The sequence below is a fragment of the Lampetra planeri genome, chromosome 51, assembly GCF_965212315.1.
Source record: "Lampetra planeri chromosome 51, kcLamPlan1.2.h2, whole genome shotgun sequence".
Classification (NCBI taxonomy): domain Eukaryota; kingdom Metazoa; phylum Chordata; class Hyperoartia; order Petromyzontiformes; family Petromyzontidae; genus Lampetra; species Lampetra planeri.
Window position 1 is genome coordinate 19,656 of NC_136157.1, and position 144,179 is coordinate 163,834.

Below are 144,179 nucleotides of genomic sequence, written 5' to 3' on the forward strand. Positions count from 1 at the left end.
TGAATGCGTCTTTCAGAGTCACAATTCTGCAGTTCAGCCAGTTCCATTTGGTAAATTGTATCCACATTTTCAATGTCAATAGAAAATGGGTTACGGAAAAGCTGTATGTCCTGTTCATGGAGATGAAGCTCTTTAAATCTAAATTGGAACTCCTTTTGCAATTTTTCCAGTGAATCCACACATGTTTTGTTTGGGAATGCAACCAATGGTTTTTCCGCTAACAGATTTTGAGTTGTGGGGAGATGGCAGAAGTTGTCCTCCTTCACTTGTTTGATGAGGAGGCCTAATTTTACTTCAAATGCTTTGACATGTGATTGCATATCACAGATGAGCTTCCCCTTTCCTTGAAGTTGCACATTGAAACTGTTGAGTAGCTCTGTTACATCTGTCAGAAAGGCAAGGTGCCATTTCCATTCTGCATCATTGAGCTCTGGTACTTCTTTGTTTTTTGAAAGCAGAAAAGCTGTAATCTGTGGAAGTCATAGAAACGTTTCAAAACTCTCCCTCGACTCAGCCAACAGACTTCTGTGTGGTACAGAACATCTTCATAGTCAACATTTAGCTCAGACAGTAATTCCTGAAATTGTCTGTGGTTTAGTGCATGAGCTCTAATGAATTTCGATTTAAAGCTTTCGTGACTGCAGGGATTCATCTTCTTGGTTCTTTCGGTAAAGTCACGTAGAAGGGAATAAAATAATAAAAATAAAACATAATAAAATAATTCTCACGACGTTTCGGCCACAACGCAAGCAGCCGTCCTCAGGTGAAAACCAGGTCTTTCGAGACGACAGCGTCTGAATGAAACAGCACACGAGCTTGGAGCATATATATATAAGCTGGGTTGGAAGGGGGGGGGGGGGGGGGAAAGGGCGCCATGACAAAATAATTTGCATATCAAGAGGAATTTAGCATATTAATGGGAAATGCAGGTATGTGATTAGTACTACATATGCCCGTGCATTATGCAGGACTAGCAGCATCAAAGGGAGGGGATATGGGAAATGCAGGAATGTGATTAGTACTACATATGCCCGTGCATTATGCAGGATTAGCAGCATCAAAGGGAGGGGTAGCATTAATACTCCTTCCCTTTATTAAATCTACCCCTCCCTTTGATGCTGCTAATCCTGCATAATGCACGGGCATAATTAGTACTATTCACATACCTTCATTTCCCATATCCCCTCCCTTTGATGCTGCTAGTCCTGCATAATGCACGGGCATTTGTAGTACTAATCACATACTTGCATTTCCCATAAATATGCTAAATTCCTCTTTATATGCAAATTCCTTTGTCAAGGCGCCCAGCTTATATATATGCTCCAAGCTCGTGTGCTGTTTCGTTCAGACGCTGTCGCGTCGACAAACCTGGTTTTCACCTGATGACGGCTGCTTGCGTTGTGGCCGAAATGTCGTGAGAATTATTTTTATTATGTTTTATTATTATTATTTTATTACTTCCCTTCTACGTAGCTCTAATGAAGTTAACACAAGATACCACAATTTTCATAACAGAGTCCCACTTCAGTGATTTACTACACAGCGCTTGTTGGTGGATGAGGCAGTGTATGGCTATTGGATGAAAATGGTTATGTTTGTCCATCTCTTGGTTAATGCGAGCAATTACTCCTTTCTTAGACCCCAACATGCTAGGAGCACCATCAGTTGTCACACTGGCTAGTTTAGCCCAGTTCAGCTCCAAACCATTCACAGTTTGGCAAACCTTTTCATAGATATCCTCTCCTGTAGTTGTCCCTTTGATTCTTTGCAGTGCAGCAAGCTCTTCTGTGACTTCGAAATAGTCATTCGTCCCACGAATAAAAATGAGAAGTTGTGCAGAATCACGAACATCATTGCTTTCGTCGAGTGCCAAGGAAAAATAGTAAAGTTTTTTTGTTGAGTTTTGCAAATGCTGATGCAAATTGTCTCCCATTTCTTCAATTCTCCGTGTAATTGTAGGTCCTGAAAGACTCACTGTACTAAATAAATCGGCCTTCTCTGGACACATCTCTTTGGCAACAGAAAAAAGGCATTCTTTAACAAATTCTCCCTCCACGAATGGTCTGCCAGTGCACGCTATTAGCCTGGTAACTTGAAAACTTGCTCGCAGTGATGAAATATTTAGCTGCTTCTGCTTCACAAAAGTATTTTGCTGAGTTGTTAATGTATTTTTCAGTTTTAATATTTTATCTTTTCTCACTTCTCCGACCAAACAATCATATTTATCTTCATGTTGAGTTTCATAGTGTCGACGTAAATTGTATTCTTTGAACACAGACACTATATTCTGGCATATCAGACACACAGCTCTTTCCTTGTACTGCATGAAAAAGTAATCATAAGTCCACTGTTCTTTGAATATCCTACACTCCGAGTCAATTTTTCTCTTTCTTGACATCATTGTTTCCTAGGGAGTCAAAATTGCTATTAGTAAAATACCAATATATATATACAACGCTACAAAAACAATATACCAGCAATAACTTTGTCCACACAGAGACATACAGACTGCACTGCCCATCAATGCAGTCTAATTGGGGGAACTCCGCTTTTACCCCAGGCTCACACTGGTGCGGGTGCCATTAAAAAGTTAATTATACCTGCAGTTTTGTTCGCAGTGCAGCCGGCCCCTTCCACATGCCCTGGCTTCCTCTGAGTCCTGGGAGGTGGAGTAGTAGTCCGGCTGCGCTGTTCAGTTCCTCCCACCGCCTGAAGCTTGATTGCGGCCGGACTACAATTCCCATGATCCAGCGCTTCAGCCGGCCAGCCAATCGGCGGCGGCCGCCCCCTCTCCCTCTTCCACCAATGACCGTCCTTCTCATGTAGAAAATAAGTAACAGACAGGCAGCGGCGGAAAAAAACACCCGGCGGGCCGGATAAATGTCCTCGGCGGGCCGCATGTGGCCCGCGGGCCGTAGTTTGAGGACCCCTGAGTTAAACACACGCGCAGGGTGCTCCGACGACGGAGCACAGCCGTCTTTGTCTTCCCGCAGAACGGACAGCAAGATTTGCACACGCGAGCAAATAACATTTCCCATAGGGAGATCAAACCACGATGAAACACCGTGAACACGGTTACGGCATACCTTGAGTCGCTTGCAATCAAATCACAATGATACGAAGCAGACAAATGAGTCATTTTAACTTCCAAACCAAAAACAACTTAAGCTGTGTGAGACAAGGATATAACGCCCAGAGCGAGGGAGGGGATCATTAAGCTCGCTTAACGCGTAGGTTTTCGCAACAAATTATTCATAATCAAAAACGTATTGTGTAACCTCGGTGCGAATGTGAATCGTCGGTCTGGTTTAATGGATAAATCATGTGTGCCGCCAGTTCGCGAAAAAGCCCCACCCCTCCTTCCAGAATGATTACACAGCTGTGTCTTTAAAGCTAATAAACACGCACACGACACACACGGACGCAGATGTGTTCACCCCCACACAAAGATATCTTGCCCCGACCTTTGAACAACTCGGAAAACCGAGTGGATTTTCCCAATATAAGCCGAGGCAAAATCCATTCAACTCAGATCTTCAGGGCTCCGGCCCCACCACAGATCTCCAGGGCTGCGGCCCCCACCAGAGATCTCCAGGGCTACGGCCCCATCTCATCTCAACGCCGACAACGAAGAAGCTCTTCCATCATCCAGAATGACGAGGTTCGCGGGGTAGCGACGTGCATCAACAAGCTGAGGTCTGCACCACCTGAGAAGAATCGCTACCCTGAGTCGCCGAGCTGCGAGTGAAGCTGACGGAGATTCCAGCTATCACTCTCGAGCCAACAGAGACACCCAACGTCCAACCTGTAACGAACGAAGCATCGCTCATCGTCAGAGTGACGACCAGCGAACAACCTTCAGGAAGGGCGGAAATCGCCAAGCGTCGACCAAGCGAGCAAAGCAGAGAGCGCGAAGCAGTGGAGAAAGCCTGATCAAACGGCTGTGAGGAAGAGGACAGCGCCAACGCATGCGCCGTGTGTTTGATGCACACACCGACCAACACCCAGTGAGAACAACAAGACGTCCAGCAGCGACGACGGAATCATCGCGCAACACGACGGCGAGCGTCGTGCAAACTCAATCGAGCAGTGGAGAGAGAAAGCAAGACGGTCTCGCTGCAGCCACGCCCAAGCGAGAGGAACTTCTCTGGCGGCGGGTTGTATCCTCTCACACCACACAAGCTAACGACACAACTCCCGGCTCTAAGAAATTTAATTAATTTTACAAGGGGACAACGCACACACAACACGCACACGAATACGATTTTCAAAAAGTTATCTTTGCGTTTCAAAAAGGGTTGCCATTTCAAGGTGGTGCGTTCAAATCAACTGATCGTGCAAAGCAGTTGCTGCCGTCGAGTTACATGAATAAGAAGTGTTTTAGTCATTCATTTTCGTCAATTGCATAATCTTGCTCATGAATTTATTGACGTATGCTTTCGCCTTTGCATATTAGAGTGTCATGTGTTTGTTTAGAATTAAAATTGCTTAACACCAAGTCTCGAGTGTTTCTTTCCAAATCCATGCAAAACTGTCTTATTATTAAGAACTGTATCCTGTGATGAGATATGAAATTGGAGACGTAATATAACATAACACACACTAAGATAATCAGTAAATGTTTAATCAATGATAATCGTGTTATCCTGATTGATACAACTCTGGATAAACGAAACTAAGCTTAATTATCATAACTGCACACATTAACACAATCGCAAGCATCCGCATAAATTAATACGATTATCTCCGTGATTATCATAATTTATGCATATAATTACATACATTATCATAATTCATGCGATTTACGCATTTTTCAAAATTTCATTAATATTTATTATTTTTATCAAAATTTAATAATCCAACATAAACAACACCACATTGGACCACATAGTTCGTCGAGCCTTCAATGCCTGTGTAGTAATTACTCAGGAGGCTTAACGACGGGATCGGAGGCACACTTATTTATTAACACAACTTGTATACAGTTAGCGAGTATACACAGGACCTAAGGGGTAACGTCCCCTTACTCGGCTAACAGGGAGACACAACATCTAAGCCCCGCTAACCTAAGCCCAAGTCCTCCACTAGGGAGCTAGGGGAGGCTACCTGTCCCAGCCCTGGTCAAGCTGGGATCCGACCCCCTGAGTTCCCAGACCTGCTCGTCAGTCTGGGCTCTCGGGGCCACGCCACCGGCTTGCCCTGGTCGGCCCTTATAAGGACAGCGAGCCAGGGGAGCTCCGGGGCCTATTCTAGCTGGTCTTCCGTCTTCGCTGGTTAAAGCTGATACCTCGACCTCGAGCCCTCCGGCTCACCCCCACTTATAGTCCGCGGCCCCCCCGGGAGGGGCCCGTGGGGGATGCAGGTGCGGACGTCGGTGTGGCCACCTCCTATGTGTACGGCCCTAACCACGCCCCTTGTGTTTGTTTGCCATCCGCTCCCATACACAATTACACCTCTACATCACCCCCCCCTGTACAGCTCGCAGCCGTCCCCGGCTGCAACAAAACCAGAATAAAGGTGCATGCCTCCCCAAAACCGTGTGTGCCTCGCGTAAATTTAACAAGAACGATAACAGTCATAACAACAACAACAACAACAGGAACAGGTAGAAGAAGAAAGAGAAAAAAATAACCCGGCGCACCCTCCCGAATAAATACCCCATTCCGCAAACCCAACATATATACACGCGCTCCGGATGTCCCTCCCCCACTGTCCGCAAGGGCCCCCCAACGGCCGACCTCACAATAGTCTGCGCGTTTTGGCGCGCGTTCTCGCGGCGGGCCCGTCACAAGGGCTCGACCCGGCACGCTCAGTGGTGGTTGGTGACGGTCCGGGTGCAAGAGAGTCTGGCGTCGCTGCCGAGTGACCCCCGACCCCTCCGGGAGGGGTTGGCGGGCGTGGACCCGTCACTCCTGTTGCACCTGGAGATGGAACAGTTGACGTCATGTTAGGCGAGAGCAGCGACGTCGGGGAGTCGGCGGACCCCTCACACGTTTGGCCATGCGTGTGTGTGTGTGAACCACGGGCCGGCGCAATGAACGGTTTCAACCTTGAGGGGTGCACGTACCACCGACGCCTCCCCCATTTGACGCGAACACATTGCGGCCGTAAGACCTGTACGACCTCCACTGGCCCCCGCCACGGCCGTACCAACTTTGACGAGGTTGCCAGTGGCACCTGGGGACAGTGCAACCATGCCCTGTCCCCTGGTTTCCATTTGAACACATGTACCCGCCCCAGCCGAAGCCTCTCGTTCGCCTTCTGGCGGAGTTCAGAATTTTGCACGGCCGCTTCCCGCGCCTCAGACAATTTGCTGATGTTAAATTTAACGTGTTCGGACAAGGTAGACTTCGCCTGAGGCGCCGAGAGCTTCAGCTGGGTCGTCACAGGGGGGTTAGCCTCGCGGCCATACATTAAAAAGAAAGGGGAAAATCCGGTGGCCGCATGGGGAGCCATCCTGTAGGCCTGCAACACACCGGCTATGCGAAGGTCCCAATCTGTCTGGGATTCGGACACCTGTTGGGACAGCATAGACGTGATGGTCCGATGTAGCCGTTCCACCATCCCGTCAGTTTGAGGGTGATACGGGGAGGTCCGAATTTTTTCCGTACCCAAGAGGTCGCACACCTCGCGGAGGAGTTTTCCCGAAAAATTCTTACCCTGGTCAGTAAGCAGCCGTTCCGGAGCACCTTTGTCGAGGACATAGCCCTGGACAAAGGCCTCCGCGATGGCTGCTGCCGACTGGTTGGCCAGGGGCCAGGCCATAGGCCATCTCGTGAAGTATTCGACCCCTGTCAATAAATACCTATTCCCCCTGGGTGTAGCGGGAAATGGGCCGAGTATGTCTAGCGCAACGAGCTCGTTAACCCGGGAAACCTTTATGGACTGCAGCGGAGGGTTGGACCCCCTAGCTGGTGGCTTTCGCTGCGCGCATTGCGTGCACGACCCCAGGAGATCCCCCACGTCCTTTGCCATGCCCGGCCAGAAGAAATCGAGCTGGAGCGTGGCAAAGGTCTTGTGAACCCCCAAGTGCAGAAGCCGCTCATGAACAGCCCATACCACCTTACCCCTCAATGCTGCAGGCACCACGAGCTGCTGGCGGCGGGTTTTTCCGTCCCAGTGCATTAAAAGACCCTGGAACAACCCCCACGAGTCAATGTTCGCCACCCCCTGCCCAACCCCCCCTGCGCGACGGCGCAGAGCGAGGAGGGAGGTGTCCTCCATTTGGAGGCGTCCCCATTCCGCGACCGACAACCCCAGCAACGAATCCCTCCCTTCTTGCTCGATAGGACCCGAAGCCAAAGGCGCATCGGCGGCGGCCACGAGGACCGAATCGGTGGTGACGTTCGGGGGCCTACAACGCCCCGAACCCAGGAGGCAAGCGCACTCCGAAGTGGGTGGCAACCGTGACAGGGCGTCAGCGTTCGTGTGGCGGACGCCCTTACGATATGTGGTGACAAAGTCGTAGTCCTGGAGAATCTCCAACCATCGAGACAACTGGCCCGATGGTTGTTGAACCCGCAGAGCGTACTGTAGGGCCGCATGATCTGTACGGACGGTGAAACGCCGACCGTACAGATATGGGCGGTACTGCTGAATGAAATAAACAATTGCCAATAATTCCCGACGGGTAACGCAGTACCGTTGTTCCGCTGGAGACAGTACCCGACTACCGTAAGCCACCACATGCTCTACGCCCCCAATGAGTTGGGACAGCACGCCCCCGATGCCCGTGTTACTTGCATCTGTATCGAGCAAGAAGGGTTGTGAGAAGTCGGGGTAATTCAACGGCGGAGCCCCCACCAGGGCATTCCGGAGGGCGTGAAAAGCAGCCTCCTCCTCCAGCCCCCAATGAAACCTGACTCCCTTGGACGTCAAGGCATGCAATGGTTTCGCGATCGTAGCGAAGTCAGCCACAAACCGTCGATAGTACGACGCGAACCCAATGAAACTCCTGACCTCTCCCACCGAGGTGGGAGTCGGCCAGGAGCTGACGCATTCTGTTTTGGCGGGATCAGTGGATATCCCCGAGCGCCCAACAATGTGACCCAAATACCGCACCGATTCGCGGAGCAAATGGCACTTCTGCGGTTTAAATTTTAAATTGGCAGCCCGCATTTTGAGAAAAACAGCACGCAGCCTCTGGAGGTGTTCATCGAATGATTTGCTAAAGACGATGACATCGTCCAAGTAAATTAAACACGAATCCCATTGCAAGCCTGCCAAGACCAGTTCCATTAACCGCTGAAAAGTTGCCGGCGCAGAATGTAAGCCCATCGGCAAGCGGTTAAATTGGAAGAGACCTTGCGGTGTCCGAAAAGCAGTTTTAGGTTTTGATTCGTCATCCAGAGGAAGCTGCCAGAATCCAGATAGTAAATCGAGGGTGGAAAAGAATCGCGCCCCCGCCAAGGCATCGAGCGACTCATCCATTCGAGGAAGCGGGTACGCATCTGCCACAGAAATTTTGTTCAATCGCCGAAAGTCGACACAAAACCGCAGTGAGCCGTCGTGTTTTTTCACCAAAACGATCGGTGCGCCCCACGGGCTGTTGGAAGGGGAAATGATATCGGCGGCTAGCATGTCATCAACAGCCGACATGATCCTTTTCGGCGGGACTGAGCCGAAAGGGATTCTGGCGGATTGGCACGCTGTCACCCGTGTCAATATGGTGTCGCAGCAATTTAGTACAACCAATATCAAATTTGTGTTTACTAAAAACGTCGGCAAATTCTTTCAGGAGAACTCGCAGCTGCGCACGCTGCGTGTCGGACAGATCCACAGATCCCGCGCAAAGTGCATCCAGCCATCCGTCATCACAGTCCGAATGCGGTCGCGACGGAGGATCGGTGGTTACCTGACCCACGAGTGGTTCCTCATAGGGCGCCGGCGTTGCGTGTGCAAGCACGGTCCCTTGAGGAACCACGGCCGTTCGCGATCCTACATTAAGGACTGCAATGAAGGGGTCCCCATCCCCTTTCACCATGGTCTGAGCCGCTAGCAAATCGGGTCCATTGACCCCGGCCCGAGATGGTCCCAACAAGACCCCCCGATCCGCAACCCCTTTAGCAAACGGCCGACGCAACCTAAGAGGGACGAGCATCTGAGCCCCCGGGGGTACGCGCACAGTTTTTGTCACGAGCGCCTGCACGGTGGCAAACGCCCGACGCTCCGTGGTGGGGGAAGACAAAAATGTAACACGTCGGCCCGATGGGAGCTCGATGCACCCCTGGTCAATCAAGATACGGATGGGCATTTTGGCCAAGAAATCCGTCCCCAACAGGCACGGAACCGCGAGTGAGGAGGAAACCAAAACAGGCCCGGATAATTTAATGTCTCCAATGCAAATTTTGGCGCGGATTTGCCCAATAATGCCCAGCGAGCCCCCGTTAGCAGCATAGCATGGCACGTCAACAGGGAGCAAGGGACGACTTTGAACGGGAAGGATGTTATAAATCAAATCAGATATAATGGTCGCCGATGCCCCTGTGTCAATTAAAATCCGCACCTCTACCCCATCAATATGACCGACCACAACCGATGATCCCGACGACGCAGCAACGACACGATGGGCGAGCTCCGACCACTGACCCGGTTGGAGCGCTCGCCGCATTTCAGAACAATCGCGCGCGATGGGCGGCGATTTTCGAACCCTGTTCAGTTGAGCGCGTGAGTGTGTGTCGGATGTGTGCATGGGCCAAACGTGTGAGGTGCCACGACTCGCCGTATTTCTCTGCTGGAGCTTGGGTGGAGACGGCGTGGCGTCCTGACGAGGTGTCGCTCCGCGCTGACGGGGAGCCCGGCATCCTGACGCAACGTGGCCTTGCAGGCCACAGTTGTAGCAACGTGTGAGCGCCCCAGATGGCCTGGGCTGCTCCTGGCGGCTCGGTCCATTCCGAGCCTGCGGTGCCGCCGATCTCCATTCCCCCCGCCGCTCCACCCCGCAGACCTCCTCTGATGGGAGGGCGGTGGCCGCCATGGCATGGCCGGCCACCCCCTTGGCAGCCTTGCGACGCAGGGACCGCAAGCCCCCGTGGATGTGGCGCGCGACCAGCAGGGACGACATCTCTCCATCGTCTTGAGCCAAGACGGCGATGTCCAGCTCATCGGCGAGTAGCAGCAGCTTTTCAGCCACCATGGCGTCCACTCCCTCCTCGTCCATCCGCGGGAAAGCTGCCTTTGCCAGGGCCAGGAGAGCCGTTCGGAAGGCCAGGGGCGATTCGTTGGCGCCCCGATGCCGATCGTGGAACAGCTGCCTGCAGTCCGAAGGCGGCCCATAGACGGCTGACAGCAGCTGCAGCGCCAGGTGCAGCGTGGCGCGCTTTTCCTTAGGCGCCGAGGTGAGGGTAGCCAGGGCGTCGTCGTCCAGCATCGCCGGCAGCGCGCATAGTGCCTCGGCGTCCGTCCAGTTCGCCATCTCTTGATGAGCGATGAACCGCCTTTTGAAGCCACCCCAATCTCCAGCCGCTCCCACGAACTCCTTGAGAGGCGGCAGTCGCTGTTGTAAGGCGACGTCCGTGGCTGCGGATCTCGCTCCCTCGTTCCCAGCCGACGTTACAGTGTGGGCGGGCTGTGAGCATGGCATCGCCGGTCGCTCCGTTGTTGACGCGCTGGCCGGCGTTGATGATGTCACGGCTCGTGCTTGGCCCTCAGCAGTCACCTGACGCAGGCCGGCCCCGCCCTCTGCTCGCACTGTAGTGATGGCGGGAAATTTAACCGCGAGCCGCGTCGGGGTGGCGGGAAATGCCGGCGTGCGTCGGCTGCTGCCGTCTTCCCGCGCAGCCCCTCCAGCTCCCAGCCGCGTGATCTCCTCCAACACGGCGGCCGCGGCGTAGAGCAGCTCCGCCAGGCGGGAGTGAGCCAGCCGAAGTCCCTCGGCCGACGCATCCCCCCCCTCCTGTCGTAGCAGCGCGGGTGTACTCGGCCCCGGCTGCTCCGATCCGACCTCGGCCATCTCTGGTGGTGATTCGGCCGCGGTGTCCTCCCTCTCCGACTCCCTGGTACGTGTCGTCCCTCGTGTGTCCATCTTTGGACGTTTTACTTCTGACACCAGATGTAGTAATTACTCAGGAGGCTTAACGACGGGATCGGAGGCACACTTATTTATTAACACAACTTGTATACAGTTAGCGAGTATACACAGGACCTAAGGGGTAACGTCCCCTTACTCGGCTAACAGGGAGACACAACATCTAAGCCCCGCTAACCTAAGCCCAAGTCCTCCACTAGGGAGCTAGGGGAGGCTACCTGTCCCAGCCCTGGTCAAGCTGGGATCCGACCCCCTGAGTTCCCAGACCTGCTCGTCAGTCTGGGCTCTCGGGGCCACGCCACCGGCTTGCCCTGGTCGGCCCTTATAAGGACAGCGAGCCAGGGGAGCTCCGGGGCCTATTCTAGCTGGTCTTCCGTCTTCGCTGGTTAAAGCTGATACCTCGACCTCGAGCCCTCCGGCTCACCCCCTCTTATAGTCCGCGGCCCCCCCGGGAGGGGCCCGTGGGGGATGCAGGTGCGGACGTCGGTGTGGCCACCTCCTATGTGTACGGCCCTAACCACGCCCCTTGTGTTTGTTTGCCATCCGCTCCCATACACAATTACACCTCTACACCTGTACCGGAAGAATTCCCATCTGCTACAGATACAATGGGAGGCTGATCGATGCCTGGGTGCGGTCAAGGGATGGCTCCCTATTGCTCAACCACGTTATGTATGCCGATGATCTGCTAATGGCTGCTCACTCGGAGGAGGAGTTCGAGGTGCTTCTGCTGAACCTGGAGCTTGCCACCAACAGGTGGGGCCTTACCATCAGCCCAACCAAAGCTAAGCACCTGCCTGGCTATTTTGTACCATCAGACACTCCACCCCCACAACTCCCAATTTGTGATGGAGCAGTTGTGGAGACAGTGGAGAGTTTCCCGAGACAGTGTGCTAATGACCGGCTCCGGTTTAACAGCAGAGGTCTCACTCCGAATCAGTCGAGCTGCAGTATCTTTTCATTGGCTGCGTAACGCTGTGTGGAAGCTACCTGGTCTATCACTCCGTACGAAGCTTCAGGTCTTCTCAGCCACGGTCATTCCCTTCGTTCTCTACGCTTGCGAAACTTGGACCCCCCTAATGGAACATCTTCGCCGGTTATAAATATTTAGGCTGGCCTGCCTACGATCCATCCTGGGTTTAACCAGGCTGCATTGTGTGGTGAGGAGCTCACAAATCCTTGAAAGATGTGGACAAAGTCCCATCGGTGACCTCCGGCAGGCAAGGCTGCGTTGCCTGGGTCATGTAGCCCGCATGCCCAGCCACCGCATGCCTAAACAGCTTTTGTTCAGCCGGATCGAGGGGGCTAAACGGGCGCAGCACGGGCAAGGGAAGAGATGGAGTGATGTGGTACAAGAGGACATGAAGCTGAGTGGACTTGCCGATGACTGGTACCTGCCATCGGTGTCAAGATCGGCCTCTGTGGAGGAGGCTCATGAAGGACGCGACTGGGCAGTTGGAGGCAGTCGCCCTCCAACAACGGAGGGCGGAGGAACGACGCTCACAACGAGCGGAGCGCCGGGTGGCTAAAGCACAGCAAGTTGGCACAGTAGGGGGCACAGGTGGTGCATCAGCCAGTCATCTCGGTCATCTGTCAGTCGACCCGTGGCACCTGGGTCTGCCCCGTGACCTCCTGCCAGCGGGCGTTCAACACTTCACGTGGCCTCAAGGTGCACATGGCCTGGCACAAGCGTCGTGGTGACGTCACCGCCACTTAGTGGCGAATGGCGGTTGTTGTTGTCTGTGTGTCCGGCAAACAACCCCCTACCTCCTCGCGGTGCCGGACGGGCAACTCTGTCGTGGACAATGCTGTGGGGGGAGGGCCAATGCTGATTGGCCTCTCCCCTCATGGCGTCTGTGACCACCACAGTGGCTAAACGGGGGCTCTGGACGGGTGCGAGGGGCTGGTAACCCCTCCACCTTCAATTAATTACCACTAAACCACGACTTAAATATGTAACTAATGTGCCGGAGGCCCCGGGGGGACAGGCGTCTATGACGTCTCCTGGGCAAACCACAATTGGCGGAGCCAGGAGATTGAATCTTTACCCTCGGGGCTCCTCCAGAATCAACGAAAAGCCACTTCGTGTGGCCACGTGGAATGTTCGAACGCTCGCTGCGAAGGAGAGGCTACCAGTCCTCTGTCGGGAGCTGGACCGGTACCGTCTGGATCTCTGTGGCATTCAGGAGGTCCAGTGGACCAGTTCTGGCTCCTGCCACCATGAGGGGTGGACAGTCCTCTACTCGGGGCAGGAGACTGCCAAACAACAGGGTGTTGCTCTTCTGAACAAAAGAATGAGGGAGGCGTGGGAGCGTTGTGGTGAGGTGTGGGAAACTGTAAGCCCCAGGCTACTTTGGGCTTGCCTTCCCATCAACCGGAGGCGAGGAGTGGTGTTCGTGGTTACTTATGCCCTCACCGAAGACGAACATCCGTGGAGGGATGCAGGCAAAGCCGATAAGTCAGATGCCTTCTATGACCTCCTGTCACAGGTGCTGGCTAAAGTGGCCACTCGGGATAGTCATCTTGTTGGGTGACTTCAATGCCAGAGTTGGTCATGATGCTGGCACCTGGTCTGAAGTGATTGGAGGGTATGGGCCAAATCAGCTCAATAACAACGGCATATACAACAACGGGACATACCCAGAAGGTGCCTTGGGTTGACTGCTGTACCAGGCTAGGTGCAGGAGGTCACGGAACACATGAAGGTAGTGCCATGGGTTGAGTGCTTATTCCAGGTTATGTGCAGGAGGAAGGTACGCGACCAGACCCAGTAGGTGCCATGCGTTGACTGTTGTGCCAGGCTAGGTGGAGGAGGAGGAGGAAGTCACAGGACAGACTCCGCAGGAACTATGGGTTGACTGTTGTGCCAGGCTAGGTGCAGGAGGAGGAGGAAGTCACGGGACAGACCTAGGTAGTGCCATGGATAGACTGTTGTGCCAGGTTAGGTGCAAGCGGAGGTCACGGGACAGACCGTGACCATCAAAGAAAACAACGGTGAGAAGCATGAAGCTCCAGCCGGTGGTTTTTTGCCTCATTTGAAGTGGCAAAATAATAACACGAGAGTGAATTAATTCCCTGCAAACCATCAGGTTAAGGAAACAGGATGCTCATTCATCATTATACGTGCGTGTTTGAAGTATCCAAACCAAATTCCTACAACAAATGCAGTTTGAAGATTAGACAGCTACTTTTATAAAATATTTAAATTCTGTGCATTGAAAATGTCTGAATTACGTGTACAATTTAAAGTGCTATATACCGATCATATTGAATTAAGTCAATCAGGGTGGCACAGTTCAATTAGGGTGACGCAGTGGCAACGCTTTCGCTCCACAGTAAGAAAGGCCCTAGTTCGATTCCCGACTTGGGCAGCTTTATGTGTTGAGTTTGTATGTTCGGGGTGGCATGGTGGCGAGATATTAACAACCTCGCCTGGTATACAGTAAGTCGTGGGTTCGACCCTGACCCTGACACCTGTATATTTGGAGTTTGCATGTTCTCCCTGTGGTCGCGTAGATTTTATTTTTTTCCGGGTCCTCCGGTTTTTCCCTCCACATTTAGAAACATGCGTTTATAGCAGTGGAATTTTGCTGCTATAAATTTCCACTTCATTGAGCTATCATTTGTGGCCAGGTGGCTTCTGAAAGAGCTATATAGCTCAGTGGGCCATACCTGGTAAAACAAAAATAGTTTTATGTTCTCCCCCTGTTCTGCATGCGTTTCCTCCAGGTTCTTCGGTTTCATCCCATAGCTAAAAGAAAACTCTGCACACTGTTGACTGGTGTTGCCCAAAACATCCCAATGCTAAAAAATTACCTCCAAATTACTCGATTGGGCTCACACACAGTCGTAATATTGCACCGAACTGTAAACACTCAGCAGGATCCTCCTGACAAATTTGCCTTGAGATTCATTGAGGCTTTCCTGGATAAACCTGTTTGCAACTGACCTGCCCAGAAATAAATAACCACAGATTACATACCAACACACGATTGGGGCTACAAGTAACTCTGTGATGTTTTTGCAAACCGGCAAAAGTGCATCCAGAACCACGAATTGCCCCGACAATGTGTAATTTACTATGATCATTTTATTTTGGTTTGTTTACCCATGGAAAGCCTCCCTGGGTCTCAACTCTTTTTCAGGAGGGCCGTGCCAGGTTTTCACAGGAGTGCGGCGATGTTTCCGTCGCTGCTCCGTTGTAATTCCGAGTGAGTGATTTGCAGGAAATGTATCAGCATTGGGAAGTTTGCCCGATATCCAGTTACAATGAAATTGTTCATCTGCGGGAAGAAACCAGAGAAGCCAGAGGAAACCCTTGAAGAACAGGAAGAGAGAATATGCGTGGAGTGAGACCGCACAAGAGTGTTGGGGAGTGAGAAAAAGAGCTTCATAGCTCATTGCATTCCTCCAGTCTAAAGATTATCATTCTTATCAGATATTCATCTGCAGCATCGAATGTAGAGTACAAGCGCACAGCGCACCACTTGCCATCCCCCAGCCCCTCCCCCCGTGTTCCAGAAAACAGACCTCAATAAGTAAACCGCGTACGGCCCAATCGTGCGTTTCATAAAGTAGCGTTGGTCAAGGTGTGTGACCGCACCTTGAAGTAACCGCAGGGCATCTCCCGCTGCTCGTTGAACTCACTGCAAGCCTTGGCTAGCCCCTTCTTGCACATTTTCAGGAGGTGCTCCATGTAGAGGTGGGAGGCAGGGCCTGCCTCCCACCTCCAGGTGCAGCGTGAAGTCCCGCACGCACATCACCAGCGACGGGAAGTGTCGGTGAAAGTCCGAGCCGATGCGGTCATCCTTTTGGTGCTCCTTCGTTCTCACATGGTCCACTAGGTTAAATATGAAGCTATGACGTATTGCAGTCAAGGGCAAGACAACACATGCTCATTCAGGTAGTGTTTCTATGCTAAGGGTTGTATGTCTGTGTGTGGGGAGTGGTAGTGTAGCGGTTATCAGGCTGCGCGACGAATCTGGCAACTCGAATTTGATACCTGCTTACCAGTCCTGGGCCTCCTTCTCTAGGTCGACTCAGCCTCAAATGAGTACCTGGGCAGACAAAGGTGGTTGGGCGTGGTGCTGGCCACCCACCCCCTTGTGTGCTGTGCCGGCCTTCATTGGTGCTTGCAAACAGCACTAGCCCCAACAGTTTGTTTAGGCTATGGCTATATGGGGGATGTTTGTCTTTTCACTCCTTTGTTCGGCAATATTTTCACATTTGTCCTCTCCTTCCCCAAGCTTTTGCAGTTTTAGATTCACTTGCTTCTCCTTTACTTGTTTTATTTTGCCCCTAAACGTAAATAGTACCATATCTTATATTGCTAGTGATTTCATAATTTGACCTTGATTGTTAGTTACCAGATTACAATCTCGAACATCTGCACCAAGTGAAGATTTCGATTTATTTTTATTATGAGCATAATTTTATTTAAAATTGCGGCTGGAATCGTTTTGAATGCATACGTGCAAACATGGTGCAGACGTTCATATAATCATGCACTTTAATTCGCACGTACACATGTGCATTCGGACAGTCAAAAGTGATTTACTGCACAATTGAGCATTAAGGCGGTGACAACTACTGTTGACTTCTGCACAAAATAGAAAATATTTTGACACCGAGGCTTTCGCGACCAATATTATTTGTAATAAAGGTATTTTTGGATAGATCACGTATATATAAATTCTGGTAAAATCGCCCGATGATGCCGGATGTAATTACCAGCAAAACGTCGAACTCAAATTGTAAATGTTGTGGATTTACTCTCCAACACAGCAGTGGGCTGATGTAGTAACTAGTTGGCACGTGTTTTTACGTGACAAACCTTACTGGTTTGCTGTCGAGTGGTGTCGAGTTAACAACACATGTATACTTACGCGCTCTAACACAAAAAACCTTTATTGTGAACAGTATGTATTTTATCAACGCTGGAAGGATGACCCGCAGCCACGATTTGGTACCCACAACCTTTTAATTGCGAGCCTTAAGCTCTACAACTGAGCGACCTGGCCAGTCACTTTGCATGCACATGAATGTGCACTCGTAGGCGTGAAAACGCGCGTAAATGTGTGTAAATGTGTGTACGTAAAAAAGTGTTTCTGCTGCCGAGGATACTGCAGCTGCCTCTTGCCTTCCTTGTGGAGCGTGCCCTTCATGTTCAACAACAGCGTGGAGCTCAGCAGCGTGGCCAGCACGAACAGCCACGTGTCATGGTCACTGCCCAATTGCAAAAAAACACAAAACAAGAACGTTTTTGCCAAATAAATATGTTGTATCATCCAGTTCATTCAATCAGGCCATTAATATTCATCACGTAAATGGATACTGTATACGTTATATGTGTAATGTAGTAACTCGGCGGGAGACGACTTCACGGGTAACACACTCTTTATTTTATCAAACTCGTTCACAGGTGACTAACACCTACTTCGTATCTCGGGTGACAAACACCCACTTAGTATCTCGGGTGACAAACACCCACTTAGTATCTCGGGTGACAAACACCCACTTAGCTACTTGGCGACTAACGCCCACTGAGCTACTCGGATGACCAACATCCACTTAGTATCTCGGGTGACAAACACCCACTTAGCTACTCGGCGACTAACGCCACTGAGCTACTCGGATGACCAACATCCACTTAGCTACTCGGCGACTAACGCCACTGAGCTACTCGGGACACTCCCTGCCCGGGGTATCCGTCTCGACTGTGGGTCCCCAGCCCGACCCACGGGGGCGTCGGACCCCGGGTCCCACAGCCTCGCCTCCGAGCCACACAGGGCCCCGGTCCCCACAAGGATGGCGGGACTAGGGGTCTCGGGGCACTAGGTCTTCAGCTCCGTCTTCGGGTCTTCAACTGGGTAACTCTCTCCGAGTGCTCTCGCGCGTCCCCCTTTATACCCCACCTGCGGACGTCGCTGCGAGCACCCACTTATTCGACCAATCGCTGGGCGCTGGCTACGATCCTCTTTTCCCACATCTCATCGTGCCTCACCACCCACGCCGCGCCGCCCCGTCATCTGTCACTCCCGGCGCGCGCGTCCACACCACGCCCACAACGCGTGCCCAACCCCGCACCCCGCGTCGCCCCGTGATCCATCACTGTCACAGTCGGCGCACGTCAATACCACCACTACATCACCCCCTACCACATAGCTCGCAGCCGACCCGGCTGCTATAAAAATATACAACCCGCCCTGTGTGCCCCGTAACACAACACAACAACAAGAACAACAACTAACGTAACAACACAACACGACGCGAACACTACCATCCGCAACCATCAACCAATGCCACCGCGACAATAGAACAATATATACAAACCGGCGAGTGACAATAGCAATGTGTATGCAGAAAGGAAAATAAATGGACAAAATTTTTTTTTTTTTTTTTCTTTCGACTCGTGCGGTGTCCCCTTCTTTCCGAGCGTCCCTACAACGGGACAATACCCCGGCAGAGGGGAACACCGGGCGAGCTCGGTGTAGAGAAAAAACGTCTTCATGAAAATTGTTGAGCCCTAGCCCGAGTCCGCCTTGCCGGTCCGTCGTACGGCACCAGACGCGGTTGAACGTCCGGTGGTGCCGCGGTTCAGGAAGACATCGGCCAGGCATCGAGGACCCGTGCGTGCCCCGGGGTTCAGGCTCCCGACGGTCAGCAGCCGTCAAGCCCGAGGCACCTGGGGGTGGGTCAGGTGGAGACACGTGAGGATCAGCCTGCGACACCTCCCTCCCCGAGTCGACGGTCACATCACACGCCCGGTCGTCACGGCACAGAACGGGGTCACACGGTGCCGCATAGGGCTTCAGTCGGGAGGGGTGCACATACCAACGGCGTTTCCCCCATTTAATCTGTATACTCTGGGGTCGTGCAACCCGCACAATTTCCACCGGTCCCCTCCAAGGTCTCAACAACTTGGGGGACGTAGCCAACGGTGCATGTGGACAATGCAGCCAGGCCTTATCGCCCGGTTTCCAATCATGCGTATGCACCCTCCGCTCATGCAATCTCTCGTTCGCAATTTGCCGCGATCGCGAATTCAACCTCGCCGCCTCCCGCGCTTCAGCCAATTTGGCGATATTAAATTTGATGTGGTCTGCCAATTTAGATTTTGCACGTGGCTGGGAAATCCCCAGTTGGACGTCCATGGCCGGATCGGCCTCCCGCCCATACATAAGAAAAAATGGGGAAAACCCCGTCGCCGCATGAGGGGCCATTCGATAGGCCGCGAGTACCCCCGGCACCTGTAAGTCCCAATCAACCTGATCGTCGCAGACCTGTTGGCACAACATAGACGTAATCGTCCTGTTCAGACGCTCAACCATCCCGTCAGTCTGCGGGTGGTAGGGGGAAGTACGCACTTTCTTTGTACCCAACAGGTCGCACACCTCGCGCAACAAAACGCTCGAAAAATTCTTTCCTTGATCCGTCAGCAAGCGTTCGGGGGCGCCCTTGTCCAAAACATAACCCTGGACAAAGGCGTCCGCCACCGCCGCAGCCGACTGGTTGGCGAGCGGCCATGCCATAGGCCATCGGGTGAAGTATTCCACGCCAACCAGCAGGAACCTATTTCCCCTTGGTGTAGCCGGAAAGGGCCCCAAGATGTCCAACGCTACCAATTCGTTTATACGCGAAACCTGAATGGATTGCAGCGGTGGATTAGCTGCCAATGGTGGCGGTTTCCTTTTGGCGCACCCTACGCATCCCTTAAGAATATTCGCCACGTCGTTACCCATCCCCGGCCAATAATAGTCTCGCTGGATTAGGGCGAGCGTTTTGTGAAAACCCAGATGCATGAGCCGTTCATGAGCTGCCAGAACAACCCTACCCCGCATAGCAACAGGCACAACGAGCACGTGACGCCGGGACATGTTGTCCCACTTCATCAAAAGGCCCTGTCTGCACACCCAGGAACCGACCCGCGCCTCCCCTAGCTCGGGAGCGCCAACTTTCCGACGTAGCGTAAGTAGGGAGCTGTCGGACATCTGGAGACGGCCCCACTCAACGAGGGGCAACGACAACAGCGAATCCCTCCCCGTGGGGGCGTCCTCTCCCGGGGTGTCAGAGGCGGCGAGCGCAACTCCCGGGGTGCCGGCGACCGGGGGTTTGCACCGCGCCGATCCCAACAAACATGTGCAGTCCGTGCACGGAGGCAACCGCGACAAGGCGTCCGCATTTGAGTGTCGCAATCCCTTGCGGTAAATCGTCGTGAATTGGTAGTCCTGAAGGACTTCCAACCATCGGGACAATTGGCCCGATGGCTGTGCCATGCGCATAACGTATTGTAGAGCCGCATGGTCCGTACGGACCGTAAAATGACGGCCGTAAAGATACGGCCTGAATTGCTGTGTAAAAAACACAATCGCTAACAATTCACGACGAGTTACGCAATAGCGTTGTTCGGCGGGGGAAAGAACTCTACTACCGTAGGCGACCACCCGTTCAACCCCCCCGACCACCTGTGAGAGCACCCCCCCGATACCCGTGTTGCTGGCGTCTGTGTCAAGCAAAAACGGTTGTGTGAAATCGGGGTAACACAAGGGGGGAGCCTGCACCAAGGCGTCACGAAGGGAGCAGAACGCAGCCTCCTCTTCCGCCCCCCAGTGAAACCTCACACCCTTAGCCGTCAAAGCGTGCAGGGGCCTGGCTATGGTGGCAAATTGCTTGACAAAACGACGGTAATAGGAGGCGAAACCAATGAAACTGCGAACCTCCGTGACCGAGGTTGGCGTTGGCCATGAGCTGACGCAATGCGTCTTAGCAGGGTCCGTCGAGATCCCTGAACGACTCACGATATGGCCCAAATACCTGACCGATTCCCGAAGCAGAAAACATTTAGCCGGTTTAAATTTAAGCTTAGCGGAACGCATCCTGAGGAACACCGCTCTCAGTCGCTGGAGGTGCTCCTCGAAAGTCCGACTAAAGACGATGATATCGTCGAGATAAATCAAACAGGTATCCCATTGGAGGCCCGACAAAACCAATTCCATGAGTCTCTGGAACGTGGCGGGAGCGGAATGTAAGCCCATGGGCAAACGGTTGAATTCAAATAGGCCCCCAGGTGTCCGGAAAGCAGTTTTAGGTTTAGACTCGTTATCGAGTGGCAATTGCCAAAATCCAGAAAGCAGATCGAGTGTGGAAAAAAACTGTGCTCCCGCCAAGGCATCCAGCGACTCATCCATCCTGGGGAGCGGATACGCATCCGCCATCGAGATTTTGTTTAAGCGGCGGAAATCGACACAAAACCGCAAGGACCCGTCCTGTTTCTTTACTAGAACAATAGGAGCACCCCACGGACTAGAAGAGGGCGAAATGATATCGGCCGCCAACATATCATTAACCGCCGATTGCACATGTTCCTTCTCGGCTGGGCTGAGCCGGAAGGGATTCTGACGAATAGGGGCCGCGTCCCCTGTAGCTATGTGGTGGCGCAACAGGTCAGTGCAGCCGATATCGTACTTATGTTTGCTGAACACATCAGCAAACTCGAGTAGCAAACCCCTCAATGCTCCCAATTGCACCTCGGACAAGTTAGCAGAACCGGCACACAACGAGTCCAACCACTCAGTCCCCTCATCACTTGGAGGATGCGACTTGACAGTGAAATCTGCTTGAGCCACGAGCCGTTCCTCAACGGGTAGCGGCGCGGCGTGAGCCAGCACCGTTCCCTGCGCAATTACGGCCGGCCGCGACCCCGTATTCAGGACCATTACGAACGGCTCACTGTCCCCTCTCACCATGGTTTGAGCAACCGCTAAGTCGAGGCCCCTTCTGGCCCTGTTAGACGGCCCCAACAGCACCCCCTGTGCCTCCGCACCCACCTCGAGTGGCTTCCTGAACCGAAGGGGTACTAACATTTGCGATCCCGGGGGCACCCGTACAGTGTGAGTTGCCAGCGCCTGCACCGTCGCACAAACCGTGCGCATTTTTGTAGGGCCCGTCAAGAACGCAACCCGCCGACCTGACGGAAGCTCTATGCAGGCCTGATCTATAAGAATTTTGATGGGCATTTTGGACAAAAAGTCCGTACCTAGCAAACAGGGAACGGCCAGCGATGATGATACAAAAATAGGGCCCGCCAATTTGATGTCACCAATGCAAATAGTCGCCCTAATCTGGCCGATGATCCCCAGGGATCCCCCATTCGCCGCATAAAATGGCACGTCTACTGGCAGAAGGGGTCTACTTTGGATGGGAAGAATGTTATAAATAAGGTCCGAGATGATGGTGGCCGACGCACCCGTGTCAACAAGCACCCGGACCTCAACCCCGTCAATGAACCCCGTTACCACGGACGACCCGGCCGACGCAGCCACGATCCTGTGGGCCAATTCGGACCACTCGACTGCTTGCGGGCCGCGTACCGACCCCCCTCGCCGAAATGAACCCCCGGCACCCAGCCGCGAACCCCCCACCGCCAAGCGGCGACCCGAATGTGCCGTGTTCGTGGACCGAACGTGTGAGGTGCCGCGACTTGCCGGGTTTTGTTGGGATGACTTGTGGCCCTGGTCGTCGTCCCGACGTGGTCCTGTGGCGCGCTGACGCGGAGCCCGGCACCCGGCTGCGACGTGACCCCGAAGGCCGCAGTTGTAGCAGACGATGGACGTCGTAGGTTTCGGTTGCTCCAGCTTGCGGGGTGAACGTGTGGGCGAACGACCTCCCGTTCTCCACTCCCCCGGACGCGATGCAGCGAAGGCCTGCTCCTGATCCGCAGCTGGCTGAGGTTCGGCGATCGTGGCGGCCAGTGCCGCGTTCCCCGCCCATTTGCAGACGACCCCCGGCTTGCGTTTGAGGACCTCGTACGCGTGAATGCCCGTGGCGATCGCCAGGGAGCAGATATCCATCTCGTCCGCCACATTGATGGGGACCCCCAACTCGTGGGCCAACACCAGCAGCTGCTCCGTCACCATGGCGTCCTTCCCCTCCCTATCCATGCGGGGAAAAGCTGCGTCCGCCAAGGCGAGTAGTGCCGTGCGATAGGCGAGCGTCGTTTCTCCAGCCACCTTCCGCCGATCGTAGAACTGGTGGCGACACGTGGAGGGCGGCCCGAACACCTTCGCCATCAGGTGTAGTGCGGCCTGGAGCGTAGAGCGGGACGACCTTGCAGCAGATGTGAAGGCTGCAAGCGCGTCGTCGTCAAGCATCGCTGGCAACGCACGCAGGGCAGTGGTGTCGGACCACCCCGACATCTCCTGATGAGCGAGGAACCTTCGTTGGAAGGCTCCCCAGTCGCCCCCATCCGCCTTGAACGCCGACAGCGCGGGCAATCTTTGCTGGAGGACCCGATCGTCGTCGACGTCGGAGAGATTTTCCCGCGCTCCGCTGTAGTTGTGTAAAATGTCGGCTCGGTTGTCAGGCGCAAAATGGAGAGCTCCGGCGCGCGCTGATGACGTGGGCTGCGCTGAGCGGAGGTGTCCGGCCACGTGGCGTCCGTCTTTCCCGCCAATCGGCGGCGGCCCCCCAAAAACGGCGGCAACTTCCAGACTTTTGGCGCGAAGCGCCTTTTGGCGGGATTCCTCCAACGTCGCTTCCTCCACCAACCCCGCAGCCGTTTTTCCGCTCGCCGGAACGGAGATGTCGGCCAAGACAGCGGCGGCGGCGAGTAGCAACTCCGCCAACCGGGAGTGCGCGTCTTGGAGGCTGGTGTCGGAGGCAAGCGGAGCGTCGGCCATCACCGCGAAGTGCTGCATCGGCGGCAACTCCTCGTCCTCTCCTCCCGAGGTTGGTGTCCCCGGTACGCCGTCGTCGTCCCGACCTCGCTCGTGGGTACGGGTAGTCTTCCTCGTGTCCATACTTTTTGAAGACAGGTTTACTTCTGACGCCAGTTGCAATGTAGTAACTCGGCGGGAGACGACTTCACGGGTAACACACTCTTTATTTTATCAAACTCGTTCACAGGTGACTAACACCTACTTCGTATCTCGGGTGACAAACACCCACTTAGTATCTCGGGTGACAAACACCCACTTAGTATCTCGGGTGACAAACACCCACTTAGCTACTTGGCGACTAACGCCCACTGAGCTACTCGGATGACCAACATCCACTTAGTATCTCGGGTGACAAACACCCACTTAGCTACTCGGCGACTAACGCCACTGAGCTACTCGGATGACCAACATCCACTTAGCTACTCGGCGACTAACGCCACTGAGCTACTCGGGACACTCCCTGCCCGGGGTATCCGTCTCGACTGTGGGTCCCCAGCCCGACCCACGGGGGCGTCGGACCCCGGGTCCCACAGCCTCGCCTCCGAGCCACACAGGGCCCCGGTCCCCACAAGGACGGCGGGACTAGGGGTCTCGGGGCACTAGGTCTTCAGCTCCGTCTTCGGGTCTTCAACTGGGTAACTCTCTCCGAATGCTCTCGCGCGTCCCCCTTTATACCCCACCTGCGGACGTCGCTGCGAGCACCCACTTATTCGACCAATCGCTGGGCGCTGGCTACGATCCTCTTTTCCCACATCTCATCGTGCCTCACCACCCACGCCGCGCCGCCCCGTCATCTGTCACTCCCGGCGCGCGCGTCCACACCACGCCCACAACGCGTGCCCAACCCCGCACCCCGCGCCGCCCCGTGATCCATCACTGTCACAGTCGGCGCACGTCAATACCACCACTACATATGCATACTCTTTGTACGCATGTCATTAAGGGTTTTATATGTGTGTTCCAACTCAAGGGATTATCCAGATGAAATATTGTAATTAATAAATAACAGGACCCTGCGGGGTGGGCTGGTAGGAATAATACTTAGTACCGGTACAGGGATATTGACCGGGTATAGAGGAGTTAAAGAAAAAATTACTGTATTCTAGTGTAACGTTAATTAAAAGTGTTTGTTTGACGCGCAGTTGTCAGCCCCCCCCCCAACACCACCCTCAACACCACCCCTCCCACCAGCCCTCACCACCCCCCCACCACCCCCCAACCCCACCACCACCACCCCACCACCCCCCACCACCCCCCACCACCACCTTCTGCACTAGGCCTCGCGAAGCCTCCTGCACTAGGCCTCGCGAAGCCTGCCGCACTAGGCCTCGCGAAGCCTTCTCTGCAGTAGACTTAGCGAAGCCTTCTGCACTAGGCCTCGCGAAGCCTCTGCAGTAGGCCTCGCGAAGCCTTCCCTGCAGTAGGCCTCGCGAAGCCTTCTCTGCAGTTAGGCCTCGCGAAGCCTTCTCTGCAGTAGGCCTCGCGAAGCCTGCCGCACTAGGCCTCGCGAAGCCTTCTCTGCAGTAGACTTAGCGAAGCCTTCTGCACTAGGCCTCGCGAAGCCTCTGCAGTAGGCCTCGCGAAGCCTTCCCTGCAGTAGGCCTCGCGAAGCCTTCTCTGCAGTTAGGCCTCGCGAAGCCTTCTCTGCAGTAGGCCTCGCGATGCCTTCTCTGCAGTAGGCCTCGCGAAACCTGCCGCACTAGGCCTCGCGAAGCCTTCTCTGCAGTAGACCTCGCGAAGCCTTCCCTGCAGTAGGCCTCGCGAAGCCTTCTCTGCAGTAGGCCTCGTGATGCCTTTTCCGCAGTAGGCCTCGCAAAGCCTGCCGCACTAGGCCTCGCGAAGCCTGCCGCACTAGGCCTCGTGCCATGCTTTTCGTGCACAAATAAGGCCATTAAATGTATCTCGTCTCTGTGCTAATAAATGTATCTGTGTTAAAAAAACGTGCTGCGTTTCAGTAAAGTAAATTTGAAGCAAAGTTTCGCTGTGAGGCGCCGGAAGCGACGGCCATCTTGTTTAGTTCACAGATCGCAGGGGGAGCGGGCGGCCATCTTGTCGGACAGACGGACAGACGGACGGACGGACACATTAATCTATTGGTGGTCTGGTCCACTTCGTTCCTACCAGTAAAATACGAGTTATACAGGGTGTCCGTCAATGTACAACCCATTATTAAAGAATTATCACGAGTCAGCATATTGACCCACCTGGTAAAATGATGGCGTTAAATGAAACAAAAGTTTGAGTGACCTTCAACCACAAACAATGCAAACATCAATCGCAGCCGAGACGTTTGCGGAGACCTGACACTTTCCCCAATCTCGCCGTGCCGTGCTTCATCAACGTCATGAATGGAAAAGTGCGGGTGTAGAGAGACGGTGTAGAGAGGGTGGAGACGAAGGACAAAACGAAAATATCTTGACTCCCAATCACGTGGGGTGTCGCCGAATGGCCCTGGCTCTAACTGCTCTCTAGTTATGATGACATTTATTTCTCAAAACCATGTTGGGTGAGGCAAGGGGGTAGATTTGGTTGAAACAAAATTCAACAAAAGGGGGTTGGCCAACAAAGAGGTTCACAGAACCACTGCACTAAACGCACGTTCCTAAATGTGGAGCGAAAAACTGCAGGACCCGGAGAAAAATGCACGCGACTAAGGAGAGACACACAAACTTAAATTATACAGCAGGCGTCAGGGTCGAGATTGAACCTACGACGCCTGCATAACAGGCGAGGTAGACAACATCTCGCTGCTACGGCCAGTCGACTCTATTTTGCAACAACAACAAAAAAAGCGAATGTGGAAATGTTTAAAGACAGCTTGAAACGGAGCTTTTCATCTGCAGCCCTGGTGTGTAAGTCTCTGGCAACTGAAGTTGAAGTTTTGTGCAAAACTAGCTACTACTGTCCAAGACTAATTAGAGAATCTATCGAAATTGAAAGAAACCGTTCGGATAGCTACCGCCTTAGTGCTGCGTGGAAGCGAATCATCAAATAATAAATGATTTAAAAGCATGCCTACAAAGGGCAGCATACTTCAATAGGGATTACCGTTGGTAGGGCTATTTTAATAAACACAATAGACAGGAAGGACAAGTTCAAAGAGCTTGCATAATGCACATGCATAATGTACATTGCCTCGGTAATTCCCCCCCCTCAATTTGTGCAAGAGCGCAGCTGCGTTGTCAACACATCTACGCCTCTATATCAGGAACGAAACAGTAAGACTTCTCCACAAATCTGGCTGTCACCTGATGAAGATAGTTGTAATTAGTGGCGAAACGTCGTACTCAGATTGTAAATGTTTTGGCTTGGCTCTCCAACACACCGGTGTGCTGTACTAGTGACGAATTGGCATGTTTTGTTCACGTGGGTTTTAACGACACATTTATATATTTACGCGATCTAACCCAAAAACCTCTATTATGGAAAACAAACATGTTCACTGTCTGTGTTTCTGTTCCGAGCAACACATGTCAACCGAAGTGCTGGGACAGAACACTTCCTCTACAGTAACTCGTTTGGTTATTAGTCCTACTTTACTAACGGACGTTATTGAGAGTGTGTATGAACCTATAGCAGACAAATTATCAAGTGGGAACATTTTCCATATGGGAACAAACCTACAATCCTACATGGGACACGTCTCAGGTGATGCTCACCACCAGTCGCTCGCCTCCTTCCTCGAGAACTCTCCTCTCAGCCTTCAGCTGTGCCAAGATCGTCCGCTGTTAGACAAAACCATTGGCGCCACGATGTAGACCACTGATGGGCAATGCTGCTAAGGGAAGGTAAATACTGCCTTCCTCATACAGTACTCTTGATTTGACAATTTAAGTTTCAGCAATTAATATAAAATTAATGTGTGAATGGCTATAACATCGTGTTTAAATTTCCAGTCATTGTATTTACCCCCAAGCTAAAAATGGCATCCAAGTTCAACTCTGCTTTGGAAGACACTGTTATACTTTTAAATCATGGTTAATTCATCTTCTTGGTTCTTTCGGTAAAGTCACGTAGAAGGGAAGTAATAAAATAATAAAATTAAAACATAATACAATTATTCTCACGACGTTTCGGCCACAATGCAAGTAGCCGTCCTCAGGTGAAAACCAGGTCTGTCGAGGCGACAGCGTTTGAATGAAACAGCACACGCGCTTTGAGCATGTATATGTGTAGTGGTGATACGCGCTGGGTGTATATGTCGTGTGCCAGCGCGTATGTACGGGTGTGTGTGTGGTGACGCGCGCTGACGGGGAGGAGCAGGCGTCAGTGCGCGGGTGGGGGTAGTGCTGCTGATTGGCTGTGTGCCGGTGACGCGCCCAGAGGGAGTGATCGGGTAGCAGCGCGGTGTGATTGGTCGGGGAGTGGAAACACGCGCTGAGCGGAACCGGATCGTAGGGATAGCGCGTGGGGTTTTTGGTAACTGAGGAGCGGTGCCGACGTTGAGGTCCGCATCCGCTCCGTCTCCCGGGTAGAAGGGGTATATAAGGTGATGCACAGAGGAGCAGGGGCAGAAGTGGAACCATCTAAGAATGAAGACGAAGGTGCAGAGATAGAGCCCGGAGAGGAGAGTAATGGAGAGTAGAGGAGAGTAAGGTATAAGTGTGTAGCCAGCGAGAGAGAACGGTCTACACGAGCTGAGTAATGTATAGTGTGTAGCCAGCGAGAGAGAACGGTCTACACGAGCCGAGTAATGTATAGTGTGTAGCCAGCGAGAGAGAACGGTCTACACGAGCCGAGTATGCATACGGTGTAGCCAGAGAGAGAGGAAGGTCTACACGAGCCGAGTATGCATACGGTGTAGCCAGAGAGAGAGATGCAAAGTCTACACGAGGCGAGTGGAGAGTGTAGCAGAGGCGCAGAGTCTACACGAGGCGAGAGAGGAGTGTAGCCGAGGCGCGGAGTCTACACGAGGCACAGAGAGCCAGCAGCACAGAATCCAGAGTCAAGAGAAGCGCATTGTGAAGAAGAGAGGCCACGCGTTGTATTGTTACAAGTCAAGATTTAATAAAAGAAGTGTGTTCCCGTCAAGGAGTTTCCTGCCGTCATTTTCCAATACTTCATCTGGCGTCAGAAGTGAAACGGGCTTCCAAGTATGGAGACGAGGAAGACCCGTAGGACCCACGGGATTGACCGCGAGGAAGACCTGGACGACTCGGGGCCGCTGGTGGCGGGGGGTGAGGAAGAGGACTTGCCCACGCTGCAGGGTCCGTCGACGGCGCCGGCCGAGCGACCGGGGACAGACGCCGGGCTTCGTGAGGCGCACTCCCGACTGGCGGAGCTGCTGCTCGCCGCCGCGTCCATCTTGGCGGAGATCAGCTCGTCGGGAGGAGCGGGGACGGTGGGGGACATTTTACAAGGTCGCCCCGCAGATTCCCGCCAAAACGAATGGGGGATTCCCGCCATTGCGCCTGGGCCTACTTTTGGCGGGAACGGCGAGCGCCACGTGGTGGTGGGTTCCCAAGCGCGCGCATCGACGTCATCAGCGCGCGAGGGGGTCCGCCATCTTACGTCTGCTGCTGGAGCCGCCATCTTAGACACCGACGGACAGGCGGAGAGGAACCACGAGGCGGATGACTTCATTTTTCAGCAGCGCCTGCCCACGTTGTCAGCCTTCAAGGCGGAAGGCGGAGACTGGGGCCAATTTCAGCGAAGGTTTTTGGCGCATCAAGAGATGTCAGCGTGGTCCGATGCTACGGCGCTGCGGGCATTGCCCGCCATGCTGGATGACGATGCGCTCGCGGCCTTCAGGGCTGCACGGAAGTCGGACCGCTCCACGCTGAAGGATGCGCTGGGTTTGTTGGCCAGGGTCTACGGGCCTCCCTCTACGTGCCGCCATCAGTTCTACGCAAGACGGAAAGCGGCCACGGAGACCGCGCTGGCCTATCGCACGGCGTTGCTGGCTCTTGCTGATGCTGCGTTCCCTCGGATGGACGAGGAGGGCCAAGACGCGATGGTTTTGGAGCAGCTGCTCAAGTTGGCGCAGGACCTGGGGGTCCCTATCAACACAGCTGACGAGATTGATATTTCTTCTTTGAGAGTTGCCACGAGTATTCAAGCGCACGAGGCCCTACAACGGAAGCAAGGCGTTGGTTGCAACGCTGCTGTCGTCGCAGCCCCGGGTTTGGTGGTCGCCGAACCCCAAGTCGTCAGCCCACGAGAGGAGGCGTTCGCCACGGGACGACCAGGGGACTGGAGGCCGGGGGCCCGGTCGCCTCTGCGATCGGGCCGAAAGTCGGAGCAACCAAGATCTACTCCGACCCTCGTCACGTGCTATAACTGCGGCCTCCGGGGCCACGTGGCGTCCGGGTGCCGCGCTCCGCGGCAGCGCGCCATGGGGGCTCGGCTGGACGACGACCGAGAGCCCAAGTCATCTCTACAATCCCCGGCAAGTCGCGGCACCTCACACGCTCGGCCTGTTTATTCGGCACACATGGGACGCCGCGTTGCGGCGGAGGAGGGCCGGTTAAGGTTCGGGGATTCGGTTCGGCGAGGGGGGTTCGGCCGGGACCAGGGAGACATTGAATGGGCGGAATTGGGGCATAGAATTGTGGCTGCTTCGGCGGGTTCGTCCGTTGTTACGGGATCTATTGATGGGGTTGAGATTAGGGTGTTAGTGGACACGGGGGCATCGGCAACTATTATATCGGACCTCATTTATAATATTCTTCCGGTCCAATGTCGTCCGCTGCTTCCAGTGGATGTGCCATTTTACGCCGCTAATGGGGGATCGTTGGGCATTATCGGTCAGGTTAGGGCGTCCATTTGCATTGGAGATATCAAATTGTCGGGACCCGTTTTCGTTTCGTCTTCCTTGGCAGTTCCGTGTCTTTTGGGCACTGACTTTTTGGCTAAAATGCCCATTAAGATTCTTATCGATCAACGATGCATTGAACTGCCATCGGGTCGCCGGATTTCATTTTTGACGGGCCCTACTGACATTCGGACGGCGTGCGCTACGATACAAGCGGTGGCGACGCAGACAGTGCAAGTGCCCCCGGGTTCACAGATGTTGATTCCCCTCCGGTTGCGGGAACCATGGGTGAGGGAGGCTTCGGGACAGAGTATGCTTTTGGGTCCTTCTAACAAGGCTGTCGGGGGTCTTGATTTATCGGTGGCTCACACTTTGGTGCGGGCTGACAGGGATCCGTTTGTGATGGTTTTGAACGCGGGGTCGCGACCAGCTGTCATTCCGCAGGGCACCGTGCTGGCTCACGCGGCGCAGGTCCCTGGGGATGATGGGTTGGTTGCGCAGGTGGGCTCGAGCCCCGCGCGGAACGTTGAGCCGAGGGAAGACCTTGAGTGGGTCCATTCGTTATGTGCCGCCTCGGACGATTTGTCGGCGGCGCAGTTGGGTGCGCTGCGCGAGTTGCTCATTGAATTCTCTGATGTATTCAGTAAACATAAGTATGACATTGGGTGCACGGATTTGTTGCACCATCACATTGAAACGGGCGATGCGGCGCCGGTCAGGCTAAATCCCTTCCGACTGAGTCCCGTGGAGAAGGAACATGTTCAGTCGGCCGTTAACGATATGCTAGAAGCCGATATTATTTCGCCCTCCTCTAGCCCGTGGGGAGCGCCTATTGTGCTGGTTAAGAAGCAGGACGGGTCCCTGCGATTCTGCGTTGATTTCCGTCGCCTGAATAAGATCTCTGTGGCTGACGCGTATCCGCTCCCCAGGATGGATGAGTCCCTCGATGCATTGTCTGGTGCGCGAAATTTTTCGACTCTTGATTTGTTATCGGGGTTTTGGCAGTTGCCGCTCGACGAAGAGTCGAAACCTAAGACAGCATTTCGGACTCCAGGGGGGCTGTTCCAGTTTAACCGGTTACCCATGGGACTTCACTCCTCTCCAGCGACGTTTCAGCGACTTATGGAGCTGGTTTTGTCGGGCTTGCAGTGGGATACATGCTTGATTTATATGGACGATGTCATTGTTTTCAGTAAAACGTTTGAGGAACACCTCCGGCGATTGAGAGGGGTGTTCTTGCGAATGCGATCGGCTAAGTTGAAATTTAAACCGGCCAAATGTCACCTCCTTCGTAGGTCCGTTAGATACTTGGGTCACATTGTCGATTCTTCGGGGATCTCCACCGATCCCGCGAAGACGGATTGTGTCGGTTCGTGGCCGACACCTACGTCCGTTTCCGACGTGCGTAGTTTCATCGGGTTTGCTTCTTATTATCGGCGGTTCGTTGAGCACTTCGCCACTATTGCAAAACCCTTGCACGCTCTAACGGCGAAGGGAGTGAAGTTCAAATGGGGACCGGAGGAGGAGGCCGCGTTTCGCTCCCTCCGGGACGCCTTGGTGGGTGCCCCACCCTTGTGTTATCCCGATTTTGCCAGTCCCTTTTTGCTGGACACGGATGCTAGCAACACGGGCATTGGGGGGGTGCTATCCCAAGTCGTTGGGGGTGTCGAAAGAGTTGTCGCCTACGGTAGTAGGGTGTTGTCTCCGGCGGAGCAGCGCTACTGTGTCACCCGTCGCGAGCTGCTTGCCATTGTTTTTTTTGTGCAGCAGTTTAGGCCATATCTTTATGGTCGTCACTTTACAGTCCGAACGGACCACGCGGCGCTACAGTATTCATTGAGGGTCGCAGAACCGGCCCTAGACCTTTGGGGGCCCTAAGCAAAATTTGGTTGGAGGCCCCTTTGATGTATGATTTTTTTCACCCACTAGCTAGCAGCGACTTTAGGGGGGGGCCCTCTGCTGGCCACGGGGCCCTTTGCAATTGCAAGGGTCGCTTAGTGGCTGGGCCGGCTCTGGAGGGTCGCCCAGCCCTCGGGCCAGTTGTCGCGTTGGTTGGAAGTCCTCCAGGACTATCAGTTTACGACTACGTACCGTAAGGGGTTGCGACACACGAATGCCGATTGCTTGTCACGGTTGTTGCCTTGTGATGAATGCGCGTGTTTGTCGGGATCGGCGCGCTGTAAACCGACGCTTGCGGGGGAGATGGGGGCACTGGCTGCGACAGCGGGCGCACCGATCGGGGTTGATTCCACTGCCTCTCAGGGTCGGGACTCGCTGCTCTCGCTGTCGCTCAGCGAATGGGGCCGCCTCCAGATGGCGGACAGCTCGCTGCTAGCATTGCGCCGCAAGGTTGGGGGTCCCGAGGGGGACCAGGAGCGTACCGGCTCCTATGTACTTGAGCAGGGCGTGTTATTGAAATGGGACAGTTTGTCCCGGCGGAACGCACTCGTGGTGCCTTCCGCTGTGAGGGGGAGGGTTGTCTTGGCGGCACACGAACGCCTCTTGCACTTGGGAGTTAACAAGACGCTTGCCCTGCTTCAGCGGGACTATTACTGGCCGGGAATGGGAAGTGATGTGGTGCATATTCTGAAGGGGTGCGTTGAGTGCGCCAGGCGTAAACCACCGGCCGTGGCAGCTAATCCACCGCTGCAATCTATTCAGGTCTCGCGTACCAACGAGCTCGTTGCACTCGATATTTTGGGGCCCTTCCCAGTCACGCCGAGAGGGAATAAATATTTGTTAGTGGGGGTCGAATACTTTACCCGATGGCCTATGGCGTGGCCTCTCGCTAACCAGTCGGCAGCGGCTGTGACGGATGCCTTCGTCCAGGGCTATGTCCTGGACAAGGGGGCTCCCGAACGCCTGCTGACCGACCAAGGTAAAATTTTTTCGAGTAAATTGTTGCAAGAGGTGTGCGATCTGTTGGGTACCAAGAAGGTGCGTACCTCCCCGTACCACCCGCAGACTGACGGGATGGTGGAGAGACTCCACAAAACCTTGACTTCCATGCTGTGCCAGCAGGTGTGCGAGGCACATGTAGATTGGGACCTGCAGGTCCCGGGAGTCCTTGCCGCGTATAGAATGGCCCCCCATGCAGCTACGGGGTTTTCCCCATTCTATTTGATGTACGGTCGGGAAGCTGACCCGCCAATAGAAACGCAACTTGGCCTGTCCGCTCCACGAACTAATTCTAATTTGGCAAAACATATTAAGTTTAATATTCACAAGCTGACAGAGGCGAGGGAGGCCGCACGGCTTAATTCGCGGGCTCGCCAAATTGCTAATGAACGGTTGCGGGCACGGAAGGTGTCCATGCACGAATGGAAACCAGGTGACAGGGCCTGGCTGCATTGCCCTCAGGCACCCTTGGCTACGTCGCCTAAATTGTTGAGACCGTGGAGGGGACCCGTGGAGGTCGTGCGCGTTGCACGGCCCCAGTGCGTTCAGATAAAGTGGGGAAAGCGCCGTTGGTACGTTCACCCCTCCCGACTGAAACCGTTCTCGCCTCCATATGGCCTCCCCGTGTGTCGTGATGGCCGGGCGTGTGACGTGACCGGCGACCCAGAGGGGGAAATGTCTCTGCCTGATCCACACGTATTTTCGCCTGATCTGCTCCCAGGTGTCTCGGAACTGACAGCTGCCGATCACCGGCGGCCGGATCTCCGCGGCGGGGCCGGCCCTTTCAGGCCCGTTCCGCGCCGTCTGGAGCAGCCGGAACCGCCGGACGGTCGTCAGTGTCCCGCCCCATACGATGGACCAGCCAGACGGACTCGCGCCAGGTCGTGCTACTTTGCATGACCTGCCTCGTGAGGAGTCGGGGCAGTTGGAGCGCCTCGTCACTGCGTGTAGTCGCAGGGACGTGGGGCGCGTTCGTTTCGAATTTGCTCGTATCGTGTTATTGTTGACTTTTCGGGTTCATTGTCAATCTGTACATAGTTATTCTTGTTGTTGTTGTTGTTGTGTTATGTTACGGGGCACACTCGGGGGGTTACGGGGTTTTTTTTGTTGGTTGTCGTTTTATCGTCGCGGTTGGTTGTTGTTAGCAGCCGGGCCGGCTGCGAGCTATGTGGGAGGGGGTGATGTAGTGGTGATACGCGCTGGGTGTATATGTCGTGTGCCAGCGCGTATGTACGGGTGTGTGTGTGGTGACGCGCGCTGACGGGGAGGAGCAGGCGTCAGTGCGCGGGTGGGGGTAGTGCTGCTGATTGGCTGTGTGCCGGTGACGCGCCCAGAGGGAGTGATCGGGTAGCAGCGCGGTGTGATTGGTCGGGGAGTGGAAACACGCGCTGAGCGGAACCGGATCGTAGGGATAGCGCGTGGGGATTGGGTAACTGAGGAGCGGTGCCGACGTTGAGGTCCGCATCCGCTCCGTCTCCCGGGAAGAAGGGGTATATAAGGTGATGCACAGAGGAGCAGGGGCAGAAGTGGAACCATCTAAGAATGAAGACGAAGGTGCAGAGATAGAGCCCGGAGAGGAGAGTAATGGAGAGTAGAGGAGAGTAAGGTATAAGTGTGTAGCCAGCGAGAGAGAACGGTCTACACGAGCTGAGTAATGTATAGTGTGTAGCCAGCGAGAGAGAACGGTCTACACGAGCCGAGTAATGTATAGTGTGTAGCCAGCGAGAGAGAACGGTCTACACGAGCCGAGTATGCATACGGTGTAGCCAGAGAGAGAGGAAGGTCTACACGAGCCGAGTATGCATACGGTGTAGCCAGAGAGAGAGATGCAAAGTCTACACGAGACGAGTGGAGAGTGTAGCAGAGGCGCAGAGTCTACACGAGGCGAGAGAGGAGTGTAGCCGAGGCGCGGAGTCTACACGAGGCACAGAGAGCCAGCAGCACAGAATCCAGAGTCAAGAGAAGCGCATTGTGAAGAAGAGAGGCCACGCGTTGTATTGTTACAAGTCAAGATTTAATAAAAGAAGTGTGTTCCCGTCAAGGAGTTTCCTGCCGTCATTTACCAATACTTCATATGTAATGTAGTAACTTGTCGGGAGACGACCTTACGGGTAGCACACTCTTTATTAACACCAACTTATATTACACGGGTGGCTAACTGCAGCCTAACCCACGGGGTTCCCCTGGCTACACCCACACGGGCTCTTACGCCCCGTAGCTTCTCGGAACCCACCCGGCTGGGGTGTCCGTCTCGACTCTGAGTCCCACAGCCCCGTCCCACATGGACGTCAGACCACGGGTCCCACAGTCTCGCCTCCGAGCCACACAGGGTCCCGGCCCTTACAGGGACAGCGGGACTAGGGGTCTCAGGGCCCTACCTCTTCAACTCCGTCTTCGATCTTCAACTGGTTATCAACTCCCCGAGTGCTCCCGCGCGTCCCCCTTTATAGTCCTTCATGCGGACGTCGCTGAGAGCACCCACCCCAGTTGACCAATCACTGCGCGCTGCCCACGATCCTATTTCCCACCTTGTGTCAGCGCGCACAACCACGCACCCCGCGCCGCCCCGTGATCTATCACTGTCGGCGCGCGTCAACACCACCACTACATATATAAGCTGGGTTGGAAGGAGGGAAGAAAGGGGGAGCCTTGAAAAAAGAATATGCATATCAAGAGGAATTTAGCATATTTATGGGAAATGAAGGTATGCGATTAGTACTGCATATGCCCGTGCATTATGCAGGATTAGCAGCATCAAAGGGAGGGGGATAAGGGAAATGCAGGTATGTGATATGAGAAATGCAGGTATGTGATTAGTACTGCATATGCCTGTGCATTATGCAGGATTAGCAGCATCAAAGGGAGGGGGATAAGGGCAATGCAGGTATGTGATATGGGAAATGCAGGTATGTGAATAGTACTATTTATGCCCGTGCATTATGCAGGATTAGCAGCATCAAAGGGAGGGGGTAGGGGTAGCATTAATGAAGGGAAGGAGTGTTAATAGTATGTAGCTGCAGTAACTAAAATCACCACGTAAACAACTAAAGTATAAACTACATATTATCATCAGTATACTAAATATACTCTACAATAAGCTGAGTTACTAACAGTAAGTAATACATTACAATTCTACGTCGTAAAAAAATATATAAATAATATGCTTCCATCTAAACTTTATTCTCTTACATCACACAAGTCTACACCGTACTATTTACTGCCATAGACAAACCCAACATTAAATTACATACTGTATTCCTATGAACCACCCTATACCTTATACATTGTAATATTACACTATGTATTATTCTACCCACCTTAATGTATATCACACTGCTGTATATTCACTATACAATTACGATACTATATATTACTTTGTACATTGTATCAAGCATATAAATCTTATACTATTTGTTATTATACACTGTACCATTGACCGTCATGTGAAAGATACTAAGAGGAAGAGTAGTGGAAGGAAACTTGCAGCGGAGCAAAGAATCCATTCCCTGCGGAAAATACAATGCCGGTGAGTGGAACACGGTCTGAAAGTCACCGTAAACGTGAACACAATCAGTTAAGATTTGAAATGGTTTATTACGTCCTTCCAATGATTGCTAAGCCGGAATCCATCTTCTCGGTTGAAATTGTCTCTGTGTTTGTATATGTGGATCGCCTCATGAACGAATCTCTCATGGTAGCCAGATGGCTTGCAGAGAACCTCTGTCTTGGAGAAGTCAATATCATGTGAGCCCACTGAATTGTAACAGTGATCTGCCACGGCTGAGGTGTTTGTCCTACCGTGTTTCAAGTCTGCTTTATGTTCACGGATGCGGTCCGAGACATTCCAGACATACAGTACCCTGGCGTCTACAAACTAAGTTGCCTCTGTGGTAGCAGTTACATTGGAGAAACCAAACTCCTTCCCTTCATTCATTCTACCCCTATCCCCTCCCTTTGATGCTGCTAATCCTGCATAATGCACGGGCATAAATAGCACTATTCACATACCTGCATTTCCCATATCACATACCTGCATGTTCCTTATCCCCCTCCCTTTGATGCTGCTAATCCTGCATAATGCATGGGCATATGCAGTACCAATCACATACCTGAATTTTTCCATTAATATGCTAAATTCATCTTGATATGCATATTCTTTTTTCAAGGCTCCCCCTTTCTTCCCCCCTTCCCAACCAGCTTATATACATGCTCCAAGCGCGTGTGCTGTTTCATTCAGACGCTGTCGCCTCGACAGACCTGGTTTTCACCTGAGGACGGCTACTTGCGTTGTGGCCGAAACGTCGTGATAATAATTGTATTATGTTTTATTTTAATTATTTTATTACTTCCCTTCTACGTGACTTTACCGAAAGAACCAAGAAGATGAATCCCTGCAGTCACGAAAGCTTTAAATCGAAATTCATGGCTAATTGTTCAAGAGTATTAAATAAGTATAATTAGACAACTCACTACATTAAATAACTTACTGCATGAAAGAGGAATGTTGGCTCACAGTGTCCCTGGTAATTTTTTTACTGCCTCCACATTATCCGCTTCTCCCTGTAAATCGGACAATGCTTAAATCGTAAATAGCATGATAGGAATTATGCTGTGCTGTCAGACCAATAGTACTGTATTATGTCCACAAACTGGTCTTCTTCTTAATTGAGTGAAGCATTTTCAAAGAACAAAACATACAATACACAGTGATGTTTCAGCTGTATCCACAGTATGACAACATAATTCTGTATAAGATATTTTCCAAATGTCTTCCAAAAGATGTTTTCTCATACAGCTTAATTTGAAAGACACACACGCACATAATTCTGCAAAGTGCAGAAAGGTTTTTCCCAGCCAATTTTTTTGTCGTCTGGAACAGATTCCTCACGGCTTTGCAGGGCCCGCACCACGCTTGACAAACAGAACAGCATTGTTTTGTCATAACAGATGAACAAGACTGACTTAGCCTCCAAAGTAATAGTGCTAAATAATAACAATGACATAGTTTTTGTATAACATTTTAAATATATACACGTATTTAGTTTAATGTGCACATTGCTTTAGAGCATTATTCCAGATAAATTACGGTACATTATTTAATAGAACCGGGACTTCGAGCAATAAAATAATTTGCATGTTCACCACAAGTACGTGTGGTTAGTGCAAACTTGATTTCTTGAAAACGGTATCTATTTGGTATTTGAACATCTTAACACCTGTTTTGTTGCCAGAAAGAGTAAAACCTATTCCTAATTTTTCACAATTTTATATAACTTTTCTCACCTGATGACAATAGGAGTAAAGACTTAGATACTTTAAAATATTTGCAAATGAACTCGAAAATATACCACCGTGTATGCAAATGTGAATCATGATATTGCAAAAAGGTCATGGAGCTATCAACTATCAATCCTCTCAAGGCCATAATAATTATGCTAATTTATAACGCACACAATTTTCACTTTCCCCCGAAAGCAGCGACCCTGAGGCTTGGAGCTCAGCTCCCACTTGTATTCAGCACATCAACTTTGATTAATTTTGGAGTCAAAAGAATATATTTTCAACTTTTGCAAATGAATGTGCGTGCATTGAAAAACTTGTTTTTGACCTAATTATTTTACCATGAAATATATTTTAACAATTTAACGACTATTTTATTTAACCAGATAAAGCCCGCTATTGAGTGGTTGAGGGAGTGAGTGAGTGGTTGAGAGAGTGAGAGAGTGGCTGAGTGAGCGGCTGAGAGAGTGAGTGGCACGCACCTTGCCTGTATTGTCCAGGGTGTCCCGCCGCTGCTGCCGCCCAACTGTGTGCCCACGCTCCGTCAGGGTGAGAGCGGCGGTACCGCGCCCGCAGCTGCTTCAGCGCCCGCACCGCCTCATCCAGCGCCTCCTGGTGGGCACGCAGCACCCCCTGGAGCTCCATCACATGGCACTGGCACTCGAAGACACGAGCCAGTGGCACACACGCAGAAGAGGAGACACGGGGATGCATTAGGGCGCCTGGTTTACAGAGGTTGTGGGTTCGATCCCGACCCTGATACCTGTTTATTTGGAGTTTGCATGTCTCTCTCTCCTTGGTCACGTGGATTTTTCTCCATGTCTTTCGGTTTTTCCCTCCACATTCTTAGGTTTTTTCGGTAAAGTCACGTAGGTAAAAATAATAATAATAAAAGTAAAATAAAAATAAAATAAAAATCACGACGTTTCGGAGGCAACACAAGCTTCCGTCTTCAGGTGGAACCGTTACAGCACGATAGCTGTATCAAGTGAGAGAAATTCCAATAAAACAGTCCTTGTATATATACTGGTTGAGGGTGGAGGGAGCCAAGGTAGGCCCTGAATATTATTTATGTGAGGTTCGGTGCGGCTGAAGCACGCTGTTTGGAATGAGCCTTTGTTGTGTAAACTAGGTGCGGATGATGCAAAGGTGCGTGTAAATGGGACTGAGCCTTTTGTTATGTAGAAGTGATGCGGCTGAAATCGCTGCCAGGAAATGAGTCTTTGTTGTGTAGAATGGTTGACTGAGCCTTTGTTATGTAGAGGTGGTGCGGCTGAAATCACTACCAGGAATGCTCCAAATATGTGTAGTTAAATCTTTTTTGCATGATTAATAACATCTTTCCAATGATTACTAAGTTTGTACCCATCATCACGGTTGAAATTATGTCTGTGTTTGTATATTTAGATGGCCTCGTGTACAAACCTTTGATGGTAGCCAGGAGGCTTGCAGAGTACCTTGGTCTCAGAAAAGACAATTTCATGAGACCCCACAGCGCTGTAGCAATGATCGGCAACGGCGGAAGAATCAGTTTAGCCTTGTTTCAGATCTGACTTGTGCTCGCGGACACGATCAGAGATATGACGTTTCATTTCTCCAATGTAGCAATCACCACAACTGCAACTCAGTTTGTAGACTCCAGGGTATTGTAAGTCAGGAATGACATCTTTCACAGATGGAATTAGATCACGGATTTTATGTACTGTAGTGAATCGGACTTTGATCTTATGTTTGTTTAGAATTTTGGAGATCTTTTTGGTCACGCCTGCTATGTATTTTATTTTTATTTTACTTTTATTATTATTATTTTTTTTACCTACGTGACTTCACCGAAAAAACCTAAGAATATGAATTCTTGCAGTCACGAAAGCTTCAAATCTAGAATTTTCCCTCCACATATAGAAATATGCATTTCCATGTGATAAGCTCAGTGAGCCTTACCTTGTAAAATGAAAAAAAGAGGAGTGGGTAGGTGAGTGAGTGGATAGGTGAGCAGGTGGGGTGGTGAGCGAGTGGGTAGGTGAGCGAGTTAGTAGGTCAGCGAGTATTTGTGTGAGTTAGTGGTTGAGTGAGTGAGCGAGTGGTTGAGCGAGTGGTTGAGTGAGTGGGTGGCTGAATGAGTGAATGGTTGAATGAATTAGTGGCTGACTGAATGAGTGGTTGATTGAGTGGTTGAGTGAGTTATTGGTTGAGTAAGTGGCTCAGTGAGTGATTGAGTCGCTAAGTGAGTGGTTGAGTGAGTGAGTAGTTGAGTGAGTGAGTGGCTGAGTGAGTGAGCGGCTGAGTCAGTGAGCGAGTGGCTGGAACCTTAGCTGTGTTGTCCAGCGCGTCCTGCTGGTGCCGCCCCACTACGTCAGGGTCAGAGCAGAAGGCAACTGGTCCAGTGACTGCACAGTCTCACCCAGCCCCTCCTGGCGGGCATGCAGCACCCCCTGGAGCTCCGTCACGTGGCGCTGGCAATCGCAGACACGCATCTGTGGCACACACGCAGAAGAGACATGGGGATGGTTTAGGATGACCAGGGTGGCGAGATGATAACTACCTCTCACAGTATACAGGAGATTGTGGGTTCGATCCGGACCATGATGCCTGTATATTAGGAGTTTGCATGTATCCCTCTCCCCTTAGTCGCATGTATTTTTCTTCGGATCTTCCGGCTAGTGAGCGAGTGATTGATTGAGTGGTTGAGTGAGTAAGAGGTTGAGTGAGTGAGAGGTTGAGTGAGTGGCTGAGTGAGTGAGTGCTTGGTTGAGTGAGTGATTGAGTGAGTGGTTGAGTAAGTGGTTCAGTGAGTGATTGAGTGAGTGAGTGGATGAGTGAGAGCACGGTTGAATGGTTGAGTGAGTGGTTGAGTGAGTGAGTGGTTGAGTGAGTGAGTGGTTGAGTGAGTGCTTGGTTAACAGAGTGGTTGAGTGAGTGAGTGGTTTGAGTGAGTGGTTGTGTGAGCGAGTGGTTGAGTGAGAAAATTAGTGGTTGAGTGAGTGAATGGCTAAGTGAGTGTGTGAGTGCATGAATGAGTGTTTGAGTGCATGAATGAGTGTTTGAGTGCATGAGTGAGTGTTTGAGTGAGTGTTTGAGTGAGTGTTTGAGTGAGTGGTTGAATAAGTAATTGAGTGAGTGAGTGGTTGAGTGGCTGAGTGAGTGGCTGAATGAGTGAGTGAGTGGTTGAGTGAGGGAGTGGCTGAGTGAGTAAGTGGCTGTGTAAGTTAGTGAGTGATTTGAGTGAGTGGTTGAGTGGCTGAGTGAGTGAATCGCTGAGTGAGTGACTGCCTGAGGGAGTGGCTGAGTGGCAAAGTAAGTGAGTGGTTGAGTGAGTGGCAGAGTGAGTGACTGGCTGTGTGAGTGAGTGGCTGTGTGAGTGAGTGGCTGAGTGAGCGAGTAGTTGAGTGGGTGATTGAGTTGCCGAGTGAGTGAGCGGTTGAGTGAGTGGTTGAGTAAATGGTTGAGTGAGTAAGTAAGTTGCTAAGTGAGTGGTTGAATTAGCGAGTGAGTGGTTGAGTGAGTGGCTGAGTGTGTGAGTGGTTGACTGGCTGAGTGAGTGGCGGAGTGAGTGAGTGGCTGAGTGAATGAGTGGTTGAATGAGTGGTTGAGCGAGTAATTGGGTGAGTGTGTGAGTGGTAGAGTGGTTGAGTGAGAGGTTGAGTGAACGAGTGGTTGATCAAGTGGTTGAGTGAGAGGTTGAGTGATCGAGTGGTTGATCAAGTGGTTGAGTGAGTGGTTGAGCGAGTAATTGAGTGAGTGAGTGGTTGAGTGAGAGGTTGAGTGAGTGGTTGAGTGAGAGGTTGAGTGAGTGGCTGAGTAAGTGAGTGGCTGAGTGAGTGGCTGAGTGAGTGGCTGAGTGGATGGCTGAATACGTGAGTAAGTAATTGAGTGAGTAGTTGAGTGGCTGAGTGAGTGGTGGAGTGAGTTAGTGGCTGAGTGAGTGGTTGAGTGAATGAGAAATTGAGTGTTTGAGGGAGTGGCTGAGTGCGTGAGTGGTTGAGTGTGTGAGTGGTTGAGGGAGCAAGTGAGTGGTTGATCAAGTGGTTGAGTGAGTGGTCAATGGAGTGAGTGGTGGAGTGACTGGTTAGTGAGGGAGCGAGTGGTTGAGTGAGGGAGCGAGTGGTTGAGTGAGTGAGCGCATGGTTGAGTGTCTCTGTATAGTGAGTCTATGGGTATCTGTGTTATGAGTCTACGGATGTCTGCGTTGAGTCCATGGACCTCTGTCTGAGACGGTGGGTGTCTGTGTTATAAGTCTACGAGTCTCTGTGTGATGAGTCTATGAGTTTCTCTGTGTAATGAATCTGTGGGTCTCTGTGTGGTGAGTCTATGGATTTCTGTTGGAGTATAGGTGTAATGCGGGCGTAAGCGACCTTCCGGATGTGACGTCACGGGGGGTGGAGTCATGTGACGTGGGTGGAAGGTTCGGGTCCTTAAGCGGGTAAACCGGAAGGGGAAGTCAGTCGGGGTGTGAGCGGAAAAGAGTGAGGCCACGCGGGCGGGTGAGAAGAGGGGGGGGCACCGACGGCTATCGGGAGCCAACCCCGAAGACAAGAGGAAGCTGCGGAGTGGTGTGCAGCTGCAGAGGAGACAGCCAGAAGGGCTGCGTGTTAGAGGCAGCGGTGTGGCTGCCAGGAGGAGCTGCGGAGAGAGAGAGAGACAGCACGAGGCTGCCAGGAGGTGGAGAGAGAGGAGTTGCAGCGAGTACAGCCAAGGGGGGCTGTGTGAGAGAAACAGCAGCGGGGCTGCTGTTGTGGATCGGGCCGACATTGGAGTCAGCACCGTGGAGAAGCTACAGAGTAAAGACAGCCGTGTGGGTGTACAGCACAAACCGAATAAAGGACACTGAGCCAGACATCGTGGTCCAGTCGTTTATTACACTGGTGTCGGAAGTGCAACGGCATGTCGAAACAAGTGAGGAAGAAAGTTAATCCGGCGCCTGCATCGGCTTCTTCGTCCGACGACGACGAACTCCCTCCAACCTCGGATCCTGTTGGGGTGGTGGAGGAGAGCCCGGCTGAGGCGACCACGGGAACGGGAGTGGAGGATGTTGGCGCGGTGGCGGGTCCGTCGACATCATCAGACGCGGATCAACGATGGCAAGCGATGGCGGTACAACTGGAGGCACTTAAGGACGTCCTGGCGCATCTATGCCATCTCGTCGCGCCAGGGACGATGGATGATGCAATTGGTGCTCCGCGGGCCGCCACGTTGCCTGTCCTGCCGCCGCCATTGCCCACGCGGCAAGAGGCCGCCATTTTGCGCGCTCCGTAGCGCCAAACCGCCATCTTGGCCACGCCGCGGGCCGACGCCATTTTGAATTTGCCATCACAACCACCACCATTGGAAGACGGCGGGAAGAGGAGTCGGAGTCGCCACCTTACAACGGTTAAAGAATTTTCCGTCGGTGGGGACTGGAGCGCGTTCGTCTGCCGCTTCTTGGCGGCGGTACGCACAGCAAGATGGACCGATGCGGAGGCTTTGGAGGTGTTGCCGACTCTCCTGGACGACGAATCTGTCCGATTCTTCCGTTCCATAACGACCGATAAGAAGGCAACTTTATGTGGTGTTTTTCAAGAAATGGCCGATGCTTATGAGCCACCAGATGATGCGCATCGGCGATTCGCTCAACGACAACGAGCACCAGAGGAGTCGCCCGTGGCGTTCAGGGGTGCGGTGCTGGAGCTGGCCATGGCAGCTTATCCTGAGACGCCACAGGACCTGCTCGAGCCTCTCATATTAGGGAAAATGTTGGAGCTGTCTCGGGATCTAGGGATCCCCATGCCTGTGTGTGGGCATGAGAAGCTAACTTCCCGGACGGCTGCTAAGTGTCTCAATGCGCAATTCAACCTCCGTCGCTGGAAACAAGTGACGGCGTGGACGGGGGGGCCCGTCAGAGAAGGGGATGCGCTGGGGTGGAACCCTGCGCAGGCTGTCTATGTTCCGGATGACCGGGGCCCTCAACAACTGACGGCCGCCTCCGCTCCATGGACGGGACGCGGCGGGCCGAGACCGCGCGCGGCGCTACCAGAACGGGGCCGTCAGGAGGCGAGGCCTGCGCTTCGGCGCAACGAGGCCGAATGTTTCCGCTGCGGGCGTAGGGGCCACTACGCCAGAGACTGCTGGGCCCGCTTCCCGGCTCCGCCGCAGCAGGAGGCCTCGGCACCGGTCAAGTCGGCTAAAGATCCTCCGAAACAGGCATGTCGGCACGCACCAGACACTCGGCAAGGCTTTACACCTCACCCATCACCGTCGTTGCGCCATCCTAACGTTGTGGTTAAAGCATGCCCTTCGACGGGGCCTTGTCGCTCGGTCACGCAGTGGCGCAAGTTGGCACGGAGAGTCGTCGCGGCCGCTACGGGCTCGTCCACTGTACCGGGGTCTATACAAGGGGTGGACGTACGCATTTTGGTCGACTCCGGCGCGTCTGCGACTATTATTTCGGATGTCATTTTCCATCTGTTGGGCATCCCGCCGGGGGCTGTGCGTCCGGTTTATGGGTCGTGCGTCGCTGCGAACGGGGGTAGCATGGGTATCGTGGGTCAGGTGGATGCTAAGATATCTATTGGGGATGTGTCGGCCTCGGGTGTTGTGTTGATATCGAGATCTTTGGCGCTTCCTTGTTTGTTAGGCACCGATTTTTTGGCTAAGATGCCCATTTTGATCAAAATCAATGAGAATTGTATTGAACTGCCGGGGGGCCGTCAAATCTCGTTTCTGCCGTCGCCCTGGGGGCGACCTGCTTCGGCCGTACAAGTGCAGGCGCTGTCCGTCGCATCTGTGGACATCCCACCTGGTACACAGATGCTTATACCCTTGCGGTATCGGAAGCCCCTGCCTGATCGGCTAGGAGCAGTAGGGGTCTTGTTGTCACCGTCCGCCACGATAACAACCGGGTTGGCGTTAGTGGGGGCACAGACCATCGTCCGGCCGGATCAATTACCGTTTTTACAGGTGCTTAATGCGGGGGGAGAAAACGTCCGTGTCCCGGCCGGTACGGTTGTGGCACATGCCACTACGGCCTTTGCGACCCATGATTGTCCACATAGCCGGGGAATTGTTGCTGGGGTTTCCGAGCCAAGGAGTTCGGATGATCGTTGGGTTGCTCATTTATGTGACGGAAATTCTTCCCTGTCCATGGAGCAACGTGGTGCGCTGCGTAAATTGTTGTTGACATATTCCGATGTGTTCAGCTCCGATGATTTGGATTTGGGCCGCACTTCGTTGCTTTACCATCACATTGAGATGGGCGATGCTGCCCCTATTCGATTAAATTCGCATCGGATGAGTCCTGCGGAGCGAGAACACGTACGGGGGGCAGTGGAAGACATGTTGGCTGCGGACATTATATCGCCATCTAACAGCCCATGGGGCGCTCCAGTCGTCTTGGTTAAGAAGAAGGATGGCAAATTGCGATTTTGTGTTGATTTCCGCAAATTGAATAAGATATCGGTGGCAGATGCGTACCCCCTGCCGCGTATGGATGACTCCCTCGACGCATTGTCGGGGGCTAAGTTCTTTTCCACACTGGACCTCTCTTCGGGATTTTGGCAGCTTCCCCTTGACGAGTCCTCACGGGAGAAAACCGCATTCCGTACGCCGCAGGGGTTATTTCAATTCAACTGTCTCCCGATGGGATTGAATGCGGCCCCTGCTACATTTCAAAGATTGATGGAGCTCGTTTTGACGGGGTTGCAGTGGGAGACGTGTCTTATATATTTGGACGATATTATTGTCTTCAGCCGCACATTTGATGAACATTTGACGCGGCTGGAGACAGTGTTCACGAGGATGCGTTCTGCCAAATTGAAATTCAAACCAAAGAAATGTCACCTACTGCAACGGTCCGTCCGCTATTTGGGGCACATTGTGAGTGCTGAGGGAGTGTCCACGGATCCGGAAAAGACGGCGTGCGTCCGGGATTGGCCGACTCCGGCCACCGTGGGGGATGTTCGGCGGTTTTTGGGATTTGCCTCGTATTACCGAAGATTTGTGCCGGGTTTTGCGACGATTGCGAGGCCCTTGCATCTCCTTACGGGTAAAGGACGGAAGTTTGTTTGGGGACAGCCGGAGGAGGCGGCCTTTCGGAGTCTGCGTGATCTATTGGCCACGGCCCCAACATTGGATTATCCCGATTTCGATCACCCATTCATTCTTGATACGGACGCGAGTGACACAGGTATTGGGGCGGTGTTATCACAGTCTAAAGGGGGTGTAGAGCGTGTCGTGGCGTATGGTAGCCGAGTCTTGTCTCCTGCGGAAACCCGCTACTGTGTCACTCGCAGAGAACTATTGGCGGTTGTTTTTTTCCTACGGCAATTTCGACCATACCTCTACGGTCGTTCTTTTATTGTGCGTACGGATCATGCGGCCTTGCAATATGCCCTTAAAATTGACCAGCCATCCGGACAGTTGGCACGTTGGTTGGACACGCTACAGGAATTTTCCTTCCAAATTCAACATTGGAAGGGAGTGCGCCATGCGAACGCTGACGCACTTTCCAGATTACCGCGGCACGCCCCTTGTAAATGTGAGTCGGGGACGCATAGGTGTTCGCCGATTCCAAACCCCCCTCAGCCGCTTACGTTGGCCGTCGAGAAGTCGGACACTCCGATGGAACCGGGACCGGCTGACGGGGTTTTGAATCTGCCGCGGTCTGTCTGGATCCGGGAACAGATGATGGATGAGTCATTGGTGTCCTTGCGGAAGCGGTCTGCTAGGGACAATGGGAGTCCGAGTACGGCTATGGGGCCGCAAACCGCTCTCCGAGATGGTCTGCTTATGTGGCGGGAGGGGTTCCAGGAACGTTGGCGCCTGGTGGTACCAACGTCCTTGCGATTCGAGTTGATTAGAACCCTCCATTGTGACACTCTCTTACATTTAGGGGTGCAGAAGACCTTGTTGACGTTGCAACGTCATTATTTTTGGCACGGCATGGCGACAGATGTCGTAGGGCACGTGCGCGCGTGCCCTGCGTGTGCACGACGTAAGCCGCCGAAACATCCTTACGTGCCGCCTCTCCAGTCGATTCAGGTGTCTCGAGTCAATGAATTGGTGGCACTGGACATATTGGGACCTTTTCCACCATCGGCGAGGGGTAATAAATATTTGCTGGTAGGGGTTGAGTACCTCTCCCGTTGGCCGATGGCCTGGCCGTTGCCCGATCAGTCGGCCGCGGCCATTACCGACGCCTTTTTGTTTGGGTATATTATGGATAAGGGGGCGCCTGAGAGACTCCTCACGGACCAGGGCAGGAATTTCTCTTCTAAATTATTGGCGGAAGTGTGCGCGGGCCTTGGGACTAAGAAAGTACGGACATCCCCATACCATCCGCAGACGGATGGTATGGTTGAACGGCTGAACAGGACATTGTCTGCCATGCTTTGCCATACCGTGAGTGAACAACAATCAGATTGGGATCTGCACATCCCCGGGGTGCTTTCGGCGTACAGGATGACGCCTCATGCGGCTACAGGATATTCGCCGTTTTACCTTATGTATGGTCGGGAAAACGTGCCGCCGGTGGATGTGCAATTGGGAACTGGGGTGAAGGGACCTCGTAAACCACTTCCTGAATACATTCAGGACACGGTTCGCCGAGTCACGGAGGCGCGGGAGAATGCCCGCGTGGCTACGGCCAAAGCCCAGGCCCGGAACGAGCGATATGCGCGACGGTCTGAGGGGGAGTGCCCTTGGAAGGTTGGGGACCTAGCCTGGCTTCATTGTCCACAGGTACGTCCGGGGACCTCGCCGAAATTGCACAAACCCTGGCATGGTCCCGTACGCCTCATTGCGGTTCCCAACCCACAGTCAGCACGCGTCCAGATTGGGTCTCGTCGCTGGGTTGTGCATACGTCGCGCTTGAAACCATATGTTGCTCCCTTACATGATGCGTCATCCCCCAATGTTGCCTTGCCGGGGTCTGTTGCTGCTGACTCTCCCCTGCCTGCGTCCATTGATCTTGCTAGAGCGCCTGTCGTACCTGTTCCAGACAGGCCGGCCGTGACATTGCGGGGGACGAGGGGCCCTGCTCGGAGGACGCCTGCCAGGTCTGCGGGACCTTCGAGCCCTGCAGCCCTTCCGACCCAGCTGCGGGCACGGTCACAGGACAAGCCCAAGACTAACTCTTTAGGGACACGGGACGGCGATGGACTTCCAGCTGCGACAGGGGGATTACCCCCTGTCATTCCTCGACTTTCATCGCGTTCCCGTTCTGCGAGTGGGCCGCCGACCGTCCGGGACGGGCCGGCGACCCGCACACGTTCCAAATCGCTTACGTTTCGTTGATTGTTGCTGTCTTGTTATTTTTTTCTTACAGTTGTATTTATTGCATGCTTTTTGTACGTTCGTTGATGTTAATTGCGTTGTTGTTGTTGTTCTTGCTGTTACATTGTATGCTTAGTGTCCTTTAGGGGGGGAAGCTCGGTTCGCCGCATTACGATTTGCTATTGGTCAGCCGAGGTCGGCTGGGATTTTTCTACGGGGGAGGGTGGTGTAATGCGGGCGTAAGCGACCTTCCGGATGTGACGTCACGGGGGGTGGAGTCATGTGACGTGGGTGGAAGGTTCGGGTCCTTAAGCGGGTAAACCGGAAGGGGAAGTCAGTCGGGGTGTGAGCGGAAAAGAGTGAGGCCACGCGGGCGGGTGAGAAGAGGGGGGGGCACCGACGGCTATCGGGAGCCAACCCCGAAGACAAGAGGAAGCTGCGGAGTGGTGTGCAGCTGCAGAGGAGACAGCCAGAAGGGCTGCGTGTTAGAGGCAGCGGTGTGGCTGCCAGGAGGAGCTGCGGAGAGAGAGAGAGACAGCACGAGGCTGCCAGGAGGTGGAGAGAGAGGAGTTGCAGCGAGTACAGCCAAGGGGGGCTGTGTGAGAGAAACAGCAGCGGGGCTGCTGTTGTGGATCGGGCCGACATTGGAGTCAGCACCGTGGAGAAGCTACAGAGTAAAGACAGCCGTGTGGGTGTACAGCACGAACCGAATAAAGGACACTGAGCCAGACATCGTGGTCCAGTCGTTTATTACATAGGTATGTGTGAAACTTTGGGTCACTATGTGAGTCGATATGTCTCTGTGTGAATCTATGGGTATGTGGGAGGTGAACCTGCGTTTCTGTGTAGTGAGTTTATGGAACTCTGTGTGATGAGTCTCTGGATGTCTGTTTGGTGAGTCTCTGGATCTCTGAGTGATGCATATGTAATGCGAGCGTAAATGGGGTTGCTGCTGGACTCTGGCCCAATCACACGACCCGAGTTATTGGGGGCAGAGCCCGGTATGGGGCGTGTGAGAGGGGCCGCCGTTCACCTCGGCTCCAATGGGAAGCGAGGTGAATGGAGGTGGAGCAAGCAGGGCAGTATGGGAAGGCCGGATCTGGCGATCCGGAAGGGAGGAGTCAGGGTCACGTGGGAGAGATGATATAGAGAGGAGCCCGGAAGAGATCGAGGCCAGTTGATGGAGTGAAGAAGCGGGACCAAGTTGGGTGGCCGCCGCGCCATCAGCCACGTGGCTGATGGGGCTTCGGCACACCGTCGGCCAGCGGTGTGCGGAGCGGGAGAAGGAGCTGACGGAGGAGCGTGCGGGGCACGCGAGAGGAGCGTGCGTGGCACGCGAGAGGAGCGTGCGGGGAACACAAGAGGAGCGTGCGGGGCACGCGAGAGGAGACGCTGGTCCCTTTTCAGGACCAGCAGGGTGTGAGGACGAGTGGAGGAGCTGAGGAGGAAGCGGGTGCGCGGGGTGCGCGCGAGACGACGCTGGTCCGTGGAAGAGGCCAGTGGGGTGCGGAGAAGAACCTGAATAAAAGACAAGCAGAGACCAGCAGGGCCTGACGGAGTCTTTTATTACACTGGAGTCAGAAGTGGAACAAGATGTCGAAACGTCTCAAGAAAAAGAATATACCTGCACCATCTTCAGAAAACGAAGAGGACCTTCCTCCGGCGGTGGGAGTCCCGATCATGGAAGGCATGGGCGAAGTGGCGGCGAGCGACAGGAGTACAAGATGTCGTCGGGGCGGCCGGGCCGTCTGCGTCGACGGGCGCTGAGGACGGCTGGCGACACGTGGCAGTCCAGCTTGATTCGCTGCGGGCCGTTCTGCTGGATTTAGTCACCCTGGTCGCGCCAGCGACTATGCCGGATCGGCCACGCGGCGGGCCTTCAAGCGGGGAACCTTCGGGTGGGGCCGAGCCGTCCGCCATTGGGGCCTTTGCGACGCTTCCCGCCCTCTCCGACACGCGGCAGGACGCCGCCATCTTGGGAGTGGTCGCGGACGAACGGCGGGAAGCCGCCATCTTGTCGCCGCCGCGGCGGGAAGCCGCCGTCATCTTGAACATCGCGGCGAAGAGGCGGCCATGCGCTACCATCTCGGAGGAGCCGCGTGGTGTGCATCCTGCTGCTGAGCAGCTGTTTTGCGAGAAGGAGCCGCAAGGAGAGGGCGCCGAGGCTGCTGCTGCCGGGGCGGGAGCACCCCCGTCCTGGCTCGTGTGCGAGACACCGGAGCAGTCGCGGGAGGACGCCGCGCTCACCGTCCGAGTTCTTCGGGGCATCTCAAGTCACCACCCTGCCGTCCTCTGCTCGCTGCAGCCCGGGCGAGTCATCACGATATGCACCCGGCCCTAACACACACCTCACCCATCTTGCTTGTGCCGGGGTGCGATTATTGTATGTCTCGAGCGTGCGGAGCGCGGGTCGGGATGTGTGTGTGGGGATGGACGGGCTGTCTGCTTGTGTTGTTCTGCGTCAAATAGTGGTTATGTGCGTTGCGGCATGGGGATGTTATCTTGATGGTGAGGTTAATTATTAATTCGGTTGCGTCGAGTGTCCCGCGCTGTTACCATCCCGTGGGTTGCTGTGTGCGACATGATTATTTTGATGATTTTTTTGCTGCACGGTGCGACAGGGTTAACGGTGTGTTGTCTGCCTGCAGCACTGCTTGCGATTGTGCATAATGTACGACCTGTGTGGAACTTTGCTGCTTGTAATCGCGATATGCTGACTGCACATACTGTATAGACTGTCTTTCTGTATGGATGCGGTGCATTGTTTTGACCATTGGGTTCGGGATTGTTATTAGTTGTGCGTACCTGTTCGGAAATTGGTCAATTCGTGGGGGACCCTAAAATTTGGTTGTATGGGTGTTTGTGCACGCGAGATTGCATGTGTGTTCATAGGAAATTGCGAGTGTTGAGGGATGGGGTCGTAAATTGTCGCCAAGTGGCGTCGCTCTTGAGGCCAGGGGTTGCATTGCGAGTTGGTGTGTATGAGCAATGTGTCTTGGTCAACTATGGGTTAAAAATTCCCCCGATACGACTGCTGTGTGCAGCGAGCTGCGGCTATGCGTCGTATCATTGGGGGTTGTTAAAACGTGACAGGGGATGTATGTTGTGACCCCCAGCGAGGGGCAGCTAGGGTGCACGCACGGGAAAAACTGCCGAAGTGGTCGGACGTTGGGCCGCCATTTTGGCTAGCGCGGGAAATCGCGGGGATGCGCTCGGCGCATGGGGCCGCCATTTTGAGCGCGCGCGGGAAATCGCGGGGATGCGCTCTGCGCATGGGGCCGCCATTTTGAGCGCGCGCGGGAAATTGCGGGGATGCGCTTGGCGCAGGGGGCCGCCATTTTGAGCGCGTGGGGAAAACTTCGGTGGGGTGCTTCGCGCGTGCCGCCGCCATTTTGAGTATACACGTCGAGCCGCGGGGATGCGGTTATGGATATCATCCCTTGACTCTCGTGTTGCGCTCTAACTTGTGTGCGTGCATTGCGTGTTGTGCGCAATGCTGGCGTGTTGGCGCCCATCGGGGTAACAGGAGCATAGTGGCCCGTGTCTGACTAAGGGGGGGCGTGTCATTGCACCAGCATTTTGGGACAGAGATGCTGGCTGGGTTCTATTCTGGGGCAAATATTTCACCAGTATACGCCTGCCATTGTTGAGTGGGTGATGCACGAGTTGTGGTCACATCGGCCTATGGCCGATGGCTGACCTGACAGCCCGGAGGCGAGACACTCCGTGGTATGTCTCAAACTAATGGGCCGTGTGCTCATATGGCTCGGGGAGTCGGGGTTCTGTCGTGCGGTGGCAGACTGTGAACCTGGTGGGCCGGGGGCTCACGGAATTCAGAAGTAGAGGTTCCGTTACGTGGCAGCGAACGGGGAGACCTGGCTAGCATGGGGTGGGGATTCCCCTTGCGGGTCCTCCAGCGGGAAGGGCCGCGGACTTGTTCCGCTTTGGGTTATCACGTTATTGAATGTATAAGGAAACATTGCCCCGTGGGGGGGTCGATGGGGTCTGGCCTTGCCAAGGGATGAACCTTCCCTTGTCTGTAAAGCATCAGACTATAAGATGCTGGGGTGTGTCCATTGGTGATGGGATAGTACGGGATGGAGTGTGGCAGAGTCGTTGCGATGTGCCAGTGTCTCGTCCCCGAAATTGCACTGACCGAGTGTATGGCAAGTCGACGTTGCTGTGGTTGGACGACCACGGTGAGGGCGAAGGCAAGTTAAATGTTGCCGCTGGGAAGCATGGCTCTCTCCACGCGAGGGTGTGCGGCTGGGGGCTGTGTTGAGAGTGACAGTGGGTAGATGCTGTGTACGTGAGATGTCTGTGCTGGTCTTCAAGGGAGGACTGCTGATGGGCAAGAGCAGGAAAATTTTTGTTGTCATGTGTAAATAATATTTTTTAGTTAAAATGTAAATACTGGGGCATCCATCGCGTCGATTTTTGGGTATTTATTGCGTTCTCCTTACACGGGGCGGATTTAGATCATCTCCACTACCCTGGAGCCGGGTGGCTGTCGTGTACGACATGCGGATGTGCGTTTTGTTTTGCTGTGCCTCAGGGGGTTGGGTTCTCCTTCTCGTCACAGATCTTCGGCGCCTGCCACACTGGGTGTTACCGGTTGTGCTAACCGGATGTGGACTTGTAGGGGGAGTGGAGCGCCTGTTCGTCACTTCTGCTCTACCAGTTGCTCTCTGAAGTTGGACTTGAGCAAGGCAGATGGACCAGCAACACGGACACGTTCTAAGACACCGCAGCATTCCTGGTTTATGCGCGTCGGCCGTTCTTGCATGTCGGTTACCGTTGTTGTGTATTGCTTTCCATTCCTTAATTCTTTCTTGCTTGTTGCGCGGAGGACGGGCCGGTGTTCCGTACCGGATCCTGATCCCTTCCCTTAATTGTGTTTGTCGTTGTACTCTCCGTTGTGTCTGGGGTGATTCCTGATAGTGATGCCGTCGCTCGCATTATTATATCCTATTGCAGCCGGGATGACTGGATTTTTCATCGGGGGGGGAGGGGGGTCATGTAATGCGAGCGTAAATGGGGTTGCTGCTTGTTGGATCTATACCCCTTTTTTAAAATTAATATTAAGAATTATTCTGCCAACATATATAATCTTTTTTTCATAAACACGGGGCAACTTAGGAGCAAACAGAGACGAGCGGAAAACCCGTTCCCCCACTTCCACAGATGCGTGCACACCTCGCTTCAAAGGCCAGAAGGCAGGAAAGAGATAGCCATCAAATGTCATAAATTCCACACAAAAGAAAAGGGGAGGGGAGTCGCAAGAAGGTGTTAAAGTAACACCCACGCTTCAGGAAGCCCCCCTCACGACACAGGGACAGGCGCCACGAAGAAATATATAATTATATTCTTAACAAAGAAAATAGCATCGACAACAAGAAAGCACAGACGGGTTTGAATCCTCATGTATTAATTCCATACGGACATTATTTACCCTTAATAATTTCTACGCGGCCGGGCCGAAGCAGCAAAGAATAATTATGGCAGTCAGGGTCGCTCCTAAGAAAAAAAAAAAACTAATTCCCTAGCCCCGGGATATCAGATAAAATAATAACAGGAAGTCAAATAATAAGTACGAAATTAGAGTGGATCTCCTAGGAAAGTTAAGGGCGGAGAAGTCTATCATGATTAACCAACATGCAACACTCCAGGGGAAGCAAGCACCTCACAGCCGTCTTTGTCTTCCCGAAAGAAACGGCCAGAGCACACACAGCGCCGGGAAATGGCCCTCAAAGTTTGTGGCGAGCAGGCGATGGCTCGAGAAAGGAAATTAACAGAAGCAGATGCTCTTAAAAAAAAAAAAAAACACGCGCAGGGTGCTCCAATGACGGAGCACAGCCGTCTTTGTCTCCCCGCAGCACGGACAGCAAGATTTGCGCACGCGAGCAAATAACATTTCCCCATAGGGAGATCAAACCACGATGAAATACCGTGAACACGGCTACGGCATGCATTGAGTCACTTACCGTCAAATCACAATACTACTAAACAGCAAAAGTTAGTCATTTTAACTTCCAAACCAAAAACAACTTAAGCTGTGTGAGACAAAGGATATAACGCCCAGAGCGAGGGAGGGGATCATTAAGCTCGCTTAACGCAATCAAAAACCTGGATTATGATTGTGATTGTGTAACCTCGGTGCGAACGTGAATCGTCGGTCTGGTTTAATTGATGACTCGTGTGTGGCGCCGTTCGCTAGGAAGCCCCACCCCTCCTTCCAGAATTATTGCGTGCAGCTGTGGCTTTTGGAAAAACCTTTCCTCCAATAAAACACAATAAAACACACAAACGACAAACACGGACGAAACGCACACGAACAAAGGGAAAAGTTATATGACCCGGCCTTTGAACAACTCGGAAAAACGGAGTGGATTTTCTCAATATAAGCCGAGGCAAAATCCATTCAACACAGATCTCTTCGGGGCTCCGGCCCCCACAGATCACCAGGGCTCCGGCCCCCACATCTCTTCTCGTCGCCGACAACGAAGAAGCTCTTCCGTCATCCAGAATGACGATGTTCGCGGGGTAGCGACGTGCATCGACAAGCTGAGGTCTGCACCACCTAAGAAGAATCGCCACACTGAGTCGCCGAGCTACGAGTGAAGCTGACGGAGATTCCAGCTATCACTCTCGAGCCAACAAAGACACCCAACGTCCACCCAGCAACGAACGAAGCATCGTTCATCACCAGAGTGACGACCAGCGAACAACCTGTAGGAAGGGCGGAGATCGCCAAGCGTCGACCAAGCGAGCAAAGCAGAGAGCACGAAGCAGTGGAGAAAGCCTGATCGAATGGCTGTGAGGAGGAGGACAGCGCCAACGCATGCGCCGCGTGTTCAATACGCACACACAGATCAACCAGCACCAACGAACCTACTCGTCATCCCAGCAGTGGCTAAAGCCTGATCGAACGGCTGTGAGGAAGAGGACAGCGCCAACGCATGCGCCGTGTGTTTAATACGCACACACAGATCAACCAGCACCAACGAACCTACTCGTCATCCCGCAGTGGAGAAAGAGAGTCAAAGCCTTCCGAACGAGCGCCGCCGCCAGAGCTGCAGAAAACGCGCCACCGCGCCGTCAGCTACCGAGAGCACGCCACCGCGCCGTCAGCTACCGAGGGCCGCCAAGCGCCGCCAAGTGCCGCCGCTCACCTCCCTGCGGAGAAAGTCGCGGCTGCAACCCGCACGGGCGAGAGGAAATCTGCGAACCAGGGTCGTATCACCTCCGCCACTCACAACCTCCAGGAGAGAGAGAATATCTTGTCAAACCTGTTTCTTTGTCATAGAATCCTTGACAAAGAATTAATCAAAGCAGAGCCGATACGCTCTCCCACCAACACACACGCCCTCAACCACAATTGTCTCAAACATTTCATTAACAGATATAATCTTGCCAACGAATCGATTGACGTATGCTTCGCCTTCGGGGTACAATAAGTGCTTTTATTGCCGTCATATGAATATCGTCGCATGCTTGTTTTAAAACTCGGCCAGTCGCCGATTGTGCTCGATACATGGGGGAACTAATGAGATGTCTGGTGGAAAAGTAGAATTACGGTTGTTAGAAGAGTGTTAGCCTTCAGTTCGTTAATTGCATAATCTCGCCAATGAATCTATGGACGTATGCTTTTGCCTTTGCATGTTAAGAGTATCACATGTTTGTTTAGAATAAAATGGTTAACACAGAAGTATCTCGAGTGTTTCTTCCAAGTCCATGCAAAACTGTCTTATTCATAAGAACTGTAGCCTGCGATGAAATATGAAATTGGAGACCTAACATAACATAAACACACTAAGATAATCAGTAAATGTTAATAAATAATAATCGTGTTATCCTGATTGATACAACTCTGGATAAACGAAACTAAGCTAAATTATCATAACTGCACACATTAACATAATCGCAAGCATTTGCATAAATCACTACGATTATCTCCGTGATTATCATAATTTATGCATATAATTACACACATTAACATAATTTATGCGATTTGCACATTTTTTTGAAATTTCATTAATTTTTATTATTTTTATCAAAATTTCATAATTACAACATAAACAACATGCTGGAGCCCGGTATGGGGGGCGTGTGAGAGGGGCCGCCGTTCACCTCGGCTCCAATGGGAAGCGAGGTGAATGGAGGTAGAGCCAGCAGGGCAGTATGGGAAGGCCGGATCTGACAATCCGGAAGGGAGGAGTCAGGGTCATGTGGGAGAGATGATATAGAGGGGAGCCCGGAAGAGATCGAGGCCAGTTGATTGAGTGAAGAAGCGGGACCACGTTGGGTGGCCGCCGCGCCATCAGCCACGTGGCTGATGGGGCTTCGGCACACCGTCGGCCAGCGGTGTGCGGAGCGGGAGAAGGAGCTGACGGAGGAGCGTGCGGGGCACGCGAGAGGAGCGTGCGGGGCACGCGAGAGGAGCGTGCGGGGCACGCGAGAGGAGCGTGCGGGGGCACGCGAGAGGAGACGCTGGTCCCTTGTCAGGACCAGCGGAGTGTGAGGACGAGTGGAGGAGATGAGGAGGAAGCGCGTGCGCGGGGCGCTTGCGAGACAACGCTGGTCCGTGGAAGAGGCCAGTGGGGTGCGGAGAAGAACCTGAATAAAAGACAAGTGGAGACCAGCAGTGCTTGACGGAGTCTTTTATTACACATATATGGGTCTGTTTGATGAGTCTATGGGTCTCCATCTGGTGAGTCTATGGGTGTATGTGTGAATATAGGTATCTGTGAGCCATTGCCTCTGTGTGAGTCGTTGGATCCCTTTGTGAAGATTCTCTTGGTCTCTATGTAATGAGTCTGGGTCTCCATGTGATGAGTCTATGGGTTTATGTGTGTTTAGTCTATGGATCTCTGTTGTTAGTCTGTGGTACTGTGTGATGAGTCTATGGGTCTCTGTGTGATGCTCTGATGGGTCTCTGTATGATGAGTCAATGGGACTCCGTGTTGTGAGTTTATGGGCCTCTGTGTGAGTATAGGGACGTCTGTAGGTCTGAGTCTGTGGATGTCTTTGTGATGAGTCTAAGGGTCTCCCTATGGTGAGTCTATGTGTCTCTGTGTAGTGAATCTTTGGGCCTTTGTGTGATGAGTCTACGGGTCTCTGTGTGGTCAGTCTATGGGTGTTTGTGTGGTGCACATAGTCTGGGACAAGCGCCCTGGCGTTGTCATCGCCACTAAATGGCAAATAGCGTTGTTGCTGTTAGTGTACCGCTACGTACCATACTCCAGGTGTGTGGGGGGGGGGGGGGTACCGTACCCCTGTGTGTGTGTGAGTGGGGGGGGGGGGTACAGTACCCCTGTGTGTGTGTGAGTGGGGGGGTACTGTACCCCTGTGTGAGTGGGGGGGTACCGCACCCTTGTGTGTGTGGGGGTACCGTACCCCTGTGTGTGAGTGGGGGGTACCGTACCCCTTTGTGTGTGTGTGGGGGGTACCGTACCCTTGTGTGTGTGAGTGTGGGGGGTACCGTACCCGTGTGTGTGGGGGGGGGGTACCGTACCCCTGTGTGTGTGTGGGGGGGGTTCCGTACCCCTGTGTGAGTGTGTGGGGGTACTGTACCCCTTAATGGAGATGGAGCCGGAAGCCCTCGGCTTGGATGCCAAACCCTCCTCCTCCTCTGGCTTCTACTCGTTTTTGTTGTGCTGGGCGGGAGGAGGGTCAGGGGTGCAGAGAGTGGGAAGAGGGGGGAGAATAAGTCAAACTTACACTCAGTATTCCTCACACTCACCATGATACACTTACCAAGTCTGTGGGTGTCCGTGTGATGAATATATTTGTCTGTGTGTGTCTATGGGCCTATTTGAGTCTGTGATGAATCTGTGGGTAATGTGCATGATGAGTCTATGTGTCTCTGTGTGATGACTCTATGGGTTTCTTTGTGTAATGAGTATGTGGGTCCCTGTGTGATGAGTCTATGGGTCTCTGTGTAGTGAGTCTATGGGTCTCTGTGGGTGAGTATATGTGTCTCTTTATAGTGAGTATTTGGGTTTCTGTGTGATGAGTCTATGCTTCTATGTGTGGTGAGTATGGGTCTCTGTGTGGTGAGTCTATGGATCTCTGAGTCTGTGGGTCTCTGTGTGATGAGTCTATGCTTCTCTGTGTGGTATGGGTCTCTGTGTGGTGAGTCTATGGATCTCTGTCTGAGTCTGTAGATCTCTGTGTGATAAGTCTATGGGTCTCTGTGGGGTGAGACTATGTTTCACTGTATAGTGAGTATTTTGATCTCTGTGTGATGCGTCTATGGGTCTCTGCGTGTTTAGTCTACGGACGCCCTCGGCTTGGCAGCTAAACCATCCTCCTCCTCCGGCTTCTACTGCTTGTTGTTGTTGTGTTGAGGAGGGGGGGGGGGGCAGGGGGAGAGAGAGTGGGTAGAGGGGGGAGAATAAGTCAAACTCACACTCAGTGTTGCTCACACTCACCATGATACACTCACCTTCACACTCCTATTCTCACATAACCTCACTTACACACTGACCATGATACTCACACACCCACACACACCAACCATCATAACAATCACACATACAGCAACACACTCATCATGATACTCACACACACAACCACACACTCACCATCCTACTGTTTTGTATATGCCCCTTTTTCCAAAAATTAATATTAAAAATTATTCGGCCAATAATTTTTTTTGGTTCACATAGTCACTCGGAAGCGCAAACACCCATTTCCCCACCTCTTCGGCAGCTGCGGTCACACGCTCGCAACAAAAGGCCGGAGACAACCATAAAAGACAATAAACCCTCCCCGCACACACACAGAGACAGAGGGGAGGGGAAATCGCAAATGGGGTTAAAACAATTACCTCCATTTCAAAAGGCCCCCACATAATACAGGCAGTAGGCGCCACGAGACACATATAAAAATTGTTTAGCTCCCTTAATAAAACCCTACGAAATACATAGTAATAACAGGCTAAGTCACAAATCTTGAATAAACACAAGCCAAATAATAAGTATGAAATATTAGACCAATGATCTCCTATAAGAATTGAGGACGAAATAAGTCAGTCATACATCCCAAGATAAATGTATCCCACAAGAGAAATCCTCCCAGCCGCCTTTGTATTCCCGCAGCACGGATAGCAAGATTTGCACACACAAGCAAATAACATCTCCCCATAAAGAAATCAAACCACGATGGAAATACTGTGAACACGGCTACAACATGCCTTGAATCACTTACAATCAAATTACAATACTATAAGGAGTAAAGTGAGACTAATTTTAACTTCCAAACAGAAAACTAAAAACTTTTTTAAAAGTTCTGTGAGACAGAGGTAACGCCCAGAGCGAGGGAAGGTGGAGACCATTTGGAGCAAAGTCCTTTGTTGGCGAGGAAGCCAATTATCACCCCCAATAAAATGGAACAACACATACCACTCCTGCTCCCCACGCTACATCAAAGAAAAGTTGGGCTTTTGTGAACAGAGAGGGGAGTAGACATTTTTGTCTAAGTACGTACACGATACACAGAGGGTCAGTCTTGCTTCAGCCTTGCTCGGGCTTGTGGTGCCGTCGCGAGCGCGCCGAGCACTGATATATCATGGGTGTTATATCTCGCAAAGAGCAGTAATGATGGGTGTTTGAGAGGTGGGTTCGGCATGAGTTGACAAGAGAATCGCTGAAAGTTATGCTACAGTTACCCTGATGTGTTCATATGCTCGCAAAGTCAAGGATTGCGACAAGTGGTCTTGTACTAAGCCTTCACAGTTGTTGAAGAGGTGCGAGTGAAACTGACGGAGATTTCAGTTATCATTCTCGAGCCAGGGAAGACACCCAACGTCAACCCAACGTCAACCCAGCAACGAACGAGAGCATCGTTCATCGCCAGAGCACTCCAAGCCAGTGAGCGCGCACAGCCGCGTCGTCCAGAGCCTGATCCAACGCAGCCTGAAGTAAGGCCGGGTGTCCGTGTGAAGCTGGCTGCTGCACGATCAAGGAGAGAGCACGGAGAAAATGAGAGAGAGTGACGAGCGACAACAAGCAATCAACCTAGAGAAAAGGGCGGAAATCGCCAAGCATCAACCAAGCGAGCATCGCAGAGGACCAGCAGCAGCGGATGAGCGACGAGAGCCATCATGCATCGCCAGAGAGAACGGAGCAGTGGATGAGCGACGAGAGCCATCGTGCATCGCCAGAGAAAACGGAGGAGTGGAAAGAGCCTGATCGGCCGCCAGTGAGGAAGACAAGAGCGCCATCGAATGCGCCGGGTGTTTAAAACACACACACATCGACCAGCACCCACTGAGAACCGACTCGTCATCCAGCAGTGGAGGAGCTGCGCGCTATCCGACGACGGAATCATCGCACCACGACGGCGAGCGTCGTGCCGACTCGTCATCCAGCAGTGGAGGAGCTGCGCGCTATCCCACGACGGAATCATCGCGCACCACGATGGCGAGCGTCGTGCCGACGCCACTCATCTAGCAGTGGAGAGAGAGAGTGCCGGAGCAGCACCACCCGGGCGCCACCGAGCGTCAAGCGACCGAGCCTCTTCGAGGACATCGTGCCAATGCCGCTCAATCTAGCTACGGAGAGAGAAAGCCGGCGACGGGCTCGCTGCGGCCACGCCCAAGCGAGAGGGAACCTCTGAAGAGCTGGTTGTATACCCCTCCCCCACCCCACAAGCTCCGACACAGCGCCCTGCCTCTGCTTAAAACAATAATTATCAAGGGAAGAATACAACGCACACACAGCACGCACATAAATAAGACTATTTCAAAAAGTGATCTTTGTGTTTCGAAAAGGGGTTGCCATTTCAAGGTGGTGCATTCAATATCAACTGATCGTGAAAAGCGGTTGCTGCCCATCGAGTTACATGAATAATAAGTGTTTTAGTCATTTATTTTCGTTAATTGCATAATCTTGCCGATGAATCTATTGACGTATGCTTTCGCCTTTGCATATTAGAGTGTCATTTGTTTGTTTAGAATTAAAATTGCTTAACACAAAGTGGTTGCGTGTTTCTTTCCAAGTCCATGCAAATCTCTCATTTATAAGATATGTATCCTGCGTTGAGATATAAATTTGGAGACCTAACATAACATAAACACACTAAGATAATCAATAAATGTTTAATCAAAGATAATCGTTTTATCCTGATTGATACAACTCTGGATAACGAAGCTAAGCATAATCATCATAACTGCACACATTAACATAATCGCAAACATTCGCATAAATTAATACGATTATCTCCATGATTATCATATTTTATGCATATACTTACATGCATTAGCATAATTTCCGCGAATTACACATTTTATAAATTTTATTAATTTTTATTATTTTTATCAAAATTGCATAACCCGACATATACAACATAATGGGTGGCTCCTCCGGGATCTCTCGCAGACAGTGTTTTGTATGGATGAAGGAACGAATCACTACGTGTTAACCAGAGTATTGTGATCCAACATTGCCTTGTGATTGTAAACGGGCGTAAAACTTAAAAAAACGCACTCTGAGGCGAAACTACAGAATAGCAGGTTGGAACAAAGACAGTGGGATTAAGATAATATCCTATCGAACCGATTGCATCCTGTGATAAATTGTGTTAGAGATACGCACTCTGAAGTGAAAAATACCAGAGTAACACGAGTCAAACTGACTACGTTCTGTGACACAATTGTTTTATATGCACTCTGAAGGGGAATGTCAGAGTAGCTCTGCCACACATGAGATGCTAGGATTAGGAGGAATTTTTGAATGGATTGCGGAATACTGGGAACTCGTATTAAAACGTACAGGCAGTTCTGCTACAGAACAGACAAGGCAGAGAGACATATGGGAAGGGAGCTGTATCGATGACACTAAGACACATCGAGGGAAACTAGTTGACTGGATAAACATGTGACGAAGGCGAACACGATGTAAAAACTGCAGAAAAAGCAGGACAGGACTCATGCCTCCTCACACAGGCATACAGACAGAGATTGTGGAATGAGGAAAAATTCGGAAAGGAAACGGGAGAGAAACCGTCTCTAATCAACGAGGTAAAATGTCCCCACACCCTCGCAAGGGAGGAGAAATCAGTGTTCGTGACACCAGCGAAACTCACAGACTTTGATCCACAGAATAAATATGAAAGTAGCAGTACACCACACTCTTGGGTACGTGGACATAGTCCAGGGACAGATCGCACAAAAATTATAGGGTATCCATCAAAATATCCTTGACAAAGAAAATCCCTCACAATTCTAGAGAAGGGATGGAGAGATACAGATGAAAATAAAAAAGGGGGGACTGCCAACCCCGAAGCTAGAGGGAGGCAAAATCTTAAAATAAAGTTGCCAGAATATACTCCACTAAGAGCAGAGGCAAAAACTGCAGGGAATTGGCAACACGCCCGACATGGCACACATCAAAGTGACAGCTCTTCTGACGATGACTCCTCTGACGACGACCAACTATCCGAATACTCTTTCAACAGTAAAACCCTCAAATTGATGGACAAAGCTCTCGTCAGAATTCCCGATTTTGACCCACACAATAAGAATAGAGATATACACACCCACATCGCAACAGTAGAAGCAGAGGCAATGATCAGAGGTCTGATGAGATGATATGAGAAAGCGAGTCTGCTTTAAAGGAGTTTACATGGACAATCTATACCATGGGTAAAGTCGCTACCATACAAGGTTAGGAATGATTTCAAACAACTGAGCCTGGCAGTGATTCGGAAGTTTGGAGAATATTCGACACTCACTGAGAGGTTTTATGCTGTAAAATCGATGACCCAGGGCATGGACCAGGATCCGCGAGATTACCTCCTACAATTTAAAAGAGCGTACTATGCAGGCGATGTGAATCAGTATCACGAAGGTGACAAAAGGTTCAAAATTATGTTTTTTTAATCCTTGAGCTCAGAGATTACAGAAATTGTGAGAATGGTTTTGAACCCAGAAACAGCCTCCTTACACCGCATAGAGAGCAAAGCCTACATAACATGGTTATACAGAGCTAAGAATCATAATTCAGATTCAGAACACAGGGAGATGGATAATGAACCCAGCCTCTTAGAGAAATAAAAATCACCAAGCAGCCCCACAATGCAGAGAGGAGCGAACACCCACGCACAGATGGCGAAATAACAACCCAGAGAGAGGTTAGCACACAAATTGGAGGCGCACAAAGCCAAACATTCATGGGAATCGCAAGATGTGGAGGTCAAGAGCAGAACCATATCAGCACCCCATGCCACGACACACGCAAGGTCAAAATTACACACACAGATGGCGAGATAACCATCTAGCGGGGTGGCACACAGATTGGAGAGGCACAAAGCCAAACATTCATGAGAATCGCAGGATGGGAGGTCAAACACAATCGGTCCACTTCCGACCGATTCCCCCACCGGCTATACCAGGAGGGAATAGAGAAACAGATAATAAAGAAAAACAAATGGGCTTAACTGAGACACAAAATGCGGAACAAACACGTGATGAACTACCCACATTAATTGAGAACGAGCTGCCCATGAGCGCCCCACCTGCTGAGTTGAAGCCAAATCACGGCCCCATTGGAGAATGCAAGCAGGCTGCGAGTGACAGGGTGAGCAAATACTTCCACGATCGGGAAACATTAAATGCGGACGATGCGGTAGAGAACGCAAGCATTGCTCCCGTAATTGACACACCGATCCAACGCAAAAACATGACTGCATTGAAGTGTGATCGGACAGTAGATAACAGACAAAGAGAAAAATCGGATTGCCCGGTAAAGTGAAAAGCTGCCCAACATGTCACAAGATCGCGCGATAAGGGTGCAAGGAGATGGAATACAGAGACACGCCCTGAGGAATGCAGACGTCAGCACTTGAATGGAAAATATTCCAATGACACAAAAATGAATGTAAATCGGAGTGCTGAAATGGAGGAGGTGAATATCCAGGACGTATCGAGAATTGTGTCGAAATCCAGCACCCTCACAAGCACAAAAAGGGCGACACCACGAGGCAGATAATTGAATCGACACACTGGCTCTGCGAACGTGCCTATGATCGTAAAGAGAGCAATTGCCACTGACAACAGAGTACAAAAGTTGGTGATGTGTGTGAATTCTGGTTATGTGCAGCACAATTTTACACCACACACTCCCACGACACGAGAGAGTGACATGAGAAATTACAAACATGAACCAGCAAACCGTGATCAAATGATCAAAGCGATAAGCACTACGAACCAGGTTAATGATGTTGGGAGGTTGCATGAAAGAGTAAAGGGTTACTCTAAAATTAATGGCCATGAGAATATTGTTAATGGTCATGAAAAGGCCATAGACGAACCAAGTCTGAAGGACATTGCGTGGAAAGCAGCATGTCAAAATAAAACCAAAAGTGGCAAACCAGACGATAATAACTTGGTAAAAATATGGCAAGGAGATAACATGAGGAAAATAACGCATAAATGCGTTCTAAACCACTACCTAGCGTTTCCCAGGAATTAAAAAAATAATCACAGTAGTTATGATGGACAAGAACCGAGGTAACATGTTGCCTCGATGTTTAACATTTAGTTTTACTTTTCTTTGCTTATTTCAAATGTAACCATGCTAAGTTTGTGATACGTACGCGCGCGTTGTAAAGAATAACAGCCGAAACACGAGGGCGGCTGATGGGTTCATAACGAAAAAAAATGGCCATTTATTGTGTTTAAAAATAGCAAGTGGACAAATTAACCACTGACCATTTTTAAAAGGGCGGACTGTTGTGTATGCCCCTTTTTCCAAAAAATAATATTTAGAATAATTCGGCCAATAATTTTTTTTGGTTCACATAGTCACTCGGAAGCGCAAACACCCATTTCCCCACCTCCTCGGCAGCAGAGGTCACACGCTCGCAACAAAAGGCCGGAGACAGCCATAAAAGACAATAAACCCTCCCCGCACACAGAGACAGAGGGGGGGGAAATCGCAAATGGGGTTAAAACAATCACCTTCATTTCAAAAGGCACCCACACAATACAGGCAGTAGGCGCCACGAGACACGTATAATTTTTATTTTTTAGCTCCCTTAATAAAACCCTACGAAATACATAGTAATAACAGGCTAAGTCACAAATCTTGAATAAACACAAACCAAAAAATAAGTATAAAAAAATAAGTCAGTCATACACCCCAAGATAAATGTATCCCACAAGAGAAATCCTCCCAGCCGCCTTTATATTCCCGCAGCACGGAGAGCAAGATTTGCACACACAAGCAAATAACATCTCCCCATAAAGAAATCAAACCACGATGGAAATACTGTGAACACGGCTATAACATACCTTGAATCACTTACAATCAAATTACAATACTATAAGGAGTAAAGTGAGTCTAATTTTAACTTCCAAACAGAAAACGAAAAACTTTTAAAAAAGTTCTGTGAGACAGAGGTAACGCCCAGAGCGAGAGAAGGTAGAGACAATTTGGAGCAAAGTCCTTTGTTGGTGAGGAAGCCAATTATCACCCCCAATAAAATGGAACACATACCACTCCCGCTCCCCACGCGACATCAAAGAAAAGTTGGGCTTTTGTGAACAGAGAGAGAGGGGAGTAGACATTTTTTTCTAAGTACATACACGATACACAGAGGGTCAGTCTTGCTTGAGCCTTGCTCGGGCTTGTGGTGCACACGCGAGCGCGCCGGGCACCGATATATCATGAGTGTTATGTCTCGCAAAGAGCATTAACGATGGGTGTTTGAGAGTTGGGTTCGGCATGAGTCGACAAGAGTATCGCTGAAAGTTATGCTACAGTTACCCTGATATGTTGATACGCTCGCAAAGTCAAGGATTGCGACAAGTGGTTTTGTACTAAGCCTTCACAGTTGTTTAAGAGGTGCGAGTGAAACTGACGGAGATTTCAGTTATCATTCTCGAGCCAGTGAAGACACCCAACGTTAACCCAACGTCAACCCAGCAACGAACGAGAGCATCGTTCATCGCCAGAGCTCTCCAAGCCGGTGAGCGCGCACAGCCGCGTCATCCAGAGCCTGATCCAACGCAGCTTGAAGTAAGGCCGGGTGTCCGTGTGAAGCTGGCTGCTGCACGATCAAGGAGAGCACAGAGAAAATGAGAGAGAGTGACGAGCGACAACAAGCAATCAACCTGGAGAAAACGGCGGAAATCGCCAAGCATCGACCAAGCGAGCATCGCAGAGGACCAGCAGCAGCGGATGAGTGACGAGAGCCATCGTGCATCGCCAGAGATAATGGAGAAGTGGATGAGCGACGAGAGCCATCATGCATCGCCAGAGAGAACGGAGCAGTGGATGAGCGACGAGAGCCATAGTGCATCGCCAGAGAGAACGGAGCAGTGGAAAGAGCCTGATCGGCCGCCCGTGAGGAAGAAGAGAGCGCCATCGAATGCGCCGTGTGTTTAATACGCACACACATCTCCCAGCACCCGCTGAGAACCGACTCGTCATCCAGCAGTGGAGGAGCTGCGCGCTATCCGACGACGGAATCATCGCACCACGACGGCGAACGTCGTGCCGACTCGTCATCCAGCAGTGGAGGAGCTGCGCGCTATCCGACGACGGAATCATCGCGTACCACGACGGCGAGCGTCGTGCCAATGCCACTCATCTAGCAGTGGAGAGAGAGTGCCCGAGTAGCACCACCCGGGAACCACCAAGCGTCAAGCGACCGAGCCTCTTCGAGGACATCGTGCCAATGCCGCTCAATCTAGCTGCGGAGAGAGAAAGCCAGCGACGGGCTCGCTGCGGCCACGCCCAAGTGAGAGGGAACCTCTGAAGAGCTGGTTGTATACCCCTCCCCCACCCCACAAGCTCCGACACAGCGCCCTGCCTCTGCTTAAAACAATAATTATCAAGGGAAGAATACAACGCACACACAACACGCACACGAATAAGACTATTTCAAAAAGTTATCTTTGTGTTTCGAAAAGGGGTTGCCATTTGAAGGTGGTGCTTTCAATATCAACTGATCGTGAAAAGCAGTTGCTGCCCATCGAGCAACATGAATAAGAAGTGTTTTAGTCATTTATTTTCGTTAATTGCGTAATCTTGCCGATTAATCAATTGACGTATGCTTTCGCCTTTGCATATTAGAGTGTCATATGTTTGTTTAGAATTAAAATTGCTTAACACAAATGGTTGAGTGTTTCTTTCCAAGTCCATGTAAAATTCTTATTAACATAATCGCAAGCATTCGCATAAATTAATACAATTATCTCCGTGATTATCATACTTTATGCATATAATTACATACATTAGCATATGGACCACTGCCACTACGTGGCAGTGACATCACCACAACACAACTAAGGTGCCGAGGGTTGACTGGTGTGCCAGGCTAGGTACAGGAGGAGGTTATGGACAAACCTCGGTGCTATGGATTGACTTCTGTGCCAGGATAGGTGCATGAGGTCACGGGACAGACCCAGGTCCCATGAGTTGACTGCTGTGCCAGGTTAGGTGCAGATCACAGGTGCAGGGGGAGGAGGTCACGGGACAGACCAAAGTGCTATGGTAGACAGACAGACGACTGGCAAAAGCACCACCACTACCAGCACACAACCTCACAGAACCACCACTCAACCGCACAACCACACAGAACCACAACCACCTCCCTGGTGGTGGAAGTCGGCAGTCCAATTGGGCGGCAGCCAAGGTCAAATGTCGGAGACACAGGGAGAGAGAGGAGACACGGGGAGAGAGAGGAGGAATATAGGGAGAGGTAGAAGAAGGAGACGCGGGGAGAGAGAGAGAGGAGGGAAACGCGGGGAGAGATACAAGGGGAGACAGGGGAGGGACACACGGGGATGAGGTGAGCGGTAGGAGGAGAGTGCGTGGAGGAGGTGAGAGATAGGAGAGGAGTGCATGGAGGAGACGAGGGCTCCTAAATGACTGCAAGGCATGCTGGGAAGCCAGGTCATGTGACCCACATAGCACAGGGGTGACAGTGCCGGCTGGAGCCATCGCTGTTGGAACCGCATGGGCAGGGGACACATAACGTGTCCTCCATCCCACCACCTGCACCAGGAGAACAACCACAACCAACAACCATAACCAGAACCACAACTAGAACCACAAATTCAACCACGAACGTAATCACAACTATAACCACAAATTCAACCACAACTATAACCACAGATATAAATACAACTATAATCACAACCAACAACCATAACCACAATGATAACCACAACTGTAACCAAAACCAACAACTACAATTATAACAACACGCACAACTATAACCGTAATATATAACCACAACTCTAAGCACTAAAACTATGGACACAACTATAACCACAACCATAATATAATCACAACTACAGTGAGGGGAAAAAGTTTTTGATCCCCTGCTGATTTTGTACGTTTGCCCACTGACAAAGAAATGATCAGTCTATAATTTTAATGGTAGGTTTATTTGAACAGTGAGAGACAGAATAACAACAACAAAATCCAGAAAAACGCATGTCAAAAATGTTATAAATTGATTTACATTTTAATGAGGGAAATAAGTATTTGACCCCCTCTCAATCAGAAAGATGTCTGGCTCCCAGGTGTCTTTTATACAGGTAACGAGCTGAGATTAGGAGCACACTCTTAAAGGGAGTGCTCCTAATCTCAGCTTGTTACCTGTATAAAAGACACCTGTTCACAGAAGCAATCAATCAATCAATCAGATTCCAAACTTTCCACCATGGCCAAGACCAAAGACCTCTCCAAGGATGTCAGGGACAAGATTGTAGACCTACACAAGGCTGGAATAGGCTACAAGACCATCGCCAAGCAGCTTGGTGAGAAGGTGTTGTGTCTATACCCCCTTTTTATTTTTTTATATTATTTTATTATTTTCATTAAGAATTATTCTGCCAACATATATAATATTGTTTTTTTAATAGACACGGGGCAACGTGGGAACGAACACGCTCCCACACTTCCACAGATGCGCGCATACCTCAATTCAAAGGCTAGAGGGCATGAAAGAGGGCAATCAAGGTCATAAAAACTCCCCGAATTTCACAAGAGGAACAAGAGAGGGGGGAATTGCAAACGGGGGTTAGAATGACATTCTTTCTTTAAAAAAACCTTATACAAAAAACCAGGACCACGGAGGAAGAGATAATTATATTCTTAACAAAGAAAATAGCATCGACAACAAAAAAAAACACAGACGGGTTTGAATCCTCATGTATTAATTCCATACGGACATTATGTACACTTGGTAGTTTCTATGCGGCCGGGCCGAGGCATCAAAGAATAATTATGGCATCAGGGTCGCTCCAAGGCAAAAGTCCCTAGCCCGGGATATCAGATTGAATAATCACAAGAAGTCAAATAATAAGTACGGAATTAAAGTGGGTCTCCTAGGAGAATTAGGGGTGGAGAAGTCTCCCATAATTAACCAAACACAATACTCCATGAGAAGCGAGCAACTCACGGCCGTCTTTGTTTTCCCGAAGAGGCTCTCCACACCCACACACCAAAAGCCAGGAAATTACAGCAATAAAGGTTGAAACAATGACTCAGAAAGGAAATTAACACATGCCTCCGAAGATAAATAAATAAACACACGCGCCGGGTGCTCCCACCAAGGAGAATAGCATCTTCGTCTCCCCGCAACACAGACGGCAGGATTTGCACACGCAGCAAATAAGTCGCATTTCAACTTCCAGGCCAAAACAACTTGAGCTCGCTTAACGCGTAGGTTCTCGCGGCAATATTGTTCATAACAAAGACAGGGAGTATGATTTATAACTCGGTGCGAACGCGAGTCGTCGGTCTGGTTAATGGATAACTTGGGTGTCGCGTCGCGAGGTCCCCCCCCACCCCTTCTTCCAGAATGATTACACAGCTGTGTCTTCAAAGTTAATAAACATACGGACACACACGGACGTAGATGCGTTCACCCCCACAGGAATGTGTTATGACACAGCCTTTTGAACAACTCAAAAAAAAACTGAGTGGATTTTCCCGATATAAGCAAAGGCAAAATCCATTCAAAGCATCTCATCTCCTGGGCTTCAGCCCCCAGCAGATCGTCAGGGGCTCTGGCCCCACCACAGATCGTCACGGGGCGTCGGCTCCATCTCCTCTCGTCACCGCCAATGAAGAAGCTTTTCGTCATCCAGAATGACGAGGTTCGCGGGGTAGCGACGTGCAGCACAAGCCGAGGTCTGCACCACCTGAGAAGAATCGCTACCCTGAGTCGCCGAGCTGCGAGTGAAGCTGACGGAGACTCCAGCTACCACTCCCGAGCCAACAAAGACACCAACGTCCACCCTGCAATGAACGAAGCATTGCTCCTCGTCAGAGTGACGACCAGCGAACAACCCGCAGGAAAGGCGGAGATCGCCAAGCGAGCAAAGCAGAGAGCGCGAAGCAGTGGAGAAAGCCTGATTGAACGGCTGTGAGGAGGAGGACAGCGCCATTGAATGCGCCGTGTGTTTAATACGCACACCGAGATCAACCAGCATCAACCAAAACCGACTCGTCATCCCGCAGTGGAGAAAGAGAGTCAAAGTCTTCCGAACGAGCGCCGCCGTCAGAGCTGCAGAGAGAGCGTGCCACCGCGCCGTCAGCTACCGAGGACCGCCAAGCGCCGCCGCTCAACTCCCTGCGGAGAAAGTCGCGTCTGCAATCCGCACGGGCTGTGAGGAAATCGCCGAACAGGGTCGTATCGTTTCCACACACACAGGCTCAAGGAAGCACAGAGAATATCTTGTCAAACCGGTTTCTTTGTCAGAGTCTCGCCGAAGAATTAATTAAAACAGAGCCAGATTCGCTCTCACACCACCAAACACGCCCTCACCCACCATTATCTCAAACATTCCGTTAAAAGGATTTTATACTTGCCGATGAATCTATTCACATATACTTTCGCCTCTGGGATACAATAAGTGCTTTTATTACTGCCATATGAAGTGTGTCATGCTTGTTTTCAAACTCGGCCAGTCGCCGATTGTGATCGATACATGGGGGAACTAATGAGATGCCTGGTGGAAAGGTAGAGGTTACGATTGTTAGAAGTGTTTTAGTCATGCATTTTCGTTAATTGCATAATCTTGCTCATGAATTATTGACGCATGTTTGACCTGCATGTCAGAATGTCACATGTTGTTTAGAATAAAATTGTTATCACAGAAGCATATCGAGTGTTCCTTCCAAGTCCATGCAAAACTGTCTTATTCTTGAGAACTGTAGCCTGTGATGAGATATGAAACTGGAGACCTAAAATAACATAAACACACTAAGATAATCAGTAAATGTTTAATCAATGATAATCGTGTTACCCTGATTGATACAACTCTGGATAAACGAAACTAAGCCTAATTATCATAACTGCACACATTAACATAATCGCAAGCTTCCGCATAAATTACTACGATTATCTCCGTGATTATCATAATTTATGCATATAATTACATACATTAACATAATTAATGTGATTTGCGCATTTTCCGGAAAATTATTAATTTTTATTATTTTTATCAAAATTTCATAATCCAACACAGACAACAAAATGGGGTGGCGTCGTCTGGGATCTCTCGCAGACAGTGTTTTGCATGGATGATGGAATGAATCACTACGTGTTAACTAGAATATCGTGATCGAACATTGCATGGTGAGTGTAAACGGGCGTAAAACAAAAAGAAAACGCCCTCTGAGGTTAAAACCCAGAATAGCAGGTTGAAACAAAGACAGTGGAATTAAGATAATATCGTATCAAACCGATTGCATCCTGTGATAAATGGTGTTAGAGGTACGCACTCTGAATCGGAAAATAACAGAATAGCTCGAGTCAAATTGACTACACTCTGTGAGATAATTGTTTTATATGCACTCTGAAAGGAAATGTCAAAGTAACTCCCGCCACACTTGAGATGCTATGATTAAGAATAATTTTTGAATGGATTACGGGGTACTGGGAGCTCGTATTAAAACGTACCGATCGATCTGTTACAAAGCAGTACAGTCAGAGAGACATATGGGAAGGGAGCTGTATCGATAACACGAACACACCTCAGGGGAAACTAATTGACTGGATAAAATGTAACAAAGGCGAACACGATGCAAAAACTGCAGAGAAGGCAGGACAGGACTCATGCCTTCCCACACAGGCATACAGACAGGGATTGTGGAATGAGGAAAAATTTGGAAAGGAAACGGGAGAGAAATCGTCTCTAATAAACGAGGAGAAATGTCCACACACCCTCGAGAGGGAGGAGAAATCAGTGCTCGCGACACTAGCGAAACTCACAGACGTTGATCCACAGAATAAATATGGAAGTAACATTAAATCACACTCTTCGGTACGTGGACAGAGTCCAGGGACCGATCGCACAAAAGTTAAAGTAAAGTCGTCAGGACATGCTTCACAAAGGGCAGAGGCAAAAACTGAAGGGAAATGGCAACACGAGCGACACGGCACAGAGCGCACACACAAAAAATGCACGCCGCTGAAACACGCCCGACACAGCACAGATGAAAGTGACAGATTGCCTGATGATAACTTGTTTGATGATGACGCTGACGGCGATCAACTTTCGGAATACCTATTCAACAGTAAAACCCTTAAATTAATGGACAAAGCTCTAGTCAGAATTCCCGATTTTGACCCACACAATAAGTCCATGGATATACACACACATATCGCAACAGTAGAAGAGGAGGCAATGATTAGAGGGCTGAGGAGACGGGATGAAAAAGCGAGTTTGTTGAAACGAAGCTTACATAGATAATCTATACCATGGGTAAAGTCACTACCATACCAGGTTAGAAATGATTTTAAACAACTAAGCCTGGCAGTGGTTCGGAAGTTTGGAAAATATTCGACACTCACCGAGGGGTTTTATGCTGTAAAATCGATGACCCAGGGCATGGACCAAGACCCACGTGACTACCTTTTACAATTTAAAAGAGCGTATTACGCAGGCGATGTGAATCAATACCACAAAGGTGATCACATGTTCAAAATTATGTTTTTTGAATCCTTGAGCCCAGAGATTATAGAAAGGATGAGAATGGTTTTGAATCCGGAAACCGCATCCTTACGCCGCATAGAGAGCAAGGCGTACATGGCATGGTTATACAGAGCTAAGAATCATAATTCGGATCCAGAACACAGGGAGAGGGATAAGGAACCCCAGCCTCTCAGAGAGGAATAAAAATCACCGAGCAGTCCCACAATGCAGGGAGGAGTAAACACGCACGCACCTGTGGCAAAATAAACCAGAGAGAGGTTGGCACGAGAATGAGAGCGGCACAAAGCCGAACATTCAGGAGAATCGCAGAATGTGGAGGCCAAGGGCAGAATCATATCAATACCCCATGCCCCGACATACGCAAGGTCAAAATTACCCACAAAAATGGAAAAGCAACAATCCAGGAAAAATTTGGCACCCAAATGGGAGTAACACTGGGCCAAAAATGTACGAGAATCGCAGGAGGGGGAGGTTCAGAACAGAACCATATCAACACCCCATGCCACGACACACACGAGGTCAAAGTTGCACACAAAGATGGCGAGATAACCATCCAGCGGGAAGGTGGCACATAGACTGCGGAGGTACGGAGGCGAACATTCAGGAGAATCACAGAATGTGGAGGCCAAGGGCAGAATCATATCAACACCCCATGCCCCGACATACGCAAGGTCAAAATTACCCACAAAAATGGCAAAGTAACAATCCAGGAAAAATTTGGCACCCAAATGGGAGTAACACTGGGCCAAAAATGTACGAGAATCGCAGGAGGGGGAGGTTCAGAACAGAACCATATCAACACCCCATGCCACGACACACACGAGGTCAAAGTTACACACAAAGATGGCGAGATAACCATCCAGCGGGAAGGTGGCACATAGACTGCGGAGGTACGGAGGCGAACATTCAGGAGAATCGCAGGATGGGAGGTCAAACACAATCGGTCCAATTCCGACCAATTTCTCCACCGGCTATACCAGAAGGGAATAGAGAGACAACACCAAATGCGGTCCAAATACATGATGAACCACCCACAGTGAGTGCGAGCGAGCGGTCCACACGCGCCCCACCCGCCGAGGTTTTGTTAAACCCTGAGCTCAATGGGAAATGCAAGCAGGCTGCAAGTGACAGGGCGGGCAAATACCGCCACGACCGGGAAACATTAAATGCATACGATGCGGTAGGAAACACGAGCAGTGCGCCCGTAAATGACGCGCAGATCGAATGCAAGGACAGGGCTGAATTGAAGTGTGATCGGACAGTAGATAACAGACAGCAGAGACAAAGAGGACAACCAGAGCGCACAGGGAAAACAGTGCCGCACGTCGCAAGAGCGCACGATGGTGGGGCAGAGAGAGCGAACACAGAGACACGCCCTGAGGAGTGCAGGCGTGAGCCTTTGAATGAAAAATATCCAAGGGAAACCAAAATTAAGGTGGATCGTAGTGCTGGAATGGAGACGAATGTCCATGACGTATTGGGAATGGTGTTGAAATCCAACCCACTCGGAAAAACCAAAAGGGCAACATTACGAGGCACGGAATTAAATCGACACACTGACTCGGCAAATGTGCATGTAATCGCAGAGAGAGCGAATGCCATTGATAACGGAGTACAGAAGTTGGTTGTGTGCGCGAATTCTGATTATGTGCAGCACAATTTTACACCACACACTCCCACGACGCGAGAGAGTGATAGAGGAAATTACAAAAACGAACCTGAAAACCGTGATCGAAAGATCAAAGCGATAAGCATTACGAACCAAGTTAATGATGTTGGGAGATTGCATGAAAGAGTCCAGGGTTACTCTAAAATATCTGGCCATGAGAATATGGTTAATGGACAGGAAAAGGCTATGGACGAACCAAGTCTGAAGGACAGGGCATGGGGAGCAGCATTGCCACCTAAAATTAAAAGTGGCAAACCAGATGATAATAACTTGGTAAAAAGATTTCAAGAAGGTAACAGGAGGAAGGTAACGCAGAAATGCGTCCGAAACCGCTACCTAGCGTTTCCCAGGATTTAACAAAAACAACAAAAATTAATATCCGCCGTAGTCATGATGTATGAGAACCGATGTAACGTAATATCGATGTTTAACATTTTGTTTTATTTTCTTTGCTCAATTCAAATATAACCATGTTAAGATCGTGATACGTGCGCGCGCGTCGTAAGAAAGAACCACCGAAACCGCTACCTAGCGTTTCCCAGGATTTAACAAAAACTAAAATTAATATTCGCCGTAGTTATGATGGATAAGAACCGATGTAACTTGTTGCCTTGATGTTTAACGTGTTGTTTATTTTCTTTGCTTATTTCAAAGGTAACCATGTTAAGATTGTAATACGTACGCGCGCGTGGTAAGAAATAACCGCCGAGAGTGAGGGCGGCTGATGGGATTCATGACAAAAAAGGGGGCATTACTTTGTTTGAAAATTCGCCAGTGGCCAAATCGACCCCTGATAATTTTCAAAAGGGCGGATTGTCGTGTCTATACCCCCTTTTTATTTTTTTTTATTTTATTATTTTCATTAAGAATTATTCTGCCAACATATATAATATTGTTTTTTTAATAGACACGGGGCAACGTGGGAACGAACATGCTCCCACACTTACACAGATGCGCGCATACCTCAATTCAAAGGCTAGAGGGCATGAAAGAGGGCAATCAAGGTCATAAAAACTCCCTGAATTTCACACAAGAGGAACAAGAGAGGGGGGAATTGCAAACGGGGGTTAGAATGACATTCTTTCGTTAAAAAAACCTTATACAAAAAACCAGGACCACGGAGGAAGAGATAATTATATTCTTAACAAAGAAAATAGCATCGACAACAAAAAAAAACACAGACGGGTTTGAATCCTCATGTATTAATTCCATACAGACATTATGTACACTTGGTAGTTTCTACGCGGCCGGGCCGAAGCATCAAAGAATAATTATGGCATCAGGGTCGCTCCAAGGCAAAAGTCCCTAGCCCGGGATATCAGATTGAATAATCACAAGAAGTCAAATAATAAGTACGGAATTAAAGTGGGTCTCCTAGGAGAATTAAGGGCGGAGAAGTCTCTCATAATTAACCAAACGCAATACTCCATGAGAAGCGAGCAACTCACAGCCGTCTTTGTTTTCCCGAAGAGGCTCTCCACACCCACACACCAAAAGCCAGGAAATTACACAAATAAATGTTGAAACAATGGCTCAGAAAGGAAATTAACACATGCCTCCGAAGATAAATAAATAAACACACGCGCCGGGTGCTCCCACCAAGGAGAATAGCATCTTCGTCTCCCCGCAACACAGACGGCAGGATTTGCACACGCAGCAAATAAGTCGCATTTCAACTTCCAGGCCAAAACAACTTGAGCTCGCTTAACGCGTAGGTTCTCGCGGCAATATTGTTCATAACAAAGACAGGGAGTATGATTTATAACTCGGTGCGAACGCGAGTCGTCGGTCTGGTTAATGGATAACTTGGGTGTCGCCATCGCGAGGCCCCCCCCACCCCTTCTTTCAGAATGATTACACAGCTGTGTCTTCAAAGCTAATAAACATACGGACACACACGGACGCAGATGCGTTCACCCCCACAGGAATGATTTATGACACAGCCTTTTGAACAACTCAAAAAAAAAACGGAGTGGATTTTCCCGATATAAGCAAAGGCAAAATCCATTCAAAGCATCTCGTCTCCGGGGCTTCAGCCCCCAGCAGATCGTCAGGGGCTCTGGCCCCACCACAGATCGTCACGGGGCGTCGGCTCCATCTCCTCTCGTCACCGCCAACGAAGAAGCTTTTCGTCATCCAGAATGACGAGGTTCGCGGGGTAGCGACGTGCAGCACAAACCGAGGTCTGCACCACCTGAGAAGAATCGCTACCCTGAGTCGCCGAGCTGCGAGTGAAGCTGACGGAGACTCCAGCTACCACTCCCGAGCCAACAAAGACACCAACGTCCACCCTGCAACGAACGAAGCATCGCTCCTCGTCAGAGTGACGACCAGCGAACAACCCGCAGGAAAGGCGGAGATCGCCAAGCGAGCAAAGCAGAGAGTGCGAAGCAGTGGAGAAAGCCTGATTGAACGGCTGTGAGGAGGAGGACAGCGCCATTGAATGCGCCGTGTGTTTAATACGCACACCGAGATCAACCAGCATCAACCAAAACCGACTCGTCATCCCGCAGTGGAGAAAGAGAGTCAAAGTCTTCCGAACGAGCGCCGCCGTCAGAGCTGCAGAGAGAGCGTGCCACCGCGCCGTCAGCTACCGAGGACCGCCAAGCGCCGCCGCTCAACTCCCTGCGGAGAAAGTCGCATCTGCAATCCGCACGGGCTGTGAGGAAATCGCCGAACAGGGTATTATCGTTTCCACACACACAGGCTCAAGGAAGCACAGAGAATATCTTGTCAAACCGGTTTCTTTGTCAGAGTCTCGCCGAAGAATTAATTAAAACAGAGCCAGATTTGCTCTCACACCACCAAACACGCCCTCACCCACCATTATCTCAAACATTCCGTTAAAAGGATTTTATACTTGCCGATGAATCTATTCACATATACTTTCGCCTCTGGGATACAATAAGTGCTTTTATTACCGCCATGTGAAGTGTATCATGCTTGTTTTCAAACTCGGCCAGTCGCCGATTGTGATCGATACATGGGGGAATTAATGAGATGCCTGGTGGAAAGGTAGAGGTTACGATTGTTAGAAGTGTTTTAGTCATCCATTTTCGTTAATTGCATAATCTTGCTCATGAATTATTGACGCATGTTTGACCTGCATGTTAGAATGTCACATGTTGTTAATAATAAAATTGTTATCACAGAAGCATATCGAGTGTTCCTTCCAAGTCTATGCAAAACTGTCTTATTCTTGAGAACTGTAGCCTGTGATGAGATATGAAACTGGAGACCTAAAATAACATAAACACACTAAGATAATCAGTAAATGTTTAATCAATGATAATCGTGTTACCCTGATTGATACAACTCTGGATAAACGAAACTAAGCCTAATTATCATAACTGCACACATTAACATAATCGCAAGCTTCTGCATAAATTACTACGATTATCTCCGTGATTATCATAATTTATGCATATAATTACACACATTAACATAATTAATGTGATTTGCGCATTTTCCGGAAAATTATTTATTTTTATTATTTTTATCAAAATTTCATAATCCAACACAGACAACAGGTGACAACAGTTGGTGCGATTGTTCGCAAATGGAAGAAACACAAAAGAACTGTCAATCTCCCTCGGCCTGGGGCTCCATGCAAGATCTCACCTCGTGGAGTTGCAATGATCATGAGAACGGTGAGGAATCAGCCCAGACTACACGGGAGGATCTTGTCAATGATCTCAAGGCAGCTGGGACCAGTCACCAAGAAAACAGTTGGTAACACACTACGCCGTGAAGGACTGAAATCCTGCAGCGCCCACAAGGTCCCCCTGCTCAAGAAAGCACATATACATGCCCATCTGAAGTTTGCCAATGAACATCTGAATGATTCAGAGTGCAACTGGGTGAAAGTGTTGTGGTCAGATGAGACCAAAATGGAGCTCTTTGGCATCAACTCAACTCGCCGTGTTTGGAGGAGGAGGAATGCTGCCTATGACCCCAAGAACACCATCCCCACCGTCAAACATGGAGGTGGAAACATTATGCTTTGGGGGTGTTTTTCTGCTAAGGGGACAGGACAACTTCACCGCATCAAAGGGACGATGGACGGGGCCGTCAAATCTTGGGTGAGAACCTCTTCCCTCAGCCAGGGCATTGAAAATGGGTCGTGGAGGGGTATTCCAGCCAAGGCAACAAAGGAGTGGCTCAAGAAGAAGCACATTAAGATCCTGGAGTGGCCTAGCCAGTCTCCAGACCTTAATCCCATAGAAAATCTGTGGAGGGAGCTGAAGGTTCGAGTTGCCAAACGTCAGCCTCAAAACCTTAATGACTCGGAGAAGAACTGCAAAGAGGAGTGTGCAAACCTGGTGGACAACTACAAGAAACCTCTGACCTCTGTGATTGCCAACAAGAGTTTTGCCACCAAGTACTAAGTCATGTTTTGCAGAGGGGTCAAATACATATTTCCCTCATTAAAATGCAACTCAATTTATAGCATTTTTGACATGCGTTTTTCTGGATTTTGTTGTTGTTATTCTGTCTCTCACGGTTCAAATAAACCTACCATTAAAATTATAGACTGATCATTTATTTGTCAGTGGGCAAACGTACAAAATCAGCAGGGGATCAAATACTTTTTCCCTCACTGTATAACCTAACATAACCACTACAACTATAACCGCACCTCCCGTTAGCACAGTTGGCTACGTACAGTGCGAAAGAAGTTCAACACACCTACAAAGATCTCTTGTATTGCCTTTAACAGACTGTCGGGGCAAGTGCTGTGAGCGAGCGCCTATGGAGGCCGGCAGTGTGGCACACAAGCGGGTGGGTGGCCAGCACCACACCCGACCCTTTTTGTCTCCCGAGTGGCGATGATTATTAAACACAACAACAGGTACTTATTTGAGGCAAAGTCGACGTAGGGGAGGCCTTTGACTGGTTCAGATGATCGTCACTGGTGTTGGCCATGAGCAGGAATCGAAATTGTGTCCACGGGTTTGTAGCGCGGCGTGTTCACCCCCTACTCCACCGCTCCCTACACATACATACAACTACCATGACAGCCAACATAACCACCTTCATCACAAATATAACCACAACAACATAACATAACCATCACAACTTTGACCACAATAACCACCAACAACAATCACAATTATAACCACAACCACAAGTATAACCACAACAACCATTACATAACCACCATAGCTATAACTACAACCACGACAACCTCAACTATATCCATGACCACCGCAACCACCACATACACAACTATTGCCACAACAAATAAAACCCCCACAACCGCAACTATAATATTCACCACCTACACAACCACAATTAACCACAACCAAAAGCACCATAACAACCAGCATAACCACCTAAACCACAACTAAAACCAGTACAACCACGGATACAACCACAACTATAACCACGGCCACCATAACCACCACAACCAACATCACCTCAACCATAACAAGCAACATAACCACCACAACAACCACATTGATCCTGATACTCTAACACCACCTACACAACCACTGTGTCAAGGCTCTATGTCCCTGTGTGTCTCCGTGTGTCTGCGGGTGTCACTGTGGGTGGGTGAGTCGATGGGTGAGAGTGGGTGAGTTGGTGAGTGGGCAAGTGAGTGGGTGAGTGTGTGTGTGGGCGATGGAATGGAACCTGCACCTCTGCTGCATGTACTGGAGTAAAGTGTGGGTACACTCACCTTGCTCCAACACGTGTAGATCAGCAGGCGATTGGCCTCCACAATAAATCATTCCGTACAGAGATTAAGCAAAGTCTCTGACTCATCCCATCAGCCGTACGGCCGTCTGGGAGTGCCTCTCATCAGCAGCAATGGCTCAACTCGAGCGCCACTCTGGGCCGGTTTCCACCTTCAGTGCCTCATCAGCAGCAGCAGAGCCGGGCTCTGCTTGAACCGATGCCGTGAGCCCAGCAGCTGTTTAGAAGCTTGCGGCTGTGGGCCGCCTTTGTCTCTCCCCCACCACTGCTGAGGTGTCCACACCATGAGAGGTTATCACCTTCAGGCTGAGTCGACCCAGAGGAGACCCAGACAGCGAACCGCTTCAGAAGTTGGCGCCACTCACCCCGGCGGAAGCGGAAGTAGCAGCGGGAGAGGGGGTATGGGGGGGGGTTGGAGGGGGGAGGAGTTGAGAGATAGTGACGTGAACTCCTGGCCCCGCCCACCACGTGCTTCTGGCAGTTTGGGCGAAAGGCGGCTGTAGAGAGGAGCGGACAGACGTCATCGTCCAGCAGCTGAAGCTATCGGAGCGAGACTCCTTGAGGTGAGGATGATGTGGGGGTGTGAGTCCGTGTCACGGGTTCGTGGTGAGGGTGTGAGTACGTGTCGTGGGTTCGCGGTGAGGGTGTGAGTCTGTGTTGATTATGTGGGTTCATGGTTAAGATGTGAGTCCGTGTTGATGATGTGGGTTCATGGTTAAGATGTGAGTCCGGGTTGATGATGTGGGGTCATGGTGAAGATGTGAGTCCGTGTTGATGATGTGGGGTCCTGGTGAAGATGTGAGTCCGTGTTGATGATGTGGGTTCATGGTGCAGATGTAGAGGTGTAATTGTGTATGGGAGCGGATGGCCAACAAACACAAGGGGCGTGGTTAGGGCCGTACACATAGGAGGTGCTCGCACCGACGTCCGCACCTGCATCCCCCACGGGCCCCTCCCGGGGGGGCCGAGGACTATAAAAGGTAGTGAGCCGGAGGGCTCGAGGTCGAAGTATCAGCTTTAACCAGCGAAGACGGAAGACCAGCTAGAATAGGCCCCGGAGCTTCCCTGGCTCGCTGTCCTTGTAAGGGCTGACCAGGGCTAGCCGGTGGCGTGGCCCCGAGAGCCCAGACTGACGAGCAGGTCTGGGGACTCAGGGTGCCGGATCCCAGCTTGACCAGGGCTGGGACAGGTAGCCTCCCTTAGCTCCCTAGTGGAGGACTTGGGCTTAGGTTAGCGGGGCTTAGATGTCGTGTCTCCCTGTTAGCCGAGTAAGGGGACGTTACCCCTTAGGTCCTGTGTATACTCGTTAACTGTATACAAGTTGTGTTAATAAATAAGTGTGCCTCCGATCCCGTCGTCAAGCCTCCTGAGTACTTACTACAACTGGTGTCAGAAGTAAAACGTCCAAAGATGGACACACGAGGGACGACACGTACCAGGGAGTCGGAGAGGGAGGACACCGCGGCCGAATCACCACCAGAGATGGCCGAGGTCGGATCGGAGCAGCCGGGGCCGAGTACACCCGCGCCGCTACGACAGGAGGTGGGGGATGCGTCGGCCGAGGGACTTCGGCTGGCTCACTCCCGCCTGGCGGAGCTGCTCTACGCCGCGCCGCCGTGTTGGAGGATATCACGCGGCTGGGAGCTGGAGGGGCTGCGCGGGAAGACGACAGCAGCCGACGCACGCCGGCATTTCCCGCCACCCCGACGCGGCTCGCAGTTAAATTTCCCACCATCACTACAGTGCGAGCAGAGGGCGGGGCCGGCCTGCGTCAGGTGACTGCTGAGGGCCAAGCACGAGCCGTGACATCATCAACGCCGGCCAGCGCGTCAACAACAGAGCGACCGGCGATGCCATGCTCACAGCCCGCCCACACTGTAACGTCGGCTGGGAATGAGGGAGCGAGATCCGCAGCCACGGACGTCGCCTTACAACAGCGACTGCCGCCTCTCAAGGAATTCGTGGGCGCGGATGGAGATTGGGGCGGCTTCAAAAGGCGGTTCATCGCTCATCAAGAGATGGCGAACTGGACGGACGCCGAGGCACTACGCGCGCTGCCGGCGATGCTGATTGACCAGGGGTGCATCGAGCTCCCATCGGGCCGACGTGTTACATTTTTGTCTTCCCCCACCACGGAGCGTCGGGTGTTTGCCACCGTGCAGGCGCTCGTGACAAAAACTGTGCGCGTACCCCCGGGGGCTCAGATGCTCGTCCCTCTTAGGTTGCGTCGGCCGTTTGCTGAAAGGGTTGCGGATCGGGGGGTCTTGTTGGGACCATCTCGAGCCGGGGTCAATGGACCCGATTTGATAGCGGCTCAGACCATGGTGAAAGGGGATGGGGACCCCTTCATTGCAGTCCTTAATGTAGGATCGCGAACGGCCGTGGTTCCTCAAGGGACCGTGCTTGCACACGCAACGCCGGTACCCTATGAGGAACCACTAGTGGGTCAGGTAACCACTGATCCTCCGTCGCGACCGCATTCGGACTGTGATGACGGATGGCTGGATGCGCTTTGCGTGGGATCAGTGGACCTGTCCGACTCGCAGCGTGCGCAGCTGCGAGTTCTCCTGAACGAATTTGCTGACGTTTTTAGTCAACACAAATTTGATATTGGTTGTACTAAATTGCTGCGACACCATATTGACACGGGTGACAGCGCGCCAATCCGCCAAAATCCCTTTCGGTTGAGTCCCGCCGAAAAGGATCATGTCAAATCGGCTGTTGATGACATGCTAGCCGCCGATATCATTTCCCCTTCCAACAGCCCGTGGGGCGCGCCGATCGTTTTGGTGAAAAAACACGACGGCTCACTGCGGTTTTGTGTCGACTTTCGGCGATTGAACAAAATTTCTGTGGCAGATGCATACCCGCTTCCTCGAATGGATGAGTCGCTCGATGCCTTGGCGGGGGCGCGATTCTTTTCCACCCTCGATTTATTATCTGGATTCTGGCAGCTTCCTCTGGATGACGATTCAAAACCTAAGACTGCTTTTCGTACACCGCAAGGTCTCTTCCAATTTAACCGCTTGCCGATGGGCTTACACTCTGCGCCGGCAACTTTTCAGCGGTTAATGGAACTGGTCTTGGCAGGCTTGCAATGGCATTCGTGTTTAATTTACTTGGACGATGTCATCGTCTTTAGCAAATCCTTCGAGGAACACCTCCAGAGGCTGCGTGCTGTTTTTCTCAAAATGCGGGCTGCCAATTTAAAATTTAAACCGCAGAAGTGCCATTTGCTCCGCGAATCGGTGCGGTATTTGGGTCACATTGTTGGGCGCTCGGGGATATCCACTGATCCCGCCAAAACGGAATGCGTCAGCTCCTGGCCGACTCCCACCTCGGTGGGAGAGGTCAGGAGTTTCATTGGGTTCGCGTCGTACTATCGACGGTTTGTGGCTGACTTCGCTACGATCGCGAAACCATTGCATGCCTTGACGTCCAAGGGAGTCAGGTTTCATTGGGGGCCGGAGGAGGAGGCCGCTTTTCGCGCCCTCCGGAAAGCCCTGGTGGGGGCTCCGCCGTTGAATTACCCCGATTTCTCACAACCCTTCTTGCTCGATACAGATGCAAGTAACACGGGCATCGGGGGCGTGCTGTCCCAGCTCATTGGGGGCGTAAAGCATGTGGTGGCTTACGGTAGTCGGGTACTGTCTCCAGCGGAACAACGGTACTGCGTTACTCGTCGGGAATTATTGGCAATTGTTTATTTCATTCAGCAGTACCGCCCGTATCTGTACGGTCGGCGTTTCACCGTCCGTACAGATCATGCGGCCCTACAGTACGCTCTGCGGGTTCAACAACCATCGGGCCAGTTGTCTCGATGGTTGGAGATTCTCCAAGACTACGACTTTGTCACCACATATCGTAAGGGCGTCCGCCACACGAACGCTGACGCCCTGTCGCGGTCGCCACCCACTTCGGAGTGCGCTTGCCTCCTGGGTTCGGGGCGTTGTAGGCCCCCGAACGTCACCACCGATTCGGTCCTCGTGGCCGCCGCCGATGCGCCTTCGGCTTCGGGTCCTATCGAGCAAGAAGGGAGGGATTCGTTGCTGGGGTTGTCGGTCGCGGAATGGGGACGCCTCCAAATGGAGGACACCTCCCTCCTCGCTCTGCGCCGTCGCGCCGGGGGGGTTGGGCAGGGGGTGGCGAACCTTGACTCGTGGGGGTTGTTCCAGGGTCTTTTAATGCACTGGGACGGAAAAACCCGCCGCCAGCGGCTCGTGGTGCCTGCAGCATTGAGGGGTAAGGTGGTATGGGCTGTTCATGAGCGGCTTCTGCACTTGGGGGTTCACAAGACCTTTGCCACGCTCCAGCTCGATTTCTTCTGGCCGGGCATGGCAAAGGACGTGGGGGATCTCCTGGGGTCGTGCACGCAATGCGCGCAGCGGAAGTTACCAGCTAGGGGGTCCAACCCTCCGCTGCAGTCCATAAAGGTTTCCCGGGTTAACGAGCTCGTTGCTCTAGACATACTTGGGCCATTTCCCGCTACACCCAGGGGGAATAGGTATTTATTGACAGGGGTCGAATACTTCACGAGATGGCCTATGGCCTGGCCCCTGGCCAACCAGTCGGCAGCAGCCATCGCGGAGGCCTTTGTCCAGGGCTATGTCCTCGACAAAGGTGCTCCGGAACGGCTGCTTACTGACCAGGGTAAGAATTTTTCGGGAAAACTCCTCCGCGAGGTGTGCGACCTCTTGGGTACGGAGAAAATTCGGACCTCCCCGTATCACCCACAAACTGACGGGATGGTGGAACGGCTGCATCGGACCATCACGTCTATGCTGTCCCAGCAGGTGTCGGAATCCCAGACAGATTGGGACCTTCGCATAGCCGGTGTGTTGCAGGCCTACAGGATGGCTCCCCATGCGGCCACCGGATTTTCCCCTTTCTTTTTAATGTATGGCCGCGAGGCTAACCCCCCTGTGACGACCCAGCTGAAGCTCTCGGCGCCTCAGGCGAAGTCTACCTTGTCCGAACACGTTAAATTTAACATCAGCAAATTATCTGAGGCGCGGGAAGCGGCCGTGCAAAATTCTGAACTCCGCCAGAGGGCGAACGAGAGGCTTCGGCTGGGGCGGGTACATGTGTTCAAATGGAAACCAGGGGACAGGGCATGGTTGCACTGTCCCCAGGTGCCGCTGGCGACCTCGTCAAAGTTGGTACGGCCGTGGCGGGGGCCAGTGGAGGTCGTACAGGTCTTACGGCCGCAATGTGTTCGCGTCAAATGGGGGAGGCGTCGGTGGTACGTGCACCCCTCAAGGTTGAAACCGTTCATTGCGCCGGGCCGTGGTTCACACACACACACGCATGGCCAAACGTGTGAGGGGTTCGCCGACTCACCGACGTCGCTGCTCTCGCCTAACCTGACATCAACTGTTCCATCTCCAGGTGCAACAGGAGTGACGGGTCCACGCCCGCCAACCCCTCCCGGAGGGGTCGGGGGTCACTCGGCAGCGACGCCAGACTCTCTTGCACCCGGACCGTCAAAAACCGCCACTGAGCGTGCCGGTAAGGGCCCTTGTGACGGGCCCGCCGCGAGAACGCGCGCCAAAACGCACAGACTATTGTGAGGTCGGCCGTTGGGGGGCCCTTGCGGACAGTGGGGGGGGGGAGGCGTCCGGAGAGTGTGTATATATGTTGGGTTTGCGGAATGGGGTATTTATTCGGGAGGGTGCGCCGGGTTATTTTTTTTCTCTTTCTTCTTCTACCTTGTTCCTGTTGTTGTTGTTGTTAGGGTTGTCATGGTTCTTGTTGAAATTACGCGAGGCACACACGGTTTTGGGGAGGGATGCACCTTTATTCTGTTTTTGTTGCAGCCGGGGACGGCTGCGAGCTGTACGAGGGGGGGTGATGTAGAGGTGTAATTGTGTATGGGAGCGGATGGCCAACAAACACAAGGGGCGTGGTTAGGGCCGTACACATAGGAGGTGCTCGCACCGACGTCCGCACCTGCATCCCCCACGGGCCCCTCCCGGGGGGGCCGAGGACTATAAAAGGTAGTGAGCCGGAGGGCTCGAGGTCGAAGCATCAGCTTTAACCAGCGAAGACGGAAGACCAGCTAGAATAGGCCCCGGAGCTTCCCTGGCTCGCTGTCCTTGTAAGGGCTGACCAGGGCTAGCCGGTGGCGTGGCCCCGAGAGCCCAGACTGACGAGCAGGTCTGGGGACTCAGGGTGCCGGATCCCAGCTTGACCAGGGCTGGGACAGGTAGCCTCCCTTAGCTCCCTAGTGGAGGACTTGGGCTTAGGTTAGCGGGGCTTAGATGTCGTGTCTCCCTGTTAGCCGAGTAAGGGGACGTTACCCCTTAGGTCCTGTGTATACTCGTTAACTGTATACAAGTTGTGTTAATAAATAAGTGTGCCTCCGATCCCGTCGTCAAGCCTCCTGAGTACTTACTACACAGATATGAGTCCGTGTTGATGTGGGTTCATGGCTAAGATGTGAGTCTATGGGTCTGTGTGTCTATGGGTCTCTGTGTGAGTCTATGGGTCTCTGTGTGAGTCTATGGGTCTTTGTGTGAGTCTGTGTCTCTGTGTGATTCAATGGGTTTGTTGTGAAAGTATATTGTTTCTGTGTGAGGCTATGGGTCTCTGTGTGAGTCTATGGATCTCGGTGTATATCTAAGGGTATCTGTGCGAGTATGTGTCTCTGTGTGTGTTTTTCGGTCTATGTATGATTATGTGGGTCATTGTGCAAGTATATTGTCTTTGTGTTTGTTTATGGGTCTCTGTGTGAGTCTATGGATATCTGTGTGATTATATTCTCTGTGTGTGTCTTTGGGTCTCTGTGTGTCTGTGTCTCTGTGATTTTATGGGTCTTTGTGCAAGTACTTTGTCCCTGTGTGAGTCAATATGTCTCTGTGTGTCTTTGGGTCTCTGTATGATATGGGTCATTGTGCAAGTATATTGTCTTTGCTTGTTTATGGGTCTCTGTGTGAGTCTATGGGTCTGTGTGTGAGTATATGGGTCTCTTGTGTGAGTATATGGGTCTCTGTGTGAGTCAATTGGTCTCTGCGTGAGTCAATTGGTCTCTGCGTGAGTCAATTGGCCTCTGCGTGAGTGAATTGGCCTCTGCGTGAGTCAATTGGTCTCTGCGTGAATGAATGGGTCTCTGTGTGAGTCTATGGGTCTCTGTAATGAGTCTATGGGTCTCTGTGTGATTATATTGTCTATGGGTCTTTGTGCAAGTATATTGTCTTTGTGTGAGTTCATGGACCTCTGTGTATGTCTATGGATATCTGTTTGAGTATATGGGTCTCTATGTGAGTGTATGGGTATCTGTGTGTGTCTATGTTTCTCTCTGTGATTGTATGGGTCTTTGTGCAAGTATATTGTCCCTGTTTGAGTTCATGGATCTCTGTGTATGTCTATGGCAGTGGTTCTTAACCTGGGTTCGATCGAACCCCAGGGGTTCGGTGAGTCAGTGTCAGGGGTTCGGCGGAGGTTAAGACACACACCCGACTCATATGATTTGTGATGACACGTCCAGCTTGGCCATCATTGGCTGCAAGTGATCACGCTACATCGCTTGGCCTATCTGTGCTGCAGGGAATTTGGTGCGCTCGGTAGTCGACTTGTAACTGTCGTGATGGTACGTCGTGTGATTTCTTTCTTAATATTTTAATCCCTTCATACTATGTCCAGCAAAAAAAGAAAGTGGTTGGACGAATATGTACAATATGGATTCACATGTATAACGGAACGTGATGGGAGTCAGCGTCCTAACTGCTTGATTTGCAATGCCAAGTTGAGCAATTCTAGTCTAGCACCGGCAAAACTAAGGTAACACTTCCTTAAGCTGCATGGAGATAGGGAATACAAGAACACAACGCTCGCTGAATTCAAGGTGAAGAGAGCCAGATTCGATGAAAAGGCTACTCTGCCTGTTCTCGGCTTTGTACCCATCAACAAACCGATCCTCACAGCATCGTACGATGTTGCTTACCTGATCGCAAAGCAGGGCAAACCACACACCATTGGTGAAACACTCATAAAACCAGCTGTGTTGAAGATGGCGAATATCATGCTGGGAAAAGCGGCTGAAGTTAAGTTATCCCAAATTCATCTTTCAAATGACACCATCAGCGACAGAATAGAGGACATGAGCAAAGACACATTGGCTCAAGTAGTTGCAGATCTGATTTCAAGCCCGGCAAAATTCAGCCTCCAACTCGACGAGACCACAGACGTTTCCAATCTAAGCCAGCTTGCTGTATTCGTGCGCTATGTGAAAGACGACGTGATAAAGGAAGATTTTTTATTTTGTAAGCTTATTACAACAACTAAGGCAGCCGATGTGAAGAAATTTGTGGATGACTTCTTCAAAGACAACAATCTTTCGTGGGATATGGTTTCTGCAGTTTGTTCGGACGGAGCTCCAGTCATGCTGGGAAGAAAGTCTGGTTTTGGTGCGCTAGTGAAAGCCGATGCACCACACATCATTGTTACGCATTGTATGCTGCACAGGCATGCGTTGGCAACAAAAACCTTGCCTCCAAAACTGACAGAAGTATTAAAAATTGTAGTGGAATGCGTGAATTATGTGCGAAATAGTGCTCTGAGGCACCGCATCTTTAGTGAGCTGTGTAAAGAAATGGGCTCTGAATTCGAGGTACTTCTGTACCATTCTAACATTCGGTGGTTATCTCGGGGACAGGTGCTGAATCGTGTTTTTGCCATGCGTGTGGAATTAGCCCTGTTTTTGCAAGAGCACCAACATTGTCATGCAGATTGCTTCAAAAAATTCTGAGTTCATTCTCATTTTAGCGTACATGGCTGATATCTTCGCAGCTCTCAATCATCTCAATCAGCAGGGCGGTGGAGTCAACATCATTGAAGCGGAAGAAAACCTGAAGGCTTTTAAAAAAAAGCTACCATTATGGAAACGACGAACAGAGAACGATAACTTCGCAAACTTTCCCCTGCTGGACGACTATGTAAGTAAGATCGAAGATGTATCTGGAATCGGAGACATTTCTGTACCCGCGGAACTGAAGCAAGCAATTGCCACGCACTTAGATGAGCTTGCAAAGTCTCTCGACGGATACTTTCCTACAAGAGAGTCATATCCATCATGGGTGAGACAGCCGTTCACGTTTAGTGTTGAGACAGCAGATGTCAATGATGAATACCTCGACGAAATCATTGAAATTCAGCAGAGCCAGGTTCAACAGCAACTCTTCAGAACAACAGCGCTCTCAACGTTTTGGTGTCAACAAATGGTAACGTACCCTGTTATTGCTAAGAAAGCCCTGGAGATTTTCATACCGTTTGTTACAACATATCTTTGCGAGCAATCCTTTTCGAGGATGCTGGACATAAAAATGAAGAAAAGGAACTGACTTTGTTGCGAAAATGACATGAGAGTGGCACTTGCCAAGGTGAAGCCGCGCATTTCTGAACTGATCTCTGAAAGGCAACAGCAGAAGTCACACTGATTTGCAGTAAGTATTCATTATTATGTTTTTGTGTGAAAATCATGTTTTGCTGGTTTTGTTCTTTGAACACAGTGATGTTGATGCACGGTTCATTTTGTGCACCAGTAAAACATGTTTTGAATTTGAAAAAATCACATTTTACTTTTCCAATTAAGAAGGGTATGGTGAATGCGCATATGAAACTGGTGGGGTTTAGTACCTCCAACAAGGTTAAGAACCACTGGTCTATGGGTATCTGTGTGAGTCTATGGGTCTGTGTGAGTCAATTGGTCTCTGCGTGAGTCAATGGGTCTCTGTGTGAGTCTATGGGTCTCTGTGCATCTTTGGGTCTCTGTGATGATTATATGGGTCATTGTGCAAGTAGATTGTTTTTGTGTTTGTTTATGGGTCTCTGTGTGAGTCTATGGATCTATGTGCGAGCCTTTGGGTCTTTGTGTGGTGCCCGTAGCCTGGCATGTGGGTGGGGGGTACCGTACCCCTGTGTGTTTGTGTGGCGGGGGCACTGTACCCATGTGTGTGTGGGTGGGGTACCGTAACCCTGTGCGTGTGTGGGTGGGGTACCGTAACCCTGTGCGAGGGGATCTTCCCCCCCCCCGCAGAGGGAGGATCATGAAGGTGGACCCGGAAGGGCTTGGCTTGGGAGACAAACCATTCTCCTCCTACTTCTTGTTGTTGTGCTGGGGGAGGGGGGGAGAGAGGAAACTAAACTATTTATATTTTACCAGGTAAGGCCCACCGAGCTACACAGCTCGTCTTCAGAAGGGAAAAGGCCACAAATGATAGGTCAACCAAGTGGCTTATCATCACGTCGACATTTATAGAAACCAAACACTCTGAACGCGACCACGGAGAGAGACACGCAAACTCAAAATATACAGCATGTGTGAGGGTAGGGATGGAACCCACGACCTTCTGTAAAACAGGCGAGGTAATTACAGGAGAAAGGAGGGGGAGGTAGAGGGAGTAGGGGAGAGTGAGGGAGAGAGGGAGAGGGGGGAAGAGTGGGTAGAGGGAGAGGGGGGAAGAGTGGGTAAAGGGAGGGAGGGAGAAAAAGTCAGTATTGCTTGCACTCACCATGATACTCACCATCACATTCACACTGTCACATACCATCACTCACATACTCAACACGATACTCACACACCCACACACATTCACCCATATAAACACACCCCTACCATCCAACTCACACACACGACATGATAGTCACACACTCACAAGCCCACAAACTCACGACAATGACCGCCATTCGCCACGATGTGGCGGTGATGTCATCACAACAACCCAGGTGCCATGGGTTGACTGCTGTACCGGACTAAATGCAGGAGGTCACGGGACAGATCCAGGCGCCATGGGTTAACTGCTGTGCCAGGCTAGGTGCAGGAGGAGGTCATGGGACAGATCCGGGTGCCACAGGTTGACTGCTGTTCCAGGCTTGGTGCAGGAGGAGGAGGTTACGGGACAGATCTTGATTCTATGGGTTGACTGTTGTGCGACAATTCCACTCGGATGACAGCCAAGGTCAAAGGTCGGAGTGCAGCCAGTAAACTCCTGACCCCTTAACCTGGACCACCTAGAAAGAGGGGGAGGATAGAGACACAGGGAGAGAGTGGAGGGAGACAGAGGGAGAGAGAGGAGAGGTAGGAGGAGAGTGTGTGGAGGAAGTGAGAGCTCCTATAGAGATGCAGGAGGTAAAGATGCCCCAGAATCAATGACGACTGCAAGGTATGCTGGGAGGCGAGGTCATGTGACCCATGTGGCACAGGGGCGGCAGTGGTGGCTGGAGCCATCGCTGTTGGAGCCGCAGGGGACATGGAACGCATCCTTCATCCCAGCACCTGCACCAACCACAATCACCACCACAACAATAACCAAAACAACCATAAAATAACCACAACTATAACCACACCTCAAATTAGCACGGTTGGCTGGGTACAGTGTGATCTTCTTCTTCTTCTTTAGTGCTGCCTAACGGCGTGTGCGACTTCACGATGATATTGGTCCCGGTCTAGCACGGCGTGTAGAGTTTGTGCTGTTGTTAATTGTAGCCATGTTTTGATGTTACTGAGCCATGTCGTTTTTGGCCGTCCTGGTCGTTTTTTCCCTTTGATTTTTCCTTCCAGGATTTGTTTTAATAGCTGGTATTTGTGGTCGTTTCGGGCAATGTGGCCTAGGTAGTAACACTTCCTGCTAATGATGGTCTTCAGCAGTTGCCTGTCAGTGCCCATATCTTGCAGAACTTGTGTATTGGTGGTTTTGGCTGTCCATGGGATTTTCAGCATTCTTCGATACAGCCACATCTCGAAAGCTTCGAGCCTTTTTGTTGCTGTTGTTGTCAGTGTCCACGTCTCTACTCCGTACAGCAAAATTGACCAGATGTAGCATTTCAGTGTGCGCAGTTTCAGTGATGTACTCAAGTTGCGGTCTGCAAGGAGTGTTTTCCATTTAATAAATGCTTGCCTTGCTTGTTCAATTCTGCTCTTGATTTCGACTTCATGGTTCAACTGATCGTCAATGATTACACCAAGGTATTTAAATCGGTGTACTTGTTCCAATTTTTCGCTGCCAAGCTTGATTGTTATTTCGCTTGTAGTTCGGCTGACCTTCATAACCTTTGTTTTCTTTTTATTAATTCGTAAGCCCCATATTTGACTCTCTGTGGCAACCTCGTCCAAGATTTGTTGTAGGTCTTGTTCCGAATCGGCCAGCAGTGCAGTGTCGTCGGCATACCTGATGTTGTTGATGTATTGTCCATTGACTTTAATACCAATGTTTTTATCTGCTAGTGTTCTGTTGTATCTATGCCCTGTTTTCCGTTATTAATATTAAGAATAATTAAGATTTTTTTTTTATTATATCTATATATATATATTTTTTAAATTAAATAATGAAAACAACCCACTACAAGTGTAATGTAGTAACTCGGCGGGAGACGACTTCACGGGTAGCACACTCTTTTATTTCACCAACTATAGTTAGACGGGTGACTAACACCAGCTATAGTTACTCGGGTGACCAACACCCACTTAGTTACACGGGTGGCTAACACCAGCCTAACCCACACGGTTCTCCCGGCTACACCAACACGGGCTCTTACGCCCCGTAGCCTCTCGGAACACACCCAGCCGGGATGTCCGTCTCGACTCTGGGTCCCACAGTCCCGACCCACATGGGCGTCGGACCACTGGTCCCACAGTCTCGCCTCCGAGCCACACAGGGCCCCGGTCCTGACAAGGACAGCGGGACTAGGGGTCTCAGGGCACTACTTCTTCAACTCCGTCTTCAATCTTCAACTGGTTAACAACAACCCCGAGTGCTCCCGCGCGTCCTCTTTTATGTCCATCCTGCGGACGTCGCTGAGAGCACCCATCCCATTTGACCAATCACTGCGCGCTGCCCACGATCCCCTTTTCTCACCTCGTGTCAGCGCGCACAATCCCCTACGCCGCGCCGCCCCGTACTCACTCACTCCCGGCGCGCGCGTCCACACCACGCCCACATGCGTGCCCAACCCCGCACCCCGCGCCGCCCCGTAATCCATCACTGTCGGCGCACGTCAACACCACCACTACATCACCCCCTACCACATAGCTCGCAGCCGACCCGGCTGCTATAAAAATTTATTACTCCCCCCCCCCCCCATGTGTGCCCCGTAACACAACAACAATCACAACAACACAACAAGAACAATATGTACCATCCGGCGAGTGACAACAATAAATGTGTATGCAAGAAAAAAAAATTTCCGACTCGTGCAGCGTCCCATTCCTTCCGAGCGCCCCTTGAACGGGACATTACCCCGGCAGAGGGGGAACGCGGCGGCGAGCTGGGGTTTGAAATTTTTTTTTTTTTTTTTCTTCATGAAAAGTGTTGTGTCTTCTTGGTTCTTTCGGTAAAGTCACGTAGAAGGGAAGTAATAAAATAATAAAAATAAAACATAATAAAACAAGTGTTGTGTCCTAGCACGAGTCCGCCTTGCCGGTCCGTCGTACGGCACCCGACGCGGTTGACCGTCTGGTGGTGCCGGCAGTCCAGGAAGGCACGGGCCAGGCATCGGAGATCCGCGCGTGCCGCGGGGTTCCGGTTCCCGACGGTCAACAGCCGTCAGGTCCGAGACACCTGGGGGTGGGTCAGGCGGAGACACGTGAGGATCAGCCTGCGACACATCCCTCCCCGAGTCGACGGCCACATCACACGCTCGGTCGCCACGGCACAAAGTGGGGTCACGCGGTGCCGCGAAGGGTTTCAGTCGGGAGGGGTGCACGTACCAACGGCGTTTTTCCCATTTAATCTGTATACTCTGGGGTCGTGCAACACGCACAATTTCCACCGGTCCCCTCCATGGTCTCAACAATTTAGGGGACGTAGCCAACGGTGTATGTGGACAATGCAGCCAGGCCTTATCGCCTGGTTTCCAATCGTGCGTATGCACCCTTCGTTCATGCAACCTTTCGTTCGCGATCTGCCGAGACCGCGAATTCAATCTCGCAGCCTCTCGCGCTTCAGCCAGTTTGGCGATATTAAATTTGATGTAGTCTGCCAATTTAGATTTTTCGCGTGGCTGGGAAATCCCCAGTTGGACGTCCATGGCCGGATCGGCCTCCCGCCCATACATGAGAAAAAATGGGGAAAACCCCGTCGCCGCATGAGGGGCCATTCGATAGGCCGCGAGTACCCCAGGTACCTGTAAGTCCCAATCAACCTGATCGTTGCAGACCTGTTGGCACAGCATAGAAGTAATGGTCCTGTTCAGACGTTCAACCATTCCGTCAGTCTGCGGGTGGTACGGGGAGGTACGCACTTTCTTTGTACCCAACAGGTCGCACACCTCGCACAAAAAAACACTCGAAAATTTTTTCCCTTGGTCCGTCAGCAAGCGTTCGGGGGCGCCCTTGTCCAAAACATAGCCCTGGACAAAGGCGTCCGCCACTGCCGCAGCCGACTGGTTGACGAGTGGCCATGCCATGGGCCAACGGGTGAAGTACTCTACGCCAACCAGCAGGTACTTATTACCCCTAGGTGTAGCGGGAAAAGGCCCCAAGATGTCGAGCGCAACCAGTTCGTTTGTGCGTGAAACCTGAATGGATTGCAGCGGTGGATTAGCCGCTATCGGTGGCGGTTTTCTTTGGGCGCACCCTACACATCCCTTAAGGATGTTCGCCACGTCGTTGCCCATCCCCGGCCAATAGTAGTCTCGCTGGATTAGGGCAAGCGTTTTGTGAAAACCCAGATGCATGAGTCGTTCATGAGCAGCCAGAACGACCCTACCCCGCATAGCAAATGGCACAACGAGCGCGTGACGCCGAGACATGTTGTCCCACTTCATCAAGAGGCCCTGTCTGCACACCCAGGAACCGACCCGCATTTCCCCCCCTCCGGGAGCGTCAACCTTCCGACGTAGCGTGAGTAGGGAGCTGTCGGCCATTTGGAGACGGCCCCACTCGATGAGAGGCAACGCTAGTAACGAGTCCGTCCCCGTGGGAGCAGCGACCCCCATAGTGTCAGTGGCTGCGAGCAAAACTTCCGCGGGGGCGGCGACAGGGGGTTTACACCGCGCCGATCCCAGCAGACATGCGCATTCCGTGCGCGGCGGCAATCGCGACAAGGCATCCGCATTCGAGTGGCGCAATCCCTTACGGTAAATCGTCGTGAATTGGTAGTCCTGAAGGACCTCCAACCATCGGGACAATTGGCCGGAGGGTTGCGCCACCCGCATAGCGTATTGGAGAGCCGCATGGTCCGTACGAACCACAAAAGGACGGCCGTAAAGATACGGCCTGAACTGCTGTATAAAAAAAACAATCGCCAGCAATTCACGACGCGTTACGCAGTAGCGTTGTTCCGCAGGTGACAGAAATCTGCTACCGTAGGCGACCACTCGTTCGACCCCTCCGACCACCTGTGAGAGCACTCCCCCGATACCCGTGTTACTGGCATCCGTGTCGAGCAGAAACGGTTGCGTGAAATCGGGGTAACACAAGGGGGGAGCCCGCACCAAGGCGTCACGAAGGGAGCAGAACGCAGCCTCCTCTTCCGGCCCCCAGTGAAACCTCACACCCTTAGCCGTCAGAGCGTGCAGGGGCCTGGCTATGGTGGCAAATTGTTTGACAAAACGACGGTAGTAGGAGGCGAATACTATGAAGCTGCGGACTTCAGTGACCGAGGTTGGCGTTGGCCATGAGCTGACGCAGTTCATCTTAGCAGGGTCTGTCGAGATCCCTGAACGGCTAACGATATGGCCCAAGTACCTGACCGATTCCCGAAGCAGGTAACATTTTGCCGGTTTAAATTTAAGTTTAGCGGAACGCATCCTGAGGAACACCGCTCTCAGTCGCTGGAGGTGCTCCTCAAAAGTCCGGCTGAAAACGATGATATCATCGAGGTAAATCAAACAGGTGTCCCATTGGAGTCCTGACAAAACCAATTCCATGAGCCTCTGGAACGTGGCGGGAGCGGAATGTAAGCCCATGGGCAATCGGTTGAATTCAAATAGGCCTCCCGGTGTCCGAAAAGCGGTTTTTGGTTTCGATTCGTCATCGAGGGGCAATTGCCAAAATCCCGAAAGCAGATCAAGCGTCGAAAAAACTGTGCTCCCGCCAAGGCATCCAGCGACTCATCCATCCTGGGGAGCGGATACGCGTCGGCCATTGAGATTTTGTTTAGGCGGCGGAAATCGACACAGAACCGCAAGGACCCGTCCTGTTTTTAACAAGGACGATGGGAGCACCCCACGGACTGGAAGAGGGCGAAATAATGTCGGCCGCCAACATGTCATTAACCGCCGACTGCACATGCTCCTTCTCGGCTGGGCTGAGCCGGAAGGGATTCTGTCGAATAGGGGCCGCGTCCCCCGTCGCTATGTGGTGGCGCAACAGGTCTGTGCAGCCAATATCATACTTGTGTCTGCTAAACACGTCAGCGAATTCGAGAAGCAAGCCCCTCAACGCACCCAATTGCACACTAGACAAGTTGCTAGATCCAGCACACAACGAGTCCAACCACTCTGTCCCCTCCTCAATTTGAGGATGCGTATCGACCCTCGAATCCGCGTGAGCAACGAGCTGTTCCTCGACGGGTAGCGGCGCCGCGTGAGCCAGCACTGTTCCCTGTGTAATTACGGCTGGCCGCGACCCCGTATTCAGGACCATAACGAACGGCTCACTGTCCGCCCGCACCATGGTCTGAGCCACCGCTAAGCCGAGGCCCCCAACAGCTCTGTTAGACGGCCCCAACAGAACTCCCTGTCCCCCCGCATCCACCCCGAGGGGTTTCCTCAATCGAAGGGGTACCAACATTTGCGATCCCGGGGGTACCCGTACAGTCTGAGTTGCCAGCGCCTGCACCGTCGCACAAACCGTGCGTATTTTAGTAGGACTCGTCAAAAATGCAACCCGCCGTCCCGATGGAAGCTCAATGCAGGCCTGATCTATGAGAATTTTGATGGGCATTTTAGCCAGAAAGTCCGTACCTAGTAAACAAGGAACTGCCAGCGATGATGATACAAAAATAGGACCCGCCAATTTGATATCGCCAATAGAAATAGTCGCCCGAATCTGGCCGATGATCCCCAAGGATCCCCCGTTTGCCGCGTAAAATTGTACGTCCACCGGCAAAAGGGGTCGACATTGGACGGGGAGGATGTTATAAATAAGGTCCGAAATGATAGTGGCTGACGCACCCGTGTCCACAAGCACCCGGACCTCAACCCCGTCAATAAACCCCGTTACCACGGACGACCCGGCCGACACAGCCACCATCCTGTGGGCCAATTTGGACCATTCGACCGCTTTCGGGCCGTGTACGAACCCCCCTCGCCGAACCGAATCCCCGGTACCCATACGCGGTCCCCCCACCGCGAAGCGGCGACCCGAGTGTGCCGTATATGTGGACCGAGCGTGTGAGGTGCCGCGACTTGCCGGGTTTAGCTGGGACGACTTGTGGCCCTGGTCGTCGTCCGGACGTGGTCCCGTGGCGCGCTGACGCGGAGCCCGGCACCCGGACGCGACGTGACCCCGAAGGCCGCAGTTGTAGCAGATGACGAGGGACGTCGTAGGTTTCGGTTGCTCCAGCTTGCGGGATGAGCGTGTGGGCGAACGACCTCCCGTTCTCCACTCCCCCGGACTTGATACGGCGAAGGCCTCCTCCCGAGCCGCAGCAGGCTGAGGCTCGGCAACCGTGGCGGCAGGTGCCGCGATCCCCGCCGATGCGCAGATGACCGTCCGCTTGCGCTTGAGGACCTCGCATGCGTGAATACTCGTGGCAATCCCCAGGGAGCAGATGTCCATTTCGTCCGCCGTATTGATGGGGACTCCCAGGTCGTGAGCCAACGCCAGCAGCTGCTCCATCACCATGGCGTCCTTCCCCTTCTTGTCCATGCGGGGAAAAGCTGCGTCCGCCAGGGCGAGCAGCGCCGTGCGATAGGCGAGCGTTGTTTCTCCAACCACCTTGTGCCGTTCGTAGAAATGGTGGCGACAGGTCGAGGGCGGGCCGAACACCTTGGCCATTAGATGTAGCGCGGCCTGGAGCGTTGAGCGAGACAACCTTGGGGCAGATGTGAAGGCTGCAAGCGCGTCGTCGTCGAGCGTCGCTGGCAGCGCGCGTAGGGCAGTGGTGTCGGACCACCCCGACATTTCTTGATGTGCGAGGAACCTTCGTTGGAAGGCTCCCCAGTCGCCCCCGTCCGCCTTGAACGCCGTCAGCGCGGGCAATCGTTGCTGGAAGACCCGGTCGTCGGCCTACGAGGAATGATTTTCCCGCGCGCCGCTGTGGTTATAGAAAATGTCGGCTCCGTCTGCAGGCGCATGATGGAGAGCTCTGGCGCGCGCCGATGACGCGGGCTGCGCTGAGAGGAGATCTCCGCCCACGTGGTGTCCGCGCTTCCCGCCAACCGAAGGCGGACCCTCAAAAACGGCGCCAACTTCAAAACTTTTGGTGCGAAGCGCCTTCTGGCGGGATCCCTCCAGCCGCGCTCCCTCCTCCAACCCCGCAGCCGTCCCTCCGCCCACTGAAACGGTGATGTCCGCCAAAATTGCAGCGGCGGCAAGCAGCAACTCCGCCAGGCGGGAGTGTGCGTCCTGTAGGCTGGTGTCGGAGGCAAGCGGAGCGTCGGCCATCGCCGCGAAGTGCTGCATCGTCCTCTCCTTCCGAGGTTTGTGTCTCCGGTACGCCGTCGTCTTCCCGATCTCGCTCGTGGGTACGGGTAGTCTTCCTATTATCCATTCTTTCCTTTGAAGACAGGTTTACTTCTGACGCCAGTTGTAATGTAGTAACTCGGCGGGAGACGACTTCACGGGTAGCACACTCTTTTATTTCACCAACTATAGTTAGACGGGTGACTAACACCAGCTATAGTTACTCGGGTGACCAACACCCACTTAGTTACACGGGTGGCTAACACCAGCCTAACCCACACGGTTCTCCCGGCTACACCAACACGGGCTCTTACGCCCCGTAGCCTCTCGGAACACACCCAGCCGGGATGTCCGTCTCGACTCTGGGTCCCACAGTCCCGACCCACATGGGCGTCGGACCACGGGTCCCACAGTCTCGCCTCCGAGCCACACAGGGCCCCGGTCCTGACAAGGACAGCGGGACTAGGGGTCTCAGGGCACTACTTCTTCAACTCCGTCTTCAATCTTCAACTGGTTAACAACAACACCGAGTGTTCCCGCGCGTCCTCTTTTATGTCCATCCTGCGGACGTCGCTGAGAGCACCCATCCCATTTGACCAATCACTGCGCGCTGCCCACGATCCCCTTTTCTCACCTCGTGTCAGCGTGCACAATCCCCTACGCAACGCCGCCCCGTACTCACTCACTCCCGGCGCGCGCGTCCACACCACGCCCACATGCGTGCCCAACCCCGCACCCCGCGCCGCCCCGTAATCCATCACTGTCGGCGCACGTCAACACCACCACTACACAAGCACACCAGGAATCTGTGAGACGGCCATTAAACTGCACAAACAGATGGCCCATGAATGCTTGGAGTGTTAGGAAAGGTCGCGAGGAGGGGTCGCGGGGGTGTCTGCTTCTTCTCGCTCTGTTTGTGTTTTTTGTTGCCCGCTCGCAAGGAATGCGTAGAGGGGAGTCACGTTTTGAGTTAGGCACGGGCGCAGACAGCGAACAGTCAGTCTGGGTCGAGTCGTGCTCGGTCTCGCAACTCGGCTTGCGACGCAGCGTTGCGACAGGGCTCGCAAGAGAGCGGGGGCAGATCGTGCCTCGAGAAGTGATGGAACGAGGAGGGGTCGTTCGAGTCGCAGAAGTCTTAGTTCAACCTGGGTCGGGGCTGGGTTTCAGCCGTGCTCCGGCTGGCGGAGCGTCGTGAGGAAACGAAACACCGATGCCGATAGCAGGTGTCGCTTCTCGCAGAACGAAGTTAAGTGCGAGTGAAGCTGGCAGCTGCACGAACAAGGGAAGCACGGAGCAGAGAGAGTGACGAGCGACGACAAGCAATCAACCTGTAAAAGGGCGGAGATCGCCAAGCGTCGACCAAGCGAGCAAAGCAGAGAGCGCGAAGCAGTGGAGAAAGCCTGATCAAACGGCTGTGAGGAAGAGGACAGCGCCATCGAATGCGCCGTGTGTCTAATACACACCCAGATCAACCAGCATTAACCAAAACCGACTCGTCATCCCGCAGTGGAGAAAGAGAGTCAAAGTCTTCCGAACGAGCGCCACCGAGCGCCACCGAGCGCCACCGAGCGCCACCGAGCGCCACCGAGCGCCAGCAGAGCTGCGCCACCGAGCGCCACCGAGCGCCACCGAGCGCCAGCAGAGCCACGCCACCGAGCGCCACCGAGCGCCACCGAGCGCCGCCGAGCGCCGCCGAGCGCCGCCGAGCGCCGCCGAGCGCCGTCGAGCGTCAGCAGAGCTGCGCCACCGAGCGCCACCGAGCGCCACCGGGCGCCACCGAGCGCCACCGAGCGCCACCGAGCGCCACCGAGCGCCACCGAGCGCCACCGAGCGACACGAGCGACCGAGCATCTTCAAGGACAGCATCGTGCCAACTCGTCATCTAGCAGTAGAGGGAGAGAGAGCGCAAGAGCAGCACGACTCGGACGTCACCGGGCGTCACCGAGCGTCGTGCCAACTCGTCATCTAGCAGTAGAAGGAGAGAGAGCGCAAGAGCAGCACGACTCGAACGTCACCGGGTGTCACCGAGCGTCGTGCCAACTCGTCGTCCAGCAGTGGAGAGAGAGAGAGCGCACAAGCCGAGACACGCCGAGCGAGGGAGCAGCAGGGGCTCGCGGCAGCCACGCCCAACCCAGAGAAAACTTCTGGCCGCTGTTTGTATCCTCCCACACCACACAAGCTAACGACACAACTCCCGGCTCTAAGAATTAATTAATATTACAAGGGGACAACGCACACACAGCACGCACACGAATAAGACTAAAAAAAAATTGTCTTTGCGTTTCAAAAAGGGTTGCCATTTTGAGGTGGTGCGTTCAATATCAACTGATCGTGCAAAGCAGTTGCTGTCGTCGAGTTACATGAATAAGAAATGTTTTAGTCATTCATTTTCGTTAACTGCATAATCACGCCAATGAAGAAGTATTTTAGTCATTAATTTTCGTTACTGCATAATCTTGTCCATGAATTTATTGACGTATACTTGCTTTTGGATAAGAGAGTGTCATGTGCTTGTTTAGAATAAAATTGCTTAACACCAACTGTTCGAGTGCTTCTTTCCAAGTCCATGCAAAACTATCTTATTCTTGATAACTGTATCCTGCGATGAGATATGAAAATGGAGACCTAAAATATCATAACACACACTAAGATAATCGGTAAACGTTTAATCGATGATAATCGTATTATCCTGATTGATATAACAATTGATAAACGAAGCTAAGCCTAATTATCATAACTGCTCACAGTAACATAATCGCAAGCATCCGCATAAATTACTACGATTATCCCCGCGATTATCATAATTTATGCATATAATTACACACATTATCATAATTTATGCATGTTAATACACGCATTAACATAATTAATGCGATTTGCGCATTTTTCGGAAAATTATTATTTTTTATTATTTTTATCAAAATTTCATAACCCGACACATACAACATAATGGGTGGCGTCGTCCGGGATCTCTCGCAGACAGTGTTTTGCATGGATGAAGGAATGAATCACTACGTGTTAACTAGAATATCGTGATCGAACATTGCATGGTGATTGTAAACGGGCGTTAAACAAAAAAAAAAACGCCCTCTGAGGTTAAAACCCAGAATAGCAGGTTGAAAAAAAAGACAGTGGAATTAAGATAATATCGTATCAAACCGATTGCATCCTGTGATAAATGGTGTTAGAGGTACGCACTCTGAATCTGAAAATTACAGAATAGCTCGAGTCAAACTGACCACACTCTGTGAGATAATTGTTTTATATGCACTCTGAAAGGAAAGGTCAAAGTAACTCCTGCCACTTGAGATGCTAGGATTAAGAATAATTTTTGAATGGATTACGGAATACTGGGAGCTCGTATTGAAACGTACCAACCGATCTGTTACAAAGCAGTATAGTCAGAGAGACATATGGGAAGGGAGCTGTATCGATAACACGAACACACCTCGGGGGAAACTAATTGACTGGATAAAATGTAACGAAGGCGAACACGATGCAAAAACTGCAGAGAAGGCAGGACAGGACTCATGCCTTCCCACACAGGCATACAGACAGGGATTGTGGAATGAGGAAAAATTTGGAAAGGAAACGGGAGAGAAATCGTCTCTAATAAACGAGGAAAAATGTCCTCACACCATCGTAAGGGAGGAGAAATCAGTGCTCGCGACACCAGCGAAACTCACAGACGTTGATCCACAGAATAAATATGGAAGTAACATTAAATCACACTCTTGGGTACGTGGACAGAGTCCAGGGACTGATCGCACAAAAGTTAAAGTAAAGCTACCAGGACATTCTTCACTAAGGGCAGAGGCAAAAACTGAAGGGAAATGGCAACACGAGCGACTGGGCGTGCACACAGAAAATGCACACCGCTGAAACACGCCCGACACAGCACAGACCAAAGTGACAGATTGCCTGATGATAACTTGTTTGATGATGACGCTGACGGCGATCAACTTTCAGAATACCTATTCAACAGTAAAACCCTTAAATTGATGGACAAGGCTCTAGTCAGAATTCCCGATTTTGACCCACACAATCAGACTATGGATATACACACACATATCGCAACAGTAGAAGAGGAGGCAATGATTAGAGGGCTGAGGAGACGGGATGAAAAAGCGAGTTTGTTGAAACGGAGCCTACATAAAGAATCTATCCCATGGGTAAATTCACTACCACACAAGGTTAGAAATGATTTTAAACAACTGAGCCTGGCAGTGATTCGGAAGTTTGGAGAATATTCGACACTCACTGAGGGGTTTTATGCTGTAAAATCGATGACCCAGGGCATGGACCAAGACCCACGTGACTACCTTTTACAATTTAAAAGAGCGTATTACGCAGGCGATGTGAATCGATACCACGAAGGAGATAAAATGTTCAAAATTATGTTTTTTGAATCCTTGAGCCCAGAGATTACAGAAAGGGTGAGAATGGTTTTGAATCCAGAAACCGCATCCTTACGCCGCATAGAGAGCAAGGCGTACATGGCATGGTTATACAGAGCTAAGAATCATAATTCGGATCCAGAACACAGGGAGAGGGATAAGGAACCCAGCCTCTCAGAGAGGAATAAAAATCACCGAGCAGTCCCACAATGCAGGGAGGAGCAAAGACGCACGCACACATGGCAAAATAACCCAGAGAGAGGGGGGCACGAGAATGAGAGCGGCACAAAGGCGAACATTCAGGAGAATCGCAGGGGGAGGTTCAGAGCAGAACCATATCAACACCCCATGCCACGACACACGCAAGGTCAAAATTACTCACAAAGATGGCGAGATAACCATCTAGCGAGAAGGTGGTACACAGACTGCGGAGGTACGGAGGCGAACATTCAGGAGAATCGCAGAATGTGGAGACCAAGGGCAGAATCATATCAACACCAAAAGCCACTACATACGCAAGGTTCAAATTACACACAAAGATGTCAAGATAACCATCTAGCGGGAAGGTGGTACACAGACTGCGGAGGTATGGATGCGAACATTCAGGAGAATCACAGAATGGGAGGTCAAACACAATCGGTCCAATTCCGACCAATTTCTCCACCGGCTATACCAGGAGGGAATAGAGGAATAACACAGAATGCGGTCCAAATACGTGATGAACCACCCACAGTGATTGAGAGCGAGCAGCCCATACGCGCCACGCACGCTGAGGTTTTGTTAAACCCTGGCCTCATTGGGAAATACAAGCAGGCTGCAGGTGACAGGGCGGGCAAATACCACCACAACCGGGAAACATCAAATGCATACGATGCGGTAAGAAACGCGGACAGTGCTCTTGTAAATGACGCGCGGATCAAATACAAGGACAGGGCGGAATTGAAGCGTGATCGGACAGTAGATAACAGACAGCAGAGACAGAGAGAGCGCACAGGAAAAACAGTGCCACGCGTCGCAAAAGAGAGCGATAATAGTGCAGGGAGAGGGAACACAGAGACCCACCCTGGGAAGTACAGGCGTGAGCTTCTGAATGGAAAATATCCAAATGAAACAAAAATTAATGTGGATCGGAGTGCTGAAATGCAGACGAATGTCCATGACGTATCGGGAATGGTGTTGAAATCCAACCCACTCGTACAAACCAAAAGGGCAACATTACGAGGCACGGAATTAAATCGACACGCTGACTCGGCAAATGTGCATGTAATCGCAGAGAGAGCGAATGCCATTGATAACGGAGTACAGAAGTTGGTTGTGTGCGCGAATTCTGATTATGTGCAGCACAATTTTACACCACACACTCCCACGACGCGAGAGAGTGAGAGGGGAAATTACAAAAACGAACCGGAAAACCGTGATCGAATGATCAAAGTGATAAGTGGTAAACCAGACACTCGGAGCTTGGAAAAATTATGGCGACGAGGTAATATGAGGAAGGTAACGCATAAATGCGTTCGAAACCGCTACCTAGCGTTTCCCAGGATTTAACAAAAACAAAAAAAATAATATCCGCCGTAGTTATGATGGTTGAGAATCAATGTAACTTGTGGTGTTGATGTTTAACGTTTTGTTGTATTTTCCTTGCTTATTTCAAATGTAACCATGTTAAGATTGTGATACATATGCGCGCGCTTTGGAAGGAATGCGTTATGGATTAGTACCGATGTTTAACGTAGTGTTTTATTTCTTTGCTTATTTCAAATGTAACCATGTTAAGATTGTGATACATACGCGCGCGTTGTGAGAAATAACCGCCGAGAGTGAGGGCGGCTGATGGATTTATAACGAAAAAAACAGGGCATTTACTTTGTTTAAAAATTCGCCAGTGGCCAAATCAACCACTGATAATTTTTAAAAGGGCGGATTGTTGTATCTATGCCCTGTTTTCCGTTATTAATATTAAGAATAATTAAGATTTTTTTTTATTATATCTATATATATATTTTTTAAAATTAAATAATGAAAACAACCCACTACAAACACACCAGGAATCTGTGAGACGGCCATTAAACTGCACAAACAGATGGCCCATGAATGCTTGGAGGGTTAGGAAAGGTCGCGAGGAGGGGTCGCGGGGGTGTCTGCTTCTTCTCGCTCTGTTTGTGTTTTTTGTTGCCTGCTCGCAAGGAATGCGTAGAGGGGAGTCACGTTTTGAGTTAGGCACGGGCGCAGACAGCGAACAGTCAGTCTGGGTCGAGTCGTGCTCGGTCTCGCAACTCGGCTTGCGACGCAGCGTTGCGACAGGGCTCGCAAGAGAGCGGGGGCAGATCGTGCCTCGAGAAGTGATGGAACGAGGAGGGGTCGTTCGAGTCGCAGAAGTCTGAGTTCAACCTGGGTCGGGGTTGGGTTTCAGCCGTTCTCCGGCTGGCGGAGCGTCGTGAGGAAACGAAACACCGATGCCGATAGCAGGTGTCGCTTCTCGCAGAACGAAGTTAAGTGCGAGTGAAGCTGGCAGCTGCACGAACAAGGGAAGCACGGAGCAGAGAGAGTGACGAGCGACGACAAGCAATCAACCTGTAAAAGGGCGGAGATCGCCAAGCGTCGACCAAGCGAGCAAAGCAGAGAGCGCGAAACAGTGGAGAAAGCCTGGTCAAACGGCTGTGAGGAAGAGGACAGCGCCATCGAATGCGCCGTGTGTCTAATACACACCCAGATCAACCAGCATCAACCAAAACCGACTCGTCATCCCGCAGTGGAGAAAGAGAGTCAAAGTCTTCCGAACGAGCGCCACCGAGCGCCACCGAGCGCCACCGAGCGCCACCGAGCGCCACCGAGCGCCACCGAGCGCCACCGAGCGCCACCGAGCGCCAGCAGAGCCGCGCCACCGAGCGCCACCGAGCGCCAGCAGAGCCGCGCCGCCGAGCGCCAGCAGAGCCGCGCCGCCGAGCGCCGCCGAGCGCCGCCGAGCGCCGCCGAGCGCCGCCGAGCGCCGCCGAGCGCCGCCGAGCGCCGCCGAGCGCCGCCGAGCGCCGCCGAGCGCCGCCGAGCGCCGCCGAGCGCCGCCGAGCGCCGCCGAGCGCCGCCGAGCGCCGCCGAGCGCCGCCGAGCGCCGCCGAGCGCCGCCGAGCGCCGCCGAGCGCCGCCGAGCGCCGCCGAGCGCCGCCGAGCGCCGCCGAGCGCCGCCGAGCGCCGCCGAGCGCCGCCGAGCGCCGCCGAGCGCCGCCGAGCGCCGCCGAGCGCCGCCGAGCGCCGCCGAGCGCCGCCGAGCGCCGCCGAGCGCCGCCGAGCGCCGCCGAGCGCCGCCGAGCGCCGCCGAGCGCCGCCGAGCGCCGCCGAGCGCCGCCGAGCGCCGCCGAGCGCCGCCGAGCGCCGCCGAGCGCCGCCGAGCGCCGCCGAGCGCCGCCGAGCGCCGCCGAGCGCCGCCGAGCGCCGCCGAGCGCCGTCGAGCGTCAGCAGAGCTGCGCCACCGAGCGCCACCGAGCGCCACCGAGCGCCACCGGGCGCCACCGGGCGCCACCGAGCGCCACCGAGCGACACCGAGCGCCACCGAGCGCCACCGAGCGCCACCGAGCGACACGAGCGACCGAGCATCTTCAAGGACAGCATCGTGCCAACTCGTCATCTAGCAGTAGAGGGAGAGAGAGCGCAAGAGCAGCACGACTCGGACGTCACTGGGCGTCACCGAGCGTCGTGCCAACTCGTCATCTAGCAGTAGAGGGAGAGAGAGCGCAAGAGCAGCACGACTCGGACGTCACCGGGCGTCACCGAGCGTCGTGCCAACTCGTCGTCCAGCAGTGGAGAGAGAGAGAGCGCACAAGCCGAGACACGCCGAGCGAGGGAGCAGCAGGGGCTCGCGGCAGCCACGCCCAACCCAGAGAAAACTTCTGGCCGTTGTTTGTATCCTTCCACACCACACAAGCTAACGACACAACTCCCGGCTCTAAGAATTAATTAATATTACAAGGGGACAACGCACACACAGCACGCACACGAATAAGACAAAAAAAATTGTCTTTGCGTTTCAAAAAGGGTTGCCATTTTGAGGTGGTGCGTTCAATATCAACTGATCGTGCAAAGCAGTTGCTGTCGTCGAGTTACATGAATAAGAAATGTTGTAGTCATTCATTTTCGTTAACTGCATAATCACGCCAATGAAGAAGTATTTTTAGTCATTCATTTTCGTTACTGCATAATCTTGTCCATGAATTTATTGACGTATACTTGCTTTTGGATAAGAAAGTGTCATGTGCTTGTTTAGAATAAAATTGCTTAACACCAACTGTTCGAGTGCTTCTTTCCAAGTCCATGCAATACTATCTTATTCTTGATAACTGTATCCTGCGATGAGATATAAAATGGAGACCTAAAATATCATAACACACACTAAGATAATCGGTAAACGTTTAATCGATGATATTCGTATTATCCTGATTGATATAACAATGGATAAACGAAGCTAAGCCTAATTATCATAACTGCTCACAGTAACATAATCGCAAGCATCCGCATACATTACTACGATTATCTCCGCGATTATCATAATTTATGCATATAATTACATACATTATCATAATTTATGCATGTTAATACACGCATTAACATAATTAATGCGATTTGCGCATTTTTCGGAAAATTATTATTTTTTATTATTTTTATCAAAATTTCATAACCCGACAAATCTGCTCAGAGTAGATGTTGAAAAGACTGGGTGAAAGTGGGCAGCCTTGTCGTACACCTTTTTGTATTGGTGTTGGGTCTGTCAATTCGTTGTCATATCGGAGTTGGGCTGTTTGCTTCCAATAAAGAGCAATGATGAAGTTGATGTCGTTTTTATCTAGTCGCAGTTGTTTTAATAGAGCTGCTAGTCGGTCGTGGTCGACTGAGTCAAAGGCTTTCTCGTAATCTATGAAGCAGATGTAAACTTCTTTCTGATGTTCGTAGCATCGCTGTAGTAGTATCTGTAGACAGAAGATTGCTTCTCTTGTGCCTCGTCCTTTGCAGAAGCCAAACTGTGTGTTCTTCAATGCATTTTCGCATGTGGAGCGTATGCGCTGTTGAATCACCTTCAGGAAGACTTTCAGCACGTGGCTCATCAAGCTTATCAGTCTGTAGTCCTCGCATTTCCGGCTTGTTGCTTTCTTTGGTATGGCCACAAAGGTGGATTGTAGCCAGTCGGATGGAATTGTATTGCCATTGTATATTTGATTGTACCAATTAGTCAGTTGTCGTATGTTGTTACTGTCTAATAGTTTGAGCAATTCTACATGGATTGTGTCGGGCCCGCACGCTTTGCCTGACTTAGCTGTTTTGATTGCATGTTCTACTTCTGATGTTAAAATGTGTAGAGCGTCTTTCGACATCTGTTGGTCTTTTTCTGCAGGTGTTCTCGCGGTGCCATAGAGCTTGTGTATATAGTTTGTCCAGGTGTCCATTTTTTCTTGTTTATTTAGGATTGGTTGGTTGTTGTCCGCATACAAGGTAGCTGTTGGGGCTGGTCTGTAGATGTTACCAGCTTCTTTGAGCTTCTTGTGCAGAGTAAAATTGTCATGTTTTTTAATTAGTTCTTCAATCTCGGCGCATTGTTCTTCCATCCACTTTTCTTTTGCCTGTCGGATTGCTTCTCTGATCTTCTGTTGCATTTGTTTGTACTTCTCCAAGTTGTTATTTTTGTACATTCTTCATTTGCTCATTAGATCGAGAATACAATGTGTCATCCATCGTTGTTTCTTTTTCGGTGGCTGATGTCCCAGCATGACTTCTGTTGTTTCTGTGATGCATTGTTTGAACGAGCGCCAGTACTCCTGAACATCTGCTGTTTCTGTTGTTATTGAGCGGATGCTATCGTTGAGATGTTGCTGTACTTGTCTTTTATCGGCGCTGTTATTCAGTTTCTCCAGGTCTGCTCGTCTCGTCTTTGTACATTGTATTGATCGCAATTTGAGTCTTATTGTAGCTGTTACTGGGTTATGATCTGACGATATATCGGCTCCAGGGTAGGTTTTTGCTGTAATCACACTGGACTTAAACCTGATGTTAATTAGGATATAATCGATTTGGTTCCTGACGATGTTGTTGTCGGAGTCTTGCGGCGAGGTCCACGTGTACAGTCGTCGAGGTGGTAATTGGAACCACGTGTTAGCAATACTGAAACGTTCTTCTTGGCAGAATTGGACCAGTCTGTCGCCTCGTTCATTCCTTGTTCCTAGTCCGTGTTCTCCGACAATGTTCTGCATTCGACCGTGGCCAACCTTGGCGTTGAAATCGCCGAGGATTATAGTGATGTCTTGCTTCTTCAGCGGCTTCAGCGTGTTGGTTAGTTGCTCATAGAACGATTCGATTTCATGATCTTGTTTATCTGCTGTTGGAGCATAAACCTGTAGAATGTTCACGTTGACTTTGTTGCCTGCTAATTGTAGTAGTGCTATTCGTTCTGATACTGGGGTAAAGTTGTTGACTTTATTCGCTAATTTCTTGTGTACTATAAAGGCGACACCGTATGTTTGTTTGGTGTTTTCTTCTCCTCCGGAGCAGAAGATGTGGTGTTCGCTCGATATAAACTTTTTTGTTCCAGGCCATTTAGTTTCGCTTAGACCGATTATGTTGATTTTAAGTCGATCCATTTCTTGTATGACATTGGCTAGTTTTCCTGCTTGAAGTAAACTTCTAACGTTCCAAGTTGCTACTTTGAAAGGGTTCTTTGACACAAGCTCGGAGATTCTTAGCACCCCTGTCCTATTTAAAGGACGCCGATACTCAGGGCCTTTGTTGATTTTGCTTGTCATCATTGAAGTTTTCAAGGGAGAAATAATCCAAGTAGTTTCCCGTTGTTTTCTTGGATCACAATTTATTTGAAAAGGTCATGTGGGGACCTTTCGAAACGGGTTTTGTCTGACGTCTCCACTGAAGTCTTCCTGCCTTGGGTGACCCTTCTGAGAGCACTAGGCTCTCGACGGTATAGCGATCAGCTTCTCAGACGTACACAAACTCTCTCGCCGCATTAAGGCACCGTTTCTCGAGAGAGACAGTGTGATAGAAGTTCAAAATACGTACAACTACCATAAGAACCATCATAACCACCTACACCACAACTATGACCATTACAATTGAAATAAACGACTGCAACGACGATCTGGACTGGTGTCTTCTTATTTGTTTATTACTCTTCCTCAGATGGACAGCTCCGCTCTCTCTCCCGCACGGCTGCACGGCTGCACCCTCGTACCCACGCAGTTCGGTGTTCGCTCGCGCCAACTTTCTCACAGCCTCTCCCGCTCCCGCGCGCCGCTGACAGGCGGCTCGCTGGGAGAAGCCTCCGGCCTGCCACGTGGCCGCTGGCGTTCCGGAGGCATGCGCGGGGCCCTGCTCTCTGACTGCACACTGCTCCCGAGCTCTCTTCTGCTTCCCTTTATATCCCCTGGCCTACATCATCAAGCCCCGCCTACAGCCACGCCCCCTCACGAACCTTTTAGATGGTTACTTCCCCAGAGCCTTTAAGCTCCGCCCCTAAGTCTAGCTTGTCCCTCTGATTGGGTGATGGTCCAAGCGGCGGAGCCTATCTCACCGATCGGCGATCGGCCGTGAATTCTCGTATTACAATTGGAAGGATTTGATCAACCATTTCGGGTCTTAATTGATTGTGCTCACGCTTACGGTGACTTTCAGACCGCATTCCATTCTCTTCATCTCCCCACTCCTCTTTTCCGAACATAGATGGACGAGTCCATCTGAACTGCCAAAATCGCTGTCCGTGGTGCTAACGTTAAGAAAAAACGCCACTTTTTTCAAAATTTCTTGCTGTGTTTTTCACACCTGATGATGATTGTTTGTGTTGCAGTCGAAACGTCGTGAGAATTTTATTGTTTTATATTTTTATTATTTTAGTGTTTCCCTTCTACGTGACTTTACCGAAAGAACCAAGAATACAGCTCACTCCTTGTTTAAAAAATGTTGCTTTGAAGGTCTGGCTCTCAGAATAACTCTCCCAAATAATCAACAGATATTGGCAGTGTGCTGCTATAGACGACCTAGTGGTAAGGATGTTGAAGCTGCGTCTGCACTGAGAGAGCTTCTTGGGGGCCTCCCTAAAGGTGAAATAGTTTTAGTGAGTGATCTGAATTGGAATTGGCTAAACCCACCGGCCGTGGCCACACATTTTGCAGATGAATTTAACCTATTTCAATTAATAAATGTCCCCACAAGACCCAACCTAAAAAAATCTAGGACAGTCATCTCTGCTTGACGTACTATTGACTAATGCCCCTCACAATTTCACACTTACTGGTGTTCTGGGTAATAACCTTAGTGATCACTCCTTTATATTTGGGGTGAGATCATCAGCCAGACCCATAGCCCCCCCTAAATTGGTTGATAAGCACTCCATGAGACACTTCAACATAGAGGCATTTACTAATGATGTGCTTCACTCGGATAGTGACAAGGGCTGTGAAATCCCCAACCTGACTACGGTTTGGGAGACTTTCAGGTACAAATACTCTTTGGTTCTTTCAGTAAAGTCACATAAGTATAAAATAAAATAAATCGACGTTTCGGGTGCAACACAAGCGTCCGTCATCAGGTGGGACAACCACAGCAATAAACAATTGCTGAAGTGGTCAAAAGGGCTGCTGCAACAAGAGGCCATATAGGCAAGAGGGGGGAGGAGCCAGGGAGGAGAGACAGGGAGGTATGGGGTGTGGGGTAGGGGGAGTGGAGGCTACAAGCTAAGACACAAGCACGGCAAAAAATACCGGGGTGGGGAGGGGAAGTGGGCGGGGCTGGGAGTGGGTTAGGAAACTGGAGATGCGGATATGAAGGCAGGTCAAAAGCAGTTATGGTTTTACCTGGTTAATAACATCGTTCCAATGATTGCTCAAGCTGTATCCATCTTCCCGGTTGAAGTTATGTCTATGTTATATATCTGGATGGCTTTATGAACAAACCTTTGATAGCCCGGAGGTTTGCAGAGTACCTTGGTCTCAGAAAAAAACAATATCAGCCTGAAGGGCCACTATCAAAGGTTTGTTCAACTGAGTTTGTAGACTCCAACTCGGTTTGTAGACTCCAGGGTATTGCATGTCAGGAATGACCTCCTTCACGGATGGGATTAGATCACGGATTTTGTGTACTGTATAGAATCGGAACTGGATCTTGTGTTTGTTTAAGATTTTGGAAATATTTTTGGTAACACCTGCAATGTATGGTAAAGTGATGGTTTTAATTGGATTCCCAGGAGATTGTTTCTGAAAGTCATTCCTGACATGCAATACTCTGGAGTTTACAAACTGAGTTGTTAAAAATCAACGTTTTTTGGTTTAGATTCGCGTTATTTATAAATGTGTCGTAACCCTCCACCACCCGACATGGCCAATCAGCAAAAAAGTGTCACGTTGACAAAAGACAAATAGTTCACTGCTTTAGCCCACCGGTGTGTTGAAGCGTGAAACCACAAAATTTTCAATTTTTGAGTACGACGTTTCGCTGGTAATTGCATCCAGCATCATCAGGCAATTCGCCAGAATGGTGAAGCTCTGCTCTGGCTCCCGGTCTTAAATAGAGCAGCAGCAGGGTGACGTCATCATTAATTCATCAACTCATCAGGTGCAACGATTTGAGGCAGGGGGGGGGGGGTTATTGTAATTATATACTAGATTAGTAATCAGGCAGTTGTTACGATGCGAGTGGTAGATTAGTAATAAGTTGTAATGTTTCGATTTAAAGCTTTCGTGACTGCAGGCATTCATCTTCTTGGTTCTTTGGGTAAAGTCACGTAGAAGGGAAATAATAAAATAATAAAAATAAAACATAATAAAATACAATTCTCACGACGTTTCGGCCACAACGCAAGCAGCCGTCCTCAGGTGAAGAACAGGTCTGTCAGAAAGACAGCGTCTGAATGAACACCACCAAGCTTGGCAGCGTATATTTAAGCTGGGTTAGGGGAAGAAGGGCGCCTTGACAAAGGAATTTGCATATCAACAGAGGAATTTTGCATATTAATGGTAAATGCAGATATGGAATTAGTCACTACTTGTGGAATGCGTAGGAGGTGGGGAAGGGGGGTCTCAAATTCATATTATGCCCGTGCATTATGTAGGATTAGCAGCAACAAAGGGAGGAGGTAGGGTTAGCAGTAATAAAGGGAAGGCATTTTTTTATAGTAAGGAGCTGCAGCAGCCAAACCACAACGTAAAACTAAAATATAAACTACATCAATATCTTTCGATTTAAAGCTTTCGTGATTGCAGGGATTCATCTTCTTGGTTTTTTAGGTAAAGTCACGTAGAAGGGAAGTAATAAAATAATAAAAATAAAACATAATAAAATAATTCTCACGACGTTTCGGCTACAACGCAAGCAGCCGTCTCCAGGTGAAGAATGAGACTGCCAAGCTAGCAGCTTATATATAAGCTGGGTTGGAGGTGGAAGAAGAGCGCCTTAACAAAAGAATGTGCATATTAATGGAAAATGCGTGGGAGGTGGGCGGGGGGGTTTCAAAGTCATATCAACCACGCAAAAAATACTTACTTACACTTTTTTGGACCATCTTATCTGACAGGCACTATTTTATTTTACTTTACCGAGTGTTAACATCCCCAGTGTTTAACAGTACTCTATTCATTGGTATAAACATGGGCATTTTCGTTCTTTTTCTATCATGTGTATCAGACCTCCCCTCCCCCCTTTCTGCCCATTGTGTTGGCGTGCGCAGCAGCCGCGTCCAAGCCGTCGCCAAATGTTTTGTTGGCTCCCTCCCCCTCCCACCCCCCCCCCCTCCCGATACGTTCCATTCATTGGCTACCACATTCTGATGAACTCCCCCCCCCCCTCTCCTCCCCCCTTCAACTTGCTTATAAGGGATTACATCTTGAATCATTGCTTCACTTGATGCAGCTAATCTGGCTGTGACGGTCCCACCTGATGACGGAGACTTGTGTTGCCTCCGAAACGTCGTGAATTTTATTTTTATTTTTGTTTTGTTTTATTTTACTTTCATTACTTTTAATGTTTTACCTACGTGACTTTACCGGAAAAAACCTGAGAATATGAATCATTGCAGTCACGAAAGCTTCAAATCTAGAGTTGTTTCATTAGCAGGTGTAGTGGCAAATTTAGCAATAAGAATTGACGCGAAGTAACGCGGGTAGCCGTTTGTAGAGTTGAGTGTGGCACTAGATATGGCCGGGAGGGACAGTAGTAAGATACACAGCAGGAGAATTGACATCTTTAAAACACTAAATTTAAACACACACACAGCTCACTCACACGCAGCTCACCCTCACCCACTCTCCGGCACAGCCCACACCCATGCAGCACAACGCACACGCGGCCGCACACGCTGCCGCCATCTTGCTGCTGTTGTTGTAGCCGCTGCTGCTGCTGTTGTTGTTGTAGCTGTTGCTGCTGTTGTTGCAGCTGCTGTTGTTGCAGCTGCTGCTGTTGTAGCTGCTGTAGCAGCTGCAGCCGACCCAACTGCAGTTGCCATACACGAAGCAGCCGCAGCTGTGTGTACTACAGCAGAGCAGCAGCGGCCGTGCGGCCTGGAGGCACCGAGGCCGGATAGTTGCGTGATATGGACGTGGAGAGGCGAGATGTTTGGCCCATCAGCTTCATTGTTCTGCTTCCATTGACGAGCGCCCTCCACGTAGGCCTCGACGTAGACCCCGACGTAGGCCTCGACGTAGGCCCCCACGTAGGCCCCGACGTAGGCCTCAACGTAGGCCTCGAAGTAGGCCTCGACGTAGGCCTCGAAGTAGGCCTCCACGTAAGCCCCGACGTAGGCCTCGACATAGCCCTCGACGTAGACCCCGACGTAGGCCTCTATGTAGGCCCCCACATAGGCCTCGACGTAGGCCCCGAAGTAGGCCTTGACGTAGGCCTCAAAGTAGGTATCGACGTAGACCCCGATGTAAGCCCCGACGTAGGCCTTGACGTAGGCCTCAAAGTAGGCCTCGAAGTAGGCCTCGATGTAGGCCTCGAAGTAGGCCTCGAAGTAGGCCTCGACGTAGGCCTCGAAGTAGGCCTCGACGTAGGCCCCCACGTAGGCCCCGACGTAGGCCTCGAAGTAGGCCTCGACGTAGGCCCCGACGTAGGCCTCGACGTAGGCCTCGACGTAAGGCCCGATGTAGGCCTCGATGTAGGCCTCGACGTAGACCCCGACGTAGGCCTCTATGTAGGCCCCCACATAGGCGTCGATGTAGGCCCCGAAGTAGGCCTTGACGTAGGCCTCAAAGTAGGCCTCGACGTAGAACCCGACGTAAGCCCCGATGTAGGCCTTGACGTAGGCCTCGAAGTAGGCCTCGAAGTAGGCCTCGACGTAGGCCCCGACATAGGCCCCGACGTGGCGTGGGTGGTTGTTTTTGGTGTGGGTGGTTGTTGTTGTTGCGGTGGTGTGGGTGGTTGTGGTTGGTGTTGTTGTGGTGGTGGTTGTGGTGGTGGTGCCCGCGCTTAGCCCGGCGCCCTATAGCCGCGGCGCCCTTGAGTCACGTGTGTACACACACTCACCACACGTACACACACTCACCACACGTACACACACTCACCACACGTACACACACTCATCACCGACGCCGTCGACATCGCTGGGTGACACACACACACGCGTGCACCACGTGCGCTCCCCACCACACACAGGACAACAGCGATCTCAACAACAGCCATCTCAAAAAAAGATCACGTCTCCCTCTCACACACGTCTCCACTCTCACACACACTCACACACATTCACACACAGCTCATTCTCACTCACATTCTCACACACAGTTTACACTCATGCAGAGCAACTCACACGCTGCCGCACACGCTGCCGCAAAGTCCCATCGGTGAGCTCCTCCGGCAGGCAAGGCTGCGTTGGTTGGGTCATGTAGCCCGCATCATGGTATCATAGGCCTTGAGCAGGTCAATAAAGCACAGGCATGGACTAAGATGCACGCATGGACTAAGATGCACACATGGACCTACAGACACGCAAAGAAATGGAGTTACACTGACTAACATGGAAGCATGCACACACAGCGACTAACACACACGCACATGGATTGAGACACACAAACACATATGGACTGACACACACGAACACATCGACTTACAGATACACACACATATGGACTCACACACACATAGACATGCACTTGAGATACACACACATAGACATGCACTTGAGATACGCACACATGGAGTTACACATATCGACGTACACACATACAGCGACTCACACATACATCGACTCACACACAGACATACGTGGACTCGCACACATTGACGTAAACACACATGTACTTACTCACACACATCGACTAAGATACACACACATGGACTTACACACACATATATAGACTGACCCACACATTGTCCTACACGCACATACACATGGACTGTGACACACAGACATGTACTTTAGATACACATGGATTAACAGGCACATAGACTCACACACATGCATTGACTTACACACACACACATCGAGTGACACACACACATGTATGGACTTACACACACATGTGGACTAACACACACACAGCGACTGATGCGCACACAAATGGACTGACACACATACTTGTACGTACACACACACATGGGGCGTTGTCCGTTTGACTTACACACAGACATGGACCCACACACGTAGAAACTCATCGACTTACACGCACACAAACACATATGGACTCACACACACAGACATCAACTTTAGATACACACATGTAGTTTCTGCACACGAACATTATAATTGTAATATTAGGCAACTTATTAGTTTAATAATAGTAAACGAAGCAGAGTTGTTATATGCACACAAACATTATCATTGTAATATTTGTAAACTTATTTGTTTAATAATAGTAAATAATAAACCTCAGTTCTTAGCGAAAGATGCAATAAAATTGTACTTTACATTGGCGTGGTGACACGTCGTCCCGTGCAGAGCCCGCGGCCTTGCCTAGATTGCCAAGCCGGAGGAGGTGAGACATTGCCAGGTTGCAGGCTGGGCCGCTACCCCCCCCCCCACCATCCCCCCGCCCTTGGCAAAATAATACTATGTAGAGCACAATGCATCTCCGACCAGGAACACATTGCCAGTGAACTCAAACACGTACGCCAAGCTCTTAAGGCTAATGGTTACTCCGACTACACAATCCACAAAGCCATCACTACAACCATCAAGAAGAATCCTGTTGAGGAGCCTTTCAAAACCATCACCTTTCAAAACCATCACCTTACCCTACATTGCTGGGGTCACAAAAAAGATCTCCAAAATCCTGATAAAACACAAGATCCAGTTCCGATTCAACACAGTACATAAAATCCGTGATCTGGTCCCGTCTGTAAAAGATGTGGTTCCAGACATACAGCACCCTGGCGTCTACAAATTAAGTTGCCTCTGTGGTAGCAGTTATATTGGAGAAACCAAACGACATGTCTCGGACCGCATCCGTGAACATAAAGCAGACTTGAAACACGGTAGGACAAACACCTCAGCCGTGGCAGATCACTGTTACAATTCAGTGGGCTCACATGACATTGACTTCTCCAAGACAGAGGTTCTCTGCAAGCCATCCGGCTACCATGAGAGATTCGTTCATGAGGCGATCCACATATACAAACACAGAGACAATTTCAACCGAGAAGATGGATTCTGGCTCAGCAATCATTGGAAGGACGTAATAAACCATTTATGATCTTAACTGATTGTGTTCACGTTTACGGTGACTTTCAGACCGCGTTCCACTCACTGGCATTGTATTCTCCGCAGGGAATGGATTCCTTGCTCCACTGCATAATAAACCATTTTGGACCTTAACTGATTGTGTTCACGTTTACGGTGACTTTCAGACCGCGTTCCACTCACTGGCATTGTATTCTCCGCAGGGAATGGATTCCTTGCTCCGCTGCAAGTTTCCCTGCACTACTCTCCCATTGACATATTTCGTTGCTTCCTCCTAGTATCTTTCACACGACGGTCAATGGTACAGTGTATAATGACAAATAGTATAAAATTGATATGCTTAATACAATGTACAAAGTAATATATAGTATCGTAATTGTATAGTGAATATACAGCAGTGTGATATACATTAGGGTGGGTAGAATAATACATAGTGTAATATTACAATGTATAAGGTATAGGATGGTTTATAGCAATACAGTATGTAATTAAATGTTGGGGTTGTCTATGGCAGTTTATAGTACGGTGTAGACTCGTGTGATGTAAGAGAATAAAGTTTAGATGGAAGCATATTATATTTTTTACGACGTAGAATTGTAATGTATTACTTACTGTTAGTAACTAGCTTATTGTAGAGTATATTTAGTATACTGATGATACTATGTAGTTTATACTTTAGATGTTTACGTGGTGGTTTTAGTTACTGCAGCTACATACTATTAACACTCCTTCTCTTTATTAATGCTACCCCTATCCCCTCCCTTTGATGCTGCTAATCCTGCATAATGCACGGGCATAAGTAGTACTGTGGGGGCCGTTGGCCCCCGGGGTCCCTCCCGCCTGCATCCCCTATTCCGTTTACGTTACCCCACCTCCCTATTCCCCGCTACGGTTTCGCCGGCATTCGAACGCGACGCCCCTACTGTTACAGCCTCGCGCCGTGCTCCCACGCTGCGAGCATACGTGCGCACAGCATCATCAATCAAACGCCACACTCCCCCTCTTTACACCGCTACGTACAGCTCTCGCACACTGCGAGCATGTGCCCGTCTATAGCCCTGTGCGGCACTCGCCTCCACGTCGAATAACCACGTTACCAATGCGCATCCGTATCCGACACGTAACGAACGTATGCGCACTCACGCACACAGCTCTCCACGGAACTCACTCACCACTGAATACTCGCGTTATGATCGCGCACCTGTATCACACACGGAGTAAACACACGCGACACCCACTCTCGCTCCGCTCTGCGCAGCGCTCCCCCGAGGCGAGCCGCAGCACTACAGAACCACTGTGTACACACGCTCACCCACGCGCTCAGCTCCGCGCAGCGCTCACTCACGTGGCGAACCACTGTGTACACCCGCGTACCCACACGCTCACACTGCTCGACAAGATCACGCGAGGCCACGCTTCGCTATTAATGATTTATTATCTGCTACCTGGTAATTGATGTTAAATCAGTGAGTCGACGAGGCTGGCCTGTTCCACTAAACCTGTACCTATTCCCTATCTATCGGCTATTATCCTACTTCACCTCCCCACTCACCGTCAAGTGTCCACGGCGGTCCGCTGATCCTTGTGCTAACAGCGTACCTCGGTGCGTCGCTCGGACGTCCGGGTCGCTGGCTGGAGCTGCTGCTGGTCCTCTGGTGCTGGAGACAAGAGAGCGATTTCCCCTTTGCGCTCCCTATTTATCCTCCCTACCTCAAAGGGATGCGGCTCTGAACAATAGGCTCGCGACCCTCTGGCACGCGCACGGCGGTTCCGGGCGCTTTTGATATGCTAATTAATGCTCAACCTGCGCGGCGCAAATTCCAATCAATCCCTTTCTCATGCAGGTCCCCCCATTATTGCAGTTCATGCGGCGGCGTCCGTCACAAAGGCTCGCCGTGGGAATCTGTGCACAGGCTCCCCGCGCGCCCCCCCTCTCCCGATCTATTCATACCTTCAGCTCAATCATTTACCCTCCCCAACAATTGTGCCTGCGCGCTCAAGCGCAACTATCCCAACCTTCCGCGACTATGCGCAAGAGCCCCTGCGGTCCTGCTACTCATGCTGTCCCGTCCTTCCCCTGCTGGCCTCGTCGACGCATGGGGGGGGGGGGTGTGTGTGGGGGATGCGTTTCAACCGTGGCCGAATGCCCCTCGCCGCGGCCACACCATATTAAGGCCGGTCGCAGCGCCGCGGTGCAACGTAGCGTCGGGGGAGGTCATCCAATTCCCTGATCGCCGGAAACTGTGAGAGTTAATCCCGATAAGGGTTTCTCGGATAAAAACCGGTCGATCAGGTGTCCTCCCCTTCCCGCTCTATGGGGGGGGGGGGGATGCGTGCGGGTGTGTTCATGTGAGGTGAAGTGAGGGGGACGTGGGGTCGGCTCCGTCGCTTGGTGGTGGCGAGGCCGCAGATGGGGCGCCTGCTGAACGGCTTCGTGGTGGCGGCATCACATAGCCCCCCGAGGTGCCAGTCCCCGTCCCGGGTTGACTGGAGCACCTTGCTTGGGCCGCGCCCACGAGGAAACGTTGTGGGGTCCGGGGGATCCGTCCGGACCTGGTGGCTGGTCTCGGGGCGGGTGGCTCTGTCCTCTGTAGCTACTGCGGCGGCCTCCTCCTCCACTCCAGCGGCTCTCCCCGTCCTCCGGCACCTGTGGGCTGGGGCACAAACTCAGCAGCGGAAGGGTTTAGGGGCCGTCGTCCGCGTCGTCTCCTGGATCGGGGCGTCTCGGGGGCCCGGCGAGGCCCATGTAGGGTACGCGGCCCCCCAACACGAGGGGTGCGGGTACTCCGGGATTTCGGGGCCTTCGGGTGACAGGGTTCTCTCTCGCCGGGGCCGCTTTCCACGGTTTTAAGCCGCGGACGTTGACCACCGTCTCTCGATCCCTCTCCCCGCCATAAATTAGTACCGTCCAGGGGGAGATCTGTCGCACCACGGTCCAGGGTCCCCGCCAGTAGGTCGTCAGTTTCCCCACCTGCCCGGCCCCGACGCGAGGGGTGTGTAGCCACACCTTAGCGCCTGTCAGGAATAAGGGGGGTTCCATGCGGGGTCAGGTGCCCTGTTCCTGCCGCCGATGCGCGGCTTCCCCTTGCGGGTATGCTCGGCCTCGGGCTTCTCGCAGGGTCTCCAACAGGTGTTCCACGGGGCGGCTTCCCTCCTCCGGCTGGGGGGAAGGGACACCGAATAGCAGATCTGCGGGTAAACGAGACTCACGGCCGAACATCATTAAAAACGGGGTTTGTCCCGTCGACGTGTGTACGGTGGTGGCGTAGGCGAAAAGGGCGTAGGGGAGGTGTTCGTCCCAATCCCGTTGATTTGCGGCCGCCATACGTTTGAGTTTCCCCGCAAGGGTCTGATTCATGCGCTCTACCATACCGTTCGCTTGGGGGTGGTACGCTGTGGTTCGGTCCTTCTGGATTCCGAATTCTCGGCACAGTGCCTGGAACAGCTCGGCCTCGAACTCGCTACCCTGGTCGGTGAGGACTCGTTCTGGGATCCCGTGCTTCAGTACGTAATGTTCCATAAATGCCCGGGCCACCACCATGGCCATTTTATCAGGGATGGCCACTGCCACGGGGTAGCGGGTGAAATACTCTACTGCGACCAGGATATACCGGTTGCCTCGATGGGATCGCGGGAATGGCCCCTGTAGGTCGATCCCGACCAGCTGATTCGTGCGGCTGACGCGGAACGGCCTTAGGGGTACCTGGTATCGTGCCGGTTTCGGCCCGCACTGCTGACAGGCGCGGCAGCCCTGTACCCAGGCCGCCACGTCTTGTGCCAATTTGGGCCAGAGATATTGGCGACGCAGGGTCTCTCGAGTGCGTCGTTCCCCATCGTGGCCCCCGAGTGGGTGGTCATGCACCAGCCGTAGCAGCTGGGGTCGCACCTGGGCAGGAACACAGATACACCCCGGCTGGCCGGCCTCGGTTAACTCCCGTACCACTCCGTTCTGCACACACAACCGGGCATACAAACCGCTCCAGGGTCCTGGTAGGGCGCTTTTTTCCTCCCGCAGTGCCGCCTCCACTGCCGCCAGATCCGGATCTCGCTGCTGGGTCTGTCTCAGCTGCTCGTCGTTTAGGCCCGGGAAGGCGCAGCCGACGTCCTCCTGGATCCGTCCGATCGGGTCCCGAGCCGCGGGTCCCGCGCTTGCCGGGCGGTCGACGGGATCCTTGGTGCCACCTGTGAGGGTCTCTGTGGCGCACACTGCACTCTCTCTCGCTGGGGGGGGGTCAGTGGCCGCGGCCTCTCGGGGGTCTGTTGCCTGCCGGCAGCGTCCCCCCGTGAAACACGGGCAGGCCTCCTCCGCCCTTGTCTCGGCGTACACCGTGGGCCGCCTCGACAAGGGGTCCGCGTTTGCATGCGTCCGGCCAGCCCGATACTCGATTTGCAGGTTGTACTCCTGCAACTGCGCCAACCACCGGGCCATCTGCCCCCGCGGCTCCTTGAATGTGTAGTAATTACTCAGGAGGCTTAACGACGGGATCGGAGGCACACTTATTTATTAACACAACTTGTATACAGTTAGCGAGTATACACAGGACCTAAGGGGTAACGTCCCCTTACTCGGCTAACAGGGAGACACAACATCTAAGCCCCGCTAACCTAAGCCCAAGTCCTCCACTAGGGAGCTAGGGGAGGCTACCTGTCCCAGCCCTGGTCAAGCTGGGATCCGACCCCCTGAGTTCCCAGACCTGCTCGTCAGTCTGGGCTCTCGGGGCCACGCCACCGGCTTGCCCTGGTCGGCCCTTATAAGGACAGCGAGCCAGGGGAGCTCCGGGGCCTATTCTAGCTGGTCTTCCGTCTTCGCTGGTTAAAGCTGATACCTCGACCTCGAGCCCTCCGGCTCACCCCCTCTTATAGTCCGCGGCCCCCCCGGGAGGGGCCCGTGGGGGATGCAGGTGCGGACGTCGGTGTGGCCACCTCCTATGTGTACGGCCCTAACCACGCCCCTTGTGTTTGTTTGCCATCCGCTCCCATACACAATTACACCTCTACATCACCCCCCCCTGTACAGCTCGCAGCCATCCCCGGCTGCAACAAAACCAGAATAAAGGTGCATGCCTCCCCAAAACCGTGTGTGCCTCGCGTAAATTTAACAAGAACGATAACAGTCATAACAACAACAACAACAACAGGAACAGGTAGAAGAAGAAAGAGAAAAAAATAACCCGGCGCACCCTCCCGAATAAATACCCCATTCCGCAAACCCAACATATATACACGCGCTCCGGATGTCCCTCCCCCACTGTCCGCAAGGGCCCCCCAACGGCCGACCTCACAATAGTCTGCGCGTTTTGGCACGCGTTCTCGCGGCGGGCCCGTCACAAGGGCTCGACCCGGCACGCTCAGTGGTGGTTGGTGACGGTCCGGGTGCAAGAGAGTCTGGCGTCGCTGCCGAGTGACCCCCGACCCCTCCGGGAGGGGTTGGCGGGCGTGGACCCGTCACTCCTGTTGCACCTGGAGATGGAACAGTTGACGTCATGTTAGGCGAGAGCAGCGACGTCGGGGAGTCGGCGGACCCCTCACACGTTTGGCCATGCGTGTGTGTGTGTGAACCACGGGCCGGCGCAATGAACGGTTTCAACCTTGAGGGGTGCACGTACCACCGACGCCTCCCCCATTTGACGCGAACACATTGCGGCCGTAAGACCTGTACGACCTCCACTGGCCCCCGCCACGGCCGTACCAACTTTGACGAGGTTGCCAGTGGCACCTGGGGACAGTGCAACCATGCCCTGTCCCCTGGTTTCCATTTGAACACATGTACCCGCCCCAGCCGAAGCCTCTCGTTCGCCTTCTGGCGGAGTTCAGAATTTTGCACGGCCGCTTCCCGCGCCTCAGACAATTTGCTGATGTTAAATTTAACGTGTTCGGACAAGGTAGACTTCGCCTGAGGCGCCGAGAGCTTCAGCTGGGTCGTCACAGGGGGGTTAGCCTCGCGGCCATACATTAAAAAGAAAGGGGAAAATCCGGTGGCCGCATGGGGAGCCATCCTGTAGGCCTGCAACACACCGGCTATGCGAAGGTCCCAATCTGTCTGGGATTCGGACACCTGTTGGGACAGCATAGACGTGATGGTCCGATGTAGCCGTTCCACCATCCCGTCAGTTTGAGGGTGATACGGGGAGGTCCGAATTTTTTCCGTACCCAAGAGGTCGCACACCTCGCGGAGGAGTTTTCCCGAAAAATTCTTACCCTGGTCAGTAAGCAGCCGTTCCGGAGCACCTTTGTCGAGGACATAGCCCTGGACAAAGGCCTCCGCGATGGCTGCTGCCGACTGGTTGGCCAGGGGCCAGGCCATAGGCCATCTCGTGAAGTATTCGACCCCTGTCAATAAATACCTATTCCCCCTGGGTGTAGCGGGAAATGGGCCGAGTATGTCTAGCGCAACGAGCTCGTTAACCCGGGAAACCTTTATGGACTGCAGCGGAGGGTTGGACCCCCTAGCTGGTGGCTTTCGCTGCGCGCATTGCGTGCACGACCCCAGGAGATCCCCCACGTCCTTTGCCATGCCCGGCCAGAAGAAATCGAGCTGGAGCGTGGCAAAGGTCTTGTGAACCCCCAAGTGCAGAAGCCGCTCATGAACAGCCCATACCACCTTACCCCTCAATGCTGCAGGCACCACGAGCTGCTGGCGGCGGGTTTTTCCGTCCCAGTGCATTAAAAGACCCTGGAACAACCCCCACGAGTCAATGTTCGCCACCCCCTGCCCAACCCCCCCTGCGCGACGGCGCAGAGCGAGGAGGGAGGTGTCCTCCATTTGGAGGCGTCCCCATTCCGCGACCGACAACCCCAGCAACGAATCCCTCCCTTCTTGCTCGATAGGACCCGAAGCCAAAGGCGCATCGGCGGCGGCCACGAGGACCGAATCGGTGGTGACGTTCGGGGGCCTACAACGCCCCGAACCCAGGAGGCAAGCGCACTCCGAAGTGGGTGGCAACCGTGACAGGGCGTCAGCGTTCGTGTGGCGGACGCCCTTACGATATGTGGTGACAAAGTCGTAGTCCTGGAGAATCTCCAACCATCGAGACAACTGGCCCGATGGTTGTTGAACCCGCAGAGCGTACTGTAGGGCCGCATGATCTGTACGGACGGTGAAACGCCGACCGTACAGATATGGGCGGTACTGCTGAATGAAATAAACAATTGCCAATAATTCCCGACGGGTAACGCAGTACCGTTGTTCCGCTGGAGACAGTACCCGACTACCGTAAGCCACCACATGCTCTACGCCCCCAATGAGTTGGGACAGCACGCCCCCGATGCCCGTGTTACTTGCATCTGTATCGAGCAAGAAGGGTTGTGAGAAGTCGGGGTAATTCAACGGCGGAGCCCCCACCAGGGCATTCCGGAGGGCGTGAAAAGCAGCCTCCTCCTCCAGCCCCCAATGAAACCTGACTCCCTTGGACGTCAAGGCATGCAATGGTTTCGCGATCGTAGCGAAGTCAGCCACAAACCGTCGATAGTACGACGCGAACCCAATGAAACTCCTGACCTCTCCCACCGAGGTGGGAGTCGGCCAGGAGCTGACGCATTCTGTTTTGGCGGGATCAGTGGATATCCCCGAGCGCCCAACAATGTGACCCAAATACCGCACCGATTCGCGGAGCAAATGGCACTTCTGCGGTTTAAATTTTAAATTGGCAGCCCGCATTTTGAGAAAAACAGCACGCAGCCTCTGGAGGTGTTCATCGAATGATTTGCTAAAGACGATGACATCGTCCAAGTAAATTAAACACGAATCCCATTGCAAGCCTGCCAAGACCAGTTCCATTAACCGCTGAAAAGTTGCCGGCGCAGAATGTAAGCCCATCGGCAAGCGGTTAAATTGGAAGAGACCTTGCGGTGTCCGAAAAGCAGTTTTAGGTTTTGATTCGTCATCCAGAGGAAGCTGCCAGAATCCAGATAGTAAATCGAGGGTGGAAAAGAATCGCGCCCCCGCCAAGGCATCGAGCGACTCATCCATTCGAGGAAGCGGGTACGCATCTGCCACAGAAATTTTGTTCAATCGCCGAAAGTCGACACAAAACCGCAGTGAGCCGTCGTGTTTTTTCACCAAAACGATCGGTGCGCCCCACGGGCTGTTGGAAGGGGAAATGATATCGGCGGCTAGCATGTCATCAACAGCCGATTTGACATGATCCTTTTCGGCGGGACTGAGCCGAAAGGGATTCTGGCGGATTGGCGCGCTGTCACCCGTGTCAATATGGTGTCGCAGCAATTTAGTACAACCAATATCAAATTTGTGTTTACTAAAAACGTCGGCAAATTCTTTCAGGAGAACTCGCAGCTGCGCACGCTGCGTGTCGGACAGATCCACAGATCCCGCGCAAAGTGCATCCAGCCATCCGTCATCACAGTCCGAATGCGGTCGCGACGGAGGATCGGTGGTTACCTGACCCACGAGTGGTTCCTCATAGGGCGCCGGCGTTGCGTGTGCAAGCACGGTCCCTTGAGGAACCACGGCCGTTCGCGATCCTACATTAAGGACTGCAATGAAGGGGTCCCCATCCCCTTTCACCATGGTCTGAGCCGCTAGCAAATCGGGTCCATTGACCCCGGCCCGAGATGGTCCCAACAAGACCCCCCGATCCGCAACCCCTTTAGCAAACGGCCGACGCAACCTAAGAGGGACGAGCATCTGAGCCCCCGGGGGTACGCGCACAGTTTTTGTCACGAGCGCCTGCACGGTGGCAAACGCCCGACGCTCCGTGGTGGGGGAAGACAAAAATGTAACACGTCGGCCCGATGGGAGCTCGATGCACCCCTGGTCAATCAAGATACGGATGGGCATTTTGGCCAAGAAATCCGTCCCCAACAGGCACGGAACCGCGAGTGAGGAGGAAACCAAAACAGGCCCGGATAATTTAATGTCTCCAATGCAAATTTTGGCGCGGATTTGCCCAATAATGCCCAGCGAGCCCCCGTTAGCAGCATAGCATGGCACGTCAACAGGGAGCAAGGGACGACTTTGAACGGGAAGGATGTTATAAATCAAATCAGATATAATGGTCGCCGATGCCCCTGTGTCAATTAAAATCCGCACCTCTACCCCATCAATATGACCGACCACAACCGATGATCCCGACGACGCAGCAACGACACGATGGGCGAGCTCCGACCACTGACCCGGTTGGAGCGCTCGCCGCATTTCAGAACAATCGCGCGCGATGGGCGGCGATTTTCGAACCCTGTTCAGTTGAGCGCGTGAGTGTGTGTCGGATGTGTGCATGGGCCAAACGTGTGAGGTGCCACGACTCGCCGTATTTCTCTGCTGGAGCTTGGGTGGAGACGGCGTGGCGTCCTGACGAGGTGTCGCTCCGCGCTGACGGGGAGCCCGGCATCCTGACGCAACGTGGCCTTGCAGGCCACAGTTGTAGCAACGTGTGAGCGCCCCAGATGGCCTGGGCTGCTCCTGGCGGCTCGGTCCATTCCGAGCCTGCGGTGCCGCCGATCTCCATTCCCCCCGCCGCTCCACCCCGCAGACCTCCTCTGATGGGAGGGCGGTGGCCGCCATGGCATGGCCGGCCACCCCCTTGGCAGCCTTGCGACGCAGGGACCGCAAGCCCCCGTGGATGTGGCGCGCGACCAGCAGGGACGACATCTCTCCATCGTCTTGAGCCAAGACGGCGATGTCCAGCTCATCGGCGAGTAGCAGCAGCTTTTCAGCCACCATGGCGTCCACTCCCTCCTCGTCCATCCGCGGGAAAGCTGCCTTTGCCAGGGCCAGGAGAGCCGTTCGGAAGGCCAGGGGCGATTCGTTGGCGCCCCGATGCCGATCGTGGAACAGCTGCCTGCAGTCCGAAGGCGGCCCATAGACGGCTGACAGCAGCTGCAGCGCCAGGTGCAGCGTGGCGCGCTTTTCCTTAGGCGCCGAGGTGAGGGTAGCCAGGGCGTCGTCGTCCAGCATCGCCGGCAGCGCGCATAGTGCCTCGGCGTCCGTCCAGTTCGCCATCTCTTGATGAGCGATGAACCGCCTTTTGAAGCCACCCCAATCTCCAGCTGCTCCCACGAACTCCTTGAGAGGCGGCAGTCGCTGTTGTAAGGCGACGTCCGTGGCTGCGGATCTCGCTCCCTCGTTCCCAGCCGACGTTACAGTGTGGGCGGGCTGTGAGCATGGCATCGCCGGTCGCTCCGTTGTTGACGCGCTGGCCGGCGTTGATGATGTCACGGCTCGTGCTTGGCCCTCAGCAGTCACCTGACGCAGGCCGGCCCCGCCCTCTGCTCGCACTGTAGTGATGGCGGGAAATTTAACCGCGAGCCGCGTCGGGGTGGCGGGAAATGCCGGCGTGCGTCGGCTGCTGCCGTCTTCCCACGCAGCCCCTCCAGCTCCCAGCCGCGTGATCTCCTCCAACACGGCGGCCGCGGCGTAGAGCAGCTCCGCCAGGCGGGAGTGAGCCAGCCGAAGTCCCTCGGCCGACGCATCCCCCCCCTCCTGTCGTAGCAGCGCGGGTGTACTCGGCCCCGGCTGCTCCGATCCGACCTCGGCCATCTCTGGTGGTGATTCGGCCGCGGTGTCCTCCCTCTCCGACTCCCTGGTACGTGTCGTCCCTCGTGTGTCCATCTTTGGACGTTTTACTTCTGACACCAGATGTAGTAATTACTCAGGAGGCTTAACGACGGGATCGGAGGCACACTTATTTATTAACACAACTTGTATACAGTTAGCGAGTATACACAGGACCTAAGGGGTAACGTCCCCTTACTCGGCTAACAGGGAGACACAACATCTAAGCCCCGCTAACCTAAGCCCAAGTCCTCCACTAGGGAGCTAGGGGAGGCTACCTGTCCCAGCCCTGGTCAAGCTGGGATCCGACCCCCTGAGTTCCCAGACCTGCTCGTCAGTCTGGGCTCTCGGGGCCACGCCACCGGCTTGCCCTGGTCGGCCCTTATAAGGACAGCGAGCCAGGGGAGCTCCGGGGCCTATTCTAGCTGGTCTTCCGTCTTCGCTGGTTAAAGCTGATACCTCGACCTCGAGCCCTCCGGCTCACCCCCTCTTATAGTCCGCGGCCCCCCCGGGAGGGGCCCGTGGGGGATGGAGGTGCGGACGTCGGTGTGGCCACCTCCTATGTGTACGGCCCTAACCACGCCCCTTGTGTTTGTTTGCCATCCGCTCCCATACACAATTACACCTCTACAAATGTAAGAAGGAACTGCAGAGCATAATGGTCAGTGCGTACGCGACATCTCCTGCCGTACAAATACGGCCGGAACTGTTTGCATGCGAAAATCACGGCGTACAACTCTTGGCGGCTCACGCAATAGTTCAGCTCGGCCCCACTCAAGGTCCGGCTGGCGTACGCGATGACTCGTTCCGTCCCATCTTGTACCTGTGACAACACCGCGCCCAGCCCGCTGCTGCAGGCGTCGGTGTCCAAAATAAAATCGGTGGTAAAATCGGGGAAAGCGAGGGTGGGGGCGTGGGTGAGGTGGTCTTTGAGAGTGGTGAAGGCCGTCTGGCAGGTCCCCGTCCACTGATAGGGGTGCTTAGGGGAGGTGAGTTGGGTGAGGGGGCGTGCAATCTCGCTGAATCCCTTTACAAATCGACGATAATAGGTGGCGAGCCCCAAAAATGATCTGATCTCCGTCAGATTCCTTGGCCGTGGCCACTCCACTACGGCGCGTACCTTCTCCGGATCGGTGCGCACGCCTGCCTCGCTGACGCGATGCCCGAGGTACCCCACCTCGCGTTGTGCGACACTTACGTGGCTTGAGCTTGAGATGAGCCGCTCGCAGTCGCTGGAACACCTCTCGTAGCCTGGACCAATGCTCAGACAAAGATCTACTGAACACGATCACATCGTCCAAGTAAATCAGGCACTGTTCCCATTGCAAGCCCCGCATCACCAACTCCATCAGCCGCTGGAACGTCGCGGGCGCATTGGTGAGTCGGAATGGGAGTACTCGAAACTCGAATAGCCCCATCGGGGTGGTGAATGCGGTTTTCGGCCGATCCTCCTCCGCCATCTCCACCTGCCAGTACCCGGACGCGAGATCGAGGGTGGAAAAATATCGCCCTCCGGCGAGGCTGTCGAAGGTGTCGTCGATGCGGCGTATGGGGAAGGCATCGCCGAGCGTGACTGCATTCAGTTTACGGTAATCGACGCAGAACCGGGTTGACCCATCCTTTTTCGTTACTAGTACCACTGGGGCTGACCAGGGGCTCGCCGAGGGCTGAATTATGTTATCGCGAAGCATGTCCCCAACTGGCTCTTTGATTTGGGCGCGTTCGGGTGCGCCCACTCGGTACGCAGGGAGTTTAATGGGTCGGGCTGCACCGGTGTCAATTTGGTGCTTAACAAGGTCGGTCCGACCCACGTCCGAGTCGTGTTCACTGAACACGTCGGCATACTCCTGCAGTAACTCGCGCAGCCGATCGGCCTCTCCCTTAGGTAAATCCGCCCATGGCACATGTAACGCGTCGAGCAGGGGGACGACCTCGGCTCGGGGAGTCGGGCCGACTCGCCAGGCCAGGTCCTGGTCACCCTCCGAACGACCGGGGTCCTCAGCCCAGAGTGCGAACACCGATTCGTCAGAGTTGCGTGCGTGCAGGGGGTGTACAGTGGCGATCGGGGTGCGCCGTCGCAGTATCGCTGGGGTATTGTGCGGGTTAAACATCCGCATAAACAATCGGTCCCCATCTGCGTTTACCAACGTGGCGGATCCCACGACCCCATACCGTTTTGCCAACTCCGGGTGAGGAGTTAGCATTACCTCTCCTGATGGTCGGAGCGCGGGGTCGGTGGGGGATGTTGCCACCGGCACCAGCATCTCGGTGAGCGGCCCGATGGTGACTGCCGTCGCCAGGATAGCGGCCACAGGTGCGAAGCGGGGGCGCGTTGGTTCTCGTCCCAGGAATGGAATCCGCTCGCCGTTGCTCTCCATGGTGGCGCATCGCTGGCAGGGTTGCACGTTGAGTCCCAGCTTTTCTAAGAGGTCGGTACCTGCAATACACTCGTGACACAACGCACTCGACACGTAGAACTCCTGGGTGCACACCTGGCTGCCTATGCGGACCTCTAGGGTGGTTCTCCCCAGCAACCCCATTCCGGCTCTGTTCGCCGTGTGCAGCGCGTGGTCCGGGGCCTGCAGGTGACGCACGTCGACCCCGATCGCGCTGCAGTGCGCTGCGCTCACGAGCGAGGCCACCGCCCCCGTGTCCAGCAGGATTCGGGTACGCACTCTGTTTACCTCCCCTTCCACCAGCGACGTGGCCCCCGTGATCCCCGCCACCAGCTCCCGTAGCCAGTCGCCATGAGTCACCGTTTCCGTTGGCATTGTTGCTGGAACCTGTGTGGAGATCACTCGCTCGCCATTATTCTCACAGCTTGTTTGTGTCGGGGCTACGTCGATTTGACCCCCCGGTGGTCCCCTCTCTAGGGGGGCCTTAGTGTTTGACCTTAGCTCTTGTCTAGCTCGGGCGACCTGAGGACAGTCCCTCCGGAGATGCCCTCGCTGATCGCACACATAACACGCCCGGGGAGGGGTGGCGGCTCCGTAGTGGGCTCTCTGCCACTCCCTCCTCCCCCAGTGCGCTGCTGCACATACTCTGCTTCTAGTCGGGCTATCCTTCCAGTTAGCCCTCCTACCGTGGAATCTAGTTCCCCCATCTCGGATCGGATGGTCTCAACGGAGGATTGCAGCTTGGTCATATTCTCACCTACGTTGGTTATCTTACCGTCCATATCTCCTATGCCGGTCTGTAACCCGGCTACCCAACCCGGGGTTGTTTCGCTGGGTCTCTGGGGCTCCCTTGCCCGTCCCCTTACTGCGATGGCGAGCTCTTCCTCCTCGTCAGAGAGTAGGCTCGCTACGGCGCACTCTCGTCCCCTCCCTCGAGGATGCGCGCGCTCACCAGAGAGTTTCTCGCACTTGCGCGCGCGCTCGACGAGGGTGTTAAAGGAGAGGCGTGCACCGTCGACATTTGGCTGCCACCACGGGGTGCGTGCCAAATATCGCTGGATTTTACCGGCGGCGAGGCCCTCAATTATTTTGGCCTCGTACTCGGGGTACGCGAGCTGGGTCAACATGCGTACGTCCTCGGCGTAATCTCGTAGATCCTCGCCGCGTTGGCGGCGGCGTGCCTCTAAGGCCGCCTGCGCATCCTCCTCGTCATAGGCGCCGAAGCGCCGTTCGAGTTCGCACATTAATTTTTCCCACTGAGTTTGTGCGCTTGCGGGCAAAGGTTCCACAAAGTCAGCTGCCCGCCCATCTAAATGTAGCTCTAACTGCTGCAACGCCTCCTCATCTGACCACCCATTAACTTTTTTAGCCCCCCTGATGCTGCGGGCAAACGATTTCCATGATGGAATTCCTTTGCCCGTAAATGTGCATTTGATTTTAATCTGGGTTGGGGGATCTCTCTCCCTTGGGGGCGCGGGGGATCGTCCCGTTTCTGACACCAATATGTGGGGGCCGTTGGCCCCCGGGGTCCCTCCCGCCTGCATCCCCTATTCCGTTTACGTTACCCCACCTCCCTATTCCCCGCTACGGTTTCGCCGGCATTCGAACGCGACGCCCCTACTGTTACAGCCTCGCGCCGCGCTCCCACGCTGCGAGCATACGTGCGCACAGTATCATCAATCAAACGCCACACTCCCCCTCTTTACACCGCTATCTACAGCTCTCGCACACTGCGAGCGTGTGCCCGTCTATAGCCCTGTGCGGCACTCGCCTCCACGTCGAATAACCACGTTACCAATGCGCATCCGTATCCGACACGTAACGAACGTATGCGCACTCACGCACACAGCTCTCCGCGGCACTCACTCACCACTGAATACTCGCGTTATGATCGCGCACCTGTATCACACATGGAGTGAACACACGCGACACCCACTCTCGCACCGCTCTGCGCAGCGCTCCCCCGAGGCGAGCCGCAGCACTACAGAACCACTGTGTACACACGCTCACCCACGCGCTCAGCTCCGCGCAGCGCTCACTCACGTGGCGAACCACTCTGTACACCCGCGTACCCACACGCTCACACTGCTCGACAAGATCACGCGAGGCCACGCTTCGCTATTAATGATTTATTATCTGCTACCTGGTAATTGATGTTAAATCAGTGAGTCGACGAGGCTGGCCTGTTCCACTAAACCTGTACCTATTCCCTATCTATCGGCTATTATCCTACTTCACCTCCCCACTCACCGTCAAGTGTCCACGGCGGTCCGCTGATCCTTGTGCTAACAGCGTACCTCGGTGCGTCGCTCGGACGTCCGGGTCGCTGGCTGGAGCTGCTGCTGGTCCTCTGGCGCTGGAGACAAGAGAGCGATTTCCCCTTTGCGCTCCCTATTTATCCTCCCTACCTCAAAGGGATGCGGCTCTGAACAATAGGCTCGCGACCCTCTGGCACGCGCACGGCGGTTCCGGGTGCTTTTGATATGCTAATTAATGCTCAACCTTGCGCGGCGCAAATTCCAATCAATCCCTTTCTCACGCAGGCCCCCCCATTATTGCAGTTCATGCGGCGGCGTCCGTCACAAAGGCTCGCCGTGGGAATCTGTGCACAGGCTCCCCGCGCGCCTCCCCTCTCCCGATCTATTCATACCTTCAGCTCAATCATTTACCCTCCCCAACAATTGTGCCTGCGTGCTCAAGCGCAACTATCCCAACCTTCCGCGACTATGCGCAAGAGCCCCTGCGGTCCTGCTACTCATGCTGTCCCGTCCTTCCCCTGCTGGCCTCGTTGACGCATGGGGGGGGGGGGGGGGTGTGTGTGGGGGATGCGTTTCAACCGTGGTGGCCGAATGCCCCTCGCCGCGGCCACACCATATTAAGGCCGGTCGCAGCGCCGCGGTGCAACGTAGCGTCGGGAAAGGTCATCCAATTCCCTGATCGCCGGAAACCGTGAGAGTTAATCCCGATAAGGGTTTCTCGGATAAAAACCGGTCGATCAGGTGTCCTCCCCTTCCCACTCTATGGGGGGGGGGGAGGGATGCGTGCGGGTGTGTTCATGTGAGGTGAGGTGAGGGGGACGTGGGGTCGGCTCCGTCGCTTGGTGGTGGCGAGGCCGCAGATGGGGCGCCTGCTGAACGGCTTCGTGGTGGCGGCATCACAGTACTAATCACATACCTGCATTTCCCATATCCCCTCCCTTTGATGCTGCTAATCCTGCATAATGCACGGGAATAAGTAATACTAATCACATACCTGCATTTCCCATAAATATGCTAAATTCCTCTTGATATGCAAATTGTTTTGTCAAGGCGCCCTTTCCCCCCCTTCCAACCCAGCTTAAATATATGCTCCAAGCATGGTGCTGTTTCATTCAGACGCTGTCGCCTCGACAGACCTGGTTTTCACCTGAAGACGGCTGCTTGCGTTGTGGCCGAAACGTCGTGAAAATTATTTTATTGTTTTATTTTTATTCTTTTTTTTACTTCCATTCTATGTGACTTTACCGAAAGAACCAAGAAGATATAGTAATACAGTATATAATTTAATGTTGGGTTGTCTATGGCAGTATATAGTACGGGGTAGACCCGTGTGATGTAAGGGGAAAAAAGTTTAGCTGGAAGCATATTATATTTTTTGCGACATAGAATTGTAATGTATTACTTACTGTTAGTAGCTCAGCTTATTGGAGAGTATATTTAGTATACTGATGATACTATGTAGTTTATATTTTAGTTTTTTACGTGGTGATTTAGTTACTGCAGCTACATACTATTAACATTCCTTCCCTTCATTAATGCTACCCCTATCCCCTCCCTTTGATGCTACTAATCCTGCATAATGCACGGGCATAATGACTTTGAAACCCCCCACCCACCTCCTACGCATTTCACAAGTAGTACTAATCCCATATGTGCATTTCCCATAAAAATGCTAAATTCCTCTTGATATGCAAATTATTTTGTCAAGGCGCTCTTCCCCTTCCAACCCAGCTTAAATATACGCTTCAAGCGTGGTGATCATTCATTCAGACGCTGTCTCCCCGACAGACCTGGTGAGGACGGCTGCTTGCGTTGTGGCCGAAACGTCGTGAGATTAATTTTATAATGTTTTATTTTTATTATTTTATTATTTCCCTTCTACGTGACTTTACCGAAAGAACCAAGAAGACGCTTTAAGAATATTAAGTTAATATCTAAGAACTTTATAGCAGTAACTGCACGCATTGGGGTGGTGGGGGGGGGGGGAAGGGGACATGACACTGTGAAGACAAATCGGCAGCGTGATGTGTATATTCATTCCATGTTAAATGCGTGAAATAAAATGTCCCCATGAGCTGGAGCGAATGCGCAGTACTTGGTAGGGTCCGCCCCGTCCCCATGCAATAAGTAAATAATTAATAATAGAAACGGCACAAATTTGTTAATTAAAGTACTTTAACGTTTACGGATGGGAAAACGGAATAGCCTATTCCCACCGCGGGGCTTAGGGCGTGCCGCCTGGCAAATTTTTTTCTACGTGAAGGCCACCGTCCGAGAGCCAAATCCCCCGCAAGCGCGAGCGCGCGAAGACTTTTATATATGTAACTAGCGGAAGTACCCGGCTTTGCCCGGGTGAAAAATATATTTCTTAAAAACCTTACATATATATACACAGATACTAAGGTATTGACAAAGCCCGGTGGGCTGTTTGTACATTTCTCCACCAACAAATATATAAGAGGCTTTCACAAGTCCAAAAAGTTGTAGAAAGTGTGGGGTAAATAGTTGATGTCAAAATGTTTCCGAAAATTGTGGTCTCCCCCCCCCCTCAAAAATAGCTTTACCCCTCGTAGGTATATATACTAACAACACCTTACATACAACAGAGGAAGTGGTATCTATTGATTCTGTAGTAGTATCTACTGACTGTACCGTAGTATCTACTGAGCCAGTAGTAGCTACTGACTGTGTAGTAGTATTTAGTGACTGTAATAACTACTGACCATAGTAGTATTTACTGGGCCTACAGTAGTATCTACCGACTATATACTCGTAACGACTAACTGTATAGTATCTGCTGACTCTATAGTTCTATCCACTGACTATAGTAGTAACTACAAAATCTATAGCAGTATCTACTCACTCTATAATAGTATCTACTGACTCTAGTAGCTACTCACCGTAGCAGTATGTACTGACTGTATAGTAGTATATACTGACTGTAGCAGTATTGACTGACTGTAGTGGTATATACTGACTGTTTTAGTATTTACTATAGCGGTATCTACCAACTCGATAGCAGTATCTACTATCACTACAGCAGTGTATACCGACTGAGGTCGTACCTGCTATCACTACAGCAGTGCATACTGCTGTGTTGGTACCTGCTATGATTACAGCAGTGCATACTGCTGTGGTGGTATCTGCTATGATGAGAGGAGTACATATTGCGGTGGTGGTATCTGGTATGATAATAGCAGTGCATATTGACTGTACTCATCATTCACCCTCACCATTCACCACTCACAACTCACCCTTACCACTCATCCTCACCACTCACCATTCCCACTCACTATTCACCATTCACCCTCACAACTCACCACTCACCAACCTCCCTCACCAATCTCCCTCACCACTCACCCTCACCACTCACCCTCACCACTCACTCTCACCACTAACCCTCACCACTAACCCTCACCACTCTCACTCACCACTCACCACTCACTCTCACCATTCACCCTCACCATTCAGCCTCACCACTCACCCTCACCACTCACCCTCACCACTCACCGTCACCACTCACCGTCACAGCCACCACTCACCCTCACCACTCAACTTCACTCTCACTTCTCACCATTCATCCTCACCAATCACCACTGACCAATCACCACTCACCACTCTCCACTAACCCTCACCACTCAACCTCACCACTCACCCTCAAAACTAACCACTCTCTCACCACTCACCCTCACCACTCAGCATTCACCCTCACCACTCACCCTCACCACTTACCCTCACCACTCACGCTCACCACTCACCCCTCACCGCTCACCACTCACCCATCACCACTCACAACCGCCACTCACCCTCACCACTCATCTTCACCACTCACCCTCACAACAACCACTCACCTTCACCACTCACCCTGACCACTCACCACTTATCCTCACCAATCACACCCTCACCAATCACCACTCACCCGCACTGCTCACCCTCACCACTCACGCTCACCCTCACCACTCACCCCTCACTAATCACCACTCATAACCGCCACTCACCCTCACCACTCACCCTCAACACTCACCCTCACCACTCACCGTCACCACTCACCCTCACTACTCACCACTCATCCTCACCAATCACACCCTCAACAATCACCACTCACCCTCACCACTCACTCTCACCACTCACCCTCACAACAACCACTCACCCTCAACGCTCAGCACTCACCCTCACTACTCACCCTCACCACTCATCCTCACCAATCACACCCTCACCAATCACCACTCACCCTCACCACTTGCCACTCACCCTCACCACTCACCACTCACCCTCACCATTCACCCTCACCACTCTCCCTCACCACTCTCCCTCACCACTCACCAGTCACGCTCACCACTCACCCTCACTACTCACCACTCACCCTCAACACTCACCCTCACCTCTCACCACTCACCCTCACCACTCACCCTCACCACTCACCCTGACCACTCACCACTCATCCTCACCAATCACACCCTCACCAATCACCCTCACTGCTCACCCTCACTGCTCACCCTACACTCACCCTCACCACTCACCCTCACCATTCACCACTCACGCTCACCCTCACCACACACCCCTCACTAATCACCACTCACAACCGCCACTCACCCTCACCACTCACCCCTCATCCTCACCAATCACACCCTCAACAATCACCACTCACCCTCACCACTCACGCTGAACACTCACCCTCACCACTCATGCTCACCACTAACCCTCACCACTCACTAATCACCTCTCACAACCGTCACTCACCCTCACCACTCACTCTTACCACTCACCCTCATCACTCACCCTCACCACTCACCCTGACAACAACCACTCACCCTCACTACTCATCCTCACCAATCGCACCCTCACCAATCACCACTCACCCTCACTGCTAACCCTCACCGCTCACCACTCAACCTCACCCTCACCACTCACGCTCACCCTCACCACTCACCTCTCATTAATCACCACTCACCCTCACCACTCACCCTCACCATTCACCCTCACCACTCACCCTCACCATTCACCCTCACCACTTTCCCTCACCACTCACCCTCACCACTCACCAGTCACGCTCACCACTCACCTACACTACTCACCACTCACCCTCAACACTCACCCTCACTGCTCACCACTCACCCTCAACACTCACCCTCACCGCTCACCACTCACCCTGACCACTCACCACTCATCCTCACCAATCACATCCTCACCAATCACCACTCATCCTCACTGCTCACCCTCACCACTCACGCTCACCCTCACCACTCACCCCTCACTAATCACCACTCACAACCGCCACTCACCCTCACCACTCACCCCTCACTAATCACCACTAACCCTCACCACTCACCCTCACCACTCACTAATCACCTCTCACAACCGTCACTCACCCTCACCACTCACTCTTACCACTCACCCTCACCACTCACCCTCACCACTCATCCTCACCAATCACACCCTCACCAATCACCACTCACCCTCAGTGCTCACCACTCAACCTCACCACTCACGCTCACCCTCACCACTCACCCCTCACTAATCACCACTAACAACCGCCACTCACCCTCCCCACTCACCCTCACCACTCACCCTCACCAATCACCCTCACCACTCACTACTCACCCTCACCACTCTCCCTCACCACTCACCCTCACCAATCACCACTCACCCTCACCACTTACCACTCACCCTCACCACTCACTACTCTCCATCACCACTCTCCCTCACCACTCTCCCTCACCACTCTCCCTCACCGCTCACCCTCACCACTCACCCTGACCACTCACCATTCATCCTCACCAATCACACCCTCACCAATCACCACTCACCCTCACTGCTCACCCTCACTACTCACCCTAACCACTCACGCTCACCCCTCACTAATCACCACTCACAACCGCCACTCACCCTCACCACTCACCCTCACCACTCATCCTCACCAATCACACCCTCAACAATCACCACTCACCCTCACCACTCACGCTCAACACTCACCCTCACCACTCATGCTCACCACTAACCCTCACCACTCACCCTCACCACTCACTAATCACCTCTCACAACCGTCACTCACCCTCACCACTTACTCTTACCACTCACCCTCACCACTCACCCTCACAACAACCACTCACCCTCACAACAACGACTCACCCTCACTACTCACCCTCACCAATCACACCCTCACCAATCACCACTCACTCTCACTGCTCACCACTCAACCCTCACCCTCACCCTCACCACTCACCCCTCACTAATCACCACTAACAACCGCCACTCACCCTCCCCACTCACCCTCACCAATCACCACTCACCAATCACCACTCACCCTCACCACTCACCCCTCACTAATCACCACTAACAACCGCCACTCACCCTCCCCACTCACCCTCCCCACTCACCCTCACCAATCACCCTCACCACTCTCCCTCACCACTCTCCCTCACCACTCTTCCTCACCACTCTCCCTCACCACTCTCCCTCACCACTCTCCCTCACAACTCTCCCTAAGGGCGATCCTAAAGGAATCTACAACCTTCGATGATTCCTTTGCGCGATTCAAAGAATCGATTCCTGGCGCATTGGAGGTTTCCATTTTTAATTACAGAGTTTTATTTTCATTGTTATGTTATGTTTTAAAGTTTTCAGGAGTTTTTAATTATATTTTAGCCCCGGTCAACACCGGATATTTCCCATTCGTAGCAGTTTATATCAACTCTATAACCAACTTATATTAAACGGAAATAAGGCGATTCTAAATGAATCTACAACCTTCGATTCCTTTTCGCGATTCATAGAATCGATTCTTGGCGCGGTCTGGTTTAGAGTTTTAATTACACAGTTGTATTTTCATTGGGATGGTATGTTTTAAAGTTTTCAGAAGATTTTAAATGTATTTTTCCCCCGGGCAACGCTGGGTATATCGAGTTTATACCACAAAGTCGTCGCCTGACAGAGTTGCGTGTCGAGGCCTAGTACCGTGCAGAGCCTCCGGCCTCGCCTAGATTGCCCACCCGGCTGAGGCTGGGTACTGGGGCCGTTACCCTCCCCCCCCCCCCCCCCTACAATAATACTGTCTAATCGCTATAATTTTATTATCTACCGACCCTATAATAGTAATTGCACACATTGGGGTGGGGGGGGGGAGTGAAGAGGACGTGAAACTTTGATGAATTTACCTCAGAGTCGCGTGTTAATGCGTGCGCATATTTTTAACGGGAATTAAAAATGGCGTCCACCCCGCAGCGAAGTTGTTGCTACCCGTTGCCAGGGGCAACCGCCGTGGTCCGCGCCGGTCGGCGATATTAAATAAATAAAGATTTAAATAAATAATTAAAGAGAAATCGCACTAAATCGATAATCGGGCCGATTTAAAGTTTAGAGACGAAAAATCGGAAATGCCTAAGTTTACCGCGGGGCCGGGGGCGTGCCCACCTGCAAAATCTTATCTCGGCGAACCCCACGGTCCGAGGGCTACATCCCCCGCAAGGGAGCGTACGCAGACGGATGGACAGACAGACAGACAGACAAAAAATGAATTATATAGGTTAGATGCAGGCGTAAACGGCCTCGCGGATATGACGTCACGGGGTTAGGTCACGTGAGAGAGAGGGGTAAGTTATTAAGGGAGAGAACCGGAAGAGACGAGAGGAGAGTTTGGGAATAGAGACAGAGTGAGGCCACGCAGGGCGGAGAGTGGAGAGTGGCGAGATCGCCACACGGTGAGACTCGGCACCGTCAGCCAGCGGTGACCGAGCAAGGGAGGAACAGGGAGCAGCGGTGGAGCTGCAGTGAGAGCAGCCGGAGGACTGCACAAGGGAACCTGCAGCGGAGCTGCATCGGAGTGGAGAAAGGCTACGGGAGCGACGGCAGCTGTCGAGCTGCCAAGCGGGGAGGCTCTGAGCAAGGGCCGTGTGGGACAAGTGTAAAGAACCCAATAAAGGACAATGGAGACAGACACAGTGAAAGAGTCCTTTATTACATATATAAGAAGAAAGATATAAGATAGCATTCCAGACCCTGGGGGCATCAATTAGCACAGGCCCTTCCTCCAGTATTTGTACGGCAATAGGGAATGTGAAGCTGGTAAATGAGCGAAGATCTTAGGTCAAATTTGTTCTTTGAAACAGAGAGGAGATCCAGCAGGTAATCTGCGGATTTTTTTGTAAGTACATCATGAATAAATAAGATCTGATGCACAAGCCGTCGAACATTGAGAGATGTTAAGTTTGACCCAATGTAAAGATCACACTGGTGAGTCCTATATGGGCAGTTCAATGCAAACCTTAAGGCCGAGTGATACATTGAGTTAAGCTTCTTCAGTACAGTACTTGGGGCTGATTTATACACGATGTCACAGTAATCAAGTAGAGGCAGTATGGTAGCTTTTATCAATTCCAAACGGAACATAGGGGGGAAGCAGTGCTTGTGTCGATACAGAAAACCAATTTTTATTTTTGTCTTTTTATCAATGTGATCTTCAAAATTCAGTTTTGAATCAAGAATGTATAAGGTAATATATACTATCGTAATTGTATAGTGAATATATAGCAGTGTGGTATACAGTAGGGTGGGTAGAATAATACATATTGTAATATTACAATATGGTATATAGTAATGCAGTATGCCATTTAATTTTGGGTTTGTCTATGGCAGTATATAGTACGGGGTAGATCCGTGTGATGTAAGGAAAAAGTTTAGCTGGAGGCATATTATATTTTCTGCGACATAGAATTGTAATGTATGACTCACTGTTAGTAGCTCAGCTTATTGGAGAGTATATTTAGTATATTGATGATATTGATGTAGTTTATATTTTAGTTTTTTACGTGGTGGTTTGGCTGCTGCAGCTCCTTACTATTGAAAATTCCTTCCCTTTATTACTGCTAACCCTACCTCCTTCCTTTGTAGCTGCTAATCCTACATAATGCACGGGCATAATGACTTTGAGACCCCCCCCCCACCTCCTACGCATTCCACAAGTAGTGACTAATCTCATATCTGCATTTTCCATAAATATACTAAATTCCTCTGTTGATATGCAAATTCCTTTGTCAAGGCGCCCTGACTCCCTTAACCCAGCTTAAATATACGCTGCCAAGCTTGGTGGTGTTCATTCAGATGCTGTCTTTCCGACAGACCTGTTCTTCACCTGAGGACGGCTGCTTGCGTTGTGGCCGAAACGTCGTGAGAAATGTATTTTATTATGTTTTATTTTTATTATTTTATTATTTCCCTTCTACGTGACTTTACCGAAAGAACCAAGAAGACAGTTGTATTGTGTTTTATTGTAATTATGCTACGTTAGTAATCAGTTAGTGTTTACACCATTGGAACCTCATTTGCCAGTAAAAATATGATAATAGTTTTTTTACCTTTCTAACTGGCAACAAAACTGACACCTTTTTACAAGGAGTCATGTTTACATATTATGACCGCAGGTATTGTGGTCTATGTAAACATGACTCGAAAAAGGTCATAATGCAAACAAAAAACATAACTCTGATAATGTGCACATTGTGGTCTATGTAAACATGACTCCTTGTAAAAAGGTGTCAGTTTTGTTGCCAGATAGAAGGGTAAAAAAACAATTATCAGTTAGTGTGTGTTTCCCCTATAAGGAATTGTAATGTATCTTATTTAATAATACGCTTCCAGGCCGCACTGAGCCTGTAGCTGTCTGAGCGATTAAAGTTATTTCTGTTTCTCTCAATGTCAATGGATTCTCTAATTAGTATTTGCCAGTAGTAACTAGTTTTACACAACACTTCAACGTTATTAAAATCAATTGAGTGTCCCTGTTGGCAAGCATGTTCTGCCACTGCCGACAGTTGTTTGCGATAGTTTAATATTTCTCTGGTGTTCTTTTAGTCTTACACTAATGTTACGCCCCGTCTGTCCAATATAGCATTTGCCACATAAACAATTAATCCGATATACACCTTCTGTTGATAATTTAGGTAATTCGTCTTTAGTGCAAGTTACTAGTTTTTGAATGTTGTGTACTGTACCAAATCTTACTGTAATGTTTTGCTTTTGCAAAACACAGGCTAATTTGTCAGTTACTCCTGAGATATATGGTATTTTAATTGTTTTAACAATCTGATCGCTTTCAGCAGTGTTGCTTTGCAATCGTGATTTGGCATTTAGTGCTCTGTTAATTTGAGCATTAT

At 51.8% G+C, this 144,179-nt stretch overlaps 1 protein-coding gene and 1 long non-coding RNA gene across 5 annotated transcripts in view; both read right to left on the minus strand.

Annotated features, from left to right (window-relative positions):
• Window positions 1–4,610: 4,610 nt before the first annotated feature.
• On the minus strand, window positions 4,611–81,634 carry LOC144734511 (uncharacterized). Of its 3 annotated transcripts, XM_078616738.1 has the most exons (6): window positions 81,552–81,634; window positions 58,493–58,575; window positions 40,982–41,148; window positions 39,157–39,286; window positions 17,150–17,251; window positions 4,611–15,883 (listed from the first exon to the last, which is right to left on the minus strand). In XM_078616738.1, the coding sequence occupies exon 6, from the start codon at window positions 11,021–11,023 to the stop codon at window positions 8,585–8,587; it is 2,439 nt and encodes an 812-aa protein (XP_078472864.1). In that variant the 5' UTR covers window positions 11,024–15,883; window positions 17,150–17,251; window positions 39,157–39,286; window positions 40,982–41,148; window positions 58,493–58,575; window positions 81,552–81,634; the 3' UTR covers window positions 4,611–8,584. The 3 variants fall into 3 exon arrangements, with proteins under 3 accessions (XP_078472864.1, XP_078472865.1, XP_078472866.1); XM_078616739.1 differs by having other exon boundaries at window positions 39,157–41,148; XM_078616740.1 differs by lacking the exon at window positions 81,552–81,634 and having other exon boundaries at window positions 58,493–61,894.
• Window positions 81,635–141,966: 60,332 nt separating this feature from the next.
• The window catches only part of LOC144734508 (uncharacterized), a 9,600-nt gene continuing 7,387 nt past the window's right edge, over window positions 141,967–144,179 (minus strand). For both annotated transcript variants that reach the window (XR_013588526.1, XR_013588525.1), the window contains one exon: window positions 141,967–144,179. This exon is cut by the window's right edge and continues 3,532 nt beyond it. This is a non-coding gene — a long non-coding RNA (uncharacterized LOC144734508).

What these genes read in the sequence shown, in the direction of transcription:
- LOC144734511 (XM_078616738.1), bottom strand. Translation starts at nt 11,023, where the DNA reads ATGGACACACGAGGGACGACACGTACCAGGGAGTCGGAGAGGGAGGAC.